Source organism: Symsagittifera roscoffensis, chromosome 7 (genome assembly GCF_963678635.1).
Source record: "Symsagittifera roscoffensis chromosome 7, txSymRosc1.1, whole genome shotgun sequence".
Lineage (NCBI taxonomy): Eukaryota > Metazoa > Xenacoelomorpha > Acoela > Convolutidae > Symsagittifera > Symsagittifera roscoffensis.
Window position 1 is genome coordinate 59018418 of NC_087068.1, and position 144179 is coordinate 59162596.

At 36.6% G+C, this 144179-nt stretch overlaps 2 protein-coding genes and 1 non-coding gene across 5 annotated transcripts; all 3 read right to left on the reverse strand.

Annotated features, from left to right (window-relative positions):
- Nucleotides 1-8993: 8993 nt before the first annotated feature.
- On the reverse strand, nt 8994-34828 carry LOC134850880 (uncharacterized). Of its 3 annotated transcripts, none has more exons than XM_063866641.1 (6): nt 34745-34828; nt 23677-23806; nt 22847-22894; nt 22702-22782; nt 11518-11573; nt 8994-9127 (listed from the first exon to the last, which is right to left on the reverse strand). In XM_063866641.1, exons 1-6 carry the CDS (start codon nt 34805-34807, stop codon nt 9086-9088), a joined length of 420 nt encoding a protein of 139 aa, XP_063722711.1. In that variant the 5' UTR covers nt 34808-34828; the 3' UTR covers nt 8994-9085. The 3 variants fall into 3 exon arrangements, with proteins under 3 accessions (XP_063722711.1, XP_063722712.1, XP_063722710.1); XM_063866642.1 differs by having other exon boundaries at nt 9011-9163; XM_063866640.1 differs by lacking the exon at nt 8994-9127 and having other exon boundaries at nt 11170-11573.
- A 20137-nt stretch (nt 34829-54965) lies between these two features.
- Nucleotides 54966-114791, reverse strand: LOC134852100 (uncharacterized). Its single transcript, XM_063868379.1, has 19 exons — nt 114788-114791; nt 114469-114717; nt 113746-114191; nt 113331-113620; nt 112583-113046; nt 108545-109040; nt 106982-107085; nt 106199-106356; nt 104660-104811; nt 100015-100231; nt 99422-99620; nt 97041-97190; nt 88300-88521; nt 87094-87297; nt 74479-74605; nt 73113-73305; nt 72255-72416; nt 56357-56491; nt 54966-56086 (listed from the first exon to the last, which is right to left on the reverse strand). Exons 1-19 carry the CDS (start codon nt 114789-114791, stop codon nt 55436-55438), a joined length of 4623 nt encoding a protein of 1540 aa, XP_063724449.1. The 3' UTR covers nt 54966-55435.
- Trnas-aga (transfer RNA serine (anticodon AGA)) lies at nt 73633-73714 on the reverse strand. The gene has a single exon. It is a non-coding gene; the product is annotated as a tRNA-Ser (tRNA).
- Nucleotides 114792-144179: the final 29388 nt, after the last annotated feature.

Genomic DNA, 144179 nt, shown 5'->3' on the forward strand with positions numbered 1-144179 from the left:
TCCGTTCGAGCAGCCATGTGTTCATATGTGCGCTCAGAGGCTGACCATTATTCGTTGGCCGTCTTTAATCCTTACAATGTCCTAAAAAAATAACTTCCGTTCGAGCAGCCATGTGTTCATATGTGCGTTCAGAGGCTGACCATTATTCTTTGGCCGTCTCTCATCCTTAAAATATCCTAAAAAAATAACTTCCATTCCAGCATCCATGTGTTCAAATGTGCGTTCAGAGGCTGACCATTATTCTTTGGCCGTCTCTAAGCCTTACAATATCCTAAAAAAAATAACTTCCATTCCAGCAGCCATGTGTTCAAATGTGCATTCAGAGGCTGACCATTATTCGTTGGCCGTCTCTAATTCTTACAATATCCTAAAAAATTAACTTCCGTTCGAGCAGTCATGTGTTCATATGTGCGTTCAGAGTCTGACCATTAATCGTTGGCCGTCTCTAATCCTTACAATATCCTAGAAAAAATAACTTCCATTCGAGCAGCCAAGTGTTCATATGTGCGCTCAGAGTCTGACCATTATTCGTTGGCCGTCTCTAATCCTTACAATATCCTAAAAAATGAACTTCCGTTCGAGCAGTCATGTGTTCATATGTGCGTTCAGAGGCTCACCATTAGTCGTTGGCCGTCTCTAATCCTTACAATATCCTAAAAAAAATAACTTCCGTTCGAGCAGCCATGTGTTCATATGTGCGTTCAGAGGCTGACCATTATTCGTTGGCCGTCTTTAATCCTTACAATGTCCTAAAAAAATAACTTCCGTTCGAGCAGCCATGTGTTCATATGTGCGTTCAGAGGCTGACCATTATTCTTTGGCCGTCTCTCATCCTTAAAATATCCTAAAAAAAAACAACTTCCATTCCAGCATCCATGTGTTCAAATGTGCGTTCAGAGGCTGACCATTATTCTTTGGCCGTCTCTAAGCCTTACAATATCCTAAAAAAAATAACTTCCATTCCAGCAGCCATGTGTTCAAATGTGCATTCAGAGGCTGACCATTATTCGTTGGCCGTCTCTAATCCTTACAATATCCTAAAAAATATAACTTCCGTTCGAGCAGCTATGTGTTCATATGTGCTTTCAGAGGCTGACCATTATTCGTTGGCCGTCTATAATCCTTACAATATCCTAAAAAAATAACTTCCGTTCGAGCAGCCATGTGTTCATATGTGCTTTCAGAGGCTGACCATTATTCGTTGGCCGTCTCTAATCCTTACAATATCCGAAAAAAATAACTTCCATTCCAGCAGCCATGTGTTCAAATGTGCGTTCAGAGGCTGACCATTATTCGTTGGCCGTCTCTAATCCTTACAATATCCTAAAAAATATTACTTCCGTTCGAGCAGCTATGTGTTCATATGTGCTTTCAGAGGCTGACCATTATTCGTTGGCCGTCTATAATCCTTACAATATCCTAAAAAATAACTTCCGTTCGAGCAGCCATGTGTTCATATGTGCTTTCAGAGGCTGACCATTATTCGTTGGCCGTCTCTAATCCTTACAATATCCGAAAAAAATAACTTCCATTCCAGCAGCCATGTGTTCAAATGTGCGTTCAGAGGCTGACCATTATTCGTTGGCCGTCTCTAATCCTTACAATATCCTAAAAAATATAACTTCCGTTCGAGCAGCTATGTGTTCATATGTGCTTTCAGAGGCTGAGCATTATTCGAAGGCCGTCTCTAATCCTTACAATATCCTAAAAAAATAACTTCCGTTCGAGCAGTCATGTGTTCATATGTGCGTTCAGAGGCTGACCATTATTCGTTAGCCGTCTCTAATCCTTACAATATCCTAAAAAATATAACTTCCGTTCGAGCAGCTATGTGTTCATATGTGCTTTCAGAGGCTGACCATTATTCGTTGGCCGTCTATAATCCTTACAATATCCTAAAAAATAACTTCCGTTCGAGCAGCCATGTGTTCATATGTGCTTTCAGAGGCTGACCATTATTCGTTGGCCGTCTCTAATCCTTACAATATCCGAAAAAAATAACTTCCATTCCAGCAGCCATGTGTTCAAATGTGCGTTCAGAGGCTGACCATTATTCGTTGGCCGTCTCTAATCCTTACAATATCCTAAAAAATATACTTCCGTTCGAGCAGCTATGTGTTCATATGTGCTTTCAGAGGCTGAGCATTATTCGTTGGCCGTCTATAATCCTTACAATATCCTAAAAAAAATAACTTCCGTTCGAGCAGCCATGTGTTCATATGTGCGTTCAAAGGCAGACCATTATTCGTTGGCCGTCTCTAATCCTTACAAAATCCTAGAAAAATAACTTCCGTTCGAGCAGCCATGTGCGTTCAGAGGCTGACCATTATTCGTTGGCCGTCTCTATCCTTACAATATCCTAAAAAAAATAACTTCCGTTCGAGCAGCCATGAGTTCAGATGTGCGTTCAGAGGCTGACCATTATTCGTTGGCTGTCTCTAATCCTTACAATAACCAAAAAAAAATAACTTCCGTTCGAGCAGCCATGTGTTCAGATGTGCGTTCAGAGGCTGACCATTATTCTTTGGCCGTCTCTAATCCTTACAATATCCTAAAAAAAAACTTCCGTTCGAGCAGCCATGTGTTCATATGTGCGTTCAGAGGCTGACCATTATTCGTTGGCCGTCTCTCATCCTTACAATATCCTTAAAAAATAACTTCCATTCGAGCGGCCATGTGTTCATATGTGCGTTCAGAGGCTGACCATTATTCGTTGGCCGTCTCTAATCCTTACAATATCCTAAAAAAATAACTTCCATTCGAGCAGCCATGTGTTCATATGTGCGTTCAGAGGCTGACCATTATTCGTTGGCCGTCTCTAATCCTTACAATATCCTAAAAAAAATAACTTCCGTTCGAGCAGCCATGTGTTCATATGTGCGTTCAGAGGCTGACCATTTTTCGTTGGCCGTCTCTAATCCTTACAATATCCTAAAAAAAATAACTTCCGTTCGAGCAGTCATGTGTTCATATGTGCGTTTAGAGGCTGACCATTATTCGATGGCCGTCTCTAATCCTTGAAATATCCTTAAAAAAACTTCCTTTCGAGCAGCCATGTGTTCATATGTGCGTTCAGAGGCTGACCATTATTCGTTGGCCGTCTCTCATCCTTACAAGATCCTAAAAAAAATAACTTCCGTTCGACCGGCCATGTGTTCATATGTGCGGTCAGAGGCTGACCATTATTCGTTGGCCGTCTCTAATCCTTACAATATCCTTAAAAAAATAACTTCCGTTTGAGCAGCCATGCGTTCATATGTGCGTTCAGAGGCTGACCATTATTCGTTGGCCGTCTCTAATCCTTACAATATCCTAAAAAAATAACTTCCGTTCGAGCAGCCATGTGTTCATATGTGCGTTCAGAGGCTGACCGTTTTTCGTTGGCCGTCTCTAATCCTTACAATATCCTAAAAAAATAACTTCCGTTCGAGCAGTCATGTGTTCATATGTGCGTTTAGAGGCTGACCATTATTCGATGGCCGTCTCTAATCCTTGAAATATCCTTAAAAAAACTTCCTTTCGAGCAGCCATGTGTTCATATGTGCGTTCAGAGGCTGACCATTATTCGTTGGCCGTCTCTCATCCTTACAAGATCCTAAAAAAAATAACTTCCGTTCGACCGGCCATGTGTTCATATGTGCGGTCAGAGGCTGACCATTATTCGTTGGCCGTCTCTAATCCTTACAATATCCTTAAAAAAATAACTTCCGTTTGAGCAGCCATGCGTTCATATGTGCGTTCAGAGGCTGACCATTATTCGTTGGCCGTCTCTAATCCTTACAATATCCTAAAAAAATAACTTCCGTTCGAGCAGCCATGTGTTCATATGTGCGTTCAGAGGCTGACCGTTTTTCGTTGGCCGTCTCTAATCCTTACAATATCCTAAAAAAATAACTTCCGTTCGAGCAGTCATGTGTTCATATGTGCGTTCAGAGGCTGACCATTATTCGTTGGCCGTCTCTAATCCTTACAATATCCTAAAAAAAAATAACTTCCGTTCGAGCAGCCATGTGTTCATATGTGCGTACAGAGGCTGACCATTATTCGTTGGCCGTCTCTCATCCTTACAATATCCTAGAAAAAAACTTCCGTTCGAGCAGCCATGTGTTCATATGTGCGTTCAGAGGCTGACCAATATTCGTTGGCCGTCTCTAATCCTTACAAAATCCTAAAAAAATAACTTCCGTTCGAGCAGTCATGTGTTCATATGTGCGTTCAGAGGCTGACCATTAATCGTTGGCCGTCTCTAATCCTTACAATATCCTAAAAAAATAACTTCCATTCGAGCAGCCATGTGTTCATATGTGCGTTCAGAGGCCGACCATTATTCGTTGGCCGTCTCTAATCCTTACAAAATCCTAGAAAAATAACTTCCGTTCGAGCAGTCATGTGTTCATATGTGCGTTCAGAGGCTGACCATTAATCGTTGGCCGTCTCTAATCCTTACAAAATCCTAGAAAAATAACTTCCGTTCGAGCAGTCATGTGTTCATATAAGCGTTCAGAGGCTGACCATTATTCGTTGGCCGTCTCTCATCCTTACAATATCCTAGAAAAAAACTTCCGTTCGAGCAGCCATGTGTTCATATGTGCGTTCAGAGGCTGACCATTATTCGTTGGCCTCTCTAATCCTTACGATATCCTAGAAAAAATAACTTCCGTTCGAGCAGCCAAGTGTTCATATGTGCGTTGAGAGTCTGACCATTATTCGTTGGCCGTCTCTAATCCTTACAATATCCTCAAAAAATAACTTCCGCTCGAGCAGTCATGTGTTCATATGTGCGTTCAGAGGCTGACCATTAATCGTTGGCCGTCTCTAATCCTTACAAAATCCTAAAAAAATAACTTCCGTTCGAGCAGCCATGTGTTCATATGTGCGTTCAGAGGCTGACCATTATTCGTTGGCCGTCTTTAATCCTTACAATATCCTAAAAAAATAACTTCCGTTCGAGCAGCCATGTGTTCATATGTGCGTTCAGAGGCTGACCATTATTCGTTGGCCGTCTCTCATCCTTATAATATCCTAAAAAAATAACTTCCGTTCGAGCAGCAATGTGTTCATATATGCTTTCAGAGGCTGACCATTATTCGTTGGCCGTCTATATTCCTTACAATATCCTAAAAAAATAACTTCCGTTCGAGCAGCCAAGTGTTCATATGTGCGTTCAGAGTCTGACCATTATTCGTTGGCCGTCTCTAATCCTTACAATATCCTAGAAAAAAATAACTTCCGTTCGAGCAGCCAAGTGTTCATATGTGCGTTCAGAGTCTGACCATTATTCGTTGGCCGTCTCTAATCCTTACAATATCCTAAAAAAATAACTTCCATTCGAGCAGTCATGTGTTCATATGTGCGTTCAGAGGCTGACCATTAATCGTTGGCCGTCTCTAATCCTTACAATATCCTAAAAAAAATAACTTCCGTTCGAGCAGCCATGTGTTCATATGTGCGTTCAGAGGCTGACCATTATTCGTTGGCCGTCTTTAATCCTTACAATATCCTAAAAAAATAACTTCCGTTCGAGCAGCCATGTGTTCATATGTGCGTTCAGAGGCTGACCATTATACTTTGGCCGTCTCTCATCCTTAAAATATCCTAAAAAAAAATAACTTCCATTCCAGCATCCATGTCTTCAAATGTGCGTTCAGAGGCTGACCATTATTCTTTAGCCGTCTCTAAATTTCGACTTTTAAACTAGCCATTTTTGACGGAATTTTCTCATATCATTCAAAAAGTATTGTTATCCTAAGCTTAAATTTGAAAAGATATTTTTACCTGTGATCATTTTTCGTAAAGCTGTGAGGGTTTAAAGATTGCAATTTTGACCAATTTGGGACAACTAACGAGCGATATAATTCGCGCTATTTACGCGTAAACGGAGATTTAATCCGTCTGAGAAATCGTTCTAAATTGGTTGAAAGAAGCATATTTGCCATAATTGATTTGTTAAAACGAACGAAATCTATCCTTCTGTACTTTATATGACGTGTGGGGTGATGATTTTCATAAAAAATTTCAAATAAAAAAAAAATCATTTTATTTTATTTTTTAAAGTTATTACTGATCCATAAACCTTAAAAGGCAGGCAATAAATTCAGGGCTTCGCCCTGATACGAGCAGTCTTGTTTAAAGTGTTACAAGTTACGCGTGAAAAAAACTGGTAAATAGCGCGCATTTGTTATCAGAAATTTGCCAAAATTCAATAATCAAACACCCCAAAATCCTCCAGTTATCAATCTTATTTCAGTTTGCAAGAGTGCACTTGAGAACATTTATACACGCAAAATACTGCATTGAAGGGATTCACTTTCAAATTGAGCAGGTCTAAGGTTTACCGCGTTAGTGAAAGTAAAACCTGTGCGACATTTCATCATAAATATATTTTTTCATTATCAACAATCTAGACTCAATTTGGTTGAGAAAATGACATATAATTGAGAAACTTGAGACAAAATATATATTTTATAGTAGAACATTTACATATGACTTATAATCATAGATTCATTTCGGGCCAAATATCAAAACGAAAAATCAATTGAAAAGCTTAGCTTAAAATTTTTTCTCTATTGCTTGATAGTGTAAAAAATCTGAATAGTCGGATGAATATACTAAAAGCTGGAACTGGATAAAAATCTATTCACTTTGATTTCTGTGACTGTGAAACGGAAACCAATCAATCCGTTCAAAACCAGTTGAGAAAATTTTTTTTTAAGTTTTTTTTGTACCAAACTAAATTGATTTTAAATCACTTCAAATCGTTTTGTATAGCTCTTTGCTACATTATTTGAATGAAATTGATTGCAATCTGATTCTTTTACTACGGGTTTTAACTCGCATACCCTATGGAGTGTTTTTTCAATTGAGAAAGTTTCTAACTAGACGGCAATTAATATTTGCGTATAAAAGTTACGTGCAACCAATCATCCAATATGGAGTTTTAGTTTATGCAAAAACCGACAAAACCAAACTGTTAGAACTGGAAATGAAAATCAGAAGGCTAATCAGAATAATTTTTTATAAACACAGGATGGATTCAATCACTGAAATAATGCATGACAATAAAATATATACCGTAAGAGAATTTTTTGCTGACGAAGTTCTGAAATTAACCGGAAAAATTATTCGAAAAGAGTGCCAAGTTGAAACCTTGAGATATTCTATTACTGAACAAGAATTGAACCTGATATTTTCAAAGCGAAAAACAAATCAGAAGTTAGCTATAAACTGAAATAAACTCAACAGAGGGTCGATTACACCTAAAATTAGAAAAATGTTCAACTTTGTAATACATTTTTTCCCACCTGGGTCAATTTCTTGAAAGACTACCTGAGAAAACTAAATTATTTTTTTTATAGAGAATGGTTCCAAGGTGCGAATAAAGAGGTTTTACGTTTTATATATGGTTACCGGTAGAAAGTCCATTGCATTGGATTAGAGAATTTAAGTATTTTTTTTGTTCTCCGCTTAATGAGACACCTGAAAACGGGCCTTGTTGGCTTAATGGTGTTCTCCCAAACGATTCTAATTTGTATTTATAAATTTTTATAACTAACATTGAAACTAGATATCGTTTGGAAACAATTTACTATTATGATTATAGTTATCGAGAAAAGTCGAAAAGATTCACACAACAGTCAGAAAACAACAAATTCACTATTCCGAGGGCATAATTTTATGTGTAAAAAAAGTTTGAGCTTTCGAATCCGTTCTAACCATTGAAACCAAAATCCCAGAAAATAGAAAAAAAACAACAACATACATTTTCAAAATACTAGTTGTTATCAAACAGGAATTTCAGGCAAACAGGCCAAACAAAAAAATTGGAATTTAAACAAAGAGGCGAAGCAGAGCTTCGCATTACTTGCGATACAACAGAAACATAAAAACATGAGTCGAAAAATTTATAATTATCAAAAACTATGTGAAGCAAAATTTTGGTATGTCTCGAAAAAAAACCGGTACGTGTTTGATATTGAATGAATTTTCTAGACTGATGCAGCACAAAAAGTTGATTTAGAAAATTGGAATTTGCACAAAACCTTAATTGTTTCTCTATTAAAATAGGTGAGAAAAGTAAAAAATTTTAGGAGAAATCAATTTTCCCAAGGGGATAACGATTCTCTTACAAAAAATTAGGTAGTCGAATCTTCTGCAGGAACATTTATCGCAAACTGTTTCAATCAATTGAACTTTTCATCTCAGATTTGATTGGATAAATTCTAAGAAAATTCCAAAAATTTCTAAAACACGGTCACAAGTTCTAACGCACGGTCAAAACACTTTCCCAAATCCATAAATTGTTTCTGTAAAAAGCAGGTTGGGGCAACTTAAGCAAAGAATATTCCCAAAACCGGGTTTTTCGATTGAACACAACCTGAAAATTGGCACGCTAGTTTTCGCGTAAAGTCAAAAATTTCCCAAAAACTGTCAAAGTTTCAAAAATTTTTTCTTTAAGAAACAGGGCATAGCCAGATATAAATGTGGGCTTTCAACATCAAGTTGTTTCGGTGAAACTTATGATTTCATATTTGGCAGCTCAGTTAGCGAGAAAAGCGCAAAAAAACGGTCAACAAATCAAAAATTTGTCATTTTCGAGAATCACAGATTTTATGTGAAAAATATAAATTAAAAATGTCAAATTAAAACAAGTCAAACAATCAAAAATCTCAAAATCAAAATTGTGACCTAACCAAGGGCCATAACTTTAGGTGCCAGAAGAAATTGGGCGTAGTCCCATGAGCAAATGAGCATCCCACAACCCGTTCACTGAATTGAACAAAAAATCTCAGATATGGCAGAGTTCTTTTCAAGAATATTCAAAAAGCTTAAAAGTAATCAAAAATTCAGTTTTTCCGAGGGCAATAACTTTTTCTGTAGAAAACCATTGTGAGTGGACCCTAATATAGGGGAGCTTGCCACTGCCCGAATGCATAATCATATGTGATTCAACTGATTTGGTTAATCTAGTTGTTAACCGGGAACCCTGTGTTTAATTTCTACATAGTGCACCTTAGTTCTGAAGTCGAGAGAAGTGTTGATTTGCAGCTTATCAGAGGAGTATCTGGTCCACAGAACAGAACTCCACTCAGCACACACTCTGTGTAGTCTGTGACATGTCATTGACACTCTTAACACACTACGCCAGTCCACATTCTCCAAAATCCTAATCTGAGTTGAGTGAACGAAAAACAGCAGCCAAATACCCATTCAATTAGTAGCATCAGTCACATGGCCAATAAAATTAAGGAACAAGATTGCTAAAAATATACAGAGCCGAAGCTGCGCTACGCGCCTATTGCGACAGATAAGTTATATGCCTGCAGTAGCGGATTTAGGGGATTCGACCCCCTGCCGACCCAAAGGGTCCCCATTTGTACTATTTTGAGATATCCATTTTTGGCTGAATGACCTTAAAATTTTCTAAAAGCGCCTATGGCGCCAATCTATACTAATTTTGAGGGGGGAGCGGGCGCCGAATAAACGCGTTTTTTTTAATCGAATTTTTCCAAAAATTGCTTAAAAACGCATTTTTTCAAATTTTCTCTGCGGCACAGAAAATTTGGTCAAATTAGGGTCTTTATAGTCGTTTGGGAGTGCTCAGAAAATCAATTTGTTCGACCTAAAAATTTTTCGATTTATTTTGAAAATCCGACCAAACCACTCCCCCCCCCCCTCGAGAAATTCTTAGATCCGCGCCTGTATGCCAGTGTTCGAAAAACAATCATTGTTCACAAAAACCTGATAAAACGCCACAACTTCAAATTAAATACAACACGAGCTATTCATAAAAAAAATTAAAAAGTTCATTAAAGACTTTTGCAATCAGTTCAAAAAATTACGGTCCAATCATAATAGAAGTCTTCATTTATTGCGTTCCTATATGAAGAAATGATTAAATATATATAATTAAAACTTCGGCGAAAATCAACCTAATTTTAGCAAATTATACAGAAGAAATTAATTATACATTAGAGATATTCGAATGTCATAAAAATAAATTTTCAAAATAACATTCTTGAAACTTGAAAAACTATACTCAATTCAGAAACGTTTGGGCTGTCATGTGCTTTCATTCAATGCTTCTTTATTATTGAAGGTCAATTTCAAAGAATAAAAAAAAAAATTGTGAAATTTAAAAACAAACAACCGAATAAGTTACCACAAAAAATGAAAACTCTTTACAAAAATTTGATCAAGATATTTTATTTCTCAAAACATTTAGCAATATCTGGAAAAGTAGTTTAGTGTGTAAAATTTGCAGTGAGTATAAAAACCAAAAATCTATGACATTTACTTACGCATCTCGAAATTAAATAGGAAAACTAAAAACAATAACAGAAAACATTTTGTGAAAAGACTCGGCAAGTAAGCTCACAGAAAATATGACCAAATCCACAAAACTTCGACAAAATCAAATTTAATTGTAAAGCTATAATTGCAATTTTGGCCCCGGATACAGTAGCAAAAAATAATGAATATATAAGCAGAAATATGACCAATAACGCTACTGGGAAAAACTGAATCAGTAGAACTATGAGTCTACCAAGTTTCTTAAGTGACGCACGCCAATTATGACGCATTAGCCGTACCGTACCAGTCAATTTGAAAAACAAAAATTTACCAACTAACAAGCCTCAATTTATAGAGCGGACGCATTTTGACTGGTATACGAAAAAGTTCATTAAAAACATCCGACCCTGCCCAGGTTCCAACCCTCCTATTTTTCCTAAGTTCTATTTGTAATATAATAGTCTGTGTTAATATCGTTAGCATTGACTGTACCTAATAGCTGGTTATTGATCAAAAAGAACACTTTTAAAATGAACACATCTTGTCGCAACAATACTTGCGTCGCAACAATATTTGCGACTTAGGTTGGAAAAATAGAGTTCATACTATAACACAAGCTTTGCTTGTGTACATAACATAACTAAAATTGGAGATGACTACTGATTCTAGAAAAGGTAGGAAAACATTTTATCCCTCCAAACTTGTTCAATTTATGTGCGTAGTTCCAGGAAGTCTTACAACTTTCAAATCTAACTGAACGGTGCATATACAAAACAGTCCCATACAAAACAGTCCAAAACAAAAAAGTCCCAAAAATCATGTAATGGAGGGGAAAAAATAGTCCAATACAAAACAGTCCGTTTTAAGGTCGCCAGTGGGCGAGCTGCGCGCGCGTCGCCGCTTCGCGGCGATAACTGGCTTAAAAATTCGTATTAAGTCCTACATTCTGTTGGCAAGCTTGCAACACGTTGGCGCGACTGCGGCGGTCACTATTTTGTTCATTATGCTTTTTGAACAAAGGACAATTCTCGGCCTGCCGGATTGTCAAAACAATTATTAATTGGGACTGTTTTTCGGACTGTTCTGTATTGGACTTTTTTGTATGGTTCTGTTTTGTACAGACACGAATTGAACAGATTAGCAAAATAACTATAAAAGTAATTATTATAAGTATCTCAGAACAAAATGTGAGTAATATTGAAGCAAAAAGCAATCAGAATCACTCACTAGTATCTCATCTGGACATGCCAAAAGTCCAACCACTCCTCGCCCACCTCCAATTGCTGCAACAAAAACAAGAGTAGCCAGTTGCTGCCGAGCAATTACAACAAAACACTACCACTAGTTTTCCTGGCAAAATAGTTAAAAGAAAAAATAATAATTTTTAATGCAAAATTTTCACAGAGGAATGATTGAACGGAAGACTATACACAGAATCCGAGCTGCAATTCGCAAACACCAGCGAGGAAACGGCAAAAAAATAGCTGGAAAACGGTCAAAAAGGTTGCTGTGATGGAATCAAACCCCCGACCTCGCGATTAAAAGTCACAGGTTCTATCAACTGCGACATGGTCGCTTAAATATCGTCCAACACTGGCCACCAGAAAACGAGATCCAAAGATAAAAAGCTATACAGCAAACGATGTAAATGCTGTAAGACCAACCAAATGAGCACTTTTATTTCGGTTGGAAAAAAATATATTTTCGTAATATAACACAATGCTCGCTAATTTGCTTGTGTAAAATTGATTTTGAATGAGATAAGTAATTCAATTTTAAAATCTAAATCATGAAAAACAGGGCTTTACGAGTCAACATCGGACAAAAAGCTAGCTAATATGAAGGTTATTGCAGCGACAAACGGTTGATTAAAAAGGAGTGAATTAATGAGATTTGAGTGATAATTCCAGTAGCAAATCAGATCAAATATATATTGTAAATCACCCGTACAAATTTGCTCGAACCAATGACTAAAGGTCATGTTTCACCAGCTAATTTTAACATAAATCGAGAAGTGATCTTTCAGTTTGAACTGAATAAGAAATATCAATTCCAGTTCAGTTAGGAAAAATCACCAATACCCCGCCTTTCAAATTAGGTGGTTCCTAGTAGAATGTCTCGGAAAAATGCAGTTTTGCACTTTCCCAAGTTTTTCGTCAATGCGTCTGCAGGCATGTTTGCTTTTGGTAAAAAGGTTATTGTCACCTTCTTCTGTTCAACTAACTCTCGAAGGAAGTGTAGTTTTATGGCAAAATGCTTCGTCTTGCCGTGGTTCATTGAGTGTTTACTAAGGGCAATACAAGCTTGGTTATCAACGAAAACTTCTAAAAGCCTATTACAAATTATGCCTAAGTCGCTAAGTATGCCCTGTAAATGAATTCCTCCCTTTACTGTTTCGACCACAGCATTGTGTTCTGCTTCGGCTGTTGAAGTTGATACACAACGCTGAAGTCTGCTAGACCAACTGATTACACCTGAGTTGTCACTGAGTTTAAAACAATATCCTGAGGTACTTCTCCTATTGTCTATAGTTCCAGCCCAGTCCGCATCCGAATAGCTAACAAGATTCAAGGCCTTATCCCTCCTGTATACTAAAGGTAAATTTTTTGTTCCTAGCAGATACCTAAGACAACTTTTTCCGGCTTTCCAAGGCTTTGCTTCGGTCATCCTAAATCTTGATATCAATTTTTCAACAAATTTCTCCTGGCTTATGCTAATTTTGTTTCCTGAGTAATCAATTTTCATTCCTAAGAACCATTTAAGATCACCTATCTCGCTTATCTCAAATTTTTCAGAGATATTGCTTTCAAACCAGCTACAGAAATTTTTGTCTGCTCCACAAACCACTATATAATCGACCCACAAGCAAATTAAACCTTCTATCACTCCCTCAATCCTCCTAACAAACAAGCACTCATCAAAAACTGATTTTTCAAAACCTAATTCCTCAAGATAGCTTTTTAGAGTCCTATGCCAGTTTCTACCGGACTGCTTCAGTCCATAAAGACTTTTCTTCAGAAGACAAACTAAAGGTTTTCCTTCTTCATCAAACTTCTCGAACCCTTCAGGTTTGTTCATAAGAAGTTCTTCATCTAGTTTGGCATTCAAGTATGCAGTTTTAATGTCTAACTTTCTCAACTGATACCTATTTTGAACTGCTAAGCTCAGGACTATTCTTATGGTCGACATCTTAGCTGTAGGCGAATACGTTTCGTGAAAATCCCTTCCCTCAACTTGGCTAAAACCTTTAGCAACAAACCTAGCCTTAAACCTGGAAATTTCACCATTAGGTCCGTACTTCAAAGCAAAATGCCATCTGCTGCCTATAGGCTTCTCTCCTCTATTTCTAACTAGTTCCCAAACTTTGTTTTTCTCTAATGAATCAAACTCTTTTTTCATTGCTTCTTGCCAGTCAGGGTCTGCTAAAGCTTCCTTAGCACTTTTCAGTATATTTTCGAGAACTTCTCCAAAAAATACTACATCACCTACTCTTTCTCCTTCGTCACTTTCTATCTTTTTCTCAAAGTAGAACTTAGATTCGTCAAAACTAACGTTTCTAGACTTTTGCACTTTGAACTTTCCTTCACTCTCAATTCTTATCAGATAAGCTTTACTATTTTCCGATGTCCCCAGAAAAATTCCCCTTCTAGAGTTTTTGTTTAGTTTTTTGCGAAACTGTTTTTCCACAAAACTATACGCTACACATACAAAAGTTTTCACAAAATTAAGGTTGGGTTTTTCTCCATACATTGACTCGTAGGGTGTTTTGCCTATAGCAGAATGAAAGCACTTATTTTTGAGATTAGCAGCCATATTAAGAGCATAAGGCCAATAAGTTTTCGATTAATTTGCATCAAAAATCATGCAGCGAGCCATTGGAGTAATTGTTCCCCACAACCTTTCTATCTTTCCGTTCTCTTGAGGGGTATAAGGAGCCGATGTTTCCATTCTTATTTTTTGTTTCCTAAAAACTCGCCTAAAATCTTGACCAATGTACTCTCCTGTGCCGTCTGAAACTAAAGTCTGAGGGACTCCTATGTCTGCAATGAACCTTTCCAACTTTTCTGTTGCCTCATCTCTCGTCTTCATGAAATAAATTTTCAGATATCTAGAAAAACTGTCCACAAAACCTTTAGCATATCTATGTCCATCCTCTGCTAGCGGGTCGATAGGACCTAAAATATCTGTGTGAACAAAATCTAGTGTCCTGGTTGCCCTGGTATAAGAATCTTTTGGGACTGGCTTCTTTTTTGCTTTATTCAACTCACAAGTTTCACAATTCTCAATTTTAAAATCACTAATCTTCATGCCTTCAACATGTTGCTCCAAATGACTTAAATCTTTGTAGTTATTATGACCCATCCTGCAATGCCACTGTTTCAATGTGCTTACTACATAACACTCGTCTTTTCCTACAAAAGTGTCCCATAAAAAGAGACCACTTTCCTCTCTTAATGGGTAAACTGATCCATTTCCCTGGCGAACCAACGAGCTCGCACCAAAAACAACTTCTGCTCATGCTTTCTTCATTTTTGATACACTCAGCAAATTTCAGGAACGTACAAAGTATCCTTCAGCTCAACCATCTTAAACTCGCCTTTCTCATCTTTCACTCTGAATCTAACTTCGCCTTTCCCTAAAATTTTTGATTCAGAGAAATTTGCATTGCTAACCGATCCTTTGAAGTTCTCATCTAAACTAACAAACATGTCTCGATCCTTAATCATATTATTGGTAGCTCCTTAGTCTACAACTAAATCCTCGCACGGAGACACTCCACTCAGGAAACTAAAATGAGCCTCTGTTTCAGCTACTAGGTTCTGCTGTTCTCGTTTAGTCTTACTAATGAACTTTTTCTTTGCTTGGCAATATTTTGCAATATGTCCAAACTCCTTGCACTCAAAGCACTGAATTTTTCGAGCTCTATCTTCACTATCTCGTCTGCTGTTTAAGTTTTCTCTGCACTGTTTCGACACATGTCCTCTTTTATGACACTTGAAACAAACTCTGTTCTCGCATGCTCTTTTTCGATTACTTGTCTCTCGCTATCAAAATTCACTAAATCTCTTTTCAACTCATCTAAACTTTTCTCATCTCTGCTAAACTTAGCTATAGTAAAAAAAGTTTCAAATTATTTTGGAATTCCTTTCAAAATAATTGATATTAACATTTTTTCACTCACTCCTTCGTTCACTTGTTCTAAGTTATTTGTTCCTCTGCTCACTTGTTCCTCTGCTCTAGTCAAATAATCTATCACTGTTTCATTGCTATTCTTTTTCAAAGTTGTAAGTTCGGAGATTAGTTTTTGCAGCCTGGGTCTTTCAAAACTCTTAAACCTTTTCCGTAAAACATCCCAAGCTTTGCTACCATTCCCTTTATATGGTCTTAAAAACAAAACTGATTTCTTATGTAGAGCCTGCACAAGATCGTACCAGATATGCAACTGTAATTCTTCAAAAATCTCTTTTCCTTTATCTATCGCAGCTTGTTTTTGATCACTGCTTGCATTCGGGTTAAACTTTACATAAAATTTCTATAATCAACTGTCTCATCTAAAATCTTGTTTAAGTTCAAGTGAAAAATTCGTGCCTCGAATTGCTCTTCAAAGTAGGAAAAACCTTCTTCTTTTCCCGAAAAAACTATCCTATCAGTTTTCGACATTTCTTTCCTAATCCAAGTTCTTATTTTCGACTTAATTCTCACACAAAAAAAATAAGCTCCAATCCAAAACTCAAAAAATTAAGTATTGCCCTAGGTAAAATTCAATGACCCCGTTTTCTCTTACATCAAAATCATATTCTATAAACATCAATAACGCCCGCTTATATAACTATGCAAGTATATTTGATTACCTAAACCTGATTTGGAACATAACGGAGTGCGTACTGAATAACACATCAGCGACTTAGCAAAGCTAAGGTCCCTACCCAGATTTCATACTAGGTAATATATATATTAGCAAAATAGAAACTCGTTTTTATTCTGGGGTATCAGTTTCTTTTTCTTTTAATTGCAATATATTCTTTGGATTGATTTTGTGTCGGATTCGAGCAACCGCGTACGAATTAATTTATCCTTCCGCAAAAATTGACTATAAATCAGCAACTTTTACAAATAAAACATGTAATTTATCAGTTTGTTTCAGTTTTATTTCACTATCAATAGTGTAGTTTTTCTTCCAATACTGTGCTCACTCAGTGCCCCTTCGTGTAGCTTTTGACCGTCTTCTCTTCTTCTCTGTTGTGTTTCCCTGCTTCTATCGTCAGAGTTGTCTATCTCTAGAAGTTGTGTTGCCCTGCTTCTGTCGTCAAACTTGCTTGTCTCTACTAGTTGTGTTTCCCTTCTTCTATCTTTCCACTTCTCTGTCTGATCAATCGTCTATCTCCAAGTAGTTTTGGCCTGCTTCTCTCGCAGTTGTCTAACTGATCAGTTGTATATTTAAAGTTGTAATTTTCACTGTCACAACTCCACTGCAAATCTCAGCTTTTTTCCTTATTCGTTTGAACAAACAGTCAATCTTGACTCCTGACTTCTCACTCGTGATTGGGCATCTGGGCCCATGACCTATCAAGGTTATTGCAGCGACAAACGGTTGATTAATAAGGAGTGAATTAATGAGATTTGAGTGATAATTCCAGTAGCAAATCAGATCAAATATATATTGTAAGTCACCCGCACAAATTTGCTCGAACCAATGACTAAAGGTCATGTTTCACCAGCTAATTTTAACATAAATCGAGAAGTGATCTTTCAGTTTGAACTGAATAAGAAAGATCAATTCCAGTTCAGTTAGGAAAAATCACCAATACCCCGCCTTTCAAATTAGGTGGTTCCTAGTAGAATGTCTCGGAAAAATGCAGTTTTGCACTTTCCCAAGTTTTTCGTCAATGCGTCTGCAGGCATGTTTGCTTTTGGTAAAAAGGTTATTGTCACCTTCTTCTGTTCAACTAACTCTCGAAGGAAGTGTAGTTTTATGGCAAAATGCTTCGTCTTGCCGTGGTTCATTGAGTGTTTACTAAGGGCAATACAAGCTTGGTTATCAACGAAAACTTCTAAAAGCCTATTACAAATTATGCCTAAGTCGCTAAGTATGCCCTGTAAATGAATTCCTCCCTTTACTGTTTCGACCACAGCATTGTGTTCTGCTTCGGCTGTTGAAGTTGATACACAACGCTGAAGTCTGCTAGACCAGCTGATTACACCTGAGTTGTCACTGAGTTTAAAACAATATCCTGAGGTACTTCTCCTATTGTCTATAGTTCCAGCCCAGTCCGCATCCGAATAGCTAACAAGATTCAAGGCCTTATCCCTCCTGTATACTAAAGGTAAATTTTTTGTTCCTAGCAGATACCTAAGACAACTTTTTCCGGCTTTCCAAGGCTTTGCTTCGGTCATCCTAAATCTTGATATCAATTTTTCAACAAATTTCTCCTGGCTTATGCTAATTTTGTTTCCTGAGTAATCAATTTTCATTCCTAAGAACCATTTAAGCTCACCTATCTCGCTTATCTCAAATTTTTCAGAGATATTGCTTTCAAACCAGCTACAGAAATTTTTGTCTGCTCCACAAACCACTATATAATCGACCAACAAGCAAATTAAACCTTCTATCACTCCCTCAATCCTCCTAACAAACAAGCACTCATCAAAAGCTGATTTTTCAAAACCTAATTCCTCAAGATAGCTTTTTAGAGTCCTATGCCAGTTTCTACCGGACTGCTTCAGTCCATAAAGACTTTTCTTCAGAAGACAAACTAAAGGTTTTCCTTCTTCATCAAACTTCTCGAACCCTTCAGGTTTGTTCATAAGAAGTTCTTCATCTAGTTTGGCATTCAAGTATGCAGTTTTAATGTCTAACTTTCTCAACTGATACCTATTTTGAACTGCTAAGCTCAGGACTATTCTTATGGTCGACATCTTAGCTGTAGGCGAATACGTTTCGTGAAAATCCCTTCCCTCAACTTGGCTAAAACCTTTAGCAACAAACCTAGCCTTAAACCTGGAAATTTCACCATTAGGTCCGTACTTCAAAGCAAAATGCCATCTGCTGCCTATAGGCTTCTCTCCTCTACTTCTAACTAGTTCCCAAACTTTGTTTTTCTCTAATGATTCAAACTCTTTTTTCATTGCTTCTTGCCAGTCAGGGTCTGCTAAAGCTTCCTTAGCACTTTTCAGTATATTTTCGAGAACTTCTCCAAAAAATACTACATCACCTACTCTTTCTCCTTCGTCATTTTCTATCTTTTTCTCAAAGTAGAACTTAGATTCGTCAAAACTAACGTTTCTAGACTTTTGCACTTTGAACTTTCCTTCACTCTCAATTCTTATCAGATAAGCTTTACTATTTTCCGATGTCCCCAGAAAAATTCCCCTTCTAGAGTTTTTGTCTAGTTTTTTGCGAAGCTGTTTTTCCACAAAACTATACGCTACACATAAAAAAGTTTTCACAAAATTAAGGTTGGGTTTTTCTCCATACATTGACTCGTAGGGTGTTTTGCCTATAGCAGAATGAAATCACATATTTTTGAGATTAGCAGCCATATTAAGAGCATAAGGCCAATAAGTTTTCGATGAATTTGCATCAAAAATTATGCAGCGAGCCATTGGAGTAATTGTTCCCCACAACCTTTCTATCTTTCCGTTCTCTTGAGGGGTATAAGGAGCCGATGTTTCCAGTCTTATTTTTTGTTTCCTACAAACTCGCCTAAAATCTTGACCAATGTACTCTCCTGCGCCGTCTGAAACTAAAGTCTGAGGGACTCCTATGTCTGCAATGAACCTTTCCAACTTTTCTGTTGCCTCATCTCTCGTCTTCATTAAATAAATTTTCAGATATCTAGAAAAACTGTCCGCAAAACCTATAGCATATCTATGTCCATCCTCTGCTAGCGGGTCGATAGGACCTAAAATATCTGTGTGAACAAAATCTAGTGTCCTGGTTGCCCAGGTATAAAAATCTTTTGGGACTGGCTTCTTTTTGCTTTATTCAACTCACAAGTTTCACAATTCTCAATTTTAAAATCACTAATCTTCATGCCTTCAACATGTTGCTCCAAATGACTTAAATCTGTGTAGTTATTATGACCCATCCTGCAATGCCACTGTTTCAATGTGCTTACTACATAACACTCGTCTTTTCCTACAAAAGTGTCCCATAAAAAGAGACCACTTTCCTCTCTTAATGGGTAAACTGATCCATTTCCCTGGCGAACAAAAGAGCTCGCACCAAAAACAACTTCTGCTCATGCTTTCTTCATTTTTGATACACTCAGCAAATTTCAGGAACGTACAAAGTATCCTTCAGCTCAACCATCTTAAACTCGCCTTTCTCATCTTTCACTCTGAATCTAACTTCGCCTTTCCCTAAAAGGCATTGCTAACCGATCCTTTGAAGTTCTCATCTAACTAACAAACATGTCTCGATCCTTAATCATATTATTGGTAGCTCCTTAGTCTACAACTAAGTCCTCGCACGGAGACACGCCACTCAGGAAACTAAAATGAGCCTCTGTTTCAGCTACTAGGTTCTGCTGTTCTCGTTTAGTCTTACTAATGAACTTTTTCTTTGCTTGGCAATATTTTGCAATATGTCCAAACTCCTTGCACTCATATCACTGAATTTTTCCAGCTCTATCTTCACTATCTCGTCTGCTGTTTAAGTTTTCTCTGCACTGTTTCGACACATGTCCTCTTTTATGACACTTGAAACAAACTCTGTTCTCGCATGCTCTTTTTCGATTACTTGTCTCTCGCTATCAAAATTCACTAAATCTCTTTTCAACTCATCTAAACTTTTCTCATCTCTACTAAACTTAGCTATAGTAAAAAAGTTTCAAATTGTTTTGAAATTTCTTTCAAAAAAAATTGATATTAACATTTTTTCACTCACTCCTTCGTTCACGTGTTCTAAGTTATTTGTTCCTCTGCTCACTTGTTCCTCTGCTCTAGTCAAATAATCTATCACTGTTTCATTGCTATTCTTTTTCAAAGTTGTAAGTTCGGAGATTAGTTTTTGCAGCCTGGGTCTTTCAAAACTCTTAAACCTTTTCCGTAAAACATCCCAAGCTTTGCTACCATTCCCTTTATATGGTTTTAAAAACAAAACTGATTTCTTATGTAGAGCCTGCACAAGATCGTACCAGATATGCAACTGAATTCTTCAAAAATCTCTTTTCCTTTATCTATCGCAGCTTGTTTTTGATCACTGCTTGCATTCGGGTTAAACTTTACATAAAATTTCTATAATCAACTGTCTCATCTAAAATCTTGTTTAACTTCAAGTGAAAAATTCGTGCCTCGAATTGCTCTTCAAAGTAGGAAAAACCTTCTTCTTTTCCCGAAAAAACTATCCTATCAGTTTTCGACATTTCTTTCCTAATCCAAGTTCTTATTTTCGACTTAATTCTCACACAAAAAAAAATAAGCTCCAATCCAAAACTCAAAAAATTAAGTATTGCCCTAGGTAAAATTCAATGACCCCGTTTTCTCTTACATCAAAATCATATTCTATAAACATCAATATCGCCCGCTTATATAACTATGCAAGTATATTTGATTACCTAAACCTGATTTGGAACCTAACGGAGTGCGTACTGAAAAACACATCAGCGACTTAGCAAAGCTAAGGTCCCTCCTCAGATTTCATACTGGGTAATATATATATTAGCAAAATAGAAACTCGTTTTTATTCTGGGGTATCAGTTTCTTTTTCTTTTAATTGCAATATATTCTTTGGATTGATTTTGTGTCGGATTCGAGCAACCGCGTACGAATTAATTTATCCTTCCGCAAAAATTGACTATAAATCAGCAACTTTTACAAATAAAACATGTAATTTATCAGTTTGTTTCAGTTTTATTTCACTATCAATAGTGTAGTTTTTCTTCCAATGCTGTGCTCACTCAGTGCCCCTTCGTGTAGCTTTTGACCGTCTTCTCTTCTTCTCTGTTGTGTTTCCCTGCTTCTATCGTCAGAGTTGTCTATCTCTAGAAGTTGTGTTGCCCTGCTTCTGTCGTCAAAGTTGCTTGTCTCTACTAGTTGTGTTTCCCTTCTTCTATCTTTCCACTGATCTGTCTGATCAATCGTCTATCTCCAAGTAGTTTTGGCCTGCTTCTCTCGCAGTTGTCTAACTGATCAGTTGTATATTTAAAGTTGTAATTTTCACTGTCACAACTCCACTGCAAATCTCAGCTTTTTTCCTTATTCGTTTGAACAAACAGTCAATCTTGACTCCTGACTTTTCACTCGTGATTGGGCATCTGGGCCCATGACCTATCAAGGTTATTGCAGCGACAAACGGTTGATTAATAAGGAGTGAATTAATGAGATTTGAGTGATAATTCCAGTCGCAGATCAGATCAAATATATATGGTAAATCACCCGCACAAAGTTGCTCGAACCAATGACTAAAGGTCATGTTTCACCAGCTAATTTTAACAAAAATTGGGAAGTGATCTTTCAGTTTGAACTGAATAAGAAAGATCAATTCCAGTTTAGCCAGGAAAAATCACCAATAGCTAAAGCACAGACCGTTCTGGTCAGTTTGTGACGTAGTCGTAGAAGTTGAACTATCATTTTCAATCATTATCATTCTCAGTTATGGATGCAAAATGGGCGCAAACTCAGACACAATAGAGTTGTTGGAATTAAAATAAGCTATTGTAAGCCTGCTCGCTCGCTTTACTCGATCGAATTTTACAAAAACCAAAAATTTTGAACCACTTTTGCTCAACTTTTAGAAATTTTTCATGTTAAAATCACGACTGCAAGGGATTTAACAAAACATACCACTCAATTCACTCCAAAGATAATGCCGTAGCTGATTTTGCAAGGGAAACAAAAATAAATAAAATAAACAAACCCGAATAAAAAACCTTCATTTTTCAAATGGTCGGAACGACAAGCAAAATATGCACAATCGACTACATTTGTCTTCGAAAAATGGCTAACAAAACAAACAAAAATCAAATAATTTTATTTCAAAAAATTTATGTTAAGGAAGCCTTTACTCACTCGAAATTAGACTAAAAGACAAACAATTAAGAGCCTTTTTCTCGACAATGAGAAAATTTTACTATTAACCATTCTATGTCATTCAATCACGACTGAAAGGGCTTTAATTTGATATATTTTGCGACCCATTCTGATGATTATTGCAATATCTGATTTCAAGCGGAAAATTTTTTTTTTAAAAATCAAGTCCACAAACTATATTCCTCTCCACGTTCAGTGGTCTGAGACACAACGATATCTTCAAAGTCTAGTTTCACAACACTACTAACTGCAAGAATTACAAAAAACGACAGTCATTATCTACTGATAAGGTTTTTAAGCAAACACTGCTGCGGAGCAGATTTCACAAACAACTCAACTACAAAAGTTACAACCAGAAAACTTGAACTAGTTACGCACCCAAATGAATACAGTTGAGCATGGTTGCACGATATCCGTCCCACCAATCACGGAGCTTGTCAGTTCCTGCTAACGCCAACACTACACTGGGTTCAAATGGTAGAAAATATGACTATTGAAGACGTGAATGAAGGAATGTTCTCACCTGATACATTGATAGTTTCACGAGCCAACAGTCTTCCATTTTGGTGAACTAGAAAACAAAACACTGTAGCAATTTACATGGGTAACAAATTAGTCCGTTCACTATCATTAATATGTCGCAACTTGTTTCGCCATGTACTCATCTGATCGCTCCTTATTCATTAAATATGCTTGCTAAAAGGTAGGAAAGGTAGAACCACTCATGTTCACAGCCGATCGAGACTTCAAAATAGTTTCCAAAGCAACTGCAATTGAGACTCCAGACGGAACCTCAATGCATTGGACACTACTTTTCATGCTTACTTTTCAAACTATAGATGCTTAAATGAGTTTGACGCGTGGCAACCAACAAAAATAAGGTAACATTTCGCCAACACACAACAATATCGATAAGTCAAAAAATCACTTCCTTAATCAGACTGATCAATTTGAGAAATATGAGCCAAAAAATGACTTTATAATTTGCTAAGAATTCTGAAAATCAAATCGACTTAGAAATTTATTGCACCATTTGCCTTTTAGTTACTGGAAAAAATTATGGGACGTACAAAAAATTGGGACGCAAAGAAAGAAAGAAAAAACTTAAAGGTTTTTGTTATGTTAAACAATTAACAAAACGAACGACCCAAAAACGTGGTATTATTTCTACTTCCAGAATCAGAACTACCACAACCTTTTCCTCTTTGTTTACGGAATCCATTATTTTTTTACTTAATATAAAAACATGTTAGCGATATTTGTTGACATCGGTTGTCAACTTATTGTTTTGAACGCGCGTTTGAGCAAACCTTGTCCCAAAAGTGGTGTCACTTGAAGCAGTAACAGACATACCTGTAAGGAGGTAGATTTGTTCTGTCATCTTCAATAAGTGCAACATACACTCTGTTCCCACAGTGGGTGACTTCATTTCGGGACTCCCAATCAGCTGCACTTTCACAAGGTGCTCATTTTTCAACAGAACCTGTAGCAAATTTCAAAACCTAAAGTTACAACGCACTTTATGGGAAAAACTAATAAACTTCTTCCGGCAATTGTTTTTTGTTAACCAGCCAGAAAACCAGCCAGAAAACTAACCCGAAAACTAACTATTTAGGGTCAACTAAGCTATGGCTATCTTACAAGATCTCACCTTGTAAATTGCAGCGCACGTGCGATGTGAACCCGCAATCATATGATTGCCGGGCATCATCACTACCGATGCACCACAACGCCATACGATACGATACTTGCAATTAATAGGATACTTGCCTCAAATAAAGTAATTTCTATATGCATATTGAATTGATTCATTATATCAAAACAAAAGAGTGATAAACCATTTTAAAGCAGTTTCAGCCATGATTCGACGACGGCATAAAAAAAAAACTTTCGAAAAGTTGTCCCAGTGTCGAGAAAGATATTGAGTTTTCGTTCAATTTCGAGCGGGTAAATCGATCAACGTTCGCTATATCAGAACGTAACATTAATTTAGGCTTTTAGGCTAAGAGAACGTGATTTTTCTAGTTTTGGAAAATTCCTTTAGCGCTTCCCTGACAATGAAAGTTTTCATAGAAAAAAATTAAAAATTGTGCAAAACAATTTTAAAAAAATGAGCAAAACTTTTTCATTTTTTGTTTGTGATTCAATTTTTGAGGGCTAAATTTGTCAATTAAGCCTAGTTTAATAACTTTCTACGAGTTTGAAAGACCTTGAAAAAAATACAAAAAATTCATGATTGTGGTCGAAACATTTTGTACTACTTGCACAGCAACCGGCAATAACGAAATAACGCTTCGTGTTTTTTTATTCAAGCAAAGCCCAAAGAATTAGAAAAAAAAACAATTTAAAAACAAAACAAAGAAAAAATGTAAGTAGAAAAGCTTTAGCCAGCAGAATGCAGTCAAGATGACTACTTCAGGGAGATCTTGACAACAAATCTCACATGGTTTCCTATTTTAATTAGAAACAAATGTTTAAACACTATATCTTAAAAAAAGTTTAACTCGAATTACTATCAAAGAAACACAGTCGAGAAACACTAATACAAGTAACAATTGAGCATTCAAAAACATTTCCGAGCGGCCACTCATAATGCACGCCTGTTAACACGAAAACAAAATTGCCATAATGCGTAAAATGATAGCTGTTAAACAAAATTAGAGCTCTCAAGTGTTAGCTCGAAGACGCCCCAACCCGACCACTCTTTATATGTATGAAAAAATTAAATTCTATTTTTGAGGCAATATAAGACTCAGGCAATATAAAACAAGGATACCCGGTTACTGTGCAACTGGCACAGAATGCTCCGACCATAGTCTTAAAATCAACAAAGTTTTTCAATTATAGTCATTTTTTTCGGTGTCTTGCGATAGGAGCTGAAAATTATTAAGGATTAGGTACATTCGTGTACATTCCGTACAGCCATACTGCAATATGAAAACTGAAAACCAATTTGTGTGGAAAAACAACTAGAAAAACGAAAAAGTAGAATTCGATTATAAATTCGATTCGAACATTTTTTTCTTTCCAAAAAAGCGCTAAAATACTCATAACAAACTAAGGTTACCCACGTAAAACTAACTTTTTACGTTTTAAATTAAGCTATTGTAAGACTTTAGGCAATTGAAATAAGACTGCTCGCTCGCCTTATTCGCTCGAAATAAGACAAAAATTCAAACCGGTTTTTCTCAATGCTGGGAAGTTTTTTTGAAGTTTTTTGATGTGATTCAAACCACGACTGAGGCTTTAATATGATATATCATTCAAACAGTCCGATCATTATGTGTGGTACCTGATTTTGCGTGGAAAAAAATAAATAAAAAACAGGCTGAATGCAAAGTTCCTCCCCAGTTGCAATGATCAGAACAACAAGAATAGCCGGTAACTAAGCAAGTAGCACAGAATGTTCCTGCAATAGTCTTAGAAACATACAACAATTTTTTTTCAAAACCTCAGTAGTTTTTTTTCTGCATTGTGTGATAAAAAGAATCTGAACAAAAAAATTAGAGCATAGACAAATTTGAGATTCATGGTAACATAACCAAAATGGAAAACAATTTTTGTAGAAAAAGAAAAAAAGAGTTAACAAAACATTTAAAAAAACATCAAAATTTTCAGAAAATATTTCAATTTTTTCTGCAGTTTTTCGATTCTAAACTAACTTGAGTCGAGTGAACTAACTTTAGTCGAGTAAAACAAAACTAACTTAAGACAAATAAAACTATACTTTTACCACTTAAATTAAGCAACTGTGAGACTTTAAGCTGTTAAAATGAACTATTGTCAGCCATATCGCTCACAAGAAATTAGAAAAATTAGAAACTTCAAACCGGTTTTTCTCCACACCGCGAGTTTTTTTGAAAAATTTAATGCCTTTCGAATCAAGACTGAAAGAGCTTTTACATGATATAACACTCAGCTCACTCTAGCGATTATTTGTGGTAGCTGAACTTGCGCTGAAAACAAAAAAAAAACACACCAGCATATAAAGTTCCTCCGCATTTCTCAAATGGTCGGAACAATAAGCCAAAACCATTCACACACAAAAAACAGACAAAAAATGAAAGTAAAATTCAAAATCACAGCTGGTGGTAAATTTTAAAAATATATATTAATAATCGTTATTTTTCTTGTTTTGAAAAACTCCTTTAGCGCTTCTCTGGCAACAACAGTGTTCTTAAAACAATTTTAAAAGTGTGCAAATCATAGGAAAAAAATCTTAAAAACTTTTTTTTTAATTTTTCATTTTTTTTGAGATTCATTTTTTGAGGACAAACTTTGTTGATTAAATCTTGTTAAATAATTTTCTACGCATTTGTACAAGACTCAATCACACCGCGGAAACTTAAATGCCTGTCGAATCACAACCGAAAGGGCTTTAAATGATACTAGCGTGTACCGCACCTCCGGTGCTTCGAAGTTTCAACATCTCAAAAAACTATTCTTCGAATGTACTCTGACAGCACTCAACTACAGGGTTCGCAATTAAAAATTTTGCAAAGTTTTTTATTCAAGTTTTTTAAACAACTTTTAAAGAACCATAAAATTTTGTGAAGTTCTTTGAAAAATTTAAAATGAACTAAGAAACGTCACATCTCGGAAACTGAAAGCAATTAAGCAGTCGCAATTGAACAGTCGCTTTTGGACGCAAGATTTTCAACTCCTGGAAATATTCTTACAGTACCCAACTACAACGTTGGGAAAATCAAATTTTGCGAAACTTCACCTTAAGTTTTCTAAAAGAGGTATTTTTTTTGAAAACCAGAAAAAATTCACATCTCGAAAACTACTAAAATTTGAGCAGTCTTTTTTGATGGCAATATTCGCAATATTTGAAGGTTCTCATCTCCAGAGTTGAGAATTTCATTTTAACGAATTATTTTAATAGAGCCTCACTAGAGATGATAATCTCAAGTTTTGCGAACTTTTTTATACCTAAGTTTTCTGAAAAATTTTAAAAATCCTAAAACACGTCATATATTTAAAATTACAAGGATTTGGGCAGTCAAACTGGGAGGCAAAATTCGCAACTCTTGAGAGTACCCTGACAGAGCCTCACTACAGAGATGGTATTTAAAATTTTGTGAAATTTTTCTTATCTAAAACTTTTAATATCTAAAAGTTGGAAAAAAATCCGAAAAAAACGTCATGTCTCGAAAACTGCGAGGATTTGACCAGTTAAACTGGGAGGCAAAATTCGCAACTCCTGAGAGTACCCTGAGAGAGCCTCACTACAGAGATGGTATTTCAAGTTTTGCGAATTTTTTTTTAGTTAAGTTTTCTGAAAAATTTTAAAAATCCTAAAAAAGCCATATCTCGAAAACTACAAGAAAGTGAGCAGCCAATTTTAGAGGCATGATTCGCAACTCCCTGAGAGTACCCTCTTAGATTCCAATAACAGGATTGAGATCTTTAAAATTTTGGAATTTTTTAACATTTAAGTTTTTTTGAAAATTTTGGATAAAATCATAATAAACGTCATATCTCGAAAACTACAAGGGTTTGAGAAGCCATAATCAAAGGCAAGATTCGCAACCCCTGAGAGTACTCTGACAGAGCCTCACTACAGAGATGGTATTTCAAATTTTGTGAAATTTTTAATATCTAAAATTTCTGAAAAATTTTGAGAAAAAAAAACCAAAAAAACGTCATATCTCGAAAACTGCAAGGCTTTGAGCAGACACATTCAGAGGTCAAGATTCGCAACCCCCTGAGATTACCCTCACAGATTCCAATAACAGGATTAAGATCTTCAAAGTTTTGAAATTTTTTAACATTTAAGTTTTTTTTAAATTTTGGATAAAATCATATAAACGTCATATCTCGAAAACTACAAGGATTTGAGAAGTCATATTAGGCGGCGATATTCGCAACTCCTGAGAGTACTCTGACAGAGCCTCACTACAGAGATGGTATTTCAAATTTTGTGAAATTTTTATTATCTAAAATTTTTAATATCTAAAAGTTGGAAAAAATCCAAAAAAACGTCATGTCTCGAAAACTGCGAGGATTTGACCAGTGAAACTGGGAGGCAAAATTCGCAACTCCTGAGAGTACCCTGAGAGAGCCTCACTACAGAAATGGTATTTTAAGTTTTGCGAAATTTTTTTAGTTCAGTTTTCTGAAAAATTTTAAAAATCCTAAAAAAGTCATATCTCGAAAACTACAAAAAACTACAGGATTGGGAATCTCAATTTTGTGAATTTTTTTAATTTGAGTTTTCTGAAGATTTCTGAAAAAAATTACAAAAATCATCGTATCTCGTAGAGTGGAAAGCTTGGGCATTCTCAATTTGAAGCAAAATTCACTACCCCTGAGATTACTCTGACAGCCCTCAACTACAGGTTAGGATTTTCAGATTTTGAATGAAGAGGTTTAATTTAAGTTTTCGGAATTTTTTTTTGATATAATACAAAAAAAGTCATATCTGGAGAACTAAAAGCTTTAGAGCTGTCATATTTGGAGCAACTCCTGAAAGTACCCTGAGAGAGCCTCAATATATGGGAACTTCAAATTTTGTGAAATGGGAACTTCAAATTTTGTGAAATTTTTTATATCTTCTCTTTTGAAACTGCTGAATGACCAGATATGTAAAAACAAATGCCAAATGCTGAACGTTCATGAAATAATCGACAATTTTGATTAATAACTTTCTAACAAAACCTGGAATGGTTTGCCTCAGCAGCCTCGATCTAAAAAATGCCTATAGTCAATTGAAACTATGCGAGACCCAGAGCAAGCAAAACACTTTTAGTATATTGATTGCTGAAATCATTAACATGTCGCTTTTTAACCTGTATCCATGGACTCGGCGACATGCCAAACTTCAAATGGCCCATGGTTTCACTTTTGAACTACATTAATTTTACCAACTGAAATAAAATTTTCAAATGGTCGGAACAACAAGCCGAAACCTTTCATGCAAATAAAAACAAACAAAATTTAGAAAAATTCTAAATTAGATATGGTAGTAACTTATAAAAACATAAACGTGAGTTTTCTTGCTTTGGAAAATTCTTTTAGCGCTTCCCTGGCAATAAAAATGGTCTTAAACAGAATTGAAAATTGTTTAAAACATTAGAAAAACATTAAAAGACAAAATTTTTGAACACAATTTATTTGTGATTCATTTTTTAGGACAAATTTTGTCAATGAAGCCTATTTGAATCACTTCGTACGACTCTGTATAATCCTCAATCACACCAATAAAATTAGAATGTCTTCCGAATGACGACTGAAAGGTTTTTAAATGATGTCATTCATTTCTCTCCACTGATTCTTTGTGGTAACTGAATTTGCGTGGAAAACAAGACAAAAAAACTGAAACACATCCAAATAAAAATTTCCTCCGCTTTTTTTTCAAATGGTGGGAACAACAAGCTAAAACCATTCATTTAACGCGCAGAAAAAACAAATTTTTGAAGCAATTTTTAAAATCAGGGATAGTGGTAATTCAAAAACTTATAAACTTGATTTTTCCAGCTTTTAAGAAATCTTTTAGCGGTCCATGGCAATAAGTTTTCTTTAAAAAATTAAAAATTATTCTAAACATTAGAAAACTTTAGAACTTTTTTGAAAATATTTTTCATGGTTTATTTGTGATTCAAGTTTTGTGGACAAATTTTGTCGAAGCTTATTTAAGTAACTTTGAACGACTTTGTATAATCCTCAATCACACCACTAAAATTAGAATGTTTTGGGTGAAAAGTTGCCTGGAAAAAAACCAGAAAAAACTAAAACGCACACGAATACAAAGTTCTTCCCCATTTTTCGAATGGTCGGAACAAGAAGCCGAAACCATTCACGCAAAAAAAAAACAGAACAATTTTTAAAAGCACCATTCAAAATCAGAGGTGGTGGTAAATTATAAAATTATAAACGCCACTTTTCTAGTTTTGGAAACTTCGGTTCGCACTTTCATAGCATAAAAATTTCTTGAAAATTGTGTAAAAAAAGGCAAAAATAATTTTACATCTTTTCAATTTTTGTTTGTGATTCTTTGTTTGAGGACAAATTTTGTCGATTAAGCTTAGTTGAATAACTTTCTACGAGTTTATATAATCCTCCAAACACCACAAAAATTTCAAGGTCTTTCGAATCACGACTGCATGGGCTTTTAAGGATATGCCTCTCAATTCTCTCCAATGATTATTTGTGGTAGCTGAATTTGCTGGAAAAAAAAACAAAAGAAAAAAAAATAAATACATCCGAATATCAAGTTCCTCGCCATTTTTCAAATGGTTGGAACAACAAGCCTAAATCATTCACGCAAAAAAAACAGAAAAAAAATAAAAGTATCATTCAAAATCAGAGATGGTGGTAAATTATAAAATTATAATTCGACCTTCAATTAAATGTAAAATTTTAAAGAGGAAAACTCCATGCTTTAGAGCTTAAACTGACCGAAAATACGCAGACAAACGATAGTCCGACCATTCTTTTTTTCCAAGAAAAAATTCATTTCAAAAGAACTTTTATGGGAAACCCAAGCCAAAACTTGTAAGTGTATGAGCTTTGACACGAAATTTCCAGAATGTAAGTAAAACTTTTAAAAAAATCTGAAATAAACAGGTAACAATATCACTTCTTGAACAAAAACCGTAAATTAGCCAAATAATGTTAAATTAACCGAGCCAAAAGCCATCAAAAAGCGTATTTATTTGAGCTTTGACTCAGATATGTTACAATGTAATTAGGACAGTTTTTTAGGAAGAAAGACTAAATTAGGAAAATTGTACATTTTAATCGCTCATCCTAATTAGTTACAAACATAACTTAAGATACTACAAAATATTAGTAGGCACCGACAGAAAATCATAAAATGAGACTTAAAGTCTTTCCAAGATGATAAATTATTCCATATTTATGTATCGTTCCTTAAGTAGTTAACACGGTTCCCAAGCTTATCACCCCGTTTTTTTGTTAATCCCTTTTTCTTAAACTCCTCTCATATAACCCCGAAATTAGATATACCCACTACAATTTAACCCCTTTTTAAATTGTTAGAAACAAAGTGAAACTTACTTGAAAAGGATTCGGAACCATATCGTTGGTAAACATCAAAGCTTTAATTGCGAAAAATTTTGCGAACCAAAATGAGCAAACATCCACGCTGCTAAATGCATTTTAGATTTGAACAGAAATGACCTTGCCGATAGTCTAGACTTTGATATGAACTTGAAAACGAATCCTACCGACATGATTCAAATTGGTGCATATACAAAACAGTCCCATATAAAAAAATCCGAAACATCAAAAAAAGGTTCTAAAAACAGTCCCATACAAAACAGTCCAAAACCATTTGAATTTCTTGACCTTGATCTTTTGGCGCCGACATAATTGATCTACGTTTTGAAAACTCAAACATGGACGTAATTAAAGATCAAAGAGCCAAAGTTGGAACAATAATTTGGATGACAACCAAAGGCCTCATGGTATAGTGGTTAAAGCGTTAGTCTCAAAATCAAGAGATCAAAGGAGCGAATCCCTGGCAGCACCAAAACATTTTCCACTTTTCCGAAAAAAAATTGAAATTCGGGTAAATATGATAACGGGTATATCAAGGGTACAACAAATGGGTTAACCTTAGAGGGTTGGGTGGAGGGAAAATAAAAATCAACACCTTGTATGTATTTATTATTTTGCCAGTTTCAAATCGACTCTAGCTCAATTTTGAAAATTCAAGAAAAAAAATAGACTTGGAAAAATTTTTATTGCTTGTCAATATAGAATAAAGGTGAAAATTGAAATTATAAACAAAGAAGAAAAAGCAAATATTTAACTCAAGTTCGCCATAGCGCGAAAGAAATGCAAATCCGTTTTTTCTTTATAAACATGCATAATTTTCTGCACTTTTTCGTTGAGCACCCGGTATTTTTTCTTTTTTGTAAATTGGTGCCTACTCGAGGCGTTATAGAAATTCAGTTTTTGGACGGAAGCGTCTTTTTGCAAATTTGCAATCACTTTATATACTGGGATTCGATCCACTGAAGTAAGACTGTATGCCATAATGCCAGCCCTCTACAGCGTTTGCTGTTCTGGCCAAACCCGATGAATCCGCATCCCTTTGATTCCATAATGAAGGAGAGAATAGGGCTTCTCGATTCGGGACGAGACTTTTTATGTAGTTAGATCCAAAATAAAGGCAAAGCTCGTCAACTTTCGCTATTTTTTCCGCCTCTTTTATGGTGCGATCGCAAACTATTTGAACTTCCTCCACTATTTTATCGTATGAATTTCCTATTTCTTCTTCTTTTTCAAAAGCCAGAGCGGGTAACATTTTGAGTGCTAAAGCGAACTCGTGGTTTGTTTCGTGATCCTTTTTCAATCCGAGCTCCGCGATTTTTCTCATAAAACTTTGTGAAATATGGAAGAAACATCCCGACAGCTTGGACTCGGTAAAATTTTTCTGAAACGCTTGAATAGCGGCCTGCTCATAATCCAGTAAAATTTTCCAGGTCTACTATCAGGGGCTAGTATGTTTAGGGCTTCAAAGAAACGGTGGTAAGTTTTTTCTGTTTTATTTGGCAAGAAAGCATATATGCAAGCGGGGGCTATTCCTGAAAGACTAACGTGTATGAAAAGAAGTTGATAAAACATTTTCGAGGTGACTTTGAAAGTTCCATCAGCCAACCAAAAGTTGGATGTTTCAAGCACAAGTAGCATTACAGGGTCGCCGAATAAAATAATCCTCTCGTGATCATTTTGCCCACTGTCAAATCTTATAAAAGTTTTAAAACGTTCGGGTATTTCGAAACTTCTGGTTGCTGAGGAGACTGGTAAGACTTCTTCTCGTTGCTTGCGCGCTCTTTGTGCAGTGCGAACCAAATTTTCTTTGGATGGTAGGGCTAGTTGAGTGGCAATGTCGTCTGTAATGGGCTGAATGGCGGTTGCGACTGCGACGGTTGGGGTGTTACTATCGCTTAGATACTTGATCTTTTTCAAAACTAGTCGAGCATCAGGTTTGCCCGTGGACCCCTCGTTTCAATAAAGTTTTCTCCATCCGTAATTGCTATTGCGCGGCATTTCTGGGTTTGGTACTTCGAGCAGTTCCAATTTGTTGTTGTCTTGTTTTTGGGTTTAAGGTAATACTCGTGGCCTGATACCACTAGCATTTGTTTGTCTTTTGAAGATAAAGTGAAATGGAATGACGCTTCGAACATTATATCTTATCTGATAGAGTGGTATAACAATGGTTAAAGAAATGGGCAGTATGATTTTTTATAAAACTCACAAACGTCTTTTGTTGCCTTCAATTAGCACCATGTAGAGGTTATCTCTGTTTTAAACGCGTGAGTGAGGGATTATTTCTCTCACTAATCCAAGAAATGCAATTATTTTTGAGATGCTAGAGGCATCAAGTGAATTAAGACTAGCTTTTCAGGCCTCAATTAGTAAACTTAATTGGACTACTCCTGTACTTATAAAAAGGACTTTATTTGGAACAAATTATCGTCCTTAAAAGGGTGTTAAATTGTTGTGGGGTTATCATGTTACGGGGTTATTATATAGGGGGTGTAAACATAGGGGGTTAAATATCGTAGGGTTAAAGAGTGGGACACCGCTAACACATCCTATTACTGTACACACCAACAGAGGGAGAAAACGTATGCTACTAAATCAGTAGCCAAATAGTACTAGGCACAGTTATTCCAAAATAGAACACAAAAATGCGCAACTTCGGTTAAAACAAAGACGTCCCATTTTAACAAAAGCGTTTGCTTGTGCGATAAGGCAGAAGTTAAATGGCACGTTTCAAACTCATAGCAAGCGTATAAACCACACATGTTTGTCATTTCTGCTGTTCTGATTGGAGGACGTAGTTTGTGCCCCTCTTTGAACATACACTTAATAAAAGCGATGTCAACAGTTAAGCCATCAAAATCAGAGTGGAACATTTGATGAGGACTTCCAAAAACACATGCTCTAATTAACTGTTACGGCCTTAACTAAGTTCAGAAACACTAAGTCAAGTCAAAATCAAGACTGCAAAAAAACTAACAACTACGAGGATGGAACGCATCCTGATTCAATGCTCGGAGTTTTGGACAGGTGTTTAATTAATCATGGAATCCCTCATTAGCGATTTAAAACAAAATTAAAAGGAAAAACCGTTCTTTTAAGCTCTATTGTAATTAAAACGCGTCTTTCGGCATCGATAAACTGCGCAAGGAAGCTCTAAAAACTATGTTTTGCAACATTACATTCCACTGCAATTGTGTAGACAATTCAAAAGAGCCAACACGAAGCAATTTGAAGTGGAGTAAAAATGTTCTTTGAGCCATATTTTCATAAATTGTTAATAGAAAAGAAAACTAGCCAAATGATTGACCTCGTTTCTTTGGAGCAAAACGGTGAATTTATTGTCAGCAGACATCATTATATCAATCGAATAAATGAAGCTAAATCAAAATTAACTAACATCAAGGCTCCAGTTTTCTTTAATCAGCAAGTCTGCGAACTCTGTGAAAATTGATTTGCTCATTTTAATCCAATAACCAAACCTGCCCTAAAAAAAACATCCGAATACAGTTTTCATCACGATTGGATAAAATACATAGTTGAAGAAATTGAATTGGAACAGTAGAGTTTTTATCTCATAAAAATGAAATCATTGTCAGCTGACAGTTGGAAAAGTGTTATTGAACTCTACCTGCCTCCTTCTATCTTCAAAGAAAACACTACCTTACTTTTGAACTTCTAGGAAGCTCATTTTGAATTCCAAGACATTTTACGCTTGACACTTTTTTTTTATTAAACTTGACTCAGTTTTACTAGGGATTTTATAACCCGCTGCAAAAGCCAAAAACTAAATTCCGCTTATAAAACTTAAAGTCAATCAAATTTTTCGCGCAATTTGCCACTTTGTAATTGGAAAGAGGTATTCGAGATCAAAAATCAAACCGTGAAAAACAAAATTAGAACATGAACAATTTTTGAGACTTTTCGAGAAAAAAAAACGAAAGAAAAAAACGCATGACCTAAATAAGTATCTTCCTTTCGTTCACAAAAACTTAGAAAATATGTTGTATTTTCATTTTAGCCAACAAGGTGCCCCAACCGAAAACAGAACTTCTCGCATTTCGTACAGACATAAGACAACTTGAAAACACCAATCAATCACAGAGTAAACCGCTTCAACTTCTATCAACATCCCGGTTTAAAATGTTGTTCGAAAACATACAAAAGCGGATCCGATATACTTTTTTTTGTGCTGCAACTTCATGTTGGCGCAGTATGAAAATATAGATAACCCGAAGAAATAGACTTCAAAAACATAGCCAACTGACACAGCTGGAAAATTTTCAATAAACTAGAGGAAACTGAAAAAGGGGTTTTTTCCAACTATTTTTAAACATCCAAAATTCGGAGAAAAAAATTTATCGCATTAAAAAATCTTTCTAATTGAATTCAACGAATTAGGATAGCCGGTTGTTTTGCAAGTAGCACATAATGTTCATACTAAACAGAAAGCAACGTCCAAAAAAAATCAGTTAAAAATTTGGAAAAAAAACTGAAATTAGCTGAAATTTCTAGAATTTAATCAGATGGAAAATACAAAAAAAAGCGGTAAATATAGTTGAAGCAAGTTGAAACTCGAGTAGAAAAAATCTCAGAGGTTACTCTCTATCAGACTTCGTCTTGATCAATCTGAAAAATGACAAAAACGCAGAGCAGTTTTCGCGAAACACCGCGAACTGTTTTTGTTTTTTAAAATTCGTATGATGACCAAAAGAGCTATGTTATGATACTATTATTTTTTATTGCGCTGAGGAATGCTGCAATCAAAATCCAGGTTACTGCTTTAATCGCCTAGTCTTTAACTCGTGTTGGCGTGTTTAATGGCATATTATTTTACTCCATTCCCAGCTACTAGAACCGTTACCTACTGTTCAACAGTCAATTGAGTTACTAGTTGTGCCAAATATATTACAAGGGAAAAAACTATATTTGCATAGGATATGAACAATTGACATAGGATAAAAAAGTAGTCTGTAGCGCTGATCCAGCCTGACATTCTTGTACATGCTCATTCATTTTGAAGTGATTCCAAACAAACTTAATTACATAAACAGTAACTCAAATCAATCCAAGCAAAAAATCCAAAAAGCTAAGGACAAGTAGAGTAAGAAATCAAAATACATGACCTGAACAAAAAACTTCCCTTCGCTCATAACAATTGGAAAAAAGTTGAAGGTTCATTTTATCCAAGAAGGTGACAGAAAACAGATCTCATCGCTTTTTGGAGAGAAACCCGGCAACTTGAAAAGACCAATCAATCAAAGATTAAACCGCTTCAACGTCTATTATAATCCTGTTTTTACAATATGTCACTTTGTTCAAAATTATACTATCGAGGGTCCAAAAATATTAAATTTACTCTGCTAACGCTTAATGCTGGCGCAGTATGAAAATAAAGATAGCCTGAAAAAAAATCGACTTCAAAAACATAGCAACACACACGATTGGAAAAATTTCAATGAACAAAAGTGAACCACCTAGACTTTACCTCGCGCTAGCGTCTTTGATGGCATATTATTCTAATCGGTTTCTTACAACGGTTATTAGAATAGTTTTGTTCAGTAGTCAACCGAGTTACTAACAGTGCCAAACACATTACAAGGGGATAAAAACAAATCTTCATTTGCATAGGATATGAACAATTGATGATAGGATAAAAGTAAAGGGTGGGCTCTGGGGCTGATCCACTCAAGCATCTTCGGGGACGCTAAGCAACCCGATATGCTGGTATATGTTTATTCATTTGGAAAAGATTGCAGACAGTTTTATCTACTCAAACGAAGTAGCTTCAAATCGATTAAAATAGAAAACATTCAAAAATCTGTATAAAAACCGAGTTGAAAAAATCAAAATAACAGCGTCCTAAATAGGAGTCTTCTTTTCGTTCACAATTAATCGAAAAAAAAACGCCGAAGGTTCATTTAAACCAATAGGGTGGCAGAAAACAAAATGATAGTCAGAAAACAAGTAAAAAGGTAGTCTGTAGCGCTGAAAAAATCCAAAAAAGCTGTAGAAAAGTAGAGTAAAATATCAAAAATACATGAACTAAACAAAAGTCTTCCCTTCGTTCATAAGCAATTGGAAAAATCGTTGCAGGTTCACTTTATCCAATAAGGTGACAGAGAACAGAACTGCTCGCTTTTCTGAGAGAAACCCGGCACTTTGTAAAGGCCAATCCAATCAATCATAGATTAAACCGTTTCAACGTCTATGATCATCCCGTTTTACAATATATTACTTGGTTTTAAATTATAGTAGAAGATCCAAATTACTACTTTTACTCTGCTGACGACCTATGATAACTCAGTATGAAAAGATAGATGATTTGAAGAAAATGACTTCATTGAAAATTTTCCAACTGTGTCTATTCGCTATGTAGTAGAGGATCCAAATTACTACTTTTACTCTTCTGACGACCTATGATAACTCAGATTGAAAAGATAGATAATTTGAAGAAAATGACTTCAAAAACATAGCCAATAGACACAGTTGGAAAATTTTCAATGAAGTCATTTTCTTCAATTTATCTATCTTTTCATACTGAGTTATCATAGGTCGTCAGAAGAGTAAAAGTAGTAATTTGGATCCTCTACTACATAGCGAATAGACACAGTTGGAAAATTTTCAATGAACTAATGAGAACCAAAAAAAAACTTTTTTTTCGTAAACTTTTTGTGAAAAACTTCGGAGAACCAATGTAACAAATGTAAACTCATTAAATTGCATTTAAGTATCTTTTAAATTAAACTATTTTAGATAGGCAGTTGCTGTGCAAGCACAGGTTTTTATCAAACTATCAGCAATGACCTACTAGAAACACTGTTGAAAAAAAAAACCTAATAAGTAAACAGGATTTTTTTAGAAAGGGTAATTAAATTAGATAAAAAATATTGTTTCTTATCTAGAAATTGCAAACTCTAGCGGAAATAGAATTCATCAGGGTTACTCTCTCATCAAATAACGACTAGTTTAATAATGACAAAAACGCAGACGAGTTCTCGCGAAACTCAGAATTTATCAAATTTTTTACAATTCCTATGATGACGAGAAGGGATACCATAATTTTTTTATTCCGCTGAGAAGTCTTACAATTAAAATTCATGTTCTTTACTACTGCTTTTTGTGCCTAATTTTTACCTCGCGTTTGCATACTATTCTACTCCATTACCAGCGGGATTAAAACTGTAACTTACTGTTCAGTAGTCAATCGAGTTACAAATTGTGCGAAACATTTGGAAGAGATTCCAGAAAATGCAAATTAAAGGAACTATGCAACATCAATTCGATCACAAGGAAAAATCAAAAAAATCTGAAGGGTCATCTTTCATACTCTAAGTAACTCCTTTGGTTTTTTGGTCAGTGCCCAACCACTGCACTACCGGTTGCTGGCAATGACCAAGTTAGTGGCAAGGAAGAAAAGAGAAACTGAATATGCAATGAAATACAATACACAAGGGAAAAACTCAAATTCATATCACTCTGAGAAACCGTAACTTCCTAATCAGGGCGCGAGGATAAGTCAGTGTGTTTGATCAGCTGTACCAAATTTCTGAATATCTACAATAATCAAAGCTTCGAACCATTATTCTCATCAGATGTCTCATTGCGGATTCCGAACACCAGAACTATCTCCATTGAGGTTATCGTCCTAACCATCTGTGCCTGTGCCTTGTGTTTATCCAAAAACAATATTTCATTTTTCAAAGAATATGAGAATAATTTGCCGTTTAGAACAATTTCTCCTCAAGACCTGCGAGATGGAAATCGAAAAATCATGTACTTAGAAAAAAGAAAGAAAAATTTGATGATCGAAGTCAAATATGGTATTGAAGTTGAATATTAATTAATATCTTATTAAATTAAACAATTTATTCCAGCCAGACGCAAATTAAATAAAGCCGAGCCGAGGAAAGAAAAAATCGACTAGACACGGAAGCCGGCCTTCATGCTAAAAGAATGGACAAGTATGATGCTGATGGTTTTTGCTGCCTGTTTCAGTTTCCGCGCGAGTCCTGTGGGATCACGAAAACTGCAAAATTGAATCAGGCAATAGCATTTATAAACTCAATCAAAATAAACACTAATTTTACCACAACAAAAACTTTATTAAAAACAACGAGGATATGGAAACTTTTATACAGATGCGGAGCACTAACACTAACAAGAAAAAAATCATAAGAAGTCATAATACAAAAACATAATAGGAAAAAACTATGGTTAAAGAAAACTGGGGACCCGGCTAAAGCTGGAGGTACCGGTTTAACAAGGTTTTTTGAATTTGTTATACTGATGCGGGATGAAATGGGTAATTTGAAAATTGGATTTTGCCCAAAACCTTAGTTGTTTCTAGAAACTTTTTAAAAACTTGAACTTTGCTTAGGACATAACATGTTTCTTACAAACAATAAACGAGTCGTCATTTTTGCAGGAAAAAATTCTCGCATTCAGATCTTTCGATTGAACCCTTCTTTAGCCTAGTTGTTGTGATAAACTTATTAAATAGTTTCAGAGACACAGAATGGATAATTCCCAAATCAACACAGCAGGGAACACTGAGGAACCAGAGACTTTTAGTATTCAAGAAGAAAACAACGCAATCCCTCAGCTCAGATATCAAGATTAAACACCTATTTGCGAAATCAACTTCAAAAAGAAGCTGTGCCGTACTAAGTCCTCCTGACTTGGCATCCAAAAACGAATCAAATGCCAACATCAATGAAATCATAGAGTCGAGTATCGAAAAAGTCTTTGAGAAGCAAATCCCTCGAATCATTGAGAAACTGGAAACTACATTAAGCGCAATTTTCAAGTCTTTAATAGGCCACGGTCTGCAAGATGTCAAAGAAACGGTTCTAAAGGAGGCAAAACAAACAATAGAGCAAGAGGTCAGAAAGTGCAGACTAAAAGCAGCTTCAGAAGACGAGCTTCTTGAGGGATACAACAGAAGAGATAATGTGAGGATCATTGGAATTCAGGAAGAACGAGGTACAAATGAAAACGGGAGGAGAATATTCGAAGACTATTTCCAAAGCATTGCAAAGTATTGAACGTCGCCAAAGAAGCTGGCGCTGAGATTGAGAAGAGCGATATTTCTATTGCTCACAGATTACCTGGAAGAAATACAAACTCCCGGCCAATGATAGTGCGCTTCTCCAGACGGATTGCCAAGGTGGAACTGCTGCGCAAGAAGAAAAACCTGAACCAGTCGCAGACTATGCACTCCGTGAAAGTATTCGAAGATCTAACGGCACCGCGATTGAAGTTTTTCAATTTAATGAAACAAGACTCAAGGATTGAATCAGCCTGGACGCGAGAGGGGAACATCTACTACAAGTTTTAAAAAAACCAAAACATTCAGTGTATCCGAGGACTTTTTGAAGGAACGGAACAGCTTCAATACAATATAGAAAAGCTTGAGAGTTGTTTTGTAAAACAATAGCAACCCGAATCAAAACCAGTAATATCTACTTCATTCTCTAAAGTTGCTAAAATTTTTCATATGAATGTGAGATCCCTTAATAAACATCACGATGAGTTGGAAGCACTAATAAATAGCCTTGAGTCACCACCGGACGTAGTATGCATTAGTGAAACTTGGTTACAGGAAGATAATAGTGTCAACTGCTTCAAACTTAGTGGTTATAATACTATAATTAATAAATCGAGGAAAGGTATAGGAGGCGGGGTAATGATGCAATTGAAAGATAATGTAACTATTATAGAAGAATTTAACTCAGAATTGGCGGAAAGTATTTCAGTTTTAGTTAAATTAAACAATCAAATTTTCCAAATAATGCTTGTCTACAATCCCCCCAATGGTAATAAGTTTACTTTTGTGGACGAATTCGATAAGCACCTAGAAGCTATAAGCAACAAAATTTATCGCGCGGTAATATGTGGTGATTTTAATATAAACATCCTTAAGTCGAACAATCTATGTTCTAAATACATTGATGCTGTCGAAAATAATGGTTTCAATCAACTGATAAAGCAACCAACCAGAGTTGGATACAATAGTGAAACTCTTCTAGATCACATGATAGTTAAAGATGTTAATGTAAAAGCAGCCTATGCTCTTGAAAATCAATCATTTTCTGACCACTTTCCGATTAATTTAGAATTAAACACCCAAACATCAAAGAAAATTTGTCCAAAAATTTATCGTGATACAACTTTCTTAAAATCTAAAATAGAGATAGAAAAGCTTAATCAAACACTTATGAACAAATTACACTATAATGACGCTTTAGACCCATCAAAAGGCATTGATGATTTATTTGCGGAATTTCAGTCAACGTTTAGCAGTGTATTAGACAAATACGCACCACTGAAAACCACAAAGACACAAGAGCGGAAATCTAGATCTTTTTCGCTGTCGAATCGTATTAAAAACCTTATCGCAAAACGAAACAGGCTTCATAGAACATGGCGTCACAATAAATCTGAAGATGGTGCCAGGTTGCGTTTTGAAAAATTGTCCGGAAGAAATGTGAAATTGAGATTAAGAAATATAAAAAGCATTATTACTATGATAAGTTTAGTAAGTGTATTGGTGACTCAAGGCAGATATATAAAATTTTAAATAATTTAAGGGGAATTACAAATACATCAAAAAAAAATTGTTTCGATCAATTCCATTAGCGGAAATTGTATCACCGATGAATCGGCAATTGCAAATGAATTTAATGCTCATTTCTCTTCGATTGGCATAAATCTGGCGAAAAACATACCAAACCAGGGAATCACACAATCGTTTGATACACCTAACTTTTGCATGTTCAATTTCCCTGTTACGGAAAGTGAAGTTCACATTATCATTTCTAACCTACAAAATAAAGCTTCATCTGGCGTGGATGGAATCAGTAATCTTGTTTTGAAAGCAAGCCCATTTGCGATTGTACCCATATCAAGGCAACTCATTGAAGTTTCTTTTAAATCTGGCCATTTTCCTATCTGTCTAGCTAGGGCTGTTGTCTATCCATTATATAAGGAAGGTTCTAAACTTGATGTTACAAATTACAGACCAATATCCATTCTTGTCACCTGGAGCAAGGTTTTTGAGCGAGTAATGTACAACAGAGTATACAATAACTTGGAAACGAATTCGTTAATATACATTAAACAATTTGGTTTTCGCAAAAATCACAGCACAGTCGATGCAATTGCGGAAGTAACAGAAAAACTTCGTTTAGATATGAGCAGGTCGCAAAAATATACAGCTTTTCTTGATTTAAAAAAGCTTTTGATACACTGGATCATCAGAAATTATTTCAAAAGTTGCAAATGTATGGGATAGATGGAAAAGATTTAAGTTGGTTCATAAGCTATCTGAAACATCGAGAAAAAGTAGTAAAAATAGGTACAACAAAGTCAACGTGGGTGGACTTAAAGTGCGGCGTCCCTCAAGGGTCAATACTAGGACCACTTTTGTTTCTGATATATATTAATGACCTTCCCCAAGTCTGCCAATATAGTGAAGTTTTCCTGTTTGCCGATGATACTAACATAAGTGCTTTAAATTGCTCTGTTGAAATATTCAACAAAGACTTAGAAGCTGTAGGCAAGTGGTTAATATTAAATAAACTATCCCTGAATATAGATAAAACTGTTCAAGTCTACGTCTCTTCAAATAGTGCTTCCAACCAAAACATTTATATAAATAAACTACCTTTAAAAAATGCTTCATCTTGCAAATACCTTGGAATTATTTTGGATGCTAAATTATCTTTCAATACTCATATTGATTTAGTTCGAACTAAGCTTAGAAAACAATGTGGAATTATTTCAAAAATGCGTCATTATGTTCCCAGAGGTACCATACTAAAATACTATGCCTCTAATATTAAACCAATTTTACAATACGGCATTTTAGTGTACGGTTGTTCCAGCTATACAAATCTTTTGCCCCTTTCGATGATATAAAAAAAAATTATTCGCCTAATTTACTTCCAAAGAAATTTTGAAACAATACGGGATGTATTTTTTGACCAATGAATCTTAACAATCCACGAATTACATGTGTACGAGCTTCTAAAATTTGTTTTGAGATCTGTCTCCGGACTTCATTCTGAAAAATTTCTAAATGAACTTTTTAAAATTGAAATACCAACGTATAGGACTAGGAGGGCTAATTCAGAGTTGATGAAAATTCCTAATTTAAAAACCAAAATGCAGAGAATGTCGATAAGTTACAGGGGAACGAAACTTTACAATTTACTTAAACAGAACTTTTTAATGTCCAATGAACTCACTAATTTTTCACAGGCAAGTATTCAAAGCGTGGCTCACCGAATTAGAGATCTGTTCATTCTAAGCAACGAAGAACTCATCAAATTAATCTTTTGCCAGAATTAAATTGAATTATTCCTAAAAGATATATTTTTTTGCATATGATGGATAGATGGAAAATAGATTTAATAATAGGAATTATTAAAAAACCATGGCTGCTCCACGGACCCGAGATTTTTTTTTGACATAATCCCCGGAAAACCTAGTACGACGGACTCTTTGTGAGTTTAGATTACTGAATAAAAGTCTCGGAAAAGTGGCGCATCCATTAAGAATTAAAAAAAAAAAACATAAATTTGTTTCCAAAATGGTCCGAAATGGCCCGCTTGAGGGGAAACCTATGCCCCATTTTTTCGTTTTTCCTAAAAATCACTTAGAAATTTCATATTCATGCCCAAGGCTTCAAATGAAAGGAAAAACTGTATTTTTTTAGGTAAATATTATAATCAGTTTGCAACTGTTTTAAATAAACTAAGTTATGTTGTGTGTTACTTAAAACGGAGATAAGTCATGCCATTTCTGAGTAGGCCTTTAGACCCTCTAATGTATGATTTTATATTTCACCTTTTTTGTTCGTTCTATTTTTGCAAATATGTAGAATTTATGCACTAGATTTCATAATAATTTGAAACCCAACTAACTACATTATTCATGTTTCTAATGTTTTTTGGGGCAGCATTTAGTATCCATTATGGGATCGTTAGCTGTGCCCTCTTTGATACTGATGTGTTTATGCGCAATATGATATGAATTTTCTAGTAACATTGAGAAATTAATTCTTTCTTTCTTTCTTTCATCTCCGATTTGATAGGGTAGTTTTTAAGAAAGGACAAAGTTTATAAGTAACGGTCAAAAGTTCAAAAACTTCAGTTGCGAAATCCATAACTTTTTTTGGAAAAATTAGGTCGTGGTCGCTTACGCAGAGGAGTTTCCCAAAAACGAGTTTCTCGATTGGACACTTAAACTTGAGATATGGCAGAGTCGTTTTCGAGAAAGTCAAAACATTTCCCAAAAAAACGGTCAAAGTTTCAAAACTTTGACATGTTTCAAGGCAATAACTTTTTTCTAAGAAAAGAGGCGTAGACGGTTATACAGGTTAACGTTCAACAGCCTTTTGTTTCGATTAGAATTTTGATATCAGAAGTGGCAAGATATTCAAGAATTTCCAAAAATCGGCAAAATCAAAAAATTTGACTTTTCCGAGAATCATAACCTCTTGTGCAGAAAAATTTAGGCGTAGTCGCTTGTGCAGAAAATATTCACACCTGTTATTTTGAGAGAACCCAGATTTTGTAAGTCATTTTTCGAGAAAGGTCAAGTAATTTCGAAAATGAAAAAAAATGACTTCTCAGAGAGTCATAACTTTTTGTGCAAAAAACTGGCCGTAGTCGATTAAACAGGAAAACTTACAACAACCCGTTTTATCCATTGAACCCAATCGTTTATCCATTGAATCTCAGAGTTGGGATAGTAGTTTTTCAAAAAGCAAAAAAATCCCAAGATATGGGTCAAATATTACCCATAAATCAAATATGGATGAAATTAAGTTATTTTCAAGTCCCCCTGAAACTACAAAAACACAGTTGCAACCACAATGATACTTGCTTAGAGCACAAGATAAATCTGCGATGTGGTACCTCCGCATACGAAACCTGACCAGGCAAACGAAATGTCTACAATTCAATAATTACCGAAAAAACTTTCAACTTCATACATTCTGAAAAAACAAAACAATGAAAAAACCGGGACTCAACCTTAGGGTGCAAAAGTTGTTTATGGGATTGAGAGTAACGTGAAACATTTTTTAATCAAAGACGCTTCTCACAAAACGGATATCAGTTTTAATGAATGATGTAAATTACTCGACCATTGGATGTTCAACATGTGAAACACAATCATACAGTTTATACTTTCTTCAATCCGTAATATCGACGAGCCTGGGACTTAAACGCATATAAGCGCATTCTAAGTCGGATGTGCAGACCGGCATATTAAAAAACACTAGCAAGCCCGCCTCCAATTATCAGTTGGCTCGCAAAAAATGTTTTGATCAAGCTATCCAAGCTATGAAACTTTGAACAATTTCAAGTTGAGCCATATCGTAAATCGGTTAGAAAAATTTAAGGTTCAAAATGTTTCTTGAAGCAAATCGGATGGCGAAACCTAAGGTTTTTCAATGAAAGCATTTCAAGCTATGAAAAATTGAATTATTTAAAATTGTTTCATAGAGCGAATAAATTCGCGAAAAAAGAGAAGTTTTTCTAGGCAAGCAATTCAAGCACAAGACTTTCGAACAAATTCACGTTGTGCGATAGAGCGAATCAGTTGGCGAAAAGTATTAACTTTTCTTAGTAAGCTAATCAAGCGATGAAACTTTGAAATATTTGAAGGTTTTTCATAGAATGAATGCTGGCTATAAATATTATGATTTGAAACATTTCAGAACGAACTGCTTCATGAAAAGCTAATATTTTTCTTAAGCAAGCGATTCAAGTTATGAAAGTTCGAATTATTTCAAGTTATTTTGTGGACCGAATCAGTTCTCGAAATGTTCAGGTTTTTTCACGCAAGCATTTCAATTCAGGAAACCATGAAATATTTCATATCGCTTATTGGATCAAATCTTTTGCAAAAAATAGTTTATATGCTATTCAAGCAAGGTAAATTTCAGATCTTTGCATGAAGCCAATCTGTTGGCAACAAATTTAAGAAACTCTAAGCAAGCTAGATAAGTTATGAAACTTTAAAATAATTCAAGTTATTTCATGCAGTTGAAGTAGAAAAAAGAGCTAGCAAAAAGATAGCAAGCTTACAGTCTTCTAAGCATCTATTCAAGCTATGTAACTTAGAATTTCCCAAAATATTTGGTTGATCGAATCGGTTCGCAAAAAAAAATTAAATTTTTCTTAGCGAGCTTTTTTACGTAAAGAATAAATAATTCAGCTAAGTTTGTATCCCGAATCAAATTGCGAAAAGCTTCTATATTTTCAACGCCAGCTAGTCAAGCTATAAAACTTTTAAAAATTTTGAAATATTTTAAGTTATTTTGCTGACCAAATCGGTTCACGAAAAGTTTTTCTTAGCAACCTTTTAGAGCTACTTAAGTTTTAACTATTTCAAGTTAATTTATAGACTGAATCGGTTCGGAAAAAATTGAAATTTTTCTCAGCAACCTGAAATTTGGAATTATTTCAGGTTGTTTTCTAAACCGAATCGTTTTGCGGAAAGCTTAAGTTTATCTAAGCAAGCTATTGAAGCTTTGAAACTTTAAACATTTAAAGTTATTATCCAAAAAGCTTGCTTACAAAATGTTTGCGAAAGCTTTGCTTTCAAAACTTAAGCTTTTTACAAAACGATTCGCTCTATGAGATAACTTGAAATATTTCAACGTTTTTCTGAGCACACGATTCATGCGATAAAACTTTTGAACTTTTCAAGTTATTTCAAGGGGGAAATCGGTTCGCGAAAAGCTTAAGTTTTTCTAAGCAAGCTATTGAGGCAATGAAACTTTGAAGTTTTTACAGAGCAAATCGATTAGCAAAAAACTTATGTTTTTCTAAGAAAGCTATGCAAGCGATGAAACTTTGAAAATTTCAAAACAATTCATAGTGCAAATCGGTTTGCAAACACCTAGTTTTTCTAGCAAGGAGGCTGCTGTTTTTAGTTGGTTCGTTTCAGAATGAAATCAATCTAACAACGCAAATTTCGGGGAAAATGGACGGGAACTGTCTAGCCTTGAAAATGAATTGAGTTCATCTTGTCTACAGAAATGAATTTTTGTCAAAAACAATTCTAGAATACTCCGGACTTAAAAAATCTGAAAGTTCTAGAACATTTTTGGCCTTCTCTTAAACGTTAAGCTTTAAGAATTTTTCAAACGTTTCATTCGACAAAACATTGCGTCCATAGCGCATTCGGAGTTACATTTAATATATAAGAAGATAGTTTACCCCACAGCATATATCACATGCATGCAAAAAGATCAGATTCAAAACAGATCAATATACTCAGCATACAAAATCACAATTTTATTACATAACAGTGAAGGTTACCATCTTATTGCAAGAAAAATCTTTAAGCTTGTATTCACTCATGAGATACAGCTGACCAAGTTTGGCTTCGCTCTTCGTACCGCCAAATTCAGTCCACCGCCTTGTAGTGTGTCTTTTGAAGTGATCACCGTTGGGCTATCCTGAAATTTTTCCTTCGCTGCACCTGGCTGCTCTAGCAATAAGTCTTCATCCGACTGACTCAATTCAGCCTCATCTTGTTCGTCTGATTGTCGCCTCGATTGCCTCTGTTGTTTTTTCTTAGGCTCTTCTCCCGATGGGGATCGTCTATTGTTGTTTTTCTCCTTATCATGCACCGCAACCTTAACCTTTGCAATATCGCTTTTCCGGTAAATGGACCCTGCAGCCGTCTTAATTGTGGAAGGCGTTTCGGCCACGACCCTTCCCTTTAGAGGTTTCGTGAGGGCCTTACCGCTCTTCCTCCCCTCGTCTTTTCGTATCAGGATTGGTGACGACTGACGTTGCTGAGAAATGGCCTCCGGTTTATCTTCAACGAACCCCCGCTCCCACGAGTATAGCATTTCTTTGCGTAGCTCGGGATTAATGGTACTCGTCTCATCCACAGTACGCTTTAGGTCGTTTGCCGAAGTATCACGTCGAGTCTGGTTCCATCTTGCATTGGCCTCCAGAAGCTCTTTTAGGGCCCGCGCTCTTTCTCGGTCCTTTGCCGAGACGACTTGCTCTTTGAATAATGGACTCACATCTCGGCTGTTTTGTCCCTTCCGGACAATCTTTAAGTTGTCACGAGATTGGTCGATTCTCTTTTTGAGTTGCGAAGCCGTCAAGGCGGAGCGCTCCAGATGTTCCTTATCTAAACGATCAGAGTTTTGTAAGAACCTATCACTGAGAATTTTAAATTCTGTTTTTGGCAATCGCCCAAAGTGCGCTTCAAATGGCGACATTTGAATTGTCTTCTGTTTTATCCAACGAAGGTCGCGAATTATCGTACTCAAGCACAATTTTATCGACGTTACATTTTCATCGAGTAACATTACTCCCAACCTTCTCTTGATGGTTTGTATAGTGCGTTCTACTAAGCCGCATCCGCGATGGTCGCCAACTGGACAAAATTTTTGTTCAATGTTATTGTCGGAGCAAAATTTTTTCATTGCTTTGCCCTTGAACCCGGAAAATTGATCCGTTCTAATTGATTCAGGTATTCCATGTATATCAATATATGAGCGAAGAAATTTTATTGACGACTTTCCCCCTGTTGATTTAGTGATTTTTACTGAAGGAAATTTAGAATACCTATCTATTGCTACCAACAGATAAATCTTTTTTCCTTTGAAATCTTCAAGCGGACCAGCATAGTCTAATTGAATTTCTTGACCTGGCTGCGTGAGCAGCGGCAGAGGCTTCGTAGCATTTTTTGGTATGATGTATTTTGCATTCTTACCATAGCGGGTGCAACTTCTGCATTCCTCTGCAAGGTTGACGATATCCTTGTGCATGTGCGGCCACCACAGGTACCTTGACACATCTAGCATCGCTTCCTGGCCTGGGTGACCGCGGTGAATTCTCTTTAGGACTGCCAAACGCAATTGTTCCGGGACAGCTAATCTGTTGTCAACCAGGATGCAGTCGTCCACAACTGAGAGTTGGTGCCAGAGAGGGTTGGTATATGGACCCATCAGCTCGAAGCTGTGTCGATCGTTCCTCTCAATGACCCGCCGCAGCCTGTCCATCCAGGCGTCTTCTGATATCAGCTCCGCTAATAGGCTTCTATCAAATAGTTTGTTTAGGTTGTCCAGACTGATATCAGTACGCACGTTATTTTGATCTGGTATGCCTTTCCTGGAAGCGTGACATGTCTTTTCCTTTTTAATTAAGCTGACTTCTGGGCTTTCCGAAGGGCTCTCGGCTGTTAAGTCCACTTCAATAATTTGGGGGATTTCACTTTGGGTATTCAATTGTGATGACTGGTCACCTCGATTACAATCTGCCAAGGCTGTCTGTGCCTCTAATTCAAGTAGACTTGTCTGTGCCTCTAATTCAAGTAGACTTTTTGGATTGTCTGGTCTTTCTGCCCCTATGAGTTCCCAAAATGACATCAGGGTTGTTCCACTAGTTCCAGACGCCTTTCCAGATTGTATTTCTTTAAGTCCTCTAGGCTTTATCGTCTTTCTCACTGGTCTCCACTCCACTTGCGGTATATCTGAATCAGAATCGTCTGACTCCTGTCGACTGCATGCAGCACCTCTCTTTACCATCCGTGTTCGAGAGAAGGTGGTTTCTGTTACTTGTTCCGTTAGTTGATCGTCCTCCCTCTGATTTCCGTTCTGTTTATTTTTCATCTTCTTTGATTTTCCTGTTTCACTTCTTTCCATTTTTTTCGATGACGCCGTTTCCTTAGGTTCTAATTGTTTGGAGTTTAATTTATTTTTGAGTTTTGAAATATCGACCAACTGTTTCTCACGAGCTATTCTGTCCAATGTGTTTTTGTGCTTCTCAACTGTTTGAAAACTTGAGTTTTGACCGTTCTCGTTCCGGTCGAGCTTTGTCCGGTTTTGAACAAACTGGTTGTCATAGCAACCGCGTGATGAGCTGTCTTTACAGTAGTTAATTTCTCTTGATGTTCTAGAATGTTCTGGAATGTTCATAGTGCTACTTTGGTTTGTTTCACTAGACCGACTGTTTAAACAGTCGAGTGCTTTATGGAAACTTTCAATAGACGTTACTACGAATCTCTCATCCAGTTCCGATTCTGGCCACGGTTCTCCATTAGGTTCTCTTGACAAGTAGTCAACGATACCCATATCCCTTCCGGGAATATGAGTAATTTTAAATTGGAAGGGCAATAATCGGTCAACCCACCTAGTCAAACGAGATTGATACGTTTTATTTGATCTATGTTCTCCCAAAGCTGATGTCAATGCCTTGTGGTCAGTTGCTATGACAAATTCTCTCCCTAGTAGATAATGTTTGAAACGATCTACCGCCCAAACTACTGCTAATAGCTCAAGTTCATTGGTAGAATATTTTTTTTCTTGAGCATTTAAATACCGGGAAGCGAATGCGATCGGTATCCAATCGCTCTGATGAGACCATTGTTCTAAAGTAGCTCCGAGCCCACTATGACTTGCATCGCATTTTACTCTAGATTGCTTTGCTGGATCGTAATAGTTTAACAAGGCTATATTAGCAACTGCCCTTTTTATGTCCTCAAAAATTACTGAGTGTTGATCGTTCCACTCAAATTTTTTAACTGGTAACCGGACATTTTTCATCTTCTTTTTTTCATTTTCTTCTTTCAATAGTGGTCTAAGTTTTTCAGTTAAACTAGCCGCATTTGGGATAAATTTCGCTAAGTGGTTGATGCTACCCATGAACGATCTGAGTTGCTTTAATGATTTGGGGGGTTGAAGGTTTGCAATTGCCTCCGTTTTAGTAACTTTTGGAATTATACCCTGTATTGACAAATTATGACCTAACCAGTTCACTGCGGGCTGCAGGAATTCGCATTTCGAAATTTTTAATGCGAGATTTTCGTCGTCCAACTTTTGCAACACATTGTGTACTAATTTCTCGTGCTCTTTAGCTTCCCCCTTTGAAACAATTAGAATATCATCCAAGAAACAAAAGGTATTTTTTGCGTGGTTTAGTGTTCTATCCATCGCTTTCTGGAATTCGGCTGGCATATCTGCCAACCCGTAGAAACCTGTCAGAAATCTGTACGTACCCGTTGCATTACCCCCTATTATATTGAAATTGCATTGTTTTGCTGTTTCAGCAGTTAGTTTTATCTGGCTATAAGCATATTTCAGGTCTAACACGGTGAAAAAGAGAGAGCCTTCTGATGCTGATGTGATGATCTGGCTAACCCCATCAATCAGTTCGTCCACATTAGGCATCTGGTATTTATTTTTGTACAACTGTCTATTAATGGGTTTGGCGTCCAAGGCTAATTTAATAGAATCGTCTTTTTTTACTGTGATAACAATTGGGGCAATAAAACAATCGCTTGTGCATTTGTCTAATTTCGCAATGTGTCCCTCTGTGAGCAGCTTGTCTAGTTCTGTTTGAACTTTATCCTGAATGTGTATAGGAATTCTCCTACCTTTCTCTTGAATAGGGCACAGAGGATATTTAAATTTTGTACTCACCATGTGATTTTTTGATTCCCCTTGTCTATCGAATAGATCTTTGAACTTCTTATAAAAGTAAATCTTCCAACTATCTGACTGTTCGCACAGTAACACATCAAACCTGGACCTTCGTGTTGGAGCCGATTTTTGCGTGGTTTGAATTCCTAGTTTACTCTGAAGATCTAAACCTAATATGCACCGCATACGTCTCTCTGTGACCAGTAACATCGCTCCCAACACTTCCCAACCTGCCGAACGTAGATTGGCTTTTAACGCTCCTAATATTAGAATAGGTCGTTTATTATAATCCACAAACTGCGCGGACAGGTTCAGCTTTTCTGCCGGAATAAATTTTGAATTCGAAGGTCCTTCCAGAATCTGTTTCGTTGTTGCCCAATTCAGGAGTGATACTGGACTGCCAGTATCTATAGTCATATTCAAAATATGACTATCAATCTTAACCAAAGCTTTAAGTGCTTTAATTTGATGCGATTTGGGATTTCTGCGAATTTCGATCTTTTCAATTTTACCCGACTTCTCCGTCAATGCTCTATTCTGACCTCTTTCGTTATTGTACGCATTTTCCGAAATCCTTTTTGTGATGTACTTTTCTATGTCCATGATGGAAGTGCACTCTTCCTCTACTGACATGATTTCAAAATCATCACATGAATCGAATGTTTGTATAAGATTGCACTCTTCCCCCGAGCTCGAATCTTCATTTGCAATTTCGTTAATTTGTTGAGACCTACACATTTTAGCGAAGTGATTAGGTTTGTTACAATTTTTACATGTTTTGCCCATTGCCTGACAATTTTTTAAATGATTCTCTACAAATGCTCTACCGCATCTCGTACATTGTTTTTGATCTCCTTTACCTTTTGGAGGTTTATTTTCGTACTATTTTCTTCTGTTTTGATTTTGACGTCTAGGGTTATACCCTTTATTTCCGATTGCCATAATTGGTTCTTGTTTAATCTTCATCTGTGGAGTTGTAAACAGTCCTGAGCTGTTTGTGTTTGAAGATTTTTGGAATGCTTGAGTTGTTTGTTTGCTATATTCAAACTTTAGTGCACGTTTTAACACTTCTTCTGGAGAGAATGTTTCGAACGTCAATGTGTCTTGGAGGACAGCATTTTTCATTCTTGAGATGAATAAATCTCGTACCAATTCTTCTTCCAACGCTCCCAATTCAGCCTTTGCTGCTTGTGCAGTCAGTGCGGCATGAAAAGATTCCAACGTTTCATTTGATTCGTGGGATCGTGTGAACAATTTGTATCTCTCATAGGTAATACATTTCGTTTTCTCAAATGAGAGTTTTGCTAATCGAATTATATCGCGAAACCCTAGTTTGGATATTTCTGTGTGAGGGTTCTTTTGTATAAATTTTTTCTTCCCTTCTGCTCCTAAAGCGAGGAATAATCTCGATGTTAGCCGTTTGCCCACTTCGTGATAGAATACATTGTGTCCCACTCTAGGTCCTCTTAGTGTCCGTTCTTCATTTTCTTGAACCACTCTATCTCGAGCCAATCTGTTCCGAGCTTCTCTTTCTGTTGTCGCAATCTCATCCTCGTTTTGTGCTGGTGTTTCAGGAGCTGGTAAAGGTTCTTCTAATACCGGTTTGGGTTCTTGTAACATTATTTCTGGATCCACATTCTCTTTAACTGTAACAGCTAATAGGAACTGGTCAAGCCACGTTTCAAAACTCCAAGGTGGGTCTGAATTTGCGGATGCCCAAAATACTGGGATTCCTAGATCAGTCCTATTATCCTGAGCAGTGAAACCGGATCCTGCTGGCTGCGCCATGTGGTAACTAACAATACCTCTGAGGTTGTATAGTGAAAACTGAAGTGGTTTCGAAAGAGTTTAATTAACCATAATGAAACCGTTTCTTTTCTGTTGTTAGTTTGTTACTGACTGTGTTCTTAGCCACAGGCCTGAGAGATTGACTCTCTTGAATTTCTAAAAGGTCACGTATTCTTTGACCTTGGTTTTTATAATAGAATTATATAATTTATAGATAACAATATGTATAGCACTATCAAGGTCAATATGTGATGACTATCTGATTACTGCGATAGCAGTGGCAGATATAAGTAGCACTATCAAGGCCAATATATATGAGGACTGCATAGTTACTGCAATGGCAGTAGCAGTTGCGGTACCACACTAACTATCTTAACTGAGGAACTATCGGCAATGTTTTGTTGTTGTTGATTTTCCAGTGAACTGATTTTCAGTGTTAACCTCATTTTTACTGCTACGTTTTCTAATGTTTCGTGGCTTTCTTTCAGTTTAACAATTCATCATTATTTTCGTTCCGACCTTTGAAAATGGGGAGGAACTTTGTACTAGGGTGTGTTTTAGTTTTTTTTGTTCAACCTTTTGTTTTCCACGCAAAATCGGCTACCACAAATGATCATCGGAGAGGGTTCAGTGATATATATTTTAAAAGCCCTTTCAGTCGTGATTCGAACAACATTATTAAATTTCAAAAGTTTTCAGTGTCGAGAAAAACCCGTTTTTTTTTTATATTTTTGATTTTTGGTTTAATTTCGATCTAATTAGTAAGGTAGTTAGGTTATTTAAATTAATTTAAGCCGTGAAAACTTAGTTTTACTCACCTTAAGGTAGTTTTTAGCGCAATTTTGTGAATCAAAAACTTGAAAATTAAAAAAAATTTCCGCAAAATTTTTTTTTTCGTTTCTAGTCATTATTTTCAAAAACTGTTTTCCAATTGACCTATTGTACCATGTCTTTTGTTCAGATTTTTTTATCACATAATGCAAAAAAAACACTAATTTGAGAAAACATTGCACAGTAACCGGCTATCCTTGTTTTCTCTTTCTCTTATTGTCATTACGATTTTTTCGCTTGACTTTGGGAAATGGTTCAAATTTCTTCAGCAGTTACCGTTTTTTACGCTATTTTTTAAATTGTAATAAGCGAGTTCGAAAGCATTCCTTAACGAATTTGAAGAGTTTAAAAACAAATCAGAAGACAAGCCAACAAAGTTGCTTAAATCAGCCTGAAGTTTTTTCTTAAAATACGATCATGAAAAGTGAAAAGCCACTCAACTATTAATGCTTTGTAAATCTCATCGCTCGTTCTTACCTTGAATGAATTTGCTTCTTCTCAAAAATCAGCAAAAGCAAGAAAGACATCAAAATTAAATTACTTTTCGTATCTTGTACATTATTCAAATTTGATTCAACAACTTTTGATACAAGAAACATGCATTACAATTCAAAAATTTGGCACATATGCTAGGACTTGAACTAACTACAGAGTAACTTCTGATCGACTTATTAGAAAAAATCTGATCAATAATTTCATTTATTCTGATCGAATCAATCTTATCAGGATCTTCAGAATCTATGCAGCTAATTTTCTATATTCTTATCTTAAAATTGTAAGCGTAATTTTCCATTTAACTATTAAACAACAATCAGATGATTTTGCAAGAACGAAAACATTCTACTTGTATTTACATTTACTTAAATTTACAAAAAATATATATAACATTCAAAATAAATATCTTTAAGCTACTTAAGGTGCATTTTACATAAGTTGGATAATTTACATCTAATTTAAGGATTTTCTGTGCTTTCCTATGGCAAACATAGCTGATATTTTTATCATAATTTACAAATGTAACGCTTCGCGAATCTCATTGATCATTATTTTTCGTTGCTGCGCTACACTTTGTTCATTTTGGAGTCTTTGATTTGCAATATCCACTTCAAAATTGGTCTCCATCTTCGAATATTCCTTTTGAAATGAATCTTCGACCAAATCAGAATCTGTCATAGTTTCATTTTTACTCACACTTTGTTCACTTTCAAAACATTCCGCCATTCCCGTTAGAAGCATTGACTCGTCTTGAAATTCAGGTCTGTTGACAATCAATTTTTTCAGCGCCAACTTTGAAATGCCCAGGTCTACGCAAAACAAGTTATCCCAGTCTAACTGCTGGTTAAGACTTTCTAAAGTGTGTATCTTCCCAGAATTGCAAGTCAAGGGACCATACACAGGTGCAGACGGTATCTGGAACTCAGTTGTATTTGAATCAGTCGAGTTCATTGCAGATTTACTCGAAGCAGATTGAAATGCTGCTGTTGGGGTTTGTTGTTCTTGTTGACCTGCAGACGGGGATGGAATGTTGGTTCGATTGAGGGAAGAGACGTGCAGTTCGTGTTCGATCCAAGAGAGATTCGCTTTTATGATGTGGTGAGCCTGCACCAGGGAGATTCTGCCCTCAGCCGTGCTCCACACCAACTGACACCCATTCAGAACCTGCACATCAAAATAACACCAGTTCAATTTGGTGCGCAAATACTTTTCATTCTCCATTTTGTCCTGATCAAACATTTAAACAAGAAAATATAACAACATCATCGACAAAATTCAACTTCTTTAAACACTTTTTTTCCAAATTTTTTTTCGAACCAAAAAAACGGACATTATGTTCTAAAGTTTGTTTAACAATTAAACTTTTATAGCTAACTATATTTTTCCCAGTTGTCCACCCTACAGCTGACTCGCAATTTCTCCGAAAACAATTACCTGGTCGTCCAGAACTGAAATGGGGACATCGTCAGCAAAGTTTTTCTCGGCATCCACTGCATTTGCTCCTGGCCCAGCTGCTCGAGATGAGCCACTCTTCACAAATCTGTTCAACTTCTGACCCAGTATTTCCACCTAATCCAACAGAAAATTAAGTTTTTTGTTAAAATTAACCCAATTTGAGAAAACTGGATCAATAGGTAAAACTTTTATTACGCTGATAAATCTGATAACTAGTTTCCACTTTCGAAATCAGAAATTTGATCACTGAAATTAGTTTCCACTTTCGAAATCAGAATTTGATCACATTTTTCGTGACCTTTAAACTTTAGCTGTTCGATAGTTGAGTTTGCCTTCCTAACAATGGAAATGCACTTAACTTTAGAAAAATCACACGTCCAACCGCAAAAAAAATCAAAACTGAGCGCGTGAACAAATTTTGAGACATTTTCCTGAAAAAAAAAAAGAAATCATCACAACCTATATAACAGTATTCACTACGTTCATTACTCTTAAAAACTAATGGCGTTGGCTTCACTGACATATCTGCTCTCACTGAATGAGAGATCAATCAATCCCCCTCAGTTTCTTCCTTCATTTGTTCTAAAACCCACAGTCGGCATCAGAGCAATTCGTTGCAAGCAACAATTCGCAGTACTTCTGAAAAGGGGCAATTTGCACCACGCCATATTTTGTCGCCGTAAAAAAAACAAATCAGATAAAAAACAAGATGAAAACTTCGAATTCAAAAAAAAAAGAAAATGGAAATCAAAAAGAAAAACCACCAAGTTGTTTGAGACTGTGTTATTTTGGTCTAGGCGGCACTGTTCGCATTTTTTTTTACTTTGAAAACTAATTAGTTTTTGGAAGTTCAATATAGAACGTAATAGCGGCTCCAGACTTATTTGTCTTTCGTTTTTAACTGCTTGATAAAACTGCTCGATAAAACTTGAGAAAACTGTTTGAGAAAACTGGATCAATAGTTAAAACTTTTATTACGCTGATAAATCTGATAACTAGTTTCCACTTTCGAAATCAGAAATTTGATCACTGAAATTAGTTTCCACTTTCGAAATCAGAATTTGATCACATTTTTCGTGACCTTTAAACTTTAGCTGTTCGATAGTTGAGTTTGCCTTCCTAACAATGGAAATGCACTTAACTTTAGAAAAATCACACGTCCAACCGCAAAAAAAATCAAAACTGAGCGCGTGAACAAATTTTGAGACATTTTCCTGAAAAAAAAAAGAAATCATCACAACCTATATAACAGTATTCACTACGTTCATTACTCTTAAAAACTAATGGCGTTGGCTTCACTGACATATCTGCTCTCACTGAATGAGAGATCAATCAATCCCCCTCAGTTTCTTCCTTCATTTGTTCTAAAACCCACAGTCGGCATCAGAGCAATTCGTTGCAAGCAACAATTCGCAGTACTTCTGAAAAGGGGCAATTTGCACCACGCCATATTTTGTCGCCGTAAAAAAAACAAATCAGATAAAAAACAAGATGAAAACTTCGAATTCAAAAAAAAAAGAAAATGGAAATCAAAAAGAAAAACCACCAAGTTGTTTGAGACTGTGTTATTTTGGTCTAGGCGGCACTGTTCGCATTTTTTTTTACTTTGAAAACTAATTAGTTTTTGGAAGTTCAATATAGAACGTAATAACGGCTCCAGACTTATTTGTCTTTCGTTTTTAACTGCTTGATAAAACTGCTCGATAAAACTTGAGAAAACTGTTTGAGAAAACTGGATCAATAGTTAAAACTTTTATTACGCTGATAAATCTGATAACTAGTTTCCACTTTCGAAATCAGAAATTTGATCACTGAAATTAGTTTCCACTTTCGAAATCAGAATTTGATCACATTTTTCGTGACCTTTAAACTTTAGCTGTTCGATAGTTGAGTTTGCCTTCCTAACAATGGAAATGCACTTAACTTTAGAAAAATCACACGTCCAACCGCAAAAAAATCAAAACTGAGCGCGTAAACAAATTTTGACTTTTCCAGAAGAAAAAAAAACAAAAAGAAAACATCACAACCTATATAAGAGTATTCACTACGTTCATTCTCTTAAAAGCTAATGGCGTTGGCTTCACTGACATATCTGCTCTCACTGAATGAGAGATCAATCAATCCCCCTCAGTTTCTTCCTTCATTTGTTCTAGAACCCACAGTGGGCATCAGAGCAATTCGTCGCAAGCAACAATTCGCAGTATTTCTGAAAAGGGGCAATTTGCACCACGCCATATTTTGTCGCGGTAAAAAAAATAAATCAGATTAAAAAAAACACGATGAAAGTTTCGAATTCAAAAAAAAAGAAAATGGAAATCAAAAAGAAAAACCACCAAGTTGTTTGAGACAATGTTATTTTGGTGTAGGCGGCGCTGTTCGCATTTTTTTTTACTTTGAAAGCTTATTAGTCTTTGGAAGTTCAATATAGAACGTAATAGCGGCTCCAGACTTATTTGTCTTTCGTTTTTAACTGCTCGATAAAACTGCTCGATAAAACTTCTGCTTTCTTTATAAAAGTACCGCTATTCTTCAAAAAGGATGTTCCTTATCATCTTTTTTCGACCGGAAAGATTAGCTTTCTCCGAAAAAATTCACGAACAACAATCATGCATTCTTTTACCATTCAAAAAATTGGTAGTGAAAAAACATAGTCAACTGACAGTTGGAAAAGGGTAATGAACGCAAGTAAACAGAAAAAAAATTGACTTTGTTGAAAAAATCTCACTTTTCGAATTTCGAAGAAAAAAATAGATGCCCTTTATGCTCTTTGACATTCTAGAAAAGTTTATGATTGGGGCTTTATAGACAATATAAACCCAGCTTGCAAAAACTGGATCAATAGCTGGAAATATAAAAAAAATAAATCCACTTTCTAAACTAGACATTGCTCACATTTTTTGCGCCATTTCCACAGTTTCTTATTTGGAGAGTGCTATTTACGTAACTTCCAGCAGATGAATTTCAATTGAACTCAAAAAATCATATATGCCTAAGTGCATTCATAAATGCATTAATATGTCTGAATGCACATTTGTAGTTATTAGAGCATTTAAAGACCCTTTCCTGTAAAAAAAAACGTTAAAAAAATCACCAACACCTATAAAAGCGTCTTCACTATGTTCATTAATTTTAATTAGTTCTCCGAACCTATATTTTAGATGCAATATGCGTCAAACATCTGTAGTTCCCTGCAACTTTTTGCTCGTAAAAAGTATTTACTTAATGAAAAATTAAGTTTTGATGGCCATTTTTTTTCAAAAACACTCACCGAAGCTTTTACAGTGTCTTTTAAGGCATCTCCAGCTGAAATTGGTCGCAAGAATATTATGGGAGTTTCAATTGAATTTTTCGCCTGCATGGACAAATTTCTGTTTGTTCCGCTCACTCAAGGCGAAATTTAACAGCAAATGGAAATCAGTGAGTTCACTAGTAGTAGGAGCACAAGCAACAGTTAAAAGGAACGATTGAACAATTATGCAGGGTTTTGAGCACTTCTAATTATCAACGCAGGCAAAGTTGCAATTCGCCAATACCAACAAAGAGGTGGTCAACAGAAAGTTCGAAAAATAACAAAGACCAAGATAACCGAGAACTGATTAATATTTTCTGAACATCTTCAAGTTTATAATTTCTAAGAAAAAAACACCATGTTAAAGCTCTTTGACTTTCGAAAAATTATATGATAAACACTTTTTTTCCATAAAAACACGTGATCCGCTTAGAGGTAATGAGCTAACCGAGATAGCATGGAATTCAAATCGGAATAAAATTTGAAATGGATATTTTCCATCACAACGTGATACTATCTACAACCACTAAAAAATCACCAGGAAAAAATGAATTAGTTCTAAAACGCGAGAAAATACCGATAGAAAAGCATCAGTAATGAAAATCTGTTTGCCAATTGTGCGGTGAAATTATGACTTCTATTGAAATCGACACCCATGAAAACACCCGAATACCAAACAACTTCGTTCGTTAACACTTAAAAACTGCAGCAATAACAAATAGCAAAATGCGAAGAGATGCCTTGAAAAACAACATAGCCCACAGAAAACTGGATATTACCAATTGGTTTAAGAACATTGACGAAAAAACAGATTTACTTTCAAGCTTTAAAAACCAAAGAACAAAATATCACCTATAAAATTGTGTAAATATTGAGTCAGAATTTTTGTGATTAAAAACTTTTTTTGATAAGTAAAAATTTTTTCCGCTGGTTAATCCACTTAAAAAATTCTTTCGCGGAATTTTCACTTTTACGAGAGCATAACTAGCCTTTTGTTTGGCAAAGGAATTTCAAACGAACTTCAAAGAAACTTTCATAGTGGTTAAATCAAATCACTCAACTCGTTTAGTTTATTCCATTTCATTCTGGTGCTAGACACAATTGACAGGTACTGACCTTCGGAGCGTCTACTACCTTCGGTTGACCTCTTATTTAGTATTTTTATGATCTTGGTACAATCCAGTTGGTTATTGATATTGGAAATTAAACGACACGAAATCAAGCCCTTCAACAGGGCGCAGCAAGCAGGACAGGGTGGGAGAAAACCCATTAGAAATTTTGTCTTTTTGGCCCCCGAAACAGCTGAACCAACAATGCTTTGGGAGTTCTGGATCAACCGCTTCCAGTGGGGAATGGTAGCAAAACACTCGATAAATTCGGCAAATTTTTACTTTGCAAGTACTTTTACACCAACGCAAATAGCGGGCTTAGCAGCGGACGTAGATGGAAAACTGTGATTGGAACCAGAACAAATTTGATTCCCAACTTATACTAGTGCCTCGGGGAAAAAGGACAAGACGAACTGCTAAAAAGGAGACCACACCTGGGCTTGGGGGCTACGCGCTATCCAAGGGCGCCAGATGCCCTTGATGGAGAATTCAAAAAGGAACAGAATCAGACTTATTAAGTGTTCAAACTATTATCACGCAAGCAACGCATTCCATTCAGCTCTAAGCGGTCTTGCAGCAAGATGCACCTTCGGATTACTGAAGACAAGGATACTAAGAGTCATCTTTATCGTCAATATGACAAACAGGGAAGCTCAAAAAGAGCTATGTAGATAGACGAAAACCCCAGAAGAAGTGTACCTCATAGCGCTGTCATATGAAAGTGCTGACAAATACGAATAGACTTAAGTATCGACAGCCGAGGGATCAAGCGCTACAAGTGCACCGACCAGAGGAGGACTGCAGATTAAAACAGAACCGGTGGGTGTAATCAGAGGCGGATACCGGAAAAACCGGGGCCGCGACGTAGACAATTCCAAGGGAGAGGACAAATCCGAAGGGAAACAAAAGTGGGCGAACGCTGATGCTATAACTGCGATAAGCCAGGATTTACTAGCGAGCATATGAGCAAATGCGCCGCAAAAAGGGCGACATGCTATTTCTGCAGAAAAGTGGGCCATTTTGAAAGGACATACCGGGTGAAGCGAAAGAGTCGCGGACGACCACCGCTCGGAATCATGTTGTCCGTGATTTTCTTGGCCCTGAATCATTCCGAATGGGTGACGACACGTCACAGAGCAAGAGCTCCGTGGGGTGGGTTAACACATCACCGCCGCAACAGCACTCGTGGGATTCGGAGAGTTCAAGAGACTACTTGGTTATATCGATTAGATCGAAAAAGAGCACCGAACTGCGAGTTGCAGGCACAAAACTACCAATTGTAATCAACGAGAAAAGGACTAGCGTAAAGATCGATAGCGCATCGCCGGTATCGATCATCACGATCGGAAAGCTCCAAAATGTCTGGGCGCCGCAGTAGTGAAACTATGCGACTTAACACCGGAGGATCGAGCATTCCAAGATTAAGGAAACAATCCGCTCCACTTACTTCAACGATGAAGGTGAACTTGGCGTCCAATGGCTGGGCGACGTCAGCATCCATTAAAGTGATTGGAGGAAACCCTCCATCAATAATTGGACGGGACCTGATGGCTGAACTGGGACCCCAGTTAACACAGAAGGCACCGGGGAGCACGTGATGCCACTACAAAATGAGAACGCCGAGGAAAAGCGTGGCAGGATTATTTTAGTAAGCAATTTTCAAATCTTTTTACGCGGTAAGTTGTAAGATCAAGAGTTATATGGTGCAGGCAGATTTTTTGAAAACACAACACCCATTCAGCAAAAAGGTAGACGAGTCCTCATAATTTTATAAGAAAAAGTAGCTAGGGAAATAAATAAATTGTTGCACCAAGGGCACATCGAAGAATTTGACGACTGTTAGGAGCGATATTTCGTTTCTCGGTAAAAAAAACAGTTCAAAAAAAAACGGTTAAGAAAGTCGGCTCCGTAAAACTCGCACTGGCAGCTCGTGAACTAAATAATTAAGTGCTTAAAAATAAAAACCAAATGCCGAATATCGAGGAACTTGTGAACACGGTCGCACAGACAATTAGCAAAGAAACTACCGAGATATTTATTTTTCAACTATGGAATTAACGCTTACGGATAACTGCCGCTCAGACCGAAAACTAGTGTGCAGGGAAGCTTTTCGTTATTTGGTGGTAAATCAACAAGAACGTACCGATTTAAAACAGATTTCTACGGGTAAACCACGATGCCAGCGGAATTTCAAAAGGTTTTGGATTCGATTTTTTCAAAATTCCACAGGCACATGCCTTCATCGATGATATATAAAACAACAACAAAAGGATCGGAGAGCGAACAACGTTTCGCGCAACGAGAATAAGAGTGGTTCGGGCATAAAATAACCTCGACAGGAGTTACCCCGTTCATCCGAAAGACGGAACTGATCGAATCACTTAAACCGCCTCGCACATTATCGCAACTCAAATCGTTTATGTGATCGATCCACAGTTTGCGTAAATATATGCTGGCGCTGGCTGAAGCATCGGCGCCGTTACGCCTGCTACTCAGCAGGAAAAACGAATATTTGTGGACACCGGAATGCCAATTGTGGAACTAAAACATTTTGATGTACACAAAGATATTAGGAGTGTCTGCCACGCAAGACATCACGGATTGGTAGCCGTGCTTGAACAACTCGGACCCGAAGGGTGGCGGCCGATCTCACTTGCATCGCGTTATTTTAAATTAGCCGAAAAGAGGTACTCAACAAGCGCATTTGAAATGCAGGCGGTATTATGGGGTGCGGAGTTTTTTCGAAGTTATGGTTTGGGATTGACTCTAAAGTTATTGCCGACTATAAAGCGTTGGCATCGTTATTGAACGGGAATAATAAAAAAAAACAGAATGTTGTTCAGCCGCTAAAAGGATGGCTAGGGAGATTAACTCCAATCGACTTCCAAGTGGAACATAAACCGGGGGCTAAAACTGGACTGGCAGATTTTTTTATCCCGAAATTCAAATAGTTTAGCAAAACCAGTTTTAAATTATGATAGTATGTTTACAGTGGCAAAGATAAATTCTATTCGTAGCGCCCTCGGATTTATAAAATCTAAATTATTTGGGGGACTGGATAAAAAAAATCAGCAATAACTCAAATGAGAAGATATCAGCCAACAGGAAAGAATAATGCAAATTTCGATCAACAAAACAGCCGCTAGAGGGCCAAATAGCATGCGATAAACGTTCAACCAATCAAAAGGCAGCAATTTGCATACGCCGCCGAAAACTCAAAAACAGTTGGAGCGATTTTTAATTTAGGAAACGCAGCAAGAATTCGATCGAAAATAAAACTGAAACGATGGAGAAAACATTCCGAAAGAGCGATTTTTAATTTAAGAAACGCAGCAAGAGTTCAATCGAAAATAAAACTGAAACGATTGAAAAAACATTCCGAAAGCTGGAAAATTTTATGAAGAGGCATCCGAGTATCGATACGAGTGACAGCGGAGATGATAGAGTGGAGGAAGTAAATGGAGAGACTAAACTGCATGCAATTACGACTGAAACAAGCAGCTTGAAAACGAACATCGTCCTATCCATTCCTTCGGAGATCAAGGGAGAAAGTTTTCCTCCGGTGGACCCGAAAACCCGAAAAACTGCATAACGTTTTTAGTCCCGCGAAACTGTAAGGAGGTCCAAAAAAACACTGCCCTCCCTGAATGGTTTAACCTCCGGTTCATTGCATCGCAATACGCCTCAGAACCTCAATTACCAGCTGGCTACGAGATGGTAAGAGCAAAGGACCCGGATATCCAGCAGAAAGTCCACAACATGCATCGTCAAAACTCGCAGTTTGTCAAGATTTTCCATGTACGCTATAAATGGACGACAAGCTCGTCTTATCCAACACTCTACACAAAGCCATCAACAACAGAATGCACCACTACCACCATGGCAAATCAAACATGTTCACGGCGGCGAAAGACATTTGGTTTTTTATTGTTCACCGGAACATCGCGGCGATGGCGGAAAACTGAAGATAATGTATTGCGGCGGGTAAGAATCTTAAATCTATGTGTAACAGGAGAGATCTACGTTGAATTCCGGAAGCAAGGTAGCCAAATGAATCATTGCAATTGAATTTCTGTGGGCCCTTTAGCTATTTAAATGAATCTAAAAAAAAGCGTAATAGTAGCTGTCGACCGATTCTCGCTTTGGCCATCAGCGATGGTCTGCGGAAAAAACCACTCGGATAAAATTCTTAAGTTCCTTAAATCATATAAACAAACATGAGATGCGCGTGAGGAAAAACCGGAACCCTTGGATAAAATACTCGAACGGGTCCTCGGAGCGTTACGATTTTCGAACAATGCAACACTTAACAGTACACCATTTGAAGCACATCATGGTCGGAAGGCAAACACGGTGTTGAGAAACCTAACCAAATAGTCATCGCTAAACAACTTGAACTGGTCAAACGTACTTAAATCTTAATCTGCCTGTTTAAATGAACGTGATCCGGTGGCACGAGAAATGTCTAATCCAGCACACACTAATTGAGGGATCGGGTCAGACTCGGAGTATTGTGACAGCACTCGAAACCACCCAATTCAGTTAACGGACGATCAGGCAATTAATCAGGACAACGAACCGTCGTCAAGAACGACAGCGGACCCTAGCACAGCGGCTGGACCATCGGGATTAGTGTTCCAACGAACGGGGGACCGATACATTACTCAATTCTAAAAAAAGTCGCGGAAAGCGTGCATACAATAAGGATGATTAATGGTCGCTTTCTTGAGAAGTCCCGAGTAGCTATCAGAAACACAACTACACCAAAGAAACGGGCCGCTGACAATATACCAAAACAGCAGACTCCGCAGGAAATTAGCCACCAAGGGCACTTATCAGAAAAATTCAGCTCCAACAAGAGTGCGAGTGCGAGCGAGGCAGAGAACGCAAAATTCAGTGGTACAGGCGACGGGAACGCGATCGGGGAAAGAAAGAAAGCGAGCGGCGGAGGTATTCCACGAGCCGAACGCACCCTCGGCGCAAACAACGAATGCGCCCTCGGGACAAACAGAAAATACCCATCCAGGCGACGAAAAGAAAAAACGGGGAGGAAGACAATACTCGAAAAGTAGTCAAGACGATATGGACTCATGCAGGAGCGGAAGAAAAAGAACGGCTGTCGGCAAAATGGGGCAGTGATGATTGATGACATTTCCTAAGGAGTGAACAGAAAATGTAAATAAAACCTCGGAGAGTCTAGGCAAAGAGCTGACTGGATTAGTCAAAAAATTAAAAAAATTTAGTTGCTTAGTACAAGTCAAAACATTCAATTGAGTACTTAAATTTCGAATCGTTAATTATTCATATCTTTTCATTTTTACAAAAAGGGAATGTCATAGTGGTTAAATTGATTCACTCAACTCATTTAGTTTTTGTTCATTTATTATCTGTCAATCAATTTCGATTTCATTCTGGTGCTAGAAACATCTGCTACCTTTGGTTGACCTCTAATTTGGTATCTTTATGACCTTGATACAATCCAGTTGGTTATACCAAAAGTCAAACCACAAAAGAGCCTCAGCAAGCTGTCTTTATTTCAATGGGATTTGTGAACTGGAATCTTTCATGACTCAACCACGAGGCTCTGACCTATTGCCTTCAATTGCTTCCACGTATACCTGATTCTTAGCGGTTATAAATAAAACAATTTCACACACAGCGATACATTAAGAAAAAATCGTTGAAAAGCTTTTTAAATTAAAAAAAAAATCTGACAAGGAAAATCAATGAAACATAACCAACAGACCGTTGGAAAGAGTCAATGAACGCAGTATACAAAAAAAAATTAAGAAGGAAATTTTTAAAGAAAACCGTATATGCCCTTCATTCGCCACGTTCATCGATTCTTAATTAACATTATCATTCATGACAACTAATTTCAATTTTTAATAAAGTGAAAAATTCACGTATCCGCTCGCTGATTTTAATCAGTCAATTCCGCCTCAAAATTTGCATATTGTCCGTGATTTTCTTGGCCCTGAATCATTCCGAATGGGTGACGACACGTCACAGAGCAAGAGCTCCGTGGGGTGGGTTAACACATCACCGCCGCAACAGCACTCGTGGGATTCGGAGAGTTCAAGAGACTACTTGGTTATATCGATTAGATCGAAAAAGAGCACCGAACTGCGAGTTGCAGGCACAAAACTACCAATTGTAATCAACGAGAAAAGGACTAGCGTAAAGATCGATAGCGCATCGCCGGTATCGATCATCACGATCGGAAAGCTCCAAAATGTCTGGGCGCCGCAGTAGTGAAACTATGCGACTTAACACCGGAGGATCGAGCATTCCAAGATTAAGGAAACAATCCGCTCCACTTACTTCAACGATGAAGGTGAACTTGGCGTCCAATGGCTGGGCGACGTCAGCATCCATTAAAGTGATTGGAGGAAACCCTCCATCAATAATTGGACGGGACCTGATGGCTGAACTGGGACCCCAGTTAACACAGAAGGCACCGGGGGAGCACGTGATGCCACTACAAAATGAGAACGCCGAGGAAAAGCGTGGCAGGATTATTTTAGTAAGCAATTTTCAAATCTTTTTACGCGGTAAGTTGTAAGATCAAGAGTTATATGGTGCAGGCAGATTTTTTGAAAACACAACACCCATTCAGCAAAAAGGTAGACGAGTCCTCATAATTTTATAAGAAAAAGTAGCTAGGGAAATAAATAAATTGTTGCACCAAGGGCACATCGAAGAATTTGACGACTGTTAGGAGCGATATTTCGTTTCTCGGTAAAAAAACAGTTCAAAAAAAAAACGGTTAAGAAAGTCGGCTCCGTAAAACTCGCACTGGCAGCTCGTGAACTAAATAATTAAGTGCTTAAAAATAAAAACCAAATGCCGAATATCGAGGAACTTGTGAACACGGTCGCACAGACAATTAGCAAAGAAACTACCGAGATATTTATTTTTCAACTATGGAATTAACGCTTACAGATAACTGCCGCTCAGACCGAAAACTAGTGTGCAGGGAAGCTTTTCGTTATTTGGTGGTAAATCAACAAGAACGTACCGATTTAAAACAGATTTCTACGGGTAAACCACGATGCCAGCGGAATTTCAAAAGGTTTTGGATTCGATTTTTTCAAAATTCCACAGGCACATGCCTTCATCGATGATATATAAAACAACAACAAAAGGATCGGAGAGCGAACAACGTTTCGCGCAACGAGAATAAGAGTGGTTCGGGCATAAAATAACCTCGACAGGAGTTACCCCGTTCATCCGAAAGACGGAACTGATCGAATCACTTAAACCGCCTCGCACATTATCGCAACTCAAATCGTTTATGTGATCGATCCACAGTTTGCGTAAATATATGCTGGCGCTGGCTGAAGCATCGGCGCCGTTACGCCTGCTACTCAGCAGGAAAAACGAATATTTGTGGACACCGGAATGCCAATTGTGGAACTAAAACATTTTGATGTACACAAAGATATTAGGAGTGTCTGCCACGCAAGACATCACGGATTGGTAGCCGTGCTTGAACAACTCGGACCCGAAGGGTGGCGGCCGATCTCACTTGCATCGCGTTATTTTAAATTAGCCGAAAAGAGGTACTCAACAAGCGCATTTGAAATGCAGGCGGTATTATGGGGTGCGGAGTTTTTTCGAAATTATGGTTTGGGATTGACTTTTAAAGTTATTGCCGACTATAAAGCGTTGGCATCGTTATTGAACGGGAATAATAAAAAAAAACAGAATGTTGTTCAGCCGCTAAAAGGATGGCTAGGGAGATTAACTCCAATCGACTTCCAAGTGGAACATAAACCGGGGGCTAAAACTGGACTGGCAGATTTTTTTATCCCGAAATTCAAATAGTTTAGCAAAACCAGTTTTAAATTATGATAGTATGTTTACAGTGGCAAAGATAAATTCTATTCGTAGCGCCCTCGGATTTATAAAATCTAAATTATTTGGGGGACTGGATAAAAAAAATCAGCAATAACTCAAATGAGAAGATATCAGCCAACAGGAAAGAATTATGCAAATTTCGATCAACAAAACAGCCGCTAGAGGGCCAAATAGCATGCGATAAACGTTCAACCAATCAAAAGGCAGCAATTTGCATACGCCGCCGAAAACTCAAAAACAGTTGGAGCGATTTTTAATTTAGGAAACGCAGCAAGAATTCGATCGAAAATAAAACTGAAACGATGGAGAAAACATTCCGAAAGAGCGATTTTTAATTTAAGAAACGCAGCAAGAGTTCAATCGAAAATAAAACTGAAACGATTGAAAAAACATTCCGAAAGCTGGAAAATTTTATGAAGAGGCATCCGAGTATCGATACGAGTGACAGCGGAGATGATAGAGTGGAGGAAGTAAATGGAGAGACTAAACTGCATGCAATTACGACTGAAACAAGCAGCTTGAAAACGAACATCGTCCTATCCATTCCTTCGGAGATCAAGGGAGAAAGTTTTCCTCCGGTGGACCCGAAAACCCGAAAAACTGCATAACGTTTTTAGTCCCGCGAAACTGTAAGGAGGTCCAAAAAAACACTGCCCTCCCTGAATGGTTTAACCTCCGGTTCATTGCATCGCAATACGCCTCAGAACCTCAATTACCAGCTGGCTACGAGATGGTAAGAGCAAAGGACCCGGATATCCAGCAGAAAGTCCACAACATGCATCGTCAAAACTCGCAGTTTGTCAAGATTTTCCATGTACGCTATAAATGGACGACAAGCTCGTCTTATCCAACACTCTACACAAAGCCATCAACAACAGAATGCACCACTACCACCATGGCAAATCAAACATGTTCACGGCGGCGAAAGACATTTGGTTTTTTATTGTTCACCGGAACATCGCGGCGATGGCGGAAAACTGAAGATAATGTATTGCGGCGGGTAAGAATCTTAAATCTATGTGTAACAGGAGAGATCTACGTTGAATTCCGGAAGCAAGGTAGCCAAATGAATCATTGCAATTGAATTTCTGTGGGCCCTTTAGCTATTTAAATGAATCTAAAAAAAAGCGTAATAGTAGCTGTCGACCGATTCTCGCTTTGGCCATCAGCGATGGTCTGCGGAAAAAACCACTCGGATAAAATTCTTAAGTTCCTTAAATCATATAAACAAACATGAGATGCGCGTGAGGAAAAACCGGAACCCTTGGATAAAATACTCGAACGGGTCCTCGGAGCGTTACGATTTTCGAACAATGCAACACTTAACAGTACACCATTTGAAGCACATCATGGTCGAAGGCAAACACGGTGTTGAGAAACCTAACCAAATAGTCATCGCTAAACAACTTGAACTGGTCAAACGTACTTAAATCTTAATCTGCCTGTTTAAATGAACGTGATCCGGTGGCACGAGAAATGTCTAATCCAGCACACACTAATTGAGGGATCGGGTCAGACTCGGAGTATTGTGACAGCACTCGAAACCACCCAATTCAGTTAACGGACGATCAGGCAATTAATCAGGACAACGAACCGTCGTCAAGAACGACAGCGGACCCTAGCACAGCGGCTGGACCATCGGGATTAGTGTTCCAACGAACGGGGGACCGATACATTACTCAATTCTAAAAAAAGTCGCGGAAAGCGTGCATACAATAAGGATGATTAATGGTCGCTTTCTTGAGAAGTCCCGAGTAGCTATCAGAAACACAACTACACCAAAGAAACGGGCCGCTGACAATATACCAAAACAGCAGACTCCGCAGGAAATTAGCCACCAAGGGCACTTATCAGAAAAATTCAGCTCCAACAAGAGTGCGAGTGCGAGCGAGGCAGAGAACGCAAAATTCAGTGGTACAGGCGACGGGAACGCGATCGGGGAAAGAAAGAAAGCGAGCGGCGGAGGTATTCCACGAGCCGAACGCACCCTCGGCGCAAACAACGAATGCGCCCTCGGGACAAACAGAAAATACCCATCCAGGCGACGAAAAGAAAAAACGGGGAGGAAGACAATACTCGAAAAGTAGTCAAGACGATATGGACTCATGCAGGAGCGGAAGAAAAAGAACGGCTGTCGGCAAAATGGGGCAGTGATGATTGATGACATTTCCTAAGGAGTGAACAGAAAATGTAAATAAAACCTCGGAGAGTCTAGGCAAAGAGCTGACTGGATTAGTCAAAAAATTAAAAAAATTTAGTTGCTTAGTACAAGTCAAAACATTCAATTGAGTACTTAAATTTCGAATCGTTAATTATTCATATCTTTTCATTTTTACAAAAAGGGAATGTCATAGTGGTTAAATTGATTGACTCAACTCATTTAGTTTTTGTTCATTTATTATCTGTCAATCAATTTCGATTTCATTCTGGTGCTAGAAACATCTGCTACCTTTGGTTGACCTCTAATTTGGTATCTTTATGACCTTGATACAATCCAGTTGGTTATACCAAAAGTCAAACCACAAAAGAGCCTCAGCAAGCTGTCTTTATTTCAATGGGATTTGTGAACTGGAATCTTTCATGACTCAACCACGAGGCTCTGACCTATTGCCTTCAATTGCTTCCACGTATACCTGATTCTTAGCGGTTATAAATAAAACGATTTCACACACAGCGATACATTAAGAAAAAATCGTTGAAAAGCTTTTTAAATTAAAAAAAAAATCTGACAAGGAAAATCAATGAAACATAACCAACAGACCGTTGGAAAGAGTCAATGAACGCAGTATACAAAAAAAAATTAAGAAGGAAATTTTTAAAGAAAACCGTATATGCCCTTCATTCGCCACGTTCATCGATTCTTAATTAACATTATCATTCATGACAACTAATTTCAATTTTTAATAAAGTGAAAAATTCACGTATCCGCTCGCTGATTTTAATCAGTCAATTCCGCCTCAAAATTTGCATATTTTCGCCGTTTCATTTAACTTGCAATCAAGATTCATCCAACTCGCTGCCGATTTTCGCCTGCTGCGAATCGTCGCTTGGTGCAAACTATTGCCCTTTATTAATGCTACGAATAGTGGTGTCATCCGGCATGGACCGACAAAACTCAGATATATATACATTGACACTTATGATTTATGTTGTTACATATGTTTATGATGTTGCATGCCATAAACATACATTTAGTCGGTCAATTGACCTTGAGAGATCTCATCTCGAACACAGACCGAATGAACGGTCAGAGCAAGAATAAACCTTCGCTTAAATTGGTCGTTTTATCTCGCTCCGCGTTAGCTTATCTGTTTGTCGATCCATTCGGATTCAGGAATCAAACGTTCATACATTGAGGTATGACACGTGGCTTGCGACGGATTTTCGCCTCAAGCCCAAGATCGAGCAATTACTAATTTGTTAATATCCTTAACATTGGCTGTACTTAATAGCTGGATCAAAAAGAACACTTCCAAAATGAATACTTTTTGTCGCAACAATTGCATCGCAACAATATTTGCGACTTAGGTTGGAAAAAAAATGAGAGTTCATACTATAACAAAAGTTATGCTGGTGTAATAAACAACTACAATACCAATTGCATCCCTGTCTTTACCTGGGGTCTGCTGACGTTGTACATGTTCACTTGATCTGCAGTCCAATTAGGCGACTTCTCGTGTGAACAGAAGAGGTTTTTCAGACTGTCCTTGAATTTCTTCAGCAGTTTCATCTCTCGTTTCTTCAAAGCCCCAATCTGAACTTCGTCGTGCATGTAATTCTATTTGCATCAACTCAACTTCCGAGACTCCTAACTCATTATAATAGTATCGACTCTCTTAATTACCAATACTCTCAGTTTAACGTCAACTCCCAATGATAAATATTGGGTTTCTCAACTTCATTTCTAGATGCTGACAAACGACTTCCATTTGCCCTTTAGGGCCTTGTTACCGATTTTCTCCCCCATTGCTATTCGTTACAAGATACAAAACAAGTATATGTTTAACTTTTCAAGTCTTCCTTTAAAGTGGGCCAGTTCGTAACAAGCTACCATAGGGGAGGTAGAATAGTTAACAACACCCGCCCTTCCCAACACTCTTCTCTCCCAACGCCAAAATCAAGAAATTTTCTGAGCGGCCAAATTGTCGGAATGATGATCCGATAACGATTATGAAATCTTCCGCAAGTTCGCTATATTCCGGCTTTTCCAGGAATTGTTTTCCGTATCAAAATTTCAACTATTCCGCTCGAAAGCGGTCGTAAAAAGTCTTCGTGAAAATTTGCCAAAAAAACTCGGACCATTTTTGTGACCTGTACATGGACAAATGGACATTAAGTGAAATTAATGTAAATGACCCAATTGAGGCTTTCAAGAATCTAAATGAATTCTGTGTGTTGAGTTATAATTTGATAGGACGTGACGTGAGTGGGAAGCAGCAGCAGCAGAAGTTGAGTTGAGTTGTGTGGTGGATGCCTGGTTCTTGATGTAGTGGATGGTGCACCTGCAGATGACATAGAGGAGGAAGGAGTGGTTGGGCACTGAGTAGTCTGCCGCCTCTTCCATGCACAGTCTGTCCAGTTGGGAGAAGAATGCGAGCAGAGCGGGCGAGAGGGAGTAGATGGCAGTGGACAGCAGTCTCATGTACTCACTCACACACTCGTACACTCTGACACACAACACAACACAACACACTCATTAACCACTTATTATTTACTCGGATTTTTTCAGAAGTTTGCGAAATGTTTACCTATTCGCTTAAATGCACTAGTCTTACGAATCTAGGCTGAAAAATTGACGTCTCAAATCCTTGTAGTTTTCGAGAAAATTTTAATGTTCATCCCTGTCAAGGAAAATCTGACAAGGATTTAAAAGGTGGGGTGGGGGGGTAGAATTCCCAAAACAAAACAAAGTTTTGGGAATAATGTTTTGTTTTGGGAATTCACAACAATTCCCAAAGCAAAACATTATTCAAGAACTGGAATAATAAAATATTCGCAGTCGGCAGGATTCGAACCTACGCGGGAAGATCCCATCTGATTTCTAGTCAGACGCCTTAACCACTCGGCCACGACTGCTTGATACTAAACCGTCCCCAACTATTTATAGACCACTAGTATTCTGACACTGCTTATATATTCATTCACTGCTGCTGTTCAATAAAAGCAAAATCCACAAAATAATTGCCATCCTTGCAGGGCGCTACAACTGCATGTAACAACTCAACACTACACCCAAATACCAAAATCCATACTATACATATTTACAATTGACATTACAAATGCCGGCTCTTTTCCAGTTCCCCCCCTTCAAACTCAATTTTGAAAAGTCTATTTAACGTTGTCACAATGCAATGAAATTTGGCGTGGTGAACAAATCGACAATTCTGAACAGATTTGTTCATCATACTTTACAGCGTAACTTCACGCATTTAGCCGTAATAACACGTAAAACAAATATAAAACTCGTTATTTTGAAAGGGGGGAAACTGGAAAAGAGCCCAAATGCCAAAGCTCGAAATTGATTTCATTTAGACGTCGTCTCGGTTCTTTTCCAGTTTCTTCCTTTCAAGCTGTAAAGTATGAAGAACAAATTTGTTCAGAATTGTCAATTTGTTCACCACGCCAAATTTCATTGCATTATGACAACGTTAAATATACTTTTCAGTATTGAATTTGAAAGGGGGAAACTGGAAAAGAGCCGTCGTCTCCGTAACATCGTTTTGACGCAGGATTGCGCCAACTAATGTTCCACGCGAGCCAATTCCACTGGTGGGAGGAGGGGGGGGGGAGAGGGGGGTTAAAAGAGGAAAGGCGGCGAAATAATAAGATGGGAGCTGTACCTCTCGGAGTAGGATGGTGAGGCGGAGGCAGCTGCAGCAGCTGTGAGGAATGAGGGACTGCTGCTACTGTTGTAGTTGTTGGTGTTGCTTCTGCTGTTCCTCAGTCGACACCCACACGGCAGCTCACCTACACAACACAACAGACGACACTCAGACAGACAGACAGACAGAGAGACAGACAGACAGACAGACAGACAGAAAGGAAGGAAGAATAAATATCAGCGGCTCAATCACAAACATAAGTACAGCACAGGCTGTTTTCAAAACACGTCCTTTATGAACCCTACAAATGGCTACAATTGTGATAGAGGAGGCGACTCCGGTCCCGGTAAAAACCAAGTGGGAGAGGAGAGAGGTGTCTAAAATAGAACAATTTACTAAATCAAATGCGCCGGTCGGCCCTTTCAAACCTGTTTCTCAAGCCTAATTAACCAGCCTCATTTGCGCCAACTTATTTCATACTTCAGTTGAAATTACCGAAGCACTAAATTGCTCAATTTTGAGTCTAGTATCTAGGGTCTTTTCGGTTATACCTCCCTAAATGAAAAGTCGAAATCAATTTTTTGTGCTAATTTGGATCGATATTACTAAGAAATGCTGGCTGTCAATATAGTACAGGACGAAACGAAGTAATTTCATCTCATTTAGCCTCAAACAGGTCTTTTTTCCTGTTTTTTTTGCCGTTTTCTTCATTTAAGTTTCACAAGTAGGAGTCCAAATGCTTTCTGAATAGCCATGTATTACCTTTTTTTTTGCAGTTTTCCGAGTTGATTCAAGGCTCTGGATATCTGGATAGCAGCCCGTCTTGTCGTAGTAATATTGATCCAATTTTGTAATCTTCTTACAAGTTTCTATTTCCATTTTCAGTTCAGTTTTTATTTTTCAGGGGGGGGGGGGGGGGGGGTAACCGAAACGACCCGCTTTCTATTTACATCAGGGACGCGGTTAGGTTCTTATGGCCCTTATCACACTTGTACCGAATCTTTTCTCAATTCAAAAACAATTGGGCTATTAAACCTTTTCACTTTTCAATAGGCAGAAAAATTTTGCCCAATTTTGACATATTTCATAAAGTTGGCTTGATTTTTGTTCACGCTTGTCTTTGCAGTTTATCAAATTTTCACTGCATTTAGTGCTGATGAAGCTACTACTATAGCGACGGTTTGAAACAACCAAATAACCTGGACTAAAACAACGATCTCGAACTCGTTTCTCTCAAAATTGGTGAGTTTTAGACAAAAAAAGACCAGGACAAATATTATTTGGAATTTGCAAGCTTCTTTTCGGTGCAATTTATTTTGCAAAAAATAACACCAAGATTATACCGTTAAAGCCGTTCAATTCACTTGGTTTGAAAAGAAAAGGTGTTTGTGCCTGTTGTGATTGTGTTTTAACGTAGTAACCCTCACCTAGCAGCTAATTAGCTGCCAGTCAGTTGTGCTTTATACGGAGGTCATAGGACTTCGCTTCACTTTTGTTCCCTTTAGACAACAGTCAGTTGTAATTCAACACAATTACTTTTATTCTTTTAGGTTAGCTTAGTTAGCTTTAGTATACCAGTGGTATTTGAACACCTCTTAATATGGCGCAGTCAACTGATTCGAATCTGCGGGGAACTCCCGCCTTTTGGCTGAACCATACTGTGGAACCACCTACCCAATCGACTAATTGGATCGACCAGTTCCACCTGGCCATCATCGCCAAAGAGAACTTAGACATAGATATCCTGAAAGAGAAGTTGGGGTCGGAAACGACAACCCATATTATAGAAACCGCCCAGGATTCAGAAAACGAAACACGGTAAAACCAGGCAGGCCAGAAATAAAGAATAAATGCGAGTCTACGAAATTTCGGAGAAAAGGATTTTAGACGAGAAACGAAAATTCGGAGGGGGGGGGGGGGGGGGTGAGGAGAAACGAAGCAGACAAGAAAGTAAAATCCATCCTTTACTTGGCCTTAGTAGCCGAGGGAAAAAAGTGTTCCCTCGAAAACACTCAAGGGTGAAGGTCTTATCCATTTCCTTCAAAGAATTTTTCGACCTTTTGAACGCAGCATTTGTCAAACCAGTGAACATTACGTTTGAACGATATAATTTTTTGAGCCGAAAACAGAAGGACAGAGAGTCCTACGAACAATTTTGGGAGCATTATCTGATTTAGCTAGACCTTGCAAAAACAGTATTAATGCAGAACGGGAATGGATAAGAGATGTATTCATATTCAAAATGAGAAATCGCGATCTCCAACGAAGACTCTTATCTGAAACGCTAAATCCAGTGGATGCACTGAACCAAGCAATTATCGATGAGAAAGGTTATTACAACCATCTCAAACTAACGAACATGACAAGGGCCAATAACAACAACAGCGTCAGGGTCTACAAAATTTATATTTCAGTAAAAAAGGAACCAAGTCTGAATAAAGAAGATCCAAAACCTGTATAAAATGTGGAAATGCTTTTACCAAAAGACATTTGAACGTTTGCCTAGCAAAAGAAATATTATCAAAATTGCAAATACAAAGGACGCTATGGAAGACTCGACAAATCAAAAGGAAGAAGGCCAGTTGTATATAAGGTAGAAGAAAATATAAATAATCAATTGTCCATATTCGACAGGGGACTCACAAATGAACTCAGAAGAAAATTTACGTGGAGTGATAAATGCCTGGACAGAAGAGGGAACAAGTGACAACGATGATAACTCGGTGTTAAACATACGAACTATCTACGATGACAATGGCATCGAAACGAAGAAACTTGTAATTATCGGATTATGCGAGGACGCAATACTAAATATGAATATTCCAGTGGATTCAGCTAGTCCAGTAAGCTTGCTGAAACAGAATGCGCTACATGAGCTGAAATTGAGAGTCCCACAACTAAAAATTCTACCCGTTGACAAGAAAATCCATGCACTCTATTGCGGTTTCACTAAAGATACAATAAAATTCATCGGGAAAATCCAACGGATGCATTTCAGAAGAAACTCCATTTTTCATCACCACTGGACACGAGAGGAACATCTTGGGAAACGACAACTTATCCCGATTTGTAATAGAAATTGCGCAGAAACAACCGTTACTTCCGGTGAACACCGTATCTCTTCCGGATTCGTGTAAGTCTTATGTCCATTCGAATACAATTCTTAACATGTACAATAATATCAAAGGCAATTTTAACAGAGTAGGAAAAATACTTTTGGATAAAAAGATTAGACATTTCTATTCTCCGTTTAAACTAATTCAAACCAAAGGTAGAAGAGTTCCTTTGCATTTACTGGAAAGCGTAAAGTCCGAATTGAATAAAATGGAAAAAGAAGGGCACATTGTGAAATTAAATAAATGCGACGAAGACTGTTTCATAAGCCCAATCGTAATTACAAGAAAAAAGGATGGCAGTATTATATTGCTTTAGACTCTAAACTCTTAAACGAGCACGTATTTGAAAACAAATATCAAATGCTAAACATTCACAAACTTATAGACAAAATCGCTCTCCAACTCTCATTAAAATTTAGGTGAAGCGTGGTTCAGTAACTTAGATTTAAAAACCTTACAGCCAGTTACAACTATGCGATGATACTAGTAAACAATCCAATTTTAGCATAGTAGGGGGCAAAACCACCGGAACCTATCGATTTTCAACGGGATTCTATGGGTTGGGAGTTATGCCAAACGAATTCCAAAGAGTAATGGAATCTTTATTAAAAGATATTCCGTTTAGCAACTACTACATCGATGATATATTAATTGCCTCAAAGGGTTCTTTAGAAGAACAAAGCTATCCTTGGGAAAATTTTAAACATCCTAGAAAGCAAAAACATGGCAATTATGTGGGAGAATTGTGCAATCTTTCAAAAAGATATTGAATGGTTGGGGTTCAAGATATCGCACACAGGATTAAAACCATTGGTTGGGAAATCGGATTCAATAAAAAAAACTTCCAAACACGAACATTTCAGAAGTAAGATCATTCTTTAGTTCAATAAACCAGTTTATGAAATTCCTCCCTAATCTGTCAACACTGAGCTCACCGCTACGTCCTTTATTAGTTAAAAAAATCAGCATACCATTAGGATGATTCTCGCACGAAGCCTTCGAAGAACTAAAAAAAATATATTGCAAAAATAACGATCATTTGATATAAAAAGGAAATCAAGACTGAAAACAGACGCCTCGAATAACGGCTTAGGGGCTACATTAGAACAATGAGATGGTGAACTTTGGCTAAAAATTGCATTCGCGTCTCAACATATGAGCTAGAACTTTTGTGAATGGTTTGGGCAACAGAACATTACAAGAATAATTGATATGGCGCAAGGATTTGATATCGTAACGGATCATAAAGCACTGTCATCGGCATTAAACGCGAACCAGAGCAATAAAACGATGCATAGTAGACTGACCCATTGGGTAAAACGACTCTTGCCGTTTAATTTCAAAATCAAACATGTCCCAGGAAAAGAAATCGGATTTGCCGATTTTTTGTCGAGATTGCCCTCAGGACAAGCCCTCCCAACCTCTACAACGAAATTACTACAACGAAATTGTGATGGCAACGGTTAACAAGATTTTAGAAAAATTTGCAGTAAATAGTGACTGTAAAAAGAACAATTGTATAAAGAACGATTTGTTGATTGATAATCCAGTGGATGTATACAGTGTAAATAGTATAACTAACTTGGATTGCGTAAAGCTTATGGTCGGAAACAACGAAAAGCTACAATACATCCAACGGTCATTCTTCGCGAATTTTCTTAATTACGTCACAGACACACTGCGAATTTGGAATTCTAATCACTCGCGTTCAGAGTTTTGTACGAGCAGTTGCATTCCATTTAACCTTTCCAAATTTAAATTCAAAAAAATTTTTCATCGGACAAATCTTACTTTTCCGTTTTAATACCTTCAATATTTTCATTTTTTTTTCGAAATTAAATAAAAGAAGATAAAGCCAAATTTATAAAATTTCAAGTCTCAGTACAATTGTTTAAATTACCACTTCGTGAGGAAAATCAATGCGACATTATGCACGAAATACATCAGAAGTTACTTACAAAGTACAAGGAGAGCAAAAAATATCTTCATCTCCATTAGTTTTCACGTACCATTGTTCGAACAAACTCATCAGACTGATGACAGCCGAAGACAAAATCCTCAAAGACGTAAAGAAGGCGGTGGAAGAACAAAGACCGCTGGATAGATTTGAAGCGTATTTGAAGACTTCCAACGGGATATTCATGTGAAGGAAAGAATAGTATTTAACGACAACAAAATGATCGTAACAGCAGTCCTTAGATCTCCTTTCATGGCAGTTACACAAGCCCATCCAGGACAGTTCGGGATGAAAGCACTGGCGGAAAACATTTGGTGGCCGCACTTATACCGAGAAATTTATCACCATAAGAAAAACTTTGCTGATTGTAAAAGCTGGTAAGAACCTTAAAGTCATTCTGGGCTCGCAAAATACGCAGAAATTATCAGATTTATCAGAACGTAACGAAGAAATAAATCTGGATTTTGCAGGCCAATTCGACAAAACGTGGGGTACATCGAAACATTTACTTTTATGTGTAGATAGGTTCACAAAAGTTCCCTCGGCTAAGGTAGTAAATAATACTTCAGCTTCTTCGATACTTACATTTCTGACAGATTACTGCAACCTTCACTGATTCCCGAAATCAATCAGTAAACCATGGGTCGTGCTTCCTTTCAAAAAGAATTCAAAAACTTCTGCGATAAGAATAATATTTATTTATTTTATGTACGGTGAGAGATCATAGAAACAACGAAGTTGAAGAAGGTCCAATTTATACAGTCAAAGCGAAACTTATGGCAATGTCGTTTAACGAACCCAAACCGACTTTAAATGCAGCGATCAATAAAATCATTTGGAATCTTCATTCAACGAAATAACCATCCATTGGATGCACACCTTTTTCAAAACATTTCAGTAGATCACATAACACCTTCTGGAAATCCTTTGATTTACCCTAACGCCTTCTGGAAAACACGCCATTAATTTAGATATAGGGAAGTCGATCATGTCGAAATAGAGGGCCCAGGACTGGGAGGCAAACGACAGCACAGAGGACGGATACCTGGAGGAAACTATGCCAGACAACAGAGGATATGAGAGCGATCCAACAGACAAAACAGAATAAATAGTACCGAGAAGCCCATTGTCTAACCCCTTCACTCAAGGAGGTAATTGGTATAGAAAGACAGTGAACAGAAGGGAAGGTCAACCGTACATTGAACCCCTGGGCGGAAAACCTATCTCAGACACAAAACACACGGTAACCCTAGATAACGGCCACGTACTAAGTAAGTCGGTTCTAGCTTTCAAGAAAAACCAAGCATTAGCTCCTAAAACATGTTCGTCCGTCCCGAATAGTTAAGTTATTAAAAATGAATCAGCAGGAAAGAACAAAAACTCACCCAGTAAAAAAAGGACTCTAATGAAGCAGGTCCTACCTTCAAGCAACCCATCGGGCTCTACATCGACGAAAAGGAGGAAAAGAAATGTTTCCAACACCAAAGGTTTCTGTTACGTTAACTCAGACTTATCATCGTCATTAGATTTAGACCATTGGGAATACGTCTTAGAAGACTACCTGGGCACTGACTTTGGGGTTAACTCAATTCTCAGTCTTTCATTCGTGAACAGTATCTGGCGATTACTCAGCCTTGGACTATTCAGCATCAAGTCCGGGCACGAGCGAGAGCCCAATCGCTATGGAGAGTTCTCAGGAGAAGCCAACAGACTTAGTACAAGAAACTCCCTCATACAGCTCGTCCCGTCCGAGAAGGAACCCAGAAACTCAAAATTTAATAGAGACAGAGAGAGGCGCTTCATTCAGCATGTGTTACCATTGGTTGCGGCAAAAGACGTTGTGGACTCAGAAGAGGAACAGTTGATTGCATTTTCCTCAAGCAACAGATGCCAGGCCTCCAGCACTTTCGAGTCCCCCTCGGCATTCCTGACACCTCTGGAGGACATCCTAGTAAGACCAACCTAGTAAGACGACTCAAGGCTCTCACTCGACAACTTCAATGGACCCGAGACTCGCGGTGTTATGCTCATCTGTCGAAGAACTCCCATTGGAGGATAAAGAAGATGGGGGAGCGATATTTCGTCATTATAAGATACGGAAACAAGAGCAGAAGCAGATCAAATATTTTCCATCAAACAATTAATTCAATAATTTAAACCCTCAAAACTTGATTAGAGTGATTATGTACCGTTTTTTTTACCATTGGCTTATCCACCTCAATTTGTTAAATTCTTAATACGTTCATTTTCTAATTCTTAGCAGATATATTAGTTGGTTCTATGTTGACCGAATTTATATTGCAATTATAACTTTAAGTTAGTTTTATGATGTTTTAATTGTTTATATTATACATAACTCCAATTGTACATAGCATTTCTTTTTTTACTTGTCTTCACTAATATTGAATTGTTGTATATATCTGTATCGAAGTGTATGTAGCCTGTAAATTGTATCTCATTCATCTCCGTGTACAGTACATGTTTATATTCTATTGTAAATTCAATTGGTGCTGAAAGTTGATTCTTTTGGTTTCGAATTTCGGATCACGTGGGGTGAAGGGCGAATGGAGTATGTGTGTGATTTTGGCTACTTAGGAGAAGTGCAGATACACATTTTTCGTGCATTGAGGAACGTTGTGATTGTGTGGTTTAACATGGTTACCTTGACCTCTGGCAATTAATTAGTTACATGTCAGTTGTGCTTTATACGAAGTCCATAGGACTTCGCGTCACCCTTTTTCTCTTTAGACAACAGTCAGTTGTAACTCAACACAATTATTTTTACGTTAGAACACTTCTTATTATGGCGCAGTCAACTGATTCGAATCTGCGGGGAATTCCCGCCTTTTGGCCAAACCATACTGTAGAACCACCCACTCAATGGACTAATTGGATCGACCAGTTCCACCTGGCCATCATCGCCAAAGAGAACTTAGACATAGATATCCTGAAAGAACCATTGGAGTAGGAAACCACAACCCATATTATAGAAACCGCCCAGGATTCAGAAAACGAAACACAGGAAAACCAGGCAGGCCAGAAACAAAGAATTAATGCGAGTCTACCAAAATTCGGAGAAAAGGATTTTAGACGAGAAACGAAAATTCGGGGGGATGAGGAGAAACGAAGCAGACAAGAAAGAAAGATCCAGCCTTTACTTGGCCTTAGGAGCCGAGCGGAAAAAGTGTCCCTCAAAAACACTCAAGGGTGAAGGTTTTATCCATTTCCTTCAAAAATTTTTTCGACCTTTTGGACGCAGCATTTGTCAAACCAGTGAACATTACGTTTGAACGATATAATTTATTGAGCCGAAAACAGAAGGACAGAGTCCTAGGAACAATTTTGGGGAGCGTTATCTGATTTAGCTAGACCTTGCGAAAATAGAATTAATCCAGAATTCTTATCGGAAACGCTAAATCCAGTGGATGCACTCAAACAAGCAATTATCGATGAGAAAGGTTATTACAATCATCTCAAATTAACGAACATGACGAGGGCCAATAACAACAACAGCGGCAGGTTCCACAAAATTTTATTACTGTGAAAAAGGAACCAAGTCTGAATAAAGAAAAATCCAACACCTGTATAAAATGTTGAAATGCTTTTACCAAAAGTCATTTGAACGTTTGCCTAGCAAAGAAATATTATATAACATTTGTAAATATAAAGGACACTTTGGAAGACTCTACAAATCAAAAGGAAGATATTGAATCTAATTATGAAAAGTATTTTGGATAAGCTCTTGCTTGTGCTAAATCTTTCTGTGAACAATATCTTATGTTGTTAGTAAAAAATAATGTTATGGATAAACTTGGTTTTACTGTAACAAATGAGAAGTCCTGGAATGCTAAGATTGATTTGAAATCATCCAAAAGCTTTTTAAAAAAACTCGATTTCTTTAAAAACAGTACCTAATGCCCTTTGTACTATGCGCGAGATGATCCTTTATCTAAGCTTTGTTTTATCGCGTTTTTACATGGGTTCGCCTACTTAGGCAGCTTCCCATGCTGGTCTGGTCTCCAGGAACCACTTAAAACCACTTAAAACCACTCCAGGAACTAGAAATTGAAGGCTTTTCGTGGGACATCTCCAGCTTCAAACCATGATTATATTTCAGCTCTTCTTTCACTTTCCCTTTGTCCATTCTGCCCTTACACAACTACACAAATGACCTTACACTTTTGTGGAAGCGATGCTAAGGTTAACTCGGCATCGATCATAAATTGGATTTCTATGATATACCAACCAGATCTTTGTCAAATCATTTTTCAAAATAGTTAGAGGGACAATATACGGTAAGTCATATAGGAAGGGGTAATTGTACGGTTGACGTCTTTCGATTATCGAAGAAAAAGAAACATAACGTTCAACCTCTTCAATTTCCCAGAAAGTTTTAAGATTGGTCTTTCTTTCATAAAAATAAATGGGTCAATGCCAATTTTTTCATTCCACTGGGAATTTGAGTCCATGTTTTGCCTTTAAATAATTCCAGAAATTATTTCAAGCATTTAAGATTCAGGGAAAAAAAATTTTTTTTCGCACCATTTGCATTTTTGTTACAGGAGACCGTAAACAATCAAATCGAAAAATCAAAATTGGGTGTTAATAAATTGCAAGTCATTTTCCTTTTAAAAACGAAAGAAACAGGACCTAGATTAATATTTCAAATTTAACACATGACCGTAACACTTTTGCTGTTCGATAGTGGAGCTTGCTTTCCTTATAACAAAGGAAATGAACTGAATTTAAAACGAAATCAAACTGCGAAAAAGTAAATTAAAAAGTTAATGACATACAAGAGCGATTATATGAAGGTTGAACTTTAGTTCAATATGCTGACGACTGTATGGTTTTTTCCTCTTCTATAATTTCTGAGGATGCTTTGAAACGATTGCAAAAATCACTTAATAATCTAACGGAATTTTTTGCAGAGAACCAATTGAATCTGAATGCATCTAAATCGGAATTTATAACATTTAGTCAAAAAAATGATAGCAAAAATGTAGATACTGATACAATAGTAATTAATGGGCATTATGTTGCCAAAAAATCAGAATGCAAATATTTAGGCCTTATTCTTGATTCAAGTTTATCTTTTCATGCTCAAATCAAAACAATTCTCCAAAAAATGGCACAAGGAATTAAAACTATAGATACAATTGGACAACAACTGCCGACATATCATTAGTTGCCTTGCTTCATTGTCTTGTTTTATCACATTTAGATTACTCAGCAATATTTTTACAACAAATTAATGCTACTTTGATGCTATCTCTAGAGAAACAGTTGAACTGGGCGTTAAAAAGAACATATTTCAGATCGAAATTTAAATCTTCTTCACTTCTTCGCATTAGCAAATCGTTCATTGGAATCGAGAAAAGAATTGAATTAAAGTGTATAACATACTTATACCAATATCTTACAAACAAAAAGAAGGCTTTTCAAAATACATTGAGACTACCGACTGCCAATTATAGGCTCAATAAAAGAACGAAACAAATTATTTTTGACAAACATTGTTCAACCGCTTTTCTACAAAAATCATTTTTTCATTTGACTTCTAAAAAATGGAATTCACTGCCCATAATTTTGCGCAATTTAGAAAAATCGAGAACAGGATTCAAGAAAAAATTGAAAGAATTTTACGTGAGTGAATTGAGAAACAATCCAATATGTACAACTACAAATACGTGGCGTGATTTCCGTTTTTGCTAGTTCTATATGTTTTAATTTAGTTTAATTTTCCAGACATTTTTTTGAAAGAGAATCTGTATATACTCTGTATATACGCTGTATGTTTGGACTATCTATAAAATCGTTTGTAAAGTTTTGATACCAGCTCGTTCTTAATTCTTAAAACTGAAGTTTTTTTAGTATCCGTAACTTCATATATTTTAATCAACCAATTTCCGAACTGTAACCGAACTTGTTTTGTTTTGTTTATTGCTTGTTTTCTGATGTTGTGTTTTTGTTTGATGTAACCAATGAATTTTAAACAACTTTATTATTTACACTTTGCTATACTGATGCCTCGGCTTTTTACTGTATAGTAATTCAGGTGTTCTTTCTTCTTCTTCTTCTTCTGAGCCTGAACATTGTAAACGTTCATTGGAATCGAGAAAAGAAATGAATTAAAGTGTATAACATACTTATACCAATATCATACAAACAAAAAGAAGGCTTTTCAAAATACATTGAGACTACCGACTGCCAATTATAGGCTCAATAAAAGAACGAAACAAATTATTTTTGACAAACATTGTTCAACCGCTTCTCTACAAAAATCATTTTTTCATTTGACTTCTAAAAAATGGAATTCACTGCCCATAGTTTTGCGCAATTTAGAAAAATCGAGAACAGGATTCAAGAAAAAATTGAAAGAATTTTACGTGAGTGAATTGAGAAACAATCCAATATGTACAACTACAAATACGTGGCGTGATTTCCGTTTTTGCTAGTTCTATATGTTTTAATTTAGTTTAATTTTCCAGACATTTTTTTGAAAGAGAATCTGTATATACTCTGTATATACGCTGTATGTTTGGACTATCTATAAAATCGTTTGTAAAGTTTTGATACCAGCTCGTTCTTAATTCTTAAAACTGAAGTTTTTTTAGTATCCGTAACTTCATATATTTTAATCAACCAATTTCCGAACTGTAACCGAACTTGTTTTGTTTTGTTTATTGCTTGTTTTCTGATGTTGTGTTTTTGTTTGATGTAACCAATGAATTTTAACCAACTTTATTATTTACACTTTGCTATACTGATGCCTCGGCTTTTTACTGTATAGTAATTCAGGTGTTCTTTCTTCTTCTTCTTCTGAGCCTGAACAAATTTTAAGATTTTCCTGAAAAAATCATCACGACCTATATACTACGTTCATCAGCACTTTAAAATGAACAAACATTATAGCAAAAGCGGGGGGTAATACTTACGCTAAGCAGGAAACAAACTCATTAATCGCTAAATCACACATTAACACAGAGGCGAAGTTGCACTTCGCAAACACAGGCAAAAAAAGACCGATAACGCTACTGGGAAAAACTGAATAAAACTTTGAGTCTACAAAACTTAATACGTGACGCACGTCAATTATGAGTCTACATATTTGCTAATAGACGCAAGCCAATTATGAGCATTAGCAGTACCAGTCAATTTGAAAAAAAAAGAAATTTACCAATAACATGCCTGAATTTATAGAGCGGACGCATTTCAACTAGTATACGAAAAAATTCGTTACAAACATCCGACCCTGCCCGGGTTCGAACCCTCTTATTTTGTTCAAGTTTTTGATTCCCAAAATGGCGGTAAAAAATTCCAAATATGTTTTTTTCCGAGAAAGCAACTTTGCTGTGCTTAAATATAGCTTAAATCAGCTATTGTTAGCCTGCTTGCTTGCTTTATTCGCTCGAAATTGCACTAAAAATCAGAAATTTAAACTTGCAGCTCAAAATTTGCATTTGCTTGAAAAAAACCGTCGTTCTTTATCATTTGTATTTTAACTTTATTTTGTGACGCTTATTATATTCAGCGTGTCTTCTCTGCGGTCTGTCTAACCTAGACTCTGATAAAAAGGCTGCTCCCCCAAAGATCCTGCCGAGTACATTGGGAGGGTAGTGGAGACAGGCGGTGCGGATGTCTCGAACAGACAGAGGAGACTGTTCTGCAGCAGCTCCTTCACAATGGGAGAGAGGAGGAGGTAGATGTTGGCCCATCCTGTTGTCTTCAGGGGGTCTCCCTTCAGAAAGTTACTGATGTCTCCTGCACACAAACCACCAATGACGAAATATAAAAAAAAAATATTTCACAATTTTGAAATCATAATTAATTGTTTTGATTAAAGCGACTGTTCAAATCATTATTTAAAATTTCAACTAGTTTGCTCAAAATTAAATAAAGCGAAAGGAGTTGTTGATTAAATGATTCAGTTGAAAACACCCAATATTTGAAATCCAACATCATTTCAGTTAACACGTCAGGCTCTCCTTTTTTTTATTAATTCAGTGGGTACATAAGTGGAGTTAAACCAACGTATGAACTGTTCAACTCTGCACGGAAACAGCTGTTGTTTGTTATCCTTGTTAAAATTAAAATTCCATGCAATTTTTGAGGGTTTATGTTTCTTTCCCGGGTAGAATGCTTCAGCGACAAGCAACCAGCATGGGTAGTACAGTTTCATAAAAACTAACAATCAAAAAACATAAACTTACAACTGATTTTTAAACTGCACAACCTCAACCATTCCAGGCCGAACATCAAATTTGCATTCGATTTAATTATTTACACTCGCAAATCAAGCAACAGCATTTTTTCTTGAAAGATTCCTGGGGGCAGATTAAAGTTCGGCACTACGCTGCTGTATTCAATCAAGACTTAACAACGGCTCTCCCCCCACATGTGAATTTTCAACAGATGAAGTTCGTTTACATTGTCAGCTGGTAACTAATTTTGGCATTTGGACTAAAGCCGATCATCAAACATATTTGCTTTTCATTAAACGCTTTTCATGTTTGCTTGCATGATTAACAGGCACGTAAAGTTGAAAAACTTAGATGGGTTATGGAGAAGGAAAGAGGGTAGGAGAAAGAGTGCAATCGGCGGATAATCAACTAACCGCCATATCTTGAAGCCGAAATTGCATCAGAATAACGGAAATTAAATCACAATTACGTAACAATTGCATAACAACAATGACACTTTGTTGTTATGTTGCATAACAAAATTAATTTTCGGTTTGTTGACCTACCAGTGTAATTAACCTACCATGTTCATTCATGATGGGAAGCAAAGAGTCTGCCAGTGCATTTGGACAGATGAAGCCCACATGGTTAAGCACAGTCACGAATGGCCGCACTAGATCAATGATGGGAAATGCATTGGAGAGAGAACAGATGTCACTCACACAGTGCACTCCCTGACAGGTCACAGAGGTGTAGGGTGTTGCGAACAGTCTCCTCTGAGCACTTGCTTGCGTCTCCGAGGACCCTGAACAACAAGAAGCTAGTTGAAATAACTCAAAAAAAAACATTGCAGGAGAGTTCCACAAGCAATGCCTAGTAAAAAATGATGAACTTTTTGTCTAATGAAGAAATGTTTGGCTCCAATCGAAGATTGAAAAAGAGCAATGAACGCAAGTAACCATAAAAAAAACACTTACTTTATTGAAAAAATCTCAATTTTGGAATTTCAAAAAAAATCGATGCCCTTTAAGCTCTTTAAATTTCTGGAACAATTTATGATCGGGATTTTTTGATAACCTTAACCCAAATTGAGAAAACTGGATCAACAGGTAAAATTTTTATTCCGCTGGAAATCTTAAACTTAAATTCCACTTTCGAAACTAGAAATCGTTCACGTTTTTAGCGCCATTTCCACGTCCGTATTTGGAGAGTGCTAATTACTTCACTTTCAGTAGATGAATTTCAATGGAACTCAAAAAGCGCATATATACCTAGGTGCATTCATAAAAGCATCAATATAGATGAATGCATATCTGTAGTTATTAGAGACTGTGGTGCGTCGTCACTTAGATTTAAACATGACGTCAACAGTGTGCTAGCTATTCGTGCTAAATTCCATTATCTGTCAAGGTCGTGACCGACCTGCCAATCCACTCCAGTCTTAACATCATGCGCTCTCTATTCATTCTCTACAGCTTATGAAAGATTTAAGTTGTATTTATTTCATTGTCATGACATAATTTAAATACTAAACTATCTATATTATTTATATGTTTATAACATAACAAGGAGAATTGATTCTTGTTTTACAACTGTCTTTCGACGTTTCACATGGCGCAGCCAGCAGTTTCGACCTCAGAGGATCGAACTGACCTGTTGGGCGTATCCGTATTTTGGTATAAACCAACTGCGGACCCACCACATAGCTGGGATTCGTGGATAGGTCAATTCAATTTGGCAATCACTCTGAGAGAGAGATGTGATCCACGCGAATTATTAAAACCTCCGGGTGTCGTACACGACGATCCTGCTCCAAAACCAGAAGTTGTGGGAGCGGTTGAAGATGCCGCAGCAATCGCAAGTCGTATTGCACGCAATGACGCGGCGATCCGGAAAGTCACGGAAATGAATGAAGAGCGCCGGGCGAAAGGTCCCCGAGTTGCACCAGGAGTGTATTATTTCGAGGTTGAACAACGTGTTAAATCTCGTTTATTTTTCTCGCTCGGCTCAGAAGGGAGGAAAAGATTCCTTCAAAGTTATCCACATGCGGATTTGAGCGAATTATCGTTTCGGGAATTCCATGAATTCTGTGTTCTCCTGTTCAGAAAGGAGAAAAATTTCATCATCGAACGTATGCAAATATACAACGCGGTACATTCAGACCGAGAAAGTTTGGAAGCATTCTATTTACGTTTGACGGGACAAGCCGCCCTGTGTGGATGGACAATCGATCAAGAAAAGGAAGTCGTAAGAGATATCTTCATTGCCAAAATGAGATATAAGGATATTCAGAGAGAATTGTGTATTCATCCAGGTGCTACTCCGGAGGATTCTTTGAAATCAGCTTTACTGCAAGAAAAGGGAGCACAAACGGCCACCGATTTGCAAAGGCAACTCGGGAGTTCGTCGTCGACGGGCAATTATTCCCAGGCAGGTGCCATCTTGGGTCAGAATTCCCGGATAAAACAGGAACCTACCTTCTCTGTCCAGGGTAAGAAACTTTCGGACAGGATTAGTCGGGCACAGAATAGTAAGCAAAAGGGGATCAACGAGAAATCAAAGTCGTGTTATTTCTGTGGTAACAGGTTCTCAACAAACCACAAGCAGAGTTGTCCAGCCAGAAATGTTACTTGCAGGAACTGTAACAAAAAGGGTCACTTTGCCAAATGTTGCAATTCTAAGAATGTAGGGAACGTGGAAGCTGAGTCAGATGAGACAGTGGAAGAAATTTGCAATTTCATCACGTCCGATAGTGAGTCGGAATTCACTGTTTTATCTGTAGCAGCAGAGAAACCAAGTCTCCCAATTAGGTCAGTGAAAAAGTTGGAGGTGGTCAATGCCGCCACGGGCAAGATACGTTCTATCCAGATAACACTACGTTGTGGCAAGACGTTTTTCAAGGCAACAGTGGATACTGGGAGTCCAGCCTCCTTTGTGAATAAGAAGACAGCAGACTATATTCTGAAAACGGTTCCTTCAGCCAAGCTCTTCACGATTCAAGAAAGTCCAATTGATACAGTATATGTTGACTATAATCGGAAGAAAATTGAATTGATGGGTACGTTAATTATGGATGTATCATCTTTGGGATGGCATATCAGGTCTGCAAAATTCCTTATTTCAGAAAATCGAACACGTTGTTTACTGGGTTTGGATTTGCAACCCCAATTGGGAGTAAGTACAACGCAAGTTAGACCAGATCGTCCTTTGGTGGGAGAAGTCTCCCAATCAAACCCGAATTTAACATCGGATTCATGGAAATCTCATTTTTACCAGAAGTTCCATCGTGTATTCAGTAGAATCGGCAAAGCCAAAAACCATAAAGTATTCTCTACGTTCAAGTCTCCACTCGTCCCTATTCAAGAAAAGGGAAGGAGAGTGCCGGTGCACATTCAAGATAAAGTTGGTCAGGATATCCAAAAACTAATTCATGAAGGGCACGTGGTTAAACTGAATAAATGTACCAGTGAGTATTTCATCTCTCCGATCGTTATTACAGCTAAGAAAGATGGTTCTGTGAAATTAGCTATGGATGCTAAACCTATGAATGACCAAATTCATAAGAACCATTACCAAATGCCGAATTTGTTGGAACTATTGGACTCAGCCGCCCAGATAATCACGTCGGACATTTCAGGAGATATTTGGTTTACGTCCTTAGATTTAAAATACGCCTTCAGCCAGATTCCGCTCAGTGAGGAAGTTAGTCGTCATTGCAATTTTAATATCGTCTGTGGTGAACAAACTGGCACGTATCGGTTCAAAACGGGGTTTTATGGACTAACGGACATGCCAAAGGAATTCCAAAAGGCGATGGATAATACTCTCCAGGGTCTGTCAGGAGTATTCTGTTTCCTTGATGATATTCTGATTGTTTCGAAGGGTTCAGTCGAAGATCACAATATCCTTGTAGATAAGGTGATAAGTCGTTTGGATGATGAAGGTTTTGCTCTGAAACTTTCGAAATGCGATTTTTCTCTGAATCAATTATCTTGGTTAGGATATGATATTGACTCAGAAGGATACAGACCGAAACGTTCTAAGATAGAGGCAGTACTCGCTCTGGAACCTCCAAGGACGCTTAAGCAACTTCGTTCGTTCATGGGCATACTCAACCATTTACAACGATTTTTGCCGAATATTCAGGTCCATTCAGACCAATTACGCCCGTCGTTGAAAGCAAGTAATAAAAGTAAATTTGTGTGGGGAGACTGCCAACAGACCGCGTTCAGTAACATCTTACAATTGATAGCGAATATCACAAAGATGTATCATTATGACCAAAGTCGGAACTCGCGGGTGAAATGTGACGCTAGTCATAGTGGTCTGGGTGCTGCATTAGAACAAGAGATCGAAAAGGATGTTTGGGTCCCAATTGCTTTTGCGTCACGCTTTCTAAATGATCAGGAGAAGAAATACAGCACTAACCAATTAGAACTTCTAGCAATTGTATGGTCGTGTGAGCATTTTCGAACATATTTGTTGGGAAATCATTTTGTAATCTTAACTGACCATAAAGCAATTATCTCGGCGTTAAAGACCAACCGAGGTAACAAAACTCATCAGTCGCGGTTAACCAGATGGGCCGATAGATTATTGCCCTTCGATTTCGACATATTCCATATCTCCGGATGTCAACTGGGTATAGTAGATTATTTATCCCGTTTCCCAACGTTTGAAGCCCCGCGACCAAGCAGTTTTGACGAACAATATGTTGTTAAATGCATTACTCGATTCTTTGATGCGTGTGAATTTTTGGATGAATGGACCAAGTGTTGTACTGCGATAGAAAATCCAGGGATTATCCAGAAAAATAACCAGAGCTCTGCCGTATCTAATACAATTCATCTAATTGAGTCATTGGATTCTGGTCAGCATCGGGTATATTGTCCCGATATGGACAATTCAATCGCTGTATCTCACACGTTTAGTAACTTATCGGTAGAGGGCGTTTTAACCCAAAACGTCCCAGTTACATCGAATGGCATAATATCGGTAGAGGGCGACGAAAATTTGGCCATTAATCATACTGGCACTTTCCGTCAATTTCCTACGTTCGACATCTCTCCGCTAGGGGGCGTCAAATTTGCTGGTTTGCAAATTAACCAATCAGCGTTGAGAGAAATACAGCTGGCTTTTGTCACTTTCTCAGCATGGTTTACACATTATCTGCCAATTTTGTTCTCACTGTGGTTTATTTCTCTGGTTGCTAGTGATTGTGTTATATTGTTGTCGCTCATAGCATTTTTCGCCTTTGTCCTATCGGATCGTATTTCTTGGATAAGAATCGTTCTATTGAGTATCTTCCATTTTCAGACAGCTATGGATTCTATTACCGGTGCCAACAACAACAACACGAATGACAGCTTCGAACAACTGTTAAACCAGTATCTCCCAGTCACTCAACCCTGGTTTTCTTCTGATAGGGCTCGGCCGCGGTTTCGCGCGGGGGCTGTACGTCCCAGAAGATCGACAACTGTACAACGCGGTGCAGCACTGAAGAGTCAGTATGCCCGTATATTAGCAAACTTCAGGACAAAAAGGGCCCGGAAAACTACTGTATCGAATCGTCCATCCCAGTCAGTACATAGTTTAGAAATTCTGAAGACACCAGTGGTCACTAAGGACCAGAAGTCGCTAACCGGGTTGGTGGGCATTTTGGACTCCGATGTACTGTCGGAGCTTACGGATGAAGATGCCAGTCTATGCCTCATGAAACGAGCCATTATCAATCGGGACTACGAAGGATTTTGCCGTATAGACTCTTACATAAAATCCTTTTGGCATTGCGCAGCGGTGGTTGATGGCTGGATTGTCGTAGATAATAGGATTGCTATACCTATGTGCCTACGAAAACCGCTATTGTCTCGACTCCATAGATCGCATGCGGGTCAGTTGGCCATGGTTGATGCTGCGCAATATATCTGGTGGCCCCGAATGCATCGAGATATCGTCCAGCTTTGCAAGGATTGTCCCCAGTGCACAAAGTTTGGTAAGAATTTGAAAGCGAACGCTTCATTTAACTCTTCAAAGCCTTTACCCCTTTTGTCTGGCCCTAATGAAGAACTGCAACTCGATTACGCTGGTCCTCTTCTTGATTCTTTGGGTAACAGTATGTATATCTTGGTCGCGATCGACCGCTACTCAAAATATCCGTCAGCTATGATAACGCGTTCTACGGGAGGACGGAAGATTATTAAATTTCTTAAATCGTATATCCAACAACATAGTATCCCTAAATCTATCAAAACTGACCAATATTCTGGTTTTAAGAACAAATTGGTGCAAAATTTTTGTCAAGAAAAAAATATTGCTCAATATTTCTGCGCGGTGGGGGACCATCGTTGTTGTGGTTTAGAAGAAAGGTCGATTCAAACGATTAAACGTCGTTTAGGTGCCTCCCGGTTAAGTTCGGATTTTTCAAATATTCAAGATACTCTTAGAATTATTATTGAAGATATTCGGATTACAAAAAATTCTGTCACTGGGGTTTCACCGTTTGAACTTCATTTTGGTCGTCCTCCGAATACGGAGCTATCCATTGCGGCTGAACGTTTATCTACGGGCGTTAATTTATATATTCAACAGCTGGAAAGGGACCTTTTAACACCCGAACAGCGTCGGGAGCAGTGCGATAGCCGACCGAGGATAAAAGTGGTCAGGAAGGGGCAGTCAAGCCCGACGGTTTCTCCATATTTTGGTGGATCAACGGATTCCGTGTCAGACACTCCTCACTACCGCGCTCTGGAGAACCTGGCACATTCTGCCAATCAGTGGTTGACTTTGAAAAAGTCACTGTCCCATCAGGAGGGAGTCAAAGCCCTGAAGACGTTGACGGAGAGAAATCAAGTCCTCGCCGCCACCCTTCGATCTAATTTGTCAGCTGGTACCCTTAGATTTAGGAACCAGATGCAAATGGATCAAATTCACCCGTCGTTACCAAAACGTAATTTGGATTATTTAGTATTGAATGAACCAAGTAAAGTCGAAATTTTTAGGAAATTTCTAAGTAGGAAGTCTGGTCGAGAACTGTTCAAACCTTTTAAGGGCAAAATCGTGCGGATTACTGGGTCTACAGATATTACTGATAAGGGGAAAGTGATTCGAAGAAATCACCTGGCGGTACGTGTTAAATCAACCGACTTAAGTTTTTCAGGCAAACAACTCACGCCTGTCAAGAAAGGGCAGAAACGCCCCATTGTGTCATCGTCTCCATCATCATCAGAAGACAATAGGCCCCTAAAACAATCGAGTTCTCGCCAACATATCACAGCTAAAACGAAGCAATCGAATCCTCGTCAGCATATAAGACGTTACAGATTCCGGCTCGTTCGAAGTTTCCATCTCTGCCATCTTCACTTCCTCATTCGCGTGGCCAACTTGTGTCGACTAAATCTAAGCAACATTCAGTCTCGGAGGCTCCAGGCGTTCAGTTTATCCCTTCTTCGCAGCACTCTACTCCAGTAGTAGACCTGACAGTATCCTCTTCCACGTCTGGAAACCAAGGAACGGAGGTTCCCATTAGTATTCAACCGAAATCGCCTATTTCAGTCGTTAAGTCAACTATTTCAGTCGCTAAGTCACCTATTTCAGTCGTTAAAAATCCTCAATCGAAATCATCTCTTTCAGTCATTAAGCCACCTATTTCAGTTATTAAAAATCCAGTCTGTCCAGACCTCATCCCTATCTCGTCAGATGAGGAATCTTCACTCCCTAAATCTCTGGAAGGACCTTCTTCAAATGTGGCAGCATCGGGCTGTTCCACCCAAGGTGGTCCCGTTATAATTTCCGAACCGGATGGAAATGTCTCATCCTCCTCGAATTCGTCCCGTGCCTCTTCTCGACGTAAGAAACAGACTACCTTTTACGGTAGCCCCATTCGGCATTCTGTGAACATCATTCAGTCTCCCTCGATGTCCACACCTTCGTCAGCTCCTACTTCGCCCGACAAGAAAGTTCGCTTTGTGGTGGCTCATTCAGATTCTGAGCCGATTAACCAAGCAGGACAGTCTCGGGTGGTTCTTCCCGATAACTCCGGAGGTCTATATCGGAAATTTACACGTTTCCCAAAAAAGAGTCATTCCGACTATCCTTTGCGTCGGGCTGATAAATAAAACTTTTGCAATTATCGATTTCAGCATTTGGTCCAGTACTTATACAAACTCGTCGGTCAGATAAATAAAACTTTTACATTTATCGAATTCAGCATTTGGCCCAGAACTTATACAAACTATTGTACCTTGTTCTTGCTACAAACTTTAAACTCCATATCAAATTTCTCTTTATATGATAGTCAATTTCCATGAATCTCTTTGTCTACCTGATGTTCTTCATGGTTTTCATATGTAAGAGCGCATTTAGTAATTTTGTACTTTTATAGTAAAGAAATTCAAACACGGTTTGAATTCTTTTTCCCGAGAGGGGGAAATGTGGTGCGTCGTCACTTAGATTTAAACATGACGTCAACGGTGTGCTAGCTATTCGTGCTAAATTCCATTATCTGTCAAGGTCGTGACCGACCTGCCAATCCACTCCAGTCTTAACATCATGCGCTCTCTATTCATTCTCTACAGCTTATGAAAGATTTAAGTTGTATTTATTTCATTGTCATGACATAATTTAAATACTAAACTATCTATATTATTTATATGTTTATAACATAACAAGGAGAATTGATTCTTGTTTTACAACTGTCTTTCGACGTTTCACAGAGACTAGACTTTTCCAGAAAAAAAAAATCAGCAAGACCTATATAAGAGTCTTCACTACGTTCATTACTCTTAAAAACAGATAGCAAATGAAAGCTTAAAAAAATCAGCCGTTCTGTTTTTCCAAATGTACACAGAAGCGAGAACATTGGCGAGAACACTACAAAAAGCAGCTCTATTAAGTGCAATAAGAAGTAGAAATAAGCCTCGAATAAGTAAAAATTCGGCTAGGTCTCGGATTCAAACCCACGACCTACTGTGACCTAGAGATTCTGAATATCACGCACTAGCCACACAGCGACGGATGCTTACTTGATGACAAACACTAGCCAAAAAAGCAGAGAAGAGATGCTATGCAATTAACAATGCTACAGTGAAATTTCCATATAAGCTAACACTTTCAATGACACTTTTGTTAGCGAGTTAGGGTAGAAAAAAAGAAGGGTCGTATACATACACTAGCGATCGCAAGCTGACTTTAATTTCTTACAATATGACCTTAACTTCTTAAAGACACTCAATAATTTAGAAGACGAATGCTACAAAAATATCACCCGAGCCTTGTATGTAGTTACCCGAAAACTTGATTTTACGTTTTCTGATGCGTTGATTTTACCTCCAGCTGACACGTTGAAATTGGGGGCCTGCTTCAGCATGAGTTTGGGCAACATGTAGTCGTGCATGAGAAGAGAGGTGAGGAGCGCCACTGGGTTGACGTTTTCCGACGACACACTCAGTCTCGCACTCAGCATCACCAAGGACTCTGCTGAAACAACCATCCCCATTTCATGGTTTACTGTTATTTTAATGCATTTTATCATTTCTTTGTTTGGGCAAATTATTGTAATTGAATGATAGCAAAGTAAGTCACTTTAATACAGAATCAAACTCAAATCTGAATTTCATGATTTCTACTTAAAAATATGAGTTTCGAAGGAAGTATACAAAGATGTCTAAACCGCTAAACGCCAACGTAATTTTCAATAGATTGATTTCAGCATAACATCCATCTGTCCATTTAACAAGCTGTATGGATTTACACATGAACACGTAAATCCTCTTTTATAAACTAACAACTCATTTTCGAATATTAACGAAGACAAAATGATACACAAAATCCAGAAAATTGTTACGCAGAAATTTTGTATGACCTAACTTTTCAATTGGTTCTTTATTGGGGAGGAAGTTTTAGTTAGTTTGATAGCTTCTACCAAGGGTTCTCAAAAATCATAGATTTTCTATAATGAATAATTCATTAACTAGTTTTCAAGTAGGCCTTAATTTCCGTTACTAGCTAAGGTCTAATTGGACAACTTGAACATTTGAAGTTAACTTACGGGTGAAGTCCCATTTGTACCAACGTTCATTTGTACCAAAACGAAAAATTGGTCCCATTTGTACCAAAATTATTCAACTCGATTTCTGATTGGTCGAATTGCGAGCCAACGAATTATTACATTAATTTTCTACTGTTCAAACAGATGAAAATTAAACAGCAGAATTGTGACCGCCGCAGTCGCGCCAACGTGTTGCGAGCTTGCCAATAGAGGACAGGACTCTATACAAAAATTAGAGCCAGTTATCCCCGCGAAGCGGCGACGCGCACCCACCGGCGACTTTAAACCAAGAGCTTAAAGTAGTCGGCCTAATAGTCTTAGGCCAATTGAAATTTTTTGGTACTAACGCGATTGATTTTTTTATTTTGGTACAAATAGGACTGATTTATCATTTTCGTATCTGTGAATACCCACCAACTTACGCGCTGAACGCCATTTCTTAGAAATTTCAATAGACTACAAGCCTGCATATAATTCATCTAATTATCACAGATCACAGACTTAACAGCGTGTTTTGAAATGCAGGATTGCGAGAACAAATGAGTTGCTTTTGGATTATTCAAACAACTTTCGGGCAACAAAATGGAAATGTGTGTGTGCTACAGAGATTAATCAGGGTTTTAACAAAATATATACGAAACTAATTACACCCTAATTATCATGAAGAAACGAACAGAAATCAACTCACTTAATCTGTCTCATACAAATTTGCAACTTCCGCGCCTGCCAAAAATGTTAACAACGGGCTCAAACGGGTCTGCACTTCTTTGAAACCATTCTCATTTGTTGCGGACAAACTTATCGTGAAGAACACAAGAAACTATTCATGTTCGTGCTGTCTCTGTTCGCTAAAAACTTAGAAGTTATATCAACAATTGGCGACAATTGTCAACAAAGCACTGTCTTCTTTTACTCAAAAAACCTTAATCGGATGCGCTTCACATCGTCTTGCTCTTGCTGTCAACGAGTTTCTCAAACAAAATGAACCAGTTCTGTTAAAAATCAATTTCATCATGCACAAACTTCAGACGAAGTTACTCGGAGCCAAACTGCGACAACAAACGAATTTGTTGCCGGTTTGTCGAAACGTCATGCGATGGTCCAGTACGTATCAAATGCTCATCCGTTATAGTGAAATCCCAATAAACGTATCCAATTATTTTGGTAATGAAGGTTTTCTGATTGATTTTTTAACCAGCCCCAAGGACAATAATGAAAGACTGAAAGGGATAGACATGGTCACAAAAGCCTTGCAAAGACAGTTTGGATAAGGCAGATGCTAGAAGTTTGTTGGACGGTATCAAAGAACCTTACCCCGAGCTGGAGCCCTTCAACAAGTACTTGTCCGACACCGCACCTATTAGAAAGTAACCCTCATTTCGAACTGGCCATTTCCTACCAACTACGAAGAGCAACTTTTCTTAAAATACAACGAGGCATTTTGGTACAAAAAAAAACCGTGGAGAAGGTCTACAATCTACCCAGCCAATGATTAAACTTCTGCTAATTTGTTCAATAATAGACTTTTTTGTTTTTCATTAATGGTATAATCATTTTTGAGTTATAATCTGTTAAAATTACTTTCCTTTAATTTTTGGAAACCCTTGGGTTCTACAATGCGATGGGAGGGGTTGCGGAGGGTGAACAAAATCTTAGTTACGTTTCTCTATCTCGAAGGGTGTGATGGGTCTCTTTGCAAACTGGAACACTTCGGGTGCCACCACTTTCATCCACTGTGTGAGGAATCCCTCGTTCCTACTCCCACTACTGCTGCTGTTGCCCCCCTGCTGCGACGAATCAACCATGAACGCCGAAATGCTCAACTGTGATTGGGTAAACGCTGCTTGAGCGTTCATTGGCTGCAAAAAGCTTTTCCCAATTGATTTCATCAATACAATAACTAACATTCTTCATGATACAAAAACATTGATTCGTTATGTACTTCTTCGATTAAAATTGAGCTCCCTAATATCTCGCCTAATTCAGATGCAAGTGATTAAATCAGTTTTCAGCCTTTCATCATTCTGTTAATTTTGAAGTCCTTAGGTAGAGCTCCAGAAAAAAAATGCGGTCCATTATTTCTTTGGCTTTGCTAATGGCTGAGCAAACTGACGAGCATTATTGACGAATTTTAAAAATAAAATTCCATTTGCTGCCGATTGTCACAGTGTTTTACCACATTTCGGATTGGAATACAAAAGGACTGATTTTGAGCATTTGCAAAAATGTTAGAATCAATTGGTGATGGCTAACTGGTTGGGGATGATTTGGCACAATGATTGGGTAGTTGTCAATGATGACCGCATTGTAGAGATTGTCCATAGGAGAGGTCACAGTCACAAGTATGGCCAGAAGTGAGTTGCATGAGGTATGTATGGCCTGTATGTCCTCGTGGTCTGAGTTCAGCACCACCCAGCTGTCGTCATACAGCAAACTCTTCAGTCTGTTTGTACAGGCGAATAGCAGACCACTACACAAATAACACACTTTAGCACATGTCACACATTTGTAAGTTCATACAAGCAACAATCCAGCCAAGACTCAGCCTTCACCATTAATCCACTGCTGCATGATCAAATAAAACATGACGGCTCAAGTCAGAGAAAAACCCGTATCTTTCAACTGCTCTTTAATAGTTCCACAAGCAATGCCAAGTAAAAAAAGAGTTTTCTGTCGAATGAAGAAATATTTGGCTCATTTAGCGGATCAATTTAGCAATCTACCTCCTATTCTCGCGTGGGTGGATAGCTCAATGGGTAATTAAGACATGTTTATAACCACTTGAATAAGGGAACGCATAAGGAACGCCAAAACTTACACACGGAGGTGAAGCTGGGCTTCGCAAATACAAGCGAGGAGAATGCAAAAAAGCTCTAAACAGGCAAAACAACGTCAAATAAAGAAAATATTTAAAAATTCCTTGATATAAAAGCTTTAGGAGTATCACGTTCTCACATCTTCTCCACGACCGCTTGTTATTATACTTACACTAGCCATCAATAAAGCAGCTACAGTTTATCAAAAAGCCAAAGTTTTGCAGCAAAAGGTCGACCAAAAAATAAAAATATTTCAATGCTCCGGATTTGAATCTCCGAACTGTTGATAAGGAGTCTCACGTCCAAATAAAGGAAAAAAGATTCCAAAAAACTATCAAAAATTGAAAAATTTGACTTTTCTTAATTTCATAAAGTTTTCTATAATAAAGCATGGGAATAGCCTATTATGCAGTGAAGATTTTCACACCCTGTTTCATATCAAACCCTTAAAATCAGATTTAGCTAGTAGTTTTGGAGAAAACTGATGAAATTTGTAAAGAAAACGGTAATAAGGTCACAAACTGGATTCTTCCGAAGTCCATATCGGCTTTTCTACAAACAAATAGGGTAAAACAGACAAAGCCAAGGAACCTTGAAAGTTTGAATTAAATATCAACCCCAGAATCCGCAGGTTAAGGTTTGAAAAGAAAGAATAAATTTCAAAAAGTTTCAAATAAGAACAAAAACGGGCAACATTTAAAAACGAAGGGCACAGCCACTCTCGCCGGGAAGGTTCAAATAAATGTTTGGCAGGTTAGTTTCTGAGAAAATCAAAAAGTTTTAAAACTGAACCAAAAGGTCAAAAATGGGGTGTTTGAGGCCAAAACTTTTTTCTACCGAATTTAGGGAATAGCCGTTCGAGAAAAGGAGATCCCCCAGGTTTGTTCTTTTGATTGAAACGTTCATCTCAGATTTGTGCATTCAAAACATGATAAAATTCTAAAATAGATCAAAGAGCAACCTTCTAAAACTTTCGAAGGCTGTAGAACGAGGCGTTTTATGAAAATAGACTATCAAAATATGCAGGCACATAAAAAAGCAGCCAGTTTGTCTATTATTACCTTTTTTGTGAAAATCGGTACAGTAATTTGAGAGAGAAATCAAAATTTCTGCGAAAAATGCAAAAACTTTCCAAAGCGTAGCATTAAAAAAACTAATCCCATACATTTTGATAAAACCTGTTGTTTTCAAACGCGACCTTTTACTAGCCAAAATTAAAGCAGCAACATGAGCTATTAAATTGCCCACGCTTAAATAGGCCTGAATAAGACTAAATTGAAATATAACAAAGTGCCACCAAATGAGCACATCTATTTGCGTCTTAGGTTCGAAAAAAATTTGCTCGTAAAAATACACTTCGCTTGTGTAAATATCGAAGCTCAAAGATTAATAAATTCAAAGTGAAACAATTCAAAAAATCTGAGGCACACAAAGCGACTTTTTCTGTCCTAAATGAAAAAAGCTATTGCTTACATTAAGACGTTGCGGATAACAGTTTTTGGTATTCAGATACAAGGCTAGAGCACAACCCTGGTAAGTTGCTTTTCTCGACGAGATAATGATAGCCCACAGATGAGGCAATGGTTTCTCATGAACTTCAATTTTTTTCAAACCTTTTCTCGATACTAATATAAAATAAACTTCAGCCGGTCAATCGATTGCGTGCTATGAACATAGCCAACTAACAGTTGGAGAAAAGTAATGAACGCAAAAAACAGGAAAAAAACTTGACTTGGTTTTTGAAATAAACTCAACCTTCGAATTTCGAGGAAAAAAATAGATGGCCTTAAACCACTTTGAATTTTTAGAACAGTTTATGATATGCTTTTTTGGTAAAACTAACCCAAGTTGAGAAAACTGGATCAAAGGGTAAAAATTTTATTTCGCTGGGAAATCTGATAAATAATTTCCATTTTCGAAATTAGAAGTCGATCACGTTTCTCTTGAACTTGACACTTTTGCTGTTCGATAGTGGAGTTTGCCTTCCTTCTTTTACACAGAGGCAAAATTGCTCTTCGCATACGCAAGCAAAAATATGACCAATAACGCTACAGTGAAAAGCTGAGTAAAACTTTGACTCTACAAAATTTCTTAAGTGACGCACGCTAACTTTGACTCTACATAATTACTAAATGACGCAAGCCAATTATAACGCATTAGCAGTACCAGTCAATTTGATTTTAAAAAAAAAGAAATTTACCAACTAACATACCTCAATTTAAAGAGCGGGCCCATTTTAGCTAGTATACGGAAAAGTTCTTTAAAACATCCGACCCTGCCCAGGTTCGAACCCACTTATTTTGTTGCGGGTCTCCTTCCATACATCTACGCTACAGATAGCTGGTTATTGTACTTAATAGCTGGCTATTGATCAAACTGAACACCTTGAAAATGAACACATTTTGTCGCAACAATATTTGCGAATTAGGTTGGAAAAAAAGATAGTTCATACTACAACACAAGCTCTGCTTGTGTAAAACTTATCTAAATAAACTATAAACCACAGTTGTTTCCACCTATTAAATTGCCTAACATCCACAATAATTTAAACAATTTATTTATCGTGAATTGCAAAATGTTAGAAGCGAAAAAAATGTTTAGAAAGAATCAACTACCTAAAAAAGAAAATTGAGATGCTTGTTAGAATTCGATGTTTGAAATATGCGTATGCATCATAAACTAGCATTTCATTGTTTTTATTTGTCAAAAGAATATCCATAGTCAACAGGAACTCGAGAGCAATAACAATGACATTATGATCTTTCGTGTCTACGTTTGGCAACATTATCAATCAAGTGATAATTGTGTAGGTATGTGTGAATGATTTGAGTCCTGCATTAAATTTGTCTCTAACATGCTGCTCAAAGTAATTCCTCGTCTAATTGCTCAGTTTGTTGGCCTTATCGATTTAATCCTTGCTATTGAGAGCTTATCAAAATAATCCGGTCATTAACTAGTGAGGCAATATCCCGGACAATTTTAGGACAATTTTGGGAACCAAAAGTCTTGGACAATTTTTGCGTTTTGGACTGTTTTGCGGGGACACAAATGTCCTGAAACGAAAAAAAAACATACAATCAGGACATCAAAATCTGACACTTGCAGAGGACAGACAATGGGATCCTAACAACGGGATCTCAGGATCCACTAAGCGTCTACCCTTACAGACTGTATTAATTAGGGAAAAAACCAAACAAAATAATCAGTGAAAAATTTTTCTACCTTAAAATTTTTCATGACAAAATGCATAAAATCTAATTCAAAACTTGGTGCAAACTGGTGTCCACATCTATGTTCCACTTGCTCTAACATTGCTATTTTCTTTATGAGATGATGTGATTAAATATATATATTTTTTTGTATTTCTGAAAACTTCGGTAATCTCGAAAACTTAAATTTGGCAGGATGAGACCTCTCCAGCATGATTATATCACTTTTTATCAATACTTCTAACTTCACCTCGATCTGATGTGCGTGACAGACATAATTAGCAGCGGAGATAGCCCAGAGGATCTTAACTGTCATGCGATTATTTTTGTTCTTTAGACATCGAAGCGTTCACGGAATTTCCAACATTAAGGAACAAGGAGACAAAATTCAAACCATTGTTATGAAAGTAAACAGTTTGCATCACTGCCCGAGTGCATATTCCTTGTGCATATTCTTAGATATAAATAAAGCCTAATTGGTGACAATATCCGGGGTACTATAAACAAATCTGAACGAAGTTAATTAAAATAAACTGCTCTTTGTGACGTCTGAAATCAACTTTCAACCATTTCAGTGCGTAAAAACCCCATCAAAAATCTAAATAACTACTAAGTGCCGTTTACTGAGCAATTAAAGTGCTCAAAAATTTAATATCGCTAGAAAATTTGGAATTAACAATGAACTTGTTAGTATGAAAATGGGGTCTTTTCTGTTATACGGCCCAAAATTCATCGTTTTGCTGTATTGAAAACTGGATCATACTAACTAATTCGGATTAACAAATGCCAAGGAAACTTGAAGCTTAATTTCGAACATAATAGCTCATTCAAAATTTTGCTAAGAGAAAAGAGCGTGAAAGTGTGAGTGCCTGCCTGGTATGATGAAGTATCATGAGGATGTCACTCCTCATCTGGTGAACTCTGCTGTGCGATGGCTTCACACTAGAGAAGCGCAGCAGCCACATGTTCAGTGACTTGTTCAACACGTGGGCGGACACTCTAGTCGCCACCTCGTTCGGCAGAATCTGAAAGCACATCAAACCATAAAGGACTGCTGCTTCATGTCTGTGCCTCTTTTCCCATCTCCCCACATAGCAATTATATTATCCTTCCTATTATGGCTCAAGGCCCGGCGGGTTCACAAAAAATGCCTATCATTCAATTTCATACTATGAAACAAAATGCTTATCATACTATTTCATACACCAATAAATAGTATGAAAATAGCATGATACAAATTTTTTCCATACTATGAAATTTTATATTAAGTATTTTTTGCAACATTTTGGAATTAAACAAGGATAGCCGGTTGCTGTTCCGACCACATTTTCAGAAAAAAAATAGTTTTTGCAGTTTTTTTCTTCAAGATAGTGCCTTTTTTGTACGTCGTAAAATAATACAACTATACGAACGCGCAAACAATTAGTGAAATAGGCATAAACGAATCCAATGGTCTCCAAAAAAAAAATTTAAAAAAATAAAAATTTCGAAATTGTTTTCAATTGTTTGCAAAAGTTTTTAATATTTTTTTAAAAAATTTTCTTGCCAGAGAAGAGCTAAATGAAGCTTCCTTTTCGTAAAACCAACTTTTTTTAGCCTAAACTTTTAAATTTCATAAATAACAAATGTTACTCGATCGCTTGACTCCCACGAAAATAGTTGAAAAATCAACATTTCAAATCGGTTTTTCTCGACAACTTTTGGGAATTTTTTAATAAGGTTCGAATCACGACTGAAAGGGCTTTAATGTGATATATCATTCAACCCAGTCCGATGATTATTTGTGGTACCTGATTTTGCGTGGAAAACGGTCGGAACAACAACAAGATTGTTGCCATACTTTTTGTCACAAAGACTTTATGAAAATAGCAAAAGCTATTTTTTGTACTATGAAAATGCATGATAAGCATTTTTTCCATAAATGAAAATTTAAAAAATCCATCCGAAACAATCCTACCATGGTTTTTCTGTCATAAGAAAACCCAGAGTGTAGCTGACAGTTACCACCCAGATAAACTGCATTTGGTGATATTAGCCATGTAATTTAATTTTAACATTTTCACACAGAATTATATACCAAAACGGTAACTTTTTGTATGTAACTAGAAAAATTTTACTTTGAAAATTTCGGTAGTTGAGAAAAGAGGCCTGTTTTTTGTCTGAAGGATTTTCCAGAACAATTCCAATTGACAAACCACTACAAGACCTTTAGAAATCGAAACCAGGACGACAACAGCATCGCCACAAAGGTCAGTTGCCCAGGGTGCGGAATACAGATAACGACGAACAACTTAGCCAGACATTTGACTAGGAAGGGATGTCAAGCTCAGAATCTCCAAACCCAGGGCGCAATAGGAAACAAGACAAGAGAAAGAACTAATTGATATGACATTCTGTAATCTTCAGAGTTACCTTATGGGCGTCCTCTATGATTTGATGTTGCATGAAGTGATGCCATGATTGGACTGTGTTGGAGACAGTATTGATGTCAGTCGGAGGCGGACGAAGTGACGAGTAGTTGTTGCTCTCTGCATCTTGTAGTATTGCACATACACTCATCTCGTGCATCGCTAAAACAGATATGAAGCATTGTTTTAATGAAGCAGAATAATAATATGCAATTTCATAATTGACCAGCTGACCTGCAACTAGCTTACCATATCGCTCGACTCCCAGACAACCTAAAGGGTCCCCCCTTTGGTAATATTTTACGACACCTTTATCACATCCATTTTGTCTGACCGACCCTCAATTTATCTAAATGCGCTATAAAAATTCGCCAATAAACACTATTCTGAGGGGGGAGCTCGAGTTTTTTTGAAAACAATTTTTCAAAATTTTTGGCAAAAATCTTTTTTTTAGCGTTTTGAGATATTCCGGAAAATCAATTTGTTCGACTTTAGATAAAGTTTTCTATTTTTTTTAAAATTCCAACCCTCTTCGAAAATTCTAGACCCACCCGTGGATGCACTTTAAAATTCGTCCCAGAAAACTTGTTGAATAGGCCAAACAAAATCAATTTGGATCAACTACTTTGTCTAAAAACATATATCCAACTCAATAAAAATAGTTGACCCGTTGGCCGAAAAACATTCAAAATATCTATTGAATGAGCGGGGAAGATGCTTTTTCATAGTTGCCAATTTTCAGTTCTTCAATGTTGGTTCAGGAGTTTCAAATGCAGCAAAAACTCACTTCGCATCTTCTGTATGAGCACTTGGCAGAACTCAGAGTACTGTTTGTGAACTAAAGAGAAGGAGGAGCGGAACTTGATGGGCAGAGGGATCTCCCCAATCACACTGAAACAACCACAACAACATTGAATCGATAACATTTGAAAACGAAGATAGCCGATTGCTGTGCAAACAGCACAGAATATTCCGATCACGCAAATGTTCATAAAATAAATTTAAAAAAATATTCATTTGATTTCTTTTTCATTTTTTGTTGTTTATTTTTGAATAAGTGAGGAAAATAAATTGATAAATTAGCCAAAAAGGCCAGTTAATATGAAGTTTTGAAAAAAAAAATCCCAGAAAAATTGAAAATTCAGTCTGAAACAAAAAATCCAGCCCGTTTTTCTCGACACTTTTTCAAAAGAAAAATTAAATCAGAATTGCGACTGAAAAGGCTTTAAAATGAATTAAGCTACAACAAGAATTAAGTTTCAATCGTAGCAATTATACAGCTTTGGACATTACACAACCAAAAATAAGCAACTCTGAGCGGACAGCTGACGAACCCATATGGGTTGCTAGGAACTGCCCTGATATGATACCCGTCTTGATCGGGATCAGAAGAAAAAAACAGACCCTACACCATACTTCCTTTCCTCTTCGTGAAACGTTCGGAATAACAAGGCTATAAGTTTCGGTTTCAAGCTCTAAAATATAACGAAACAAAACCCTAAATTGAATTGTTTCTACTTCTAATTTTTTTTTAGCTTTTCGTAAAAAAAATTCCAGCATTTTTCCAAAATTTGAGAAAAAAAACTAAATTTCAGACAAATTTTTTTTTTAAATGAACTCTTTCTACATATGTATTTTCAATCCGAGTCACAATTGAAAAGGCTCTAATACGACGTATCACTCGTTCTCTAAGTTAGAATACTTCTAGTACTCTTCCGAGGAGAACAACTAACTTATGCAGACAGATGTAAGTGCTGTTTTCTGCGCGCGAGAGTGTGTTCGTGTTATTTGCTGCGCATAAAGTGAGCTCAAAGTTCGCAAACAAGCTAAAACCGTCAGAAATAGCTCTATAAGGCTCAAAATGCGAACAAAGGAAAAACGTAAAACTAAAAAGAAATCTGCTATGTCCCGGAATCAAACCCCGACCTGAAATATTTAAACTCCAGAACATTTTTGTTCAATTTTACCACTATGCTCATCAGAACTGATCCAAAGATGCAGACCCCTCCCCTCAATAATTTTGATCCCCCTTAATGAAAAAACCCTTTTTTGTTCAGTAAGCAGCAAAATTAAACCACATATAGCGCTAATGCAGCAAAATCAAAATCAAACCAGATATATTGTTATTGCTGGAAAAACGCCGCCAAATATTTGAGCACTTTTTTGCGACTTAAGTTAGAAAAAAAACTGACTTCGTAATATAAGAATACGCTGGGTATGTTAATCGTGAACTTTTGTGAACATGAACCCCAAAAGAATTACTCCCAGAAATTTGTCCTATTTCAGAGTTCGGTTTGGTTCTAAGTTTTTGTTATTATAGACGCATACAAAATATGCGCAAAAATATTACCTCGTGATGTGGTTACTGAATGTATGCACAATCCAGGCCGCCGAAAAATTCAAATACATCTGAGTCATTGGGGCAGAATCAGGTGCCAAATTACACTGACGATTCATCTCGCCCAACAGCGCCTTCACAGTCGCCAGAAAAGAGTCCAAAATTGGGGCGCAAATTGAGTCAACGGACAGACAGGTTTTGAGATAGGGCAGACACCAGTTATACATGTCAAGCAACGATTTAACTTGATGAGGTATCTTTTGTGGCGTCGAAGTGAGACAAAAATTGAAGTCATTGCACACATTTGCAGTTTTGTTTGAGTTCTTGGAGTCGAACGTAGCTTTCAAATCTTCCAGACATTTGTGCGAATATCCCGTGAGCTGGATTTTGAGACTCCTAGATAGATGCTGTTCCAGATTAGACAAAACTACTCTTATCCAAAGGTACCTTCCAATGTCCTGATCCTCCAGGGCATTGTACACAGTCGCGTTTTCTTTTGCTGCAATCCCTAAGAGCAATTAATTTCATTGAAACTTTCAAATCTCATTTACAAATCCAACAAGGTAATTGATTAACCCAACTCACTCTAAAAACTTCAAGAAACGAGAGCACCCGAGTGCTGTGCAATCATCACAAATTTCCAACATTCGTTAAAAAATGGAAAAAATTTGCCAAGTTTGAGCGTTGTGGGATAAGAAGCGTGACGAAAGCAGAGAGAATTAGTATATCAGTCATAATCGACTACTGTTATCTTCGAAAATGAATCGCAAAACAAAAAAAAATCAAACAGAGCCAACAGACAGTTGGAAAAGAGTAAACGAAAGCAATAAAACAGAAAAAAAAACTACTTGTTTATTGAAATATCTCAACTTTCGAATTTCAAAGAAAAAAAGATGCCCTTAAAGCTCTTTGAAAATCTAAAACAATTTATATTGACGCTTTTACGATAAAACTTACCTAATTTGAGAAAACTGAATCAAAAGATAATTATTTTATTTCGCTGCGAAATCTGAAAATTAAACTCCATTTTCGAAAATAGAAGTCTTTCACGTTTTTTGTGACCTTTTATTTTTCGCTTTTCGATAGAGGAGTTTCCCTTCCTTTTAACAAATGAAATGAACTGAACTTAAGAAACCAAAAATCAACTCACTAAAAAGTATAATCGAACCTAAACAAATTTTGAGACTTCCTGAAAAACCAAAAAAAAATTCAATTTTTTTTTGCTATTTTTTGCCGAAAAAGAAATAAACGAAGCTTCAAAAATACGTTTTTCCGGAGTTTAATTAAATTTTTTCGGCTTAAATACAAAATGATAAAATCTAGATTCTCGAGTTAAGCTAGAAAGTAAAATTTTAAACCGGAATTGAGATATTTATGATAAATTTTTTTGTCGTAAGAATGAAAAGAACTTTAATACGAAATATCACTGAATCCATTCTGATGAATATTTGTGGTACTTTATTTTGCGAAAGAAAAAAAATGAAAAAAACACCTCGAGATGAAGTTCTTAGCCACTTTTAATGATGGGAACAAAAGTTTTGTCCGACCACTGAATGCGTCGAGAACTAAGCATTCAGGTGTTTTTAATCATTAAATCGCAAAAAGATACAAGGGGTCTCGAGCTGCAATGAAAAATTTCGGAAAATGTTTCCAGTTTTCATAAAATGGTATGTTATTTCGTTTTTCCGAAAAAAAATAAAGTTAAAACGTATCAATTGTATCTTTTCACGGCGACAATTAGGCTAGCTATAATTTTATTTCTTCTTATATAAACATAGAAGGGACGCCAAAATGGCGAACACTTACAAAAATGTGCTCTAAAATGCAAGAAAATTTATAGCACAGAGGCGAAGAAGCTGAGCTTCGCACCACTTGCGATACACAATAAAGCTCCAAAATTCAAAAGATAATGTGTCTCAAACTTGAAAATCAATAACCTTCAAAACAAAAAAAGGATTTGGACTACTTTATCCATTTCTTTCTGATAACCAATAGATGAAAATGATAAGAAAACAAATCGATCAAAGATTGAGACACAAAAAATCTTAAATGTACTCGAAAACTGTTCATAAAATTTTGCAAGCAAACAATCTGCATATCCACCCTATCCAGGGTGAAAGGCCCTTTCCGCTAATTGCTATAGTATAAGACCAAAAAGTGAAAAAAAAAACGAAAAACAAAATTTCACCACAGAGGCGAAGTTGCACTTTGCACACACAAGCAACACTATGACAAATAACGCTACTGGGAAAAACTGAACGAGTATAACTTTGCGTCTACAAAATTTCTCACCTGACGCACGCCAATTATGAGGCATTAGCAGTACAAGTCAATATGAAGTAAAGTGATAAATTTCGCTCCTAGTAACGAATCGCTCCTATTATGGCAAATAAGCTTCCTTCAACCATTTTGGAACGATTTCTATGACGGATTATATCTGCGCTTACGCGTAAATAGCGCGAAACATATCGAGCGTTAATTGGCCCAAATGGCAATTTTGAACCCCCATATCTTTACGAAAAAAGATCACAGGCAAAAAATATTTCAAAATAAAGCTCAGGACAACAATACCTTTTGAATGATATAAAAAATTCCATCAAAAACGGTGAGGTTAAAAGTCGAAATTTATCTGAAGAAAAAAAGCCACCCTGAGCACAAATAATCCGTTACGAAAGTAGGAACAACAACAATAGTCTGTGTTAAAATCCTTAGCATTGACTATACTTAGTAGTTGGTTATTGATCAAAATGAACACTTTCAAAATGAACTTATTTTATCGCAACAATATTGGCGTCTCAACAATATTTGCGACTTAGGTCGGAAAAAAAGATAGTTCACACTATAACACAAGCATTGCTTGTGTAAAAACATGAATGCAAAAATTACGAACAATTGCCACAAAAAAACTTGCCAAGAACCCGAAAAAAACTCCGAAAGCGTATGAAAATGACCCAATTTCATCAAAAAATATCAATTGGAAAATTTATTTGCAAGGTCACAGGCATCAAGGTCAAAAATCAAAAATCAAGGTCACAAGCATAAAAAACGAGTACCTCTTCATCTTATTCTTGTGTGTTTTTCTATGAATTTTGTGATCTAAACCTCTGTGTTGCATTCTGTGCTGTGAGGATTAGGCTATTTTTCTTATCAAGGGTATTTAAAACAAACAGGATCTTGCAAAAATAAACAGGAAAATTATCAATTTTTTTAACATATTGAAGCAATACGTTAAACCGTCAATTCAATCAATTTCAAAAAAAATTACTCAAACTTACAAAACACCTAAGTAATTAAAACTTAAACTAGTTTCACGCACAAAAAAAATATAAGAAATCATGCTTCCGTAAAAAACCTGATAATTTATTGCAAGAAAAAAATTCCAGCATAAAAATTCAAAATAGTTTTATTTCTAAAAAAATCAAGGTGACAAGCATAAAAAATGAGTTTCTCTTCATCTTATTCTTGTTTGTTTTTCTATGAATTTTGTGATCCAAACCTCTGTGTTGCATTCTGTGCTGTGAGCATTAGGCTATTTTTCTTATCAATGGTATTTAAAACAAACAGGATCTTGCAAAAAAAAACAGGAAAATTATCAATTTTTTTAAACATATTGAAGCAATACGCTAAACCGTCAACTCAATCAATTTCAAATAAAATTACTCAAACTTACAACACACCTAACTAATTAAAACTTAAACTAGTTTCACGCACAAAAAAATATATAAGAAATCATGCATCCGTAAAAAACCTGATAATTTATTGCAAAAACGAAAATTCCAGCATAAAAATTCAAAGAAGTTTTATTTGTAAAAAATCAAGGTCACAAGCATAAAAAATGAGTACCTCTTCATCTTATTCGTGTTTGTTTTTCTATGAATTTTGTGATCCAAACCTCTGTGTCGCATTCTGTGCTGTGAGCATTAGGCTATTTTTCTTATCAAGGGTATTTAGATATGAGTAGTGAAAAACAGCCCATATCACGTGGCAAGGCATCATGTTGAGTTCAATCATCAGAAATCAATGGACCTTCACGATAGAATTGCATCTCACCTTGGGGTTGAGAGTACGCATACTTTGTAGCGGCTTCTGTGTCAACCTGGACACTCATGGAATCGGCTACTGAAAACTGACCAGGCATATACAAGTTCTCAACTCCAGTTGAACTCGAACTGCCTTGTCCTCCAGAGCCCACTGTATCTGCAGTTCCTGAAACTACCTCTCCGGTTGATGAGGTCGCCGGACTCTCAGGATTCCTGTTCTTCAAGACACTTTTCACCATTTTTGGACTCTGTTCATGTTTATCCGTTACACTATCCAGTTTCAGCTGCATAACACGATCTGACAGATAGTCTTCGAATACAACTGATAGCTTAATTACTTCGCCTATTTGCTTCAGCTCTTCCATAGTTAAGGTTGGTACGTGGGCAGTCTGCAACTGATCTTCATTCAATGGCGAAGTATCCATGAAGCTAGTGAACTCACTAAATGCACTCTGAGTTTGCGTTTGCTGAGATCTGAAATGGGACACAGTCAACAAAACAAACGTCCAAAAAGTAACTTACATTTGATCTAACAGAAAAAATTTTCTATTTATAATCCTGTGAGCAGAAACAAAAACAGAAAAGACAAGTCGTTTTACATACGCACTCCAAGAAACTTTAGGCCTGGCATCCATTTTTATGATAACTTCTTTTCTGATTATCCTCCGAGTTTTTTTTTTAATTTTTCTAGTTTTCACGCAGGTCGGCATGTTCCTGATGAATAACGCTGCATGTTCACTGGTTCACAAAACACACACCTGTTTGACGCAGACTGATCTTCGTCCTTTCTTTTGGCACCTACAATTGCAGTTCCGCTTTTTCGCTGCTTGGATGAAGACCTCTTCTTTTCATCCAAACTCGCAATATTTTCCACATTCACCTGTTTCTGGTACTGCTGCTGGAGCAAATTGGATTGGACTCGCTCTGAGATTTTGCTGAGAAGAGTTTCGATGAAGGGCAGATATATTTGTGCATACACCTCGCTGACAGACACTTTGGATCCGAAGATATCACTCAGAACAACAAACTCGTCTTCCTCCACCATCAGCTAAAAACAGCTTTGCTGAGAACAATTGAATTTCAAAACTAATTGTGAGTAGTTTGATCTCCATTAACGGAAATCTTCGTGTTTAATGAGGTTTTAGTGTTTACTTTCCGAATGATTCTACTTACTTTAACTTTGTTGTAAAACGTAGGCAGTAGTTTGACAAATTGGTTGAAATTGGTCATTTGCATTTCATGACCTGCAGTTCCGACACTTCCCTGCAGCCCAGCAGCAAAACGTGGACTGCCTATTTGATCTTCGTCATTCAAGTTGGTGAAGTTCACTTTACTTCGTGGACCAAGTTGAAAATGCAAAACCTGTGACGTCAGCTTATGCAGGTCTTGCATTCGGATTGCGCAATATTTTGACCAAACATGATTCACAGGAAGAAGGGTACAAAGCGCTTCTAGTAGAAAGTGTCGTTTCTGAAGCTGGTTTTTGATAGGTGAACTGTTCGCAACCGGCAACGTTTGTAAGAAACTGATGAATGAAGATTCGAACTTTTTGCAGATTTGCTGCCACAAAACAGCATTGTATTTCTCTTCTGTATCCATAAGTGATGACACTGTAGGGTCTAAATACATGAATGAAATTATTATGTTAAACAGCCTTTAACATCAACACTTAACCTTGTTACCATGGCTTGAAATAAAATATCTCGCATCTTTTTGATTTGATAAAGAACCAGTGGAGTCCTCCACGAAAAACAGGACATGGATACTGGCCGAACTTGAACTTCTTGTGTTTATCGACCCTGACATTATCGTTACAGATCGTTAAACATTTATGTTGCACATCATCGTCATCATCTCTTCAACTTCTGATCAAAGCACGTGAGCAGTAAAACTAACCCTGGGCTGACACCGACGATGAATTCTGAGGTTTGAACGGCAAGCAAAACCCTTCATGCGTTGACAACTTAATTAAACTGAGAAACATTTGCTGTTCGCATTCCGCAACTACGGCAGACGATGCGCTTCCTGATTGTCCAGGTGTCAAGTTATGTCTATTAATTGCATCCAAGATGTGCTGCAACACCCGAGTCACATCTTCTTGGCTTGGCACAAAACAAGCGTTCTTCTCGAGTACATCGGCAGAAACTTAAAACAAGGAAACAACTTCTGACATCTTATAAAGAAGCGTAAATTATTAAAATATGCATATACCCACCCATTATCGAGAAATTTACCCTTCACCGCCCTTGTGTGTGAAGATAAAAACAGGTCAGAAATTATCACGGGAACCGAGGTTATTACACTAACTTTCGTCATTTCAACCAGACAAAAACTCTTGGAATTTCAAAACTTAGCGGGAAAAGGAGGAAAGTAAAACGCGAAGGAAAATAAATTAAATCGAGATGGTTGAGAATCAAGTCAATCAGGTTAAAATGAACACAAAATTAACACATGCAAAGAAAAAACAGGATTTGAAAGAAACTCAAAAAGATTGGCCTGATATGATGCTACAGATACTTGAATAAGGCTGCGCTTAGGTTTCATTGGCTCTACAAATTGAGAACTTCTTCGAAAGAAGTTCTATCATTATAATTAGAAGAAGAATATATTCCTCTCTACAAAAAGAAGAATAAATTTAAAAAATAATGGATTTAATAACAAAGCATTTAAACGAAGTTTTGAATTTTGAACCATGAAAGCTGCGTGTCTCTGTACCCTCATGAGAATGAGGACAAGAAAAAACACAAAAAATGCATTTTTGCAATTTTTTCCATTTCATTTCTTTTAAGCTACAAGCTTCCAGAGCGCATCCTCTCATTGCTTACTACGAGCAAACTTTCCGTCAATTAGCATGCATTTCAGAAAAAAAATGATGAACAAGACAAAAGAATTAATTTCAACAAATTTAAAGATTTTGAAATATTTTTTAAAAGAATCATAACAAATTGAGAGAAATGCAAACTATTTTTTCAGCAGGGTAGCATTGAAACAAACCTTTAAATCTTCATAATCATAAAAACAATATTTAATTTACTTGTCAAGGCATACAAAACACTTACAAAAGTTACATTTTATTCATTATTGAAAAGTAAGTATTGGCCACCTCAAGAAGAAAAATAGTACGCACTAACAAGACTTTCAAGACTAATGGGTCTCTTATTTGATTCGCTAAGCAACTGATCGCATCCTATTTCAATCTCAACAAAACTTTGGGAAAATTACGATTTTCTCTAAAGAGATTATCAACTTGTATAAGCTACTTGAAATTGTATTTCCCTTTATCTTACCTTTGCTGAAAGGGGCCTATGCTGAACCTCTTGTTCAATTGCTCTTGGCTTATTTACGAAAAAAAACTCAAACTTTCAGAGTAGAAATTTTTTAAAGATCTTAACAATAATTTCAAGGGGATAAGCAAATAGCTCATGCACTGTCAATATTTGGTCAGTATATAGAAAATTCCTAATGTTTCCGATTTTTGTTTGTATTAAACCACTCAGACTAATTTCTTCTGCTCCAAAAAAAAAGAAAACAAATTTGTGAAGCAAGTCCAACCAAACACAAACAGATCATATTTTTACTGACGCAAGGCGCAGTTTCAAACCATCTGCGATACAACATAGGATACGAAACTATTTGGAAGAGTAGTCTTCGAGAAAGGTCAAAGTTTCACCGAAAATAAAACCAGATATTAATTTTTCCGAGGTCCATGAACTTTTGAGTCAAAAAATGGGTTTGTCATCTATGCCAGGGAAATCCCTACATGCCGTTATTTCATTTCAACCAGAAATCTCAGATAAGTTTAGTTCGAGATAAGTCAATAAGTTAAAACGGTCAAAAAAATCAAAAATTTGACCTTTTCGACGACCACTACTCTTGTGTAAAAATCTTTGGGCGGAGCCGGTCACGCAGAGGGGAGCTTCCCATAAAACCGTTGATTGGAAAACTAAATCTTAGATTTGGGAGGATGATTTGGGAGGCGAAAACGAAAATAAGGGTCAAACATTCCGCCAAAGGAATTTTCCCCAAAAAAGTTCATCTAAAAAAATGACCAGAGAATTATGCAGACACACTTTTACAAGCTGCAGACATGCTTTCAAAGGCGGCAAATACAATGGGCGGTTTTTTCATTAATACCGTTGTTTTAAAACCGAAAAAGTAGTTTTGAGAAAAACTCAAAATTTTTGCAAAAAAATAAAAATCTAAGTCTTCAAATCGCCTCAAAGCTCAAAGCGTCTCAAAAAAACAAAATGCAATAAGAACCCCCAAATCCATACAGTTTCATAAAAAAAATGTTTTTTTTCCCAAAAAAATCTATCCTTATAAAAAACCAACAATCTTTCATTTTATCTTAAGCTTTTTAAAAATTTAAGTCCACCTGAAATTGCCAAGAAAAAAAATGCTATTACAATGATTTTTGCTAACACCACAAGAAAAACGAGATGTAGCACCTAATTCAACAAAAATTGCGTAGACAAACGAAACTCTTACGATTCAGTTTTTAATGGAAAAATTTTCAATTTCCTACATAAGGAAAAAAAACAAGGTTCTGCGGGGACTCGAACCTCAAAACTTCGTTACCTCCAGGCTATAGTGCGTTACCTCCAGGCCAAGTGGAAACGAACCTGAAAACTATTAAAATTTAATATTGAAGCAAGTGCAAGTTCTCACAAAAATTGTTTACGGGAAAGAAGTCTAATTGTCGCAAGTGTAATAAAAGATTGAATGACACTGAAAGAAAATTTGATAAGGATTCTATTGGGACTAAAACTTCTCATTTTAGTAATAATCGACTTATCTACCTAATTTTGACTTATGCTTTAATAGATGAATCAAGAATGACAGCTTGGAATCAACATACACACCCATGTACATAGAGCATGGTTGAGGGTCCAATAACAATTTCATTAGGAGAAGACTGATACTAGAAGCACCGGATTTCCTTTTAAAACTTATTAAGATCGACTTATCTTTATTTAAAGCGCGCCTATTTGCAGTCAACTATTGACAAATTCTGCTAATAACTTTTATGAATATATTTGACTCTTGGGTTACAAGCTTCATTGTATAATGACCATCAAGTAAACTTCAGATGATTGACGCTATCTCACATATCTTTCACATACCCAAGAACAAATAATTGCATAATGTCTATTAATGGCATCCAAGATGTGCCGCAACACCCTAGTCACGTCTTCTTGGCTTGGCACAAAACAAGCGTTCTTCTCGAGTACATCGGCAGAAACTTAAAACAAGGAAAGAACTTCTGACATCTTATTAAGAAGCGTAAATTATTAAAATATGCATATACCCACCCATTATCGAGAAACCTATCCTTCAACGCTCTTGTGTGTGAAGATAAAAAACAGGTCAGAAATTATCACGGTAACCGAGGTTATTACACTAACTTTTGTCATTTCAACTAGACAAAAACTCTTGGAATTTCGTAAATTAGGGGAAACATGAGGAAAGTAAAACGCGGAGGAAAACAAATTAAGTCGAGATGGTTGAGAATCAAGTCAATCAGGTTGAGAAAATGAACACAAAATTAACATGCAAAAAAAAACAGGATTTGAAAGAAACTCAAAAAGATTGACCTGATATGATGCTACAGGTCTATCAGATACTTGAATAAGGCTGCGCTTAGATTCCATTGCTCTACAAATTGAGAATTTCTTCGAAAGAAGTTCTATCATTTTATTAGAAGAAGAACATATTCCTCTAAATTTGCAAACAAATACAATAATGGCTTCAGTATTACTCAAAAATAAAATTTAAGTTGAAATTTAAATTGTCTAATTCAAGTCTTCAAATCTTCTCAAAGCTCAGAGCGTCTCAAAAAAAACAAAATGCAATAAGATCCCCCAAATTCATACAGTTTCATAAAAACTGTTTTTTCCCTAAAAAAATCTATCCTTATAAAAACCAACAATAATTCATTTTATGTTAAACTTTTTTAAAATTAAGGTCCACCTGAAATTGCAATGAAAAAAAATGCTACTACAATGACTTTTGCTAACACCACAAGAAAAACTCGTGATGTAGCACCTAAGTCAACAAAAATTACGCAGACAAACGAAACTCTCACAATTCGTTTTTTTTTTTTGAAAAGTGTTCAATTTCGTACATTTCCTAAACAAGGGAAAAAACAAGGTTCTGCGCGGACTCGAACCTCAAAACTCCGTTACCTTCAGGCTAGAGTGCGTTACCTCCAGGCCAAGTGGAAACGAACCTGAAAATTATTAAGATTTAATATTGAAGCAAGTGCAAGTTCTCACAAAAATTGTTTACGGGAAAGAAGTCTAATGGTCGCAAGTGTAATAAAAGATAGAATGATACTGAAAAAAAATTTGATAAGGATTCTATTGGGACTAAAACTTCTCATTTTAGTAATAATCGACTTATCTACCTAATTTTGACTTATGCTTTAATAGATGAATCAAGAATGACAGCTTGGAATCAACATACACACCCATGTACAGAGAGCATGGTTGAGGGACCAATATCAATTTCATTAGGAAAAGACTGATACTAGAAGCACCGGATTTACTTTTAAAACTTATTAAGATCGACTTATCTTTATTTAAAGCGCGCCTATTTGCAGTAAACTATTGACAAATTCTGCTAATAACTTTTATGAAATATTTGACTCTTGGGTTTTACAAGCTACATTGTATAATGACCATCAAGTAAACTTCAGATGATTGACGCTATCTCACATATCTTTCACATACCCAAGAACAAATAATTGCATTATGTCTCTTAATGGCATCCAAGATGTGCTGCAACACCCTAGTCACGTCTTCTTGGCTTGGCACAAAACAAGCGTTCTTCTCGAGTACATCGGCAGAAACTTAAAACAAGGAAAAAACTTCTGACATCTTATTAAGAAGCGTAAATTATTGAAATATGCATATACCCACCCATTATCGAGAAACTTATCCTTCACCGCTCTTGTGTGTGAAGATAAAAACAGGTCAGAAATTATCACGGTAACCGAGGTTATTACACTAACTTTTGTCATTTCAACTAGACAAAAACTCTTGGAAATTCATAAATTAGGAGAAACATGAGGAAAGTAAAACGCGGAGGAAAACAAATTAAGTCGAGATGGTTGAGAATCAAGTCAATCAGGTTGAGAAAATGAACACAAAATTACGACATGCAAAAAAAACAGGATTTGAAAGAAACTCAAAAAGATTGACCTGATATGATGCTACAGGTCTATCAGATACTTGAATAAGGCTGCGCTTAGGTTTCATTGCTTTACAAATTGAGAATTTCTTCGAAAGAAGTTCTATCATTTTATTAGAAGAAGAATATATTCCTCTAAATTTGCAAACAAATACAATAATGGCTTCAGTATTACTCAAAAATAAAATTGAAGTTTAAATTTTAATTGTCTAATTCAAGTCTTCAAATCTTCTCAAAGCTCAGAGCGTCTCAACAAAATAAAATGCAATAAGATCCCCCAAATTCATACAGTTTCATAAAAACTGTTTTTTCCCTAAAAAAATCTATCCTTATAAAAACCAACAATAATTCATTTTATTTTAAACTTTTTGAAAATTAAGGTCCACCTGAAATTGCAATGAAAAAAATGCTACTACAATGACTTTTGCTAACACCACAAGAAAAACTCGTGATGTAGCACCTAAGTCAACAAAAATTGCGCAGACAAACGAAACTCTCACAATTCGATTTTTTTTTTGAAAAATGTTCAATTTCGTACATTTCCTACACAAGGAAAAAAAACAAGGTTCTGCGCGGACTCGAACCTCAAAACTCCGTTACTTCCAGGCTAGAGTGCGTTACCTCCAGGCCAAGTGGAAACGAACCTGAAAATTATTAAGATTTAATATTGAAGCAAGTGCAAGTTCTCACAAAAATTGTTTACGGGAAAGAAGTCTAATTGTCGCAAGTGTAATAAAAGATTGAATGATACTGAAAGAAAAGTTGGTAAGTATTCTATTGGGACTAAAACTTCTCATTTTAGTAATAATCGACTTATCTACCTAAATTTGACTTATGCTTTAATAGATGAATCAAGAATGACAGCTTGGAATCAACATACACACCCATGTACAGAGAGCATGGTTGAGGGACCAATATCAATTTCATTAGGAAAAGACTGATACTAGAAGCACCGGATTTACTTTTAAAACTTATTAAGATCGACTTATCTTTATTTAAAGCGCGCCTATTTGCAGTAAACTATTGACAAATTCTGCTAATAACTTTTATGAAAATAATTGACTCTTGGGTTTTACAAGCTACATTGTATAATGACCATCAAGTAAACTTCAGATGATTGACGCTATCTCACAAATCTTTCACATACCCAAGAACAAATAATTGCATTATGTCTCTTAATGGCATCCAAGATGTGCTGCAACACCCTAGTCACGTCTTCTTGGCTTGGCACAAAACAAGCGTTCTTCTCGAGTACATCGGCAGAAACTTAAAACAAGGAAAAAACTTCTGACATCCTATTAAGAAGCGTAAATTATTGAAATATGCATATACCCACCCATTATCGAGAAACTTATCCTTCACCGCTCTTGTGTGTGAAGATAAAAACAGGTCAGAAATTAACACGGTAACCGAGGTTATTACACTAACTTTTGTCATTTCAACTAGACAAAAACTCTTGGAAATTCATAAATTAGGGGAAACATGAGGAAAGTAAAACGCGGAGGAAAATAAATTAAGTCGAGATGGTTGAGAATCAAGTCAATCAGGTTGAGAAAATGAACACACAATTAACACATGCAAAAAAAACAGGATTTGAAAGAAACTCAAAAAGATTGACCTGATATGATGCTACAGGTCTATCAGATACTTGAATAAGGCTGCGCTTAGGTTTCATTGCTTTACAAATTGAGAATTTCTTCGAAAGAAGTTCTATCATTTTATTAGAAGAAGAATATATTCCTCTAAATTTGCAAACAAATACAATAATGGCTTCAGTATTACTCAAAAATAAAATTGAAGTTTAAATTTTAATTGTCTAATTCAAGTCTTCAAATCTTCTCAAAGCTCAGAGCGTCTCAACAAAATAAAATGCAATAAGATCCCCCAAATTCATACAGTTTCATAAAAACTGTTTTTTCCCTAAAAAAATCTATCCTTATAAAAACCAACAATAATTCATTTTATTTTAAACTTTTTGAAAATTAAGGTCCACCTGAAATTGCAATGAAAAAAATGCTACTACAATGACTTTTGCTAACACCACAAGAAAAACTCGTGATGTAGCACCTAAGTCAACAAAAATTGCGCAGACAAACGAAACTCTCACAATTCGATTTTTTTTTTGAAAAATGTTCAATTTCGTACATTTCCTACACAAGGAAAAAAACAAGGTTCTGCGCGAACTCGAACCTCAAAACTCCGTTACCTCCAGGCTAGAGTGCGTTACCTCCAGGCCAAGTGGAAACGAACCTGAAAATTATTAAGATTTAATATTGAAGCAAGTGCAAGTTCTCACAAAAATTGTTTACGGGAAAGAAGTCTAATTGTCGCAAGTGTAATAAAAGATTGAATGATACTGAAAGAAAAATTGATAAAAATTCTATTGGGACTAATCTTTCTCATTTTAGTAATAACCGACTTATCTACCTAAATTTGACTTATGCTTTAATAGATGAATCAAGAATGACAGCTTGGAATCAACCTACACACCCATGTACAAAGTAAAACGCGGAGGAAAACAAATTAAGTCGAGATGGTTGAGAATCAAGTCAATCAGGTTGAGAAAATGAACACAAAATTAACATGCAAAAAAAAACAGGATTTGAAAGAAACTCAAAAAGATTGACCTGATATGATGCTACAGGTCTATCAGATACTTGAATAAGGCTGCGCTTAGATTCCATTGCTCTACAAATTGAGAATTTCTTCGAAAGAAGTTCTATCATTTTATTAGAAGAAGAACATATTCCTCTAAATTTGCAAACAAATACAATAATGGCTTCAGTATTACTCAAAAATAAAATTGAAGTTGAAATTTAAATTGTCTAATTCAAGTCTTCAAATCTTCTCAAAGCTCAGAGCGTCTCAAAAAAAACAAAATGCAATAAGATCCCCCAAATTCATACAGTTTCATAAAAACTGTTTTTTCCCTAAAAAAATCTATCCTTATAAAAACCAACAATAATTCATTTTATGTTAAACTTTTTTAAAATTAAGGTCCACCCCGAGCACAAATATCGAAAGTCGGAACAAAAATTCTAAGTTGAATAGGTACAATCAATTTGTTGAAAACAACATGTTTTCATGTATATAGCGTTATACATAATTTTGTGTTTGTGAGGGAAAAGAATAAAAAATTTTGTATTCATTCAAATCGTATGAATTTCATAAAATTTTTTGAATATGCCTGAAAAAATTGTTAAAAAATAATCAATTAGCAATTGAAAACTAGAACCTTATTGAAAAATGTGTTCGCAAAACTGTCTAAAACCTTTATAGCAAACGGAGCCTTCTTCAACTTGATATTTAGTGTTGGAGCTATTTGTAGTTAAATATTGTCAAATTACATTTTTTTAGATACGGTGATCTTTGACAGTATTAAATCATGGCCTCATAAACCTCTCTAAAGCTAATTCTGAATGTTTTTGATTCCAGTGTAGCCCACTAAAACGTCCATTGAGTCATAATTAAAAAAGCTTTATTATACTTTTTAGGAAGCACCAGATAAACCGAGAAGTGTATGGAACTGGATTGTGCTGGCACTGACTTTTGCACTCATTCTCACAGCCGCTCTGCTCTACGATTTCTACCGCCGTCGTAGAACACAAAATGAGGTCAACCGGATGACAGCGACAGGAAATCCTGTAGTGGCCAGCACCGAATTGATGCCAATCTCAACCTAAAACCACACTCATCACGTCACCTGAGTTATAAGACAACTTTAATAAGAACTGCTTCAGCAATGACTGCTAAATTAAACAGAGAAATTAAATTTTAATATTGGGATAATCATAAAGTGCAGGTAAAACGCACAGTACAAAGAACTTAGAAAATTTATGTGAGCCTCTAACATACTTCTCAAAAATATCCACGTAAATCACCAATATGTTCAACATTCCAGCTTTGGAAAAAAGTGACGGGCTATTTATGCTAGGGGTGTTTTTTCATCAAACTATTCATGGTTTTTTTTATGAACCAATGTTGATGGAACTTTTAAGAACTAAAATTTTGATGCCTTGAGTTCAAACACATTAGATATTCCAACAGTGATTAGTTTTTGAGAGCTTATGGGTCCTGATAATAACCGAGCTGGTCAATTTAGAGATTTGGAATAGCTAAGGCGGGTTTCTGTTCACGCGATTCGAGAATTTATCCAAAGTGAATTGGAGCAATATAATTAATTCTCATAATGTGTAGGCAGAGACAAAAATTGTGCATTGTCTTTGGTGGGGGGAATGGAATCTCTTTAAATATCCCTCCCCCATTGGTACCTCGTAACGAATCTCTCTCCGCCTGGTACTTATAGTTCAACCTGGTACTTTTCAATCAAATCCCATGAAATACTCTGCTGAAAATTGTGCCATATAATTTCCGGGACAAGTTACAGGCAAAAGGAGCTTTGCAGGCTTAGCAGGCTTCGCATTTATACGAGCAGAAGTTATGTATAATTTTGCCTGATAATTGGGTAGTTTCTGCGCTTAATTTGAGTCATTACTCTAATTAAGCGCAGAGACAACCCCAATATCAGGCATTATTTTACATGCTCGTATAAATGCAAAAGCCTGCAAAGCCTGCCAATTTCCTAATGTCTGTAAATTGTCCCTGGAACAAAAACTGTTGTTTGGAGGAAATTTATTAAAACTGAAGTTCCGTTCCTTCGTCTGTAAGAATTTCTTATATGCCTTTACTTTAGACAAAAACGGCAATCTCATTGGATTTATTTTCAATACAAAAGCTCAAAATCATCATCACATCACGTTCATACTTTCTGCTTCAACTAAATTTGAGCTAACATCATTTTAACATTACCTAATTTTATTATAATTTCACCTGCACAATTTTAGAGGCTCTCTTTCAGTATCTAGACTTATCAAAAAACACAGGTGCTATTCAACAGGCTTCATGTAAATAAATCTTGCTTTTATTGTAATTTTTGTAAATATGATAATTTTTTGACTGCTTGTCCGATTTTAGATTAACCATGAGTGCAATACAATTATCGAAGGGGTTTCGCGCATTACTGCCTCAATCTTAACATAAAATAATTGAACTAATGAAAACATTTTTTTGTCGATCATCTAATAATGTTCATCTAAACTTTCGAAATAAGTGAAGAATATACAAGATCGATATAGATTTCATTCGGAACAATCCGCAAAGACATTCAAAGACGGGCCTCATCTTGTGCGCACACAACTCTAATGACCCGACCCGAGACTTTCCCAACTCTTCCTTTTATGCTTTGATGCTGAAAGGTGAATCATTCATGCATGGCGACTTACCCGGGTTGACCTCCATAGACCAAAAATGCTAATCATACAATTCCATAAACTAAGTCTATGAAAAAATACTAATCATACAAATTTCATACATTTTGCTAAAATGTTGTCATCGAATTTCGAAGAACTTTTTTCTTGTTTTGGCATTAATTTTGGTGTATCGTACTAAATAAAAAAGAAAGACTATTTGTCAAAAAAAATGCTGATCATACAATTTCCATATATGATTTTGGAAAAAAAATTTGCATGCAAAATTCAATTTTTGTGTGTATAACGTAGTCCTGGATGTACTTATATGGGATTTTTCTTTCCTTTTCTCTTGATAACATTTTCAAAAGTGCTCAAGTCTCAAAAGTTTTTGTACGGCATGTTTTTGTATGCCTCGATCAATTTCTGGTAATTTGAAAACTCAAATTTTAGAAATAATCATCTTTCCAAAACAATTTTAATGCAAGACGGCCTAACCTTTGGTACTACGTTTGAGTAACCAAGAGTTATGTCATTTGTGTTCGGTTACGAACACAAACAAAAAATTCTGAGAAACTAAAATGAAAAAATCAACTTTTTGGTTTATGGAAAAATGCAAGTCATGCAATTTCCATATATGAAAAAATACTAATCATAGACCTTTCATGCAATTTTCTGTACGTGTGGAATTGCATGGAAAGTGTATGACTAGCGTTTTTCCATATGAAAATTGTATGACTAGCATTTTTGGTCAACCCGGGTAACCTGCACAACGCAATAGACCCAATTGAGTTGAGGCAAACTAATTGGTCTTATTACCCGCACCGAGAACCCGTGGATTTTATCGATTAGAATCAAATTCATCCATTAAAACCTATTACAGAATTAAAATTTATACTACGAATTCGATTACATTGTCATTATGATGAATTTATTTCAATCCCTCTCCAACCCCCCCCCCCGTTGAATGAAGTCTACCTCTTATACCAGGGGCTTGCGACAAGAATTTATACGATCAGAAAATAACGGAATTTAGACAATAAATTGCGTGCAAATTGCGTGAAACTTTATTACAGACTTAAATTGTCTTTTGGCTGAGTAAATACTGGTTGTCCGTTTCTTTACGGTCGTCCAATTAGCTTGTCTCATTTCCCAGGCTTTTTTTACCAAATCCAACCCACTCCTCAAAATCAGTAAAACATTAAACCTGAGTTATGTGTTATTTACAGTACTCAGAGTAATTTCAGATAAGGTACACCGTCTGCTCGTCACGCTATCTTATTTTCGGCCGGATAGATTCGTGCAACTTCTTAGTCTACTGATCTTAATCTTACTCTCATTACTCCTAGTCTCAATAGATCTAGTGTATACGGGCTTATGCGAGTTAGAGCCAGAAGAAGAACAACTGTATTCTAAGTTTTATTCAATTTGTTCTGGTGCTGAAACTACAATTAGTTTCAGCACTTACCAATGAGTGTAAATGTTAGAGATGGATTATGATTGGTTAGTTATGTATACTTTATAGTGATATTCCATCATAAATGTAATTAGTCTATAAATACTAGTTTAGAACTGGTTCCACCCATCCGGGGCTTAGAGAGTTTTTAGTTTTTAATTGTTTGATGTAGTGAAGGACGGGTGATGTAGTTTTTTTTGAAGTTGCGAGCATTGACTTCTTGGAAAAAGGAGAAGTGTGGCTAATTGTGTTTGACGGAGGAAGATTGTTATGTTCGTGTTTCTAGATGGGTCTCATTGATTGTGGTAGTCTTGGGTGATTGCGTCAAGACTTCTGATCGATGCAATGATGTATCGATTTCGTTAAGTTTAGAGCGAGACTACGTGCAGGAAGAAGTTTGACTTTTCCGGGCGAAGTGCCGAGTGACTAGGATTGATGCGTGTAGTCAACATCGAGATAGCCATTGTTCTGGTTCATTGGTTTTCCTTTGCTGCGATGTTGAGTCCATACTTTAAATTCTTTGAGAGTAGTGACTTTAGGCAGCAAATCGAATAGATTTGCCATTCCGAAGTTAGAATGTGATTGGGTTGTCGTCTCCTTTGCTGCTCGTCTTTCGACTGTTTTGTGTCTTATTTGATTGTGGTAAAACTTGAAAATGGCCTTCAAAATAATAAATTATCCAGTTTTAATCTGGTTTTAATGTAGTTTGGGTACTGTGGATTTTTCTTTCTAAGTCATACTATTAGTTTGTGGTTTTGTGATGTCAGTAAGCTGCAATGGTTATTTCAGTTTACTTTATAATTCCTTCCAACCTGGTTAAAGGAAACTTTGAAACGTGTGAAAAACAGTTAGAGTTGTTATCAGTGAAAGTAAAAAAAACTTAAATTCATAATTTGAATAATTTTTTGCGGGCGAACTGTGCGATTGTGGAAAAAGTGTGTGATTTATGGGCGAGTGAATGATTTGAATTCAAAAGAGGCGTCTTGTAGAAAGGTTGTTATTCTTTTAATTTATCTGCAATTTTTTTTATGAATTTACTACATTGAAATAATTTTACTGCTTATGGGGAATTTTTTAATGAACTTACTGCTTTGTAAAAGATAATTTTTTGCTTGGAAGAATTATTTATGAACTTACTGCAATTTGAAGGTAAATTTTAATGCTTTTAATCATTCTGCAATTAGTTAAAAGTATTTTAAAATTTCTAGAAAATAGTTTTCATTTTTTTTTGTTTAATTTAGATGATTGCGTGATGAAGAATAAAAAAGAAAGTGAAACCTTTACAAAGAATGGTTAGTTGTGTTTTGGAAATTATTAGTTAAAGATACTGAATTATATTTACTCATCGTCGGCGTAAAATCCATTTGAAAAGCTTGTGAATAGTGTCCGATGATGTTAAGAGTTTAGCAAGCAAGAGGGTGATATATTTAGTTTGCAGTAGAGGCCATAGGGGTTCAAGTGCTTTGATGATCTTTTGCTCATCACTACTGGGTGAGAGTTTATGCGGAGTGTTTTGGATTAGATTATAAAGTTTATGGTTATAGTTAGTGTTGTGATTAAATTCCAGGATTGAGACTTCAATGGGCTGTATATATTCGTGAGGGACAATTAGTGGACGGGATTCATCAAGGTTGAAAGTTCTGGTTAGTGGACAAAATATAAGCTTTTGTCGTATAGAATCGTAGTTTCTGATGATACCTTGTGTGTTAGTGTTTTTTATACAGTATGTGAAATTGAAGAAGAAGGGTGAAGTATATTTAGACTTAATAAATTGAAATCGATATTGCGGGTTTCGTGATGTTGTATTAGCTGTGTAGTGGTGTTGGATAAATTTATAATAAGTTTATGTGTGAGTTTGTTTTTTGCGTAACAATATTTGATGTGAGCAGTGTAAGTCGCGTTCTTTTGGTGTTCGAAAAATGAAGTTTATTGTAAAATAGTTACATTTATTGAAATAGGTGTCGTAGGCTTTTGTGTCGCGAAGTGCTGTTGATATAACATGATCAAATTTTGTATTCAAGCAGCTGATGGTGAATACATATTGAGATCTTATAAAAAAATTTCAGTTAGTTGGGGGTTAGCCTTAGTATCGTCTTCTAAAACGATATCCTCCATATATCGAGCAATGGCGTGATCATAATTGTTAATGGAAAATCGGTTTGTTTTCTGTGCATTGAATCTATTTAGTGTTTGGGTTATTCCAATGGTTGTGAATTGCTTTTCATGAAGTGCTGTGGTTAGGTGATGTAATCGAGTGTGACACAATTCATTGTCGCCTGGGTTGTTATATAATGGGAGTGATAACGGGTTACTGAAATGATAATATGAGGTCCATGAAACTGTGGGAAACACGGCATGTTCATTAACGTAAGTTTGTTGATCGTTGTTAGTATTTGTGTGATAGTAAGTGTACTGTGGAGAAAATGGTAAGCACACTTGTAGGAATTCTTTCGTGTTAGTATGAAGTGGGTAACTGAAAACATTCGTGGTGGTCCAGGGTTAGAAGGCATTTGGGCATTGGTTTGCTTACGTTTAAATACTCGGTGGGCTCGGGTTTCTTCAGTAGCGGATGCTGGGTTGGAGGATTTGGAGGATATCATGGTTTGTAAATGTTGATGAATTGTTAGTGTGCTAGGGTTTTGAAGCTGTTGTTGTAGAGTTATAAAATAATCTTATTCATTCTCGAGTTTTTCAGTAATGGGGCTAGAGGGGTCAGTTGGGTCGCTGGTCATTGGGGAGAAAGTTGGGGTTGCATCAGTGTAGGGTTGCATGGGTTAGGCTCGGAGTCTGCGAATTCATCTGGGGTTTCAATATCAGAGTGTTTAAATTAAGAAAATTGTGTGAAAAACTGCGTTTGTTGAAGTGTCATCTGAGTTCATGCCTGGTGAATTATTAGTGTATGATGGTACAAGATAAGGAGTGAAATCAGAAAGAGATATGTTTAGAGAGTGACAATGGAGATTGGATGGGTATGAAAGGGAACGGTTGAGGGATCCAATCTGGCGGCTCATCGTGGGCTAAAAAAATGGTTGTTGTGAGAACAGAAATTGATGGTATGTGGCTGTTCTATAATTTGTTCATACGTTTCTTCTACATTTGGTTGCTGGGCTATTATGTGAGTAACTGGACTTTGTCAATAACTATGACTTGTAGAGATGTGCGCTCTTAGGGCTACATTTCTGTAATTTTGTGGTACTAAAGATAATGGATGGTTATTATGTAAAGTGTGTAGTTATGGTGCAGTATTGGTTTTTGTTGTCTTGTAATTTATCATATGCATTTGGTGTGGTTGATAGCTCTTTGTTATATTCATTTATTTGAGCGTCTAGAAAAATTTTGCTAATTGAGGTTGAAAATATTCCAAAAAATCCTGCGAAAAGTATGCGTGCTACGTTTGCTTGTTTGTTTGCTTGTGTGTGTATTGCGCATGTATTATAGATTCCTTTCAATAATGAGAAGAGAAAACAAAAAAATAAACATTGCAGGGTCATCCTAGAAAGTCGAGAAGTTCGTTTTTCAAATTACAAAACTAAAAATAATGATGGGTGATATAAATTTGGAACGGTCTTTTCACTGTTTAAATAAATGTACTCGTTTTTATCTTTAAAGTATCCAATGTAGTCTTGTGTATAGATGTCTGAAAATCCTGCGGTTTCTGCAAGTTTTCTTAAGTTTTGGTCGATGGATTGTCTTTGAATCGTATGATTTTTTGTAAAGAGTTCTTGCAATTGTTGTGTGTGGATGTGAGGTTGTATATCTAGTCTAGAGTACACATCTTTTGATTGTAAAACTATTTTTGGGTTTCCAGCAAAAGCTCTTATACTTTCTGGTGAAAACTTCTTTAGTTGTGGCATAAGTGTAGAATATGGCGTAAGAAGATCATTTTTATCTTCATCGGGATTTAACTGTGCAATATTGTGGACATTTTCAGATCCACATGGGACAGCTGTATCCCAAAAATATGTTCTCCTAGAAAGTGTGTCAACAAAATGTACTTTATTTTTGTAGAATATGGGGATTCTTTTGTAACATCTTTTGTCTTCAAATACATCTAATGGTGATTTTTTTTCGTACATCGTAATACCATAGTATATTTAATTCGTAGTCAATAAAATTTAATTTAATTCCTGACAACAAAATCCTGCATAAAGTGTTTTTAATACTGCAAGTGCAAGTGATTGTAAAATTTGTGTTCGTTCAAGCTCACATAAGTGATGAAAAGTTTCTAGTTTTTTTTTTTCGTATAGTCTAATTTTATGTCTAAGTGAATGTCACAGTAAATTGCACCAATATAGGTATTGTTCATAAGTGATAGTTCTTGTAAACGTGTACTGCTTTTGTCTTGTCGTCAAAGTTTTCCACCATTTCTTCCTGTATTTTTCAGAAATGTTACTGGGACGTATGAGTTTTCGTCACGGATTGAAATGTGATGTGTAAGATTTGTGTTATTGAATAGTATTTCTGTGTTCATGTCAAAACCTTTTTCGTATTAGACAAGAATTTCTGAGTATTGTGTTTTATAAAGTGGAGTGTAATATTTGCAAGCGAGTTCTGTTTCTGGGTAGATTTGAAAACGTGTCAATTTGTTTTCTACATTATTGATATTTTTGAAACGTTGATTGTTTTGTCGGATTTTTTCAGGGTTTAATTTATCATAATGGATGGATTCAAAAAAGTATTTTTGATGAAATTTTGTCATTCTTGGGTGTATTCTTGCAGCTTGAAAGGTGATATATGTGTCTTCGGGGACCAAACAAAAGTTGCTCATGTTCTCGTTGTTGGATCGCAATTACCTTGATCATTTTTACAAAATCGCCGTATTTTTTGATAAATTATAGTGTCTTTTTTTAAATCTCGTGTTAATTGTACTTTTTGTAATTGGATTTTCAAATCAAAAAACATAATTTCTAGAGATCTTTCCTTTTTGTGTCAGCTTTGCAATTAGAAGGCTTGTTTATTCCAATGTGTGCTATCTAATTTTTATCATGAAGATCATACGTAAATTGTCCGTGTGCACCGTGGAACGGTTATTTTTCATGTAATTTTAGATGGCCTTGGTATCTTTCAAGTTCCGCTTGATGTGCAAAATCTGGAAAAATTTCAAAATTTAATAATTTTCGGTTCGTGCCTTTATTTGTGGTTAATTTTAATCGATAAGGTTCAATTGTACGATCTTCAGGGCTAAGATGTAAAAGTCTTTCTTTATTACTTTGATAGAAAGAGTTGTGATCAGGTCTATTTTTGTTTCCATTTGAGACTTGGGAACAATGCACTTGTTTCTCTGAGAACAATGCTGTAAATTTGTATCCCGTTAAAGGTGTATCCCGTCAGGTTTTTGAATAAAGTGTGGTTATTATGTTTGTTGTTTCTAACTTTTGTGTTTGGGATTCGCATTGAGTTACTTGGCTTATTGCTTGTTTATGTAGTGTTTTTTGTACGGGTTCTTCACAATCATAGTGTGTGACTAGTAAATCTTGGGGTCCTGTTCGAGGAGAAGAGTTTTTTTGACTGGTTGGTTCTGAAAAAGTAAAAGGAAGTAGGTTTTGAAGGAGTAGGATTACTAAAAAACACTTGAGTAGGATAGTCCTGAATATGGATTATAGAATGTGATATATTCAAGTGTCTTTTTTGTATATCTATCGTTTTTATAGATCATTTCTGTTGTGATAAATGGGGGAGGTAATGATTGAGCTGTTATATTTGGTGGAGCTAGGGGGAGAGGGTAATGTACTACATTGTTGCTTTTTACTGTTATTTCATAATTTAGGTGTCAGATTGTCTTGTGTAAGGATTTGTCTAGTGTATTCCTGTGTGTCTTTATGAATGTCGTGTCTATATTGTATTCTGTTGAGTGCCCAGTTATGTAGTCTGTTACTGTCGATGTGTTGACCAAACAATGGAGGGGATGTTACGATTGTATTCCAATCTAATCATAGGGTTTATTATTGGTTAAATGTTCCTCATATCTATCGTCTAAGTTTCTAGGGAAAATTGGAGGAAATGATGTTGTTGATGTCTGACTTATTGAAGGTGTTGAAGGAAGTGAGAGGGTTTCTGGTAATGACAAAGATCTATCTGATGAGATTTCTATAGGGTCGTTTACCAAGTTTGGTTCACATTGAGTGAAAGCTTGTGTCATCCAATGTGGGAGACGTTTTGTTGAAGTTGGGGGGTTAAAGTTATTTTCACGAATTTGCTCGGAAGTGAGGGTTGATCCTAGGTAATCCGATGGTATGTTCGGATTATTTTTCTGTGAGGTAGCTTCTAATGGTGGGGTTATATTGAATTGTACTACTGGAATGATCTAGAGGATTTGGGATTGGTGATGAGGGTATAATAAAATAATCTCTGGGAGTTGTAAAATTTCTATTTCTAGTGGAAAAGTTCATCGACACATTAATGTAATCGGATAGTTCGCTTGTTAGTAACTCACTTGAAGAAGCAAAACCCTTTTTGCAATTCAAATTAGACTTCATGAAAAGCCCTAAACGACATGAGATTTCTCGTCGAAAAGAAATAACTAGAACAAATAGTCGCAGCTCAACCACTAACATTGGATCAGTATTTTCAACGTTTTCATCCAATTTTTTAAATACCCAGACATCATCCAGACAACCTTTAGACGCGATGCACATCAGACAGGCCAGGAATTCAGACTCTTTGGCTTACAATAACTTGGTATTTTTGTCAAAAAAACCTGGGGGAGAATACAGCAAATTCGTCGATCCTCGAATCGAGACCTGAAAACCATCAAGCATATTAACCGATCTCAATAAGCTCAAATGCTAGAAGGTCTCTTTTAATTCCATCTTCAGTTGTTACAACACAGCAATCAACATCGCTTTCATTACATCAATCACAACAACAAATGTCCGGTGTCCAATACACTCCTCAAAGAGCGTCCGATAATTTTAAAGGAAACAGTGCAAGTGCCTCTCAAACAGCCTTTCATCAGTTTCAGACTATGATGACCCCAGTATCAATTGCGCATACTAATTGAAACCTGTTACCTGCTTTATCGACAGCAAACAGCTCGGCCGGCGTTCAACAGAAAATTTTCCTTCTGCATCCCTCTAGCTGACCAACTGTAAATGTTTTCAGTTTTGCTCACGCAAAAAGACGTCGAAATTCGTCACTACCACAACCAGCACTTTTAGTCTGCACTCAACAACGACATTGCAGGTTAGAGAGAGCCAGCAACAAGCATCTAGCAATCCATATACGTTCAACAACAACAAAACCCTTTTTAGCGTCCAGCAGCAGCTTTTTGGCTCATAATTAATAACAGTCCAAACCAAATGCCTTCAACCGGTATCTTTTGGAACTTCGATTACAACGCCTAATCTACAGCAAACACACCAGTAAATCAAAACACGTACCAACATCATCATTTCGCTAAACTGCCGGATAACCAAACTCAGAAATTTGAAGGATTTTACCTCAAATGGAATGAATAGATTAGCATGTTCAAATCGACCATTCACAAAAAACAAGAAATCACAAATGACACAAAAAGGCTATCTACAAACTCCCATAGTAGGATCGGCTAAGGAAGCCAAAGCAGGATACATTTATATTCCTAATTCTTACGATTCAGCTTGACAGGAATTTGACCGAAGGTTTGGAAGTCCGCAAAATGTTGTTGCCGCTTTGTTAAAAGAGTTGCAGTTACCTCAATTGAAAGACAAACCTTTAGTGCTAATGGCAAACAACAGCATTTTTTTCTAAAGAAAAACATCATGATAACCGACCTTCAAATCACTGGAAGGGAAAGTCCAAAAACCAGGTTACTCAATAGTGTTATAATACGGAAACATCAAGGTCTTGGCAAGATAGCCAAAGTAGCAGTAACAGAATCATTTCAAACCAGCCTCATAATCACAGTTTTACAAAGCAACATGAAACAATGTCCTCTTGATCAGCTAGATCATTATATTGGAAAATGCCCAAAATTCTGAAAGTTTTTATTTAATCAGCAAACCGAAGGAATCTAGAAAAACTAACTTCTGTTTTTGCTATAACTGTCTCAGTGGAAACCATTCATCCCGGGAACACTTGTCTAAAAACGTTTGCAGGCATTGCAGTCGCAAACATCATTCATGGCTTCATAATCACAATTATAATCGAGCGCAAGCAACTAATACCAGGAGCAACGACACACCGTTGTGCGAATCACTGGAAAACGCCTGTTTGAAACACAAGCAACATCGATATGTGCACCGGCGTTTCCCTTAAAAAATAACAAACCAACTACCTTTCATGCCAATCCAAGTGTTTGGTCCCAACTGTTCCTCTTCATGTTACGCATTATTAGACAATGCAGCATCTTATCATATGCACTACACACAGCAGTAGAGAATGTTAAGTCTCCATGAAAAAACAAACAATCCTATCTATAGCACCAGTTTTTGAGGACTCATCAATGAATTCAAATCTGGTCCATTTGGACGCAGGGCGTTACAACAGCAGCAAACCTTTGTTCCGTTTAAATTACGTTTACTCCATTGAAGACTGACATTTCAATGAAGCTCCGGATGCAGAAATCAACTAAGTCTGTGTATATCCTCATCTACAGCAAGTTGATTTCCCACAATTAACTAGCAAAGGAATTCAAGTTTTTCCGGTCATTGTTGCATTGTAGTATATCGTTGAGCAAGAAATCATGCGAGGTCCCCAAAGTACACTTTTTGCAATAGGTAGCGTCCTTAGGTTGGACTATTACTGGACGGAAAAAGAAGCAACGACAGAAGGATTTCAAGAAACTGGTTTTCTTTCGAGTAGATACAAAGCATTCGACTAATAATTGACCTTAGCAACCCCGAATGAAAAACGACCACTTGCTGATTTTGTTATAGGTTATGGTCTGTAGAAACCACAGAAACCGAAAACGACCACACTAAACTGTCTTCTGATAGTGATAAAAAGGCTTTTAAAACTCTCCATGACACCATACGACGTACAGGAGACCGTTGTAAAATTGGTCTGTTGTGGAAGGATAGGGTCAATTTACCGAACAATTACAACTCGGCTAAAGCGCAATTTGTAAGCCTTTAAAAACGATTGGGAAAATCCACTTCTCTCAGCGACGTACCATAAGACTCTAAAAATAGACAATGAGAAAAACTGCATATAAAGCGTCGTTTTCAGCTACTCACAACCAGAGCAATTATGGTGCCTGCTCCATCATCTCGTCTCATGCGCACAGAAACCGGGGAAAAATCTACGAGTGTCTAATGCAGCATCAATAATTAAGGGAAACTCAGTTAACATCAATCTGATAACGGCACCTGATCCTATTAATATTTTGGTTGGTTTGCTCCTACGGTTTCGCGAACACCCTATAGCTCTAACAGCAGATTTGGAGGACATTTTTATGCATATAATTATGATGGAAAAAGATCAATCCGCCCAACGTTTTCTATGGCCAACAACGACTGCAATAAGTCAATAACATTAAACTCGGCTGATTTTTGGAGCGCGATGTTCGCCATTAATAGCCATTTTCGTTTTATAGCAAACAGCTGACAACTTCTCGCCGACTGAGGAAATTAAGCAGCTAACTTGAAACAGCTTCTATATGGAAGACTTTGTGCACTTTTTAAGAGATGAAAAAACTGCAGTCATGTCCTCACAGTGCCTTAAATCTACCCTTACAAAGAGTGGATTCAATCTGATAAGGTTTAGTTCTATTCAAGCAACTGTCGTAGCCAATCTTATTGATCAGGGTGACACAGACGAATCAAACCATCGTGTGCTTGGTGTTATGTGGAATAACAAAAGACGTCTTCTTTCTCAAAAAGGTGTCAAAATTAAATACTGCAGGAGAAAAATACACTCTACGGAAACTGTGGTCGTTGATCGCTTGCTTATTTGACCCTCTTGGTATCATCGCCCCATTAGTGATAGCAAAAATTAATTTTTCATGATGGTTGGAAAGAAGACGTCGCATGGGATGACTTGCTTCCGGAAAAAACAAGTAAAGATTTTCAAATTTGGGTTGACAGGTATCTTCCTTCTCCTTCCATCAAAACACCAAGCTGTTTCAGTTTGAAATCTCTTTCCAACCCCAGTTTTTAGTTACACGTCTTTGCCGACGCCTCAAAAGTTGCCTTTGGCGCAGTTATCTACATTCGAGCTTACTACAATAATCAAACCGCATGCTCCGATCTCATAAGTCGGGCCAAGGTTGCACTGTTAAAACAAATAAATATACCCAAACTCGAATTACAAACAGCTGTGCTAGGAGCTCGCTTAGCTCTTTTCGATGTAAAATCAACACTCCATAAAAATCAAAAACAAACACTTTTGGTGAGACAGAACTGCCGTAATTGTCTGGATTAAGACTTCTGAAAAGTAGAAAAACTATGTTGCTCATCTCGTGCATGAAATTCAGAAGAATACTCTAACTGAAAAATGCAAGGGATATAAATCGAAAGTTCAACCCTACCGACCATATAAAACGTTACCTTCAGCCTCTACATATAAACACCATGTGGTTACAACCACAAGACTTCCTTCGGCACGATGAAGAATTGTAGACTGCATATACACCAAGCGAATCCACGAACTCAATGAACGAACTTCAAAACTATCTCATTTCCTGTTTAGTGCAGTTGCTAAGTATTACATTTCAGAATAAAGTTTATTTATATATTTATTCCCCCAAGTTTACCGCCCCCCCCCCCCCTCCAGTTTATACCTCTCCTCCGCTTACTCCCCTCCAACCATTTACCCTCCCCATGATTACCAGTTTACCCCCGCCGCCCCCATTTGTTTATTCAACCCCCCAGCTTCCCCCCCCCCCAGTTTACCCTACCCCTTTAGCTGAGGGGGGGGGGGGGAGCTTGAGGGGGCGAGGAGATATGTTCAGACATGCCATTAAGTATAAGACATGGCATAAAAGCTGCAAATTTCTCGCAAAATTTGCAGTATTTTGCAAAAAAAAATGGAATTTAGATCTAAAAATGAAATGAATTATAATGGATTTTTATTTTTCAAAAAAAATCAGTTTTAATGACCACGTAATCGATTACGTGGTCCAAATTTGCCACAATAATGGATTATAATGACAACATTTTAGACAACATTTTTCAATTATAATCGATTATTATCCATGGAACTCCGATGCGGTTCGTCCTTATACGAGCAGATTTCTCGATTCTATTAAATTAAGATTATATGATTAATTTGAAAATGATACATATGAGCCAAAAAGTACTTTAGGACGCCTTTTTGGCCAAAAAAAAGTCTTTTTAGTAATTAGGGAGTGCTAGGTAAATCAATTTGGTCGATCTTAAAAAAAAAACATATTTGTTGAATTTATTTTTTTAATCTGCACCTTTTGTGTTATTTTGAGATTTAAAGCTGACTGATCCTAAAATTTTTTAAAGGCGTCTTTGACCCCAAAATATGGTAATTTTGAGGAAGGAGCGCCCGCCGAAAAAGCACGATTTGTTGATAAAAACTGTTCAAAAATTGCTTAAAGACGCCTTTTTGGCCACAACAGGGTCTTTTTAGTAATTTTGGAGAGAAAGGAAATTCAATTTGGTCGACCTAAAAAAACTAAACAAATTTATAGATTTATTTTAAAAAATTTGCCCCCTTTGCACTGTTTTGAGATTTGCAACTAAGCCTGAGTGATCCTATATTTTTTTAAAGGAGTCTTTGGCCCCAAAATATAGTAGCTTCGAGGCAGGAGCGCGCGCCGAAAAAGCACAATTTGTTGATAAAAATTGTTCAAAAATTGCTTAAAGGCGCCTTTTTAGCCACAACGGGGACTTTTTAGTAATTTGGGAGAGCTCGGTAATTCAATTTGGTCGACATAAAAAAATTGACAAAATTTTTAATTTAATTTTTAAATCCCCCTTCAAGAAAATTTTAAATCCGCCCCTGCATATAAATACTCCTAATGTCTGTAACTTGACTGCGCTTTCATTTGGTACAATGTTTGTACTGCTCTTGAGTCAGTTTGTCCAGCTATTCTAGATCAATTATGCTATACTTTTGGCCGAAATGGCCTAGAAAGCTTGATTTTAGACTGACTGAAAATTTTCTCCCGGGTTGACCAGAAATGCTAGTCATACAATTTCCATATATGGCAAAATGCTAGTCATACACTTTCCATGCAATTCCTACGTACAGAAAATTGCATGAAAGGTCTATGATTAGTATTTTTTCATATATGAAAATTGTTTGACTAGCATTTTTCCATAAATAAAAAAATTGATTTTTACATTGTAATATTGTGTTCGTAACCGAACACAAATGATATAAACATTGGTTGCTCAAACGTAGTAACAAAAGGTTTGGCACAAACCGAACGCAAATGGTTGTGATCGTAACCGAACACAAATGATATAAACCTTGGTTGCTCAAACGTAGTAACAAAACGTTTGGCCGTCTCACAATTAAAATGCTTTGGAAACAGCCTGCAATGTTTCAATTCTGTCTTACGCAAATAATATAACCAAAGTATCAAACTTTTAAATTTTGGCAAGAATTGTCAAAGATGATTATTTCTAAAGTTTGAATTTTCAAATTACCAGACATTGATCAAGGCATACAAAAAAGAGGAGTCTCGAGCACTTTTGAAAAATGTTATCAAGAGAAAAGGGAAAAATCCAATATTAGTATATCCAGGACTACGTTATACACACAAAAAAATTAAATTTTGCATACAAAAATTTTTTTTCAAAAAATATTTGTTTGAGTACGAAAATAATTTTGCGGTTGAAAAAAACACAAACATTTTTTTGGCGGCATTTTGAAAAATATTTGTTAAAAATTTTGTTGTCGCCATCAAAAAAATGCTAGTCATACAATTTCCATATATGGAAATTGTAAGATTAGCATTTTTTCTGACAAATTTTTTTTTTGTTTTGTACGATACACCAAAATTTATGCCAAAACAAGAGAAAAGTTCTTCGAAATTTCGATGACACCATTTAAGCAAAATGTATGAAATTTGTATGACTAGTATTTTTTCATAGACTTAGTTTATGGAATTGTATGATTAGCATTTTTGGTCTATGGAGGTCAACCCGGGCTTGTAGTTTGAGTAGGTCAAGACTGCTCAAATCAAGGCAAACCCTGAATGTTCCGAATGCCCTTTGAATGGTCTCCAAAAGTTTTTGGCAAATGAAATGTTGACAAACTATGAACATAGGGTTGATCAAAAAAATGTTAAGTGTTGAGGTTTGAGTGGTATATGGAATAAGTAATTAAGATTTAGCTTGCCTCAATTCAATTTGGAACGTTTTTGTGGTCCGTCGTAAACTGCAAAGCATTCAAATTATAAAACGAGCAGTTTATCCTGACGCGTGACAATAGTGGTGTGTGCACATCAGCCTGGGCTCATGCCGATCAAGAGATTGATCCCTCGATTGCCCAAAGTTTTGTAAATTTGGTCTGAATAAAAACAACCACCCCGAGCGTATACCTTCCTCACTTTCTTCGAAAGTCTAAACAAAAAAGTTACTTGAGATCTCTTGAATTAAACATATCTTTTATAAGCAGAAGCACTTACATGATTTGTCAAAAATGCTATTGTGACATTTCAGTTTTTCTAAACCAAAAACATATTGTTTCCATATTGTTTCAAAGCGAATGTCTTAGACGCAAAAACCAAAAAAACTCAAAATTTTTTCTGCTCAAGATCAAACTTGGAGTGACCATAACACATGTTTCACTAATTGGTATCCTCATTTTCACGTTCATCCTTGCTACTAATTAGTTTTTCTAAATAAAGTATACCTACTTGTTCCGACCATTGAAAATGGGGAGGAACTTTGTATTCGGGTGTATTTTAGTTTTATTCTTTTTTTTCCATGCAAAATCAGGTACCTCAAATAACGATTGGATTGAATTGAGTGATATATCACATCAAAGCCCTTACAATCGTAATTCGAACTATGCTTGAAAATTTTCAAAAAGTTCTCCCAGTGTCGAGAAAAACCGGTTTGAAATTTTCGATGTTTTGTTCTAACTCGAGCAAATAAAGCAAGCGAGCAGTATTAAAACCGCTGTACCTAATTTCAGACCTTAAAACCTAATTTCAAAAAAACTAGTTTTTGGAGTTTTTTAGCTTCATTTTGAGAAGCAACATTTTCAAAAAAAATTCTTGTAATTTTTCTACGAAAATGTTTGTCCAATTTGCCTATACTTCTATGACTGTCTAATACACTTAAGTTATATTTTTACGTCAGGTTTTTTCAGCAAACCAAGCAGAAAAAGTTACATTAGTTTGGAAAAAAATTTATAAGCCATAGTTTTCTAAGACTATGACCGGAACATTTTGTGCTACTTGCTTAGTAACCAGCTACCCTTGTTTTCTCATAGTTTCAGTGGCATAATTTTTGGCGGCTCTTTTTGAGTCTTACATTTATCAAAAATCAAAAGTGCTCTCCAACAATTTTTCATTATACATAGCTCTTGCTTTAATTGGAAATAAATTTTGCTTAAAATGGTGCTAATATTTTCACTGCTTGTACTATTATAGAGGAGCCATTATGTGAAATAATTAGATTTGAGATAATAACTCATTGGGTAAATAGGACAAGGTACCTCGTTTATTTGTTACGCTATGTTATTTTCGGCCGGATAGTTTCCTGCAACTCCTGAGTCTAATACCGTTCTTAATCTTACACTTACATTTATATTCTAGAGGTCAATAGATCCTAATAAAATACTGCGTAACCGCGGCTTTAGACTGGAGAACACATCTCCTACTGAAAACATTCAGTGCTCATAATAAATTACATGAATGTTAGTTATGACAATTGATTGGTTGATAATAAATAGTTCACATTCATGAAGCGTGAGACTACTATGAAACTACGAACTGCAAACATTGTTCAGAATATTTGCCAATTGAACAAGACTGTTCGTATCAGGGCGAAGCCCTGAATGTTCCGACTGCCTTTTAAGGTTTATGGAGCAGTAATAACATTAAAAAATTCAATGAAATAAAACAAAATGGAAAAAAAAGTTCTTGTTTGAAAATTTTTATAAAAATCATCACCCCACACGCCATATGAAGTACAAAAGGACAGATTTTGCTCCTTATAACAAGGCAAATAGGCTTCTTTTAACCAATTTGGAACGATTTCTAAGATGAAATAAATCTCCGCTTACGCGTTAATAGCGCGAAATATATCGCGCGTTAATTGTCCCAAATTGGCCAAAATGGCAATCTTTAAACCCCCGTAACTTTACGAAAAATGATCACAGGTAAAGTATCTTTTCAAATTTGAGCTCAGGACAACAATACCTTTCGAATGAAATTTAAAAAATTCGTCAAAAGTGGCTAGTTAAAAAGTCGAAATTTGTCTGGAGAAAAAAAACCCACCCCGAGCATAAATATTCCGTTACTTTCGTATCGAAAGTCAGAACAATAACTAAATATTCAGATCGTCTATTTCTTCTTGCCTTTACAGAATAAACAAGAGCAGAAGCAGATGTAAAATTTTCTTGAAGGGGTGAATTTTCAAAAAGTTTCAAAAGTTGTGTCATGTTTTTTTTTGGTTGGCCAAATTGATTTTAAGCACATTTTGGAAATTTTTGGCCTAACAATTCCTGCCCCTCCCTAAATAATCTACTTTAACAGATGAGCAAAAACCTCCTGAATGAATGATGATCAAATATTTCAAGAATTAAGCGGTACTTTCCGAAGCTTGTTTTTCAGCCCTTCCTTGCGGCGCAAAAAAATCAAAAGTAAATGCCTGTTGAGTAGTGATGTAACCAAATTTTTCATTGTTCGTTCCAGGAAAATATCCCAAACTTGACCGTGAGTGTTTAATCCTATTTGATCTGCGTGTTTTTGAGATATGTGCACAAGTATCCAAAAGTCAATACTTTGACGAGGAAAATGTTCTGACCATCGTTCTCGATTAGCTGGTCTGAGCGTTTTTTCAGCACTGCTGGAATCGTTGTTACCAAGTAAAGAACAACACCTACTGAAGATCTTGAGAACAGGCAAAATATTCTTCGTGAAATTTGGATAACTTTCAATTAAATATTGATTTTCACTTTTATCTCAGGAATGTTGAAAAACCCAAGATAAATTTAATCGTTCGGCAAAAGTTCGATTATGTTTGCTAAACATTTGAATGCTAATTTGAGCGGATGCTGCACTACTACTACGGGGTAAGCAAACCATTTCAAGTAGGGTGTTTTTTTGCCATCTTATGTTTATTTTTCCGGTTATTTTAGGCATTACTGAGCAACTATCATTGAATGAATTGAGTTGTGACGGAAGGTCTAACTCATAGAGTAATTTCAGATTAGGTACACCGTCTGCTTGTCACGCTTATTTTCGGCCGGATAGATTCATGCAACTTCTTAGTCTAATACCGATCTTAATCTTACTCTTATATCTCTTAGTCTCAATAGATCTAGAGCATACTGGTTTGTTGCGAGTTGGTCTCTTGGAAAAAGCAACTAAGCTGTAAGTTAATTTCAGAATGCTCTGGTGCTGAAACTATAAGTAGTTTCAGCACTTACAAATAAATGGGTTCTTAGTTAGATGGAATATGATTGGTTAGTCTTCAATGTTTTATAGGGATAAAATTTATAACCAATAATAATATACAGTTTGGATCAGGTTCCAGAATGGTTATCTCGGATATTTATTGAAAGATTAATTGCAAGGATATGAGAAAAATTGTGGTTTCGAACATAAATTATCGGAAAAAACTCTATGCCAAAAAGCTAATGATCCGGAATAGTTCCTTTGTTTGTCCTGAATTTTTACCAAGCTTGTTTGTTCTTTTGATTACGCGGCAAAGTACCACATGGCTACACGGTATAGACAAAGGCAGAAACTGATTCATGGGTTCAGCGGAAACTTTGGTCATTGCGAGGTAAAAGTATTTTTTCTGTGAATTGAAAGCGGATTCCGCAACAAGGACTCTTTCTTTGTTCATCTTTTGTTCTTTATTTTTCTTTGATCGTTCCGGCAAATTTTATTATGTTCATAAAGACTTGTCTCTGGAATTTAGGAACATAAACACACAAAATTGTGCGCCTATCCATTGCACAGTTTGGCCTCGTAATGGTAAACGGTTAGCAGGGAAGAACATATGTAGGGGAGAACAGCAGTCGACACGAAGCATGGCGAGATAGTAGTCGTTAAACGACGCATGAAAATTTAGGAACATTCGGAAAAACTAGCCACATTTGGCAGGTATCAAACTGCAAGTTTTTTAACCCGGGCTGACCTCCTTAAACCGAAATTGCTTATCTTACAATTCCATACAACGAAAATGTTTATCATACAATTCCATCGGAAAAACCCCTATCATAAAATTTTTATAAAATTTCAAAAAATGAATAAAAAAAGATTCTAACTAGTTTCTGCGGCAATTTGAACCAAATAAAACAGTCTGGTGATGAAAAAAAACTATGTTTTTTTATTTGGAAAAAGATAATTATTATACAATTTCCATATATGAAAATCGTATGACTAGCCTTTTTTGATGTCGACAACAAACATTTTTCCAAGTAATATTGAAATAGCTCATGTTTTTTTTTTCTGAACCACAAATCGAATTTTAAACAACAAATCACAAGCAAATTTCAGTTTTTTGTCTGCATAACGCAGTCCTGGATACACAAAAGTAGAATTTTTTCCGTTTCTCTGGTTAACTTTTTTCAAAATTCTCCTTTTAAAGTCTCCTATTTCTTTTGTATGGCATGTTTATATATGCCTTGATCAA

Excerpts from the sequence above, each read along its gene's own strand:
- LOC134850880 (XM_063866640.1), bottom strand. The coding sequence starts at position 34,807 with ATGAGCAAATCAATTTTCACAGAGTTCGCAGACTTGCTGATTAAAGAA. Across the intron at positions 23,807-34,744 it reads AAGAAAACTGGAGCCTTGAT|GTTCTGTTGAAAAATGAGCA; the intron begins GTTAGTTAATTT and ends AATTTGCTACAG. Across the intron at positions 22,783-22,846 it reads TGAAACTATCAATGTATCAG|TGTTGGCGTTAGCAGGAACT; the intron begins GTGAGAACATTC and ends AACCCAGTGTAG.
- LOC134852100 (XM_063868379.1), bottom strand. Across the intron at positions 100,232-104,659 it reads ATGATACTTCATCATACCAG|TGGTCTGCTATTCGCCTGTA; the intron begins GCAGGCACTCAC and ends TTATTTGTGTAG. Across the intron at positions 99,621-100,014 it reads TGCCAAATCATCCCCAACCA|CCAATGAACGCTCAAGCAGC; the intron begins GTTAGCCATCAC and ends AGCTTTTTGCAG.